Consider the following 144,179-nt stretch of genomic DNA (forward strand, 5'->3'; position numbering starts at 1 on the left):
CTCTTACATATTCCTTCTTTTTAAGAACGTTAAAGTAAGATTGTTTGTTGATATTGATATTAAAAATAATTAACTCAAAATAGATGAATTTAGCTATCCTCAGAAATCATTTTAAGGGATATTTCTTTGGGTATAAATTAGAATAACAGGGAATAAAAATTAAATTAAGCCATGACTGAATAAGAAAGAGATTTGTAATGCAATTAAGGATATTAGCATAATATATGCCTGAGCAGAAAAAAAGAGCATTTGCATGGGTCCTCTAAACAAAGAAATCACCATAGCTATTATTATACTGGAGCCATTTCTATTAAAATTAGAACCATAAGATTTCTGATTACTGTCATCATTAACATTCTACATTGCTTTTGCTGTTATGCCCGGTGCAATAATAAAAGTAAGACAAATAAGACATATAGAAATTATAAAGAGGAATACAGTATTAACATTATACCTAGAAAATAAAATTGTTTGATAGAAAATTCAATAGAATTTACTTAAAGAATTTTAGAATTGATGAGATAATTCATAATTGTGACTGGATGCAAAATAAATATACAAAATTCATTAGCTTTTACCAAGTACCAACATTAACTAGCTGAAAAAAAAAACCATTAAAAATAAGTATCCCTTTATAATAGTGACAACAGATGGTGAAATAACTAGAAATAATTTAGGCAGAAATGTAAGATCTTATGACCATATATTTTTTGAGTATCCCCTATTCCCTTATTCAAGAAATCTTTACTGACTGCCTGTTATCTATTAGACACAATTCTAGGGCCCTGGAAATAAAGCAATCAACAAGGCAAACAAAGTTTCTGATATCATAGAGCTCAGATTTTAGACAGGAGAAAAAAGTGGTGATGATTTTTGCATGTGAAACTTTACATGGTGTGGTGAAGTTAAGTCTGATCATACTTCTCATAGGAGGTGGCATTTGAGACAAGTCCTGGACACCAAGGTGAAGCAGGTCCTGGATTTTAGGGGTCAATCATACCAGTTAGAAAAAAAACATAACAAAACAAAACAAAAAACCCACTTAGCATGTTTAAGAAATAAAAAGAAAACCAAATGAGCCCTTGGAAGAGTGGTCAAGGGTGAGGTGGCCAGGAGCAGGTCAGTAGGCCTTGCTGGGGATGGAAATGATATGATCTGATTTATGCTTCAATGTATCTCTGACTGTCATGTGGAGGATGTAAAAGTGGAAGCAAGAGACTAGTTAGGAGTCTATGGTAGAAGGAAAAACAAATTATGACAGGATTAGGGTGATGGTGACAGAAATGGAACAAAGTTGATAGATTTGGGGTACTTTTTAGGAGGTAGAAGTGACCAGACTTGAGGATTTGAATATGGAAAGGGAAGGAAAGAGAAGAATGAGGTATGACTTCTAGGTTTTTGTTTTGAATGGTTAAGGTTGTAGAAGCTGGTGCCACTTAAGAGGAGAAGACTGCAAGGAACAGTTTTGGGGAGAAAGCAGGAGATATATTTAGACATGTGAAGTTGGAGAGATATATTACACATTCAAATGGAGATGTCAAGAAAACATCTGTCTTTATGAGTCTGAAGCAAATGGTAGAGGTCAGAGGTAGAGTTATAAATTTGGGAGTCATCATCAAATAGATACTATGAGAATAGGAGAAAATCACTTAGGGACAAATTAAAGAGTAAAGAAAAGGGGCCAGGAAGAGCTCTGGCTTATCTAACTTTAGGAATAAGCAATAGAAGGTGTCAGGAAAGAGGACTGAAGAAGGCGCAAATTGAGGAGGTTAGAAAACCGTAGCAGTGAGGTGTTTCAGAAGGAGGCAGCACTCAATGCATTGAATAACTAGCTAAGCGATGAAGCAGCAAATAGGAAATTGACTATTGGACTGAACAACTTGGGGGGTGGGCATTTGTGGCCTCGGTAAGAGTGGTGTGAGTGGAGATACTCAGCCAAGCGGGCTGAGGAGAAGCTAGAAGGTAAGAAAAGGTAGGCTGCAGGATGGACAGTTTTATATAAGGACATTTAGCTGTGAAGGGCAAAGAGCAATAGCTGAGGTGGTCTGGGATTATGGGAGGGTGTTCGAGGTAGTTTTAGAGAAGGAGAGACACGAGAGTATTGTTGCAAGCTGATATGAGGGTGACATCTTCGTGTGTTTGAGGGGGCAGAATTCAGACAGCTGGGAGGACTGTCTTCAGGCAGGAACTTTTTCTGTTTTAACAGCAGAGAGGGAGGAAAGTAAAGGTCAGATGTAAGCAGCTTAGTAGATTTAGTGATTGGAACATAATCTTTGTGCTTATTTCCTCCATGAATCTGAGTCATGGCCACAGTTGAGTGTGTGATGTGCGTGGCAGATTTGAGGAGTGTTGAGAGGGTATGAAACAGTCTTCTGGTAGTCATGTATGGTTCAATACATATCAGGATTATGACCTTGTCTTTGCTAGAGGTTTTCAGAATTAAAAATATTTTAATGCAATATTTGATACATGCAAAAGAGTATTTATTATGCATGTGCAAGTTATGAAGCATGCATAATAAAGCAAAGCCTTGTGCCACCACCCCTCACTTAAGATCTAGACTTTAAAGCATGACCACAAGTACTGACACGCCTGTCTGCTGCTCTCTTATCCCATCACTCTGCTTCCTCCCAAGAATGCCTAAGATTTCAAAATGTGCTTTTTAGCTGAAATATGAATTGGTGGACTGGTACATCTTACCCATTTCCTGCATGATTGTTTTCTGAGTGACACCTAGCAATTATACTGCTAAACAGTCTTGGATCCGTTTGCAATTCTGATGGAAGCTGAGCATAATTTAATATACAATTTTGAGTAGCTCATAGTTAATTCCTTTGAAATTACACCAGGAAAAAGAGGCATTATGAGAGATGATAGATGAAAGGAAGACAGGTATGAATAAAGCTTCCATATGCACTTGATTCATGTTTGAGCCACATCCAATGTTGCAGAGCAGGTGTGATTCAGTCTACAAGCTCAGGTGGCAGGAAATATCACATTTATTTATTATTTTAAATCAACATAAAATCTGTACTAAGCTCCTGACTGTCAGACAGGTGAGATATTCAGTCTTAGTCATTAAGTCTGCATAAGAATCAAGGAGGTGTACACAGTCCTGACACACTGAAGGGAGCTTTTCCTCTCTTTAGTCCTTTTGTCCATCTAGGTTAGCCTCATTCTTTGAGCCTGCGTGCTCCCTACTTCCACCCCGTGGGACTCGGGAATCTTTTCTATGCCTGGGAAGCCTGGCCTTGGGACGCAGCCTCTCTGCAGTCCTGCCACTTCCCTGGGGCTCTGCCTTGGAGCTGTGTTCACAGAAACCATTCTCATTCTCTGCTGGACCAATCTGTCCCATTTCCCTCTGTTGCCCTCTATTGCCTTCTCTTTCCTCGCCTCTGGCCATTTATGGTAATAACATCAGGAGATTAGGCTTTTTCGAAAACTAGGAAAATTCTCTGATTACAAGGGGCTTCTGCTTTCCATCCGGCCAGAAATATCCTCTAAGGAGAAGGAGCACAATCCTGGGCACTGGCTTGAAATTGTGAGTGGGAAGGGAGGGGGAAATACATTTAAACAGCTTACTATCTCAGCTAATTATCCTGCAACAATTCTACATAAAGCACAGGTGTGTTACAAAGCACATTTTTAAAAAAATTGTGGCGTTCCTGGCACTGGATTTTTGATTTTGTGTGATCCTCTACTGACAAAGCGTGGACATCCCATCTAGCTCATCTCCTTCATTTTATGGATGAGGCAGCTGTGTTCCAGAGGCCACATGGAATAGGAGGGACAGGAAAGGCTTTGGAAATAGCACAACTAAGTTAGCATTCCAACTCTGCTACCTATTCAGTGTGTGATCTTGAGCGAGTTACGCAGTCACTCTAAGAGTAAACTTCCCTATCTGTAAAATGGCAATCATGCTACTAACCTTACCAGGTTGTAGGAGGTTTGAAGAGGTTATGTACATATGTGGTATCTGACACAGAAATTGGCACATAGGAGGCATTCAATAATGCTAGTTTCTTCCTCCTTTCCCAGTGCCAGGGGCACAATGTGGGAAGATCCAGAGATCCAGCCCAGGTCCCCCTACTCCCACGCAATCTTTTTCATTTCTTAACATCAGTGTGGTCATCAGAGAAAGGCAGTGTGTTTCAGCGAAGCCAGGATAACTAGACTGTATTAACAGTAGACAAGCCTGCTACCAGCAGACAGGCAGCATGACTTCTCAGTGTGAACAGGACAACATGTCATTTATCAATCAACCCTTGTCATCTAAAAGATTTATAATATTTGCATAAACACTTGGCAGCATAGATTGCCTTTGCTCTGAGCCTCAGGGGATGGGCTGATGCCTGACAAGAGCAGAGGGCCAGGCTCCCAGCTGCTAGTTTACTCAAGTTGGTTTTCTCGGTCCTGAAGATGAGCCAAGCAGTCAGCAGGAGTTGATAAGCAGCATTTGCCATGCTCCAGAGTAAGCAGAAACGAAGCCAAGGTGGCAGGGTCTCTCTCCAGATGGGTAGGCACTTTCAGAAAAAGGAGAACAGTGTGCCACTACTGTCCAGCCCTAATCCTAACCAACCAACTCTCCAGTGTATGTGACCTGTCACCATGACAAACACACCAAGGAATGTGTTGACTCAACCCACCTCAATCCCTCCACCAAGGAGACAATTTAACAGGATAATCATCCCGATAGAGGTATGCTGGTGTTTCCTGATAAGTGAAGGACAGTTTGTTCATCCTTATTACATGTTGTAGACTTACATTCATTAATTCATTCATCCACCTGACCAACATTTATCAAACACATACTCTGTGTCAGTAGGTTTCTGTGCTTTGGGTATTAAAAATAATAGCTAACATCTATTAACAAAATGTGTTAAGCACTTTATATGAATTATCTCTTTAATGATCATGAAATATTTATGAAATATTTTCTAATTTCCCTGCTTTACTGATGAGGAAAATGAAGTTCAGGTTTTTAGGATCACACACAGTGGCAGGGCCAAAATTTGACTCCTGGTTTGTCTGTGTTTAAACACTGTATAATGCTATCTTCAAGTGTCCAACCTAGTTCAAGGGGCTAGTGCTGGGAAATTTACTCTTCAAAGAAGGAAGGAGGAATACTTAATACTGTGCAGAGGGTATATTGGGTGGGTGGAAATAATGTTTCTGATAACTCATTCTGTATTTATATCCTTCCCACAAGTGAAATGGGTTACTCATAGTGATTTCTGTTCAAAAATATTCCGGGGGGGCGGGCGGGGGGTGGAAGTCACCATCTTTCCCTACACACTGCAAAGCGTAGCCTTATGAGCGAGCCTATTATAGTCATTTTCTATCTGAAAAGGTAATTACTCTTGCTACAATATGTAGTATTCTACAAGTGTTCTAAAATTTCAGTGTACTGAATCCAAAGCTGGAAAACTCTCCTTGTCTAAAATGTTGGTTGTGGTGAAGTTAGAGTAGGACCTTAACAATTCAGTTGTCCACAGTAGAAATGAGAAGCACCTGCCACCTCCACTCTTCAAGTCTGTATGTTGTACCTGAATGCCTGGAGAAGAATTTGACGATTCTTTGGGTCTTTGTATCAGAAGGGAAAGATGATTACTGTTAAGTTGTGATCTTTGGAGGGATCCTTTTATTTACATCAGAATCCGAATGTGTAATGCATTCTCTCTAAGCCCAACATCTCCATGCAAGACGTGTGGAATTGACACCTTACTGGACAATCCTTCAATAGTCTTTGCACCTGATTGGGTTCTAGCCACCTCACTTGTAAGGCAACATCTATACTCAGATTTATCTCAATTATTTTGACCAAGTCCTGAAAATAAGTTATAATCAAACCTTAACTAGACCATCTGATGATTAACAGCACCGGCAAACACTGTAAGAATAACCTGAAGCAAATGGCAGGCTGGGCTAGAGGATCATTGACTTCCAGTGACACTAGCGCTCACCATCTGCCACTTGCGCCTGTCCTTTGATGGCTCCAAGTGGACAGAGGCACCCAAATCCATGATTTTGCTTTCCTTCCCCTTTTTTCTCTCTATCCAAGACCACTTTCAGAAAACAAGACTTGTAAGAATCAGTCCATACTTTTATCTTCTACTGCACATGGTTGGGTAGAGAAGAAAGAGCACCAGTAGACTGGATATCAGGGTATCAGTCCTGATTCTATGCAAGATGATTGGATATCCTACACAAATTTCTCAGTCTGCTTTTCTCCATTATTACATTAAGAGGACACTCAAGTTCATCCCCCTAAGGCAGCTCCTCCAAAGTCAGAGGAGTCTTCATATCATGGGAGGTTCCCATAGCACTCACTAAATCACATGCAGAGAGGACGTTTTGAAAATATAATCTTACTTTCCACTAAACTTCCACATAACTTACACTCCAGTATGGACCCAATCTATCATGCACAGATGGTTACACAATATGTGTTCAATAAATATTTCATCTTTATGCTGATGCTGTAACAAGTTTTCACAAACTTAGTGCATTAGACAATACACATTTATTACCTTACAGTTCAAGAGGTTGGACTTCAAAAGTTCAAAGTGAGTCTCACTGGACGTAAATTGAGGTGTTTGGAGGACTGCCTTCCTTTGGTGGCTCTAGGAAAGTACTCATCTCCTTGCCTTTTCCAGAATTCCTTTGCTTATGGTCCCTTTCTCCATTTTCAAAACCAGCAGCATAGCATCTTCAAATTTCTCTCTGACCCCCACTCTTCTGCCTTCCTCTTTCCCTTCTAAGGACCCTCGTGATTAAACTGGACTCACCTGGATAGTTCAGGATACTCACGCTATCCCGTGATGTCAGTTGATTAGCATCCATCACTCCATCTTCAGCCTTACTTCTCCTTTTCCATGTAACATAACATTCACAGGATCCAGGGATTAGGACATAGACATTTTGGGGGTCCATTATCCTTGGACCCTATTAAATGCCCAACTAAGTAAAACTTTAGAAAGTTTGAGATAAAGTCAGGATGGATTCTCACAATCTCATTTTTTATTATATGAAAATTCCTTGGTAGCTCTGAAAGGAAGATGATACTAGATTTAACCCAATTTGATATTCTGATCCTGGTTATGTTTATATACATTTTGAGACTCTTTTCACAAACATCTCAGAGTGAGATTGCTTACCATTATGGCTAGTCGTCTGGTATCCTTTAAGTTGTGGGCTCTGTTGCTTCAAGTTGTACATCAGTCACTTCTTGAATCTTTTTTTTCCCTTGTATTTGATTTCCCTGACCTCCAGTCAGGGGTGTTGCCCTTGTATGAAATCTTTCAGGGAGCAAAGTGATGCCAGAAGCATTAAAAGCTTTCCATTGCATTCAGTCCACATAAAGTTTTAGATACTGCTAATAATTGAGCCTTATTGACACTGGATTCCACAAACTTTGTGTTACAGTTTGCTCAGGTATCACTTGATAGTTTCCTGTCAAGAAAAAAAGAGGAAAAAAAAAAAACCAGTAAGAGTAACTAAAATGGCATATTTCTCTATCTTGCTTTAGCATAATCTTGGCATCCAACTTCTTCAGCTAATCAACAACTTGGATTATTCTGTGGACATTGCAAAATGGTCAAATGTGAATGGCTTTTTAGGATAAAAAGGCACAGATATGCTAGTTCTTATCTTTCTGTTAATTCAGGTTTTAGTTTTGTTTGTTTGCTTTCCTGTCACTTAAGAAGCTGCTGAGCTGAAAATAGCAAGTGTTGGAAAGATGTGGAGAAATTGGAAGTATTGTGTATCATTGGCAGGAATGTAAAATAGTGCAACCACTGAGGAAAGTTATATGGCAGTTCCTCAAAAAGTTAAATATAGAATTACCATGTGACCCAGCAATTCCACTTCTAGGTATATAATCAAAGAAAGTAAAGACAGGGTCTCAAACAGATACTTGCCCACCAATGTTTATAGCAATATTATTCGCGATAGTCTAAAGGTAGAAACAACCAAGTGTGCATCAGCAAATGAATGGATAAACAAAATGCAGGGCATATACACAATGTAATCTTACCTGGCCATATGAAAGAATGAAGTTCTAAGACATGCTACAACATGGGAGAACTTTGAAAACATTATGCTCAGTGAAATAAGCAAGGCACATAAAGACAAATATGGTCTATCACTTATCAGAGATGACTAGAAATAAGAAATTCACAGTGATAGAAGATTAGAGTTTCCCAAGGGATGGGGGAAAAGGAGGAGAGGGGAAAGTTTGTTTGGAAAAAAAAAGGATGAATTCTATGCAATGTGAATTATGTCTCAATAAAGATGTTTTAAAAAAAAGAAACTGCTGAGCAGACATACTGAATAAGAAATGGAATAATATCAGGCTTCACTGTTTGCCTCAAAATTTAATGAAGCTCAGGCTGTAGGGCACCCACCTACCACATGGGAGGTCCTGGGTTAGATTTTTTTGTGCCTTCTAAAGAAGACAAGCAAGATGGAGAGCTGATGCAATGAGATGACACAAGGAGGAAACAAAACCAGTAACACAACAAGCAGGGAGTAGATGTGGCTCAAGTGATTGGGCACCTCGCTCCCACATGGGTGATCCTGGATCTGGTTCCTGGTGCCTTTTGAAAGAGCAGACAACGAGCACAAACAATGGGGGTATGAGGGAATAAATCTAAAAAAAAAAACTTTAGTGAAGCCTGGGTTAGTTCATTGTAGCCCACTCTGGCTGAAAAGTTCTGATAACAACTTTAAATTATATAAAGGAGAATTAGAATATGTGGATTCGTGGAGTCTATGGCATATGCAACAACGGTGTGTGTGGTGAGAACCTTGTGTTGGTGCAGAGGCGGTTTTGTGTGTCTACCTGTAGGACCTGGAGGGCCCATTGGAGCAAGTGCACAATGTGGGGTGTTTACTGTAGCACTTGGGGTGGTTAAACACATCGAAACATGCTCTTTGCGGACGTCTTCTCTACTTTCTCTGATCCTGCTGACTGTAGTCAAAATATGAAAACTCGTAATTATGTGATTTCCACTCCCCAAAACACCTGCCTGAATTCAGTAAATTTCAAATATTCACAAACTGTTGCTGTTATTCTATTAATGGGTTAAAATTGGTAGGGAAATAAAGCATTCTTATAAAGCTAAAACATAGATATGTCCCATGACCTTAACATAAAACATTGACTTGGCCTTTGGATATAGATTCTTAACCTCAGGTTTCTAGATGATTGAGTGGTCTGTGGAAGGATATCAGGATGTCAGCAAACCCTCTATAAACATAGGGAAAATTTGTGGGAAAGAAAGCATGTGTCTTTTTCTGGTACAAGCAGTCTTGAGTTTCACCAGATTCTCAAAGGATCTTGTGTCTAATAAATAAGTCATAAATAAGAATTAAAAATTTAAGGGCCAGAGATTTAGAAAAAAATTTTTGCAAGATGTTGTTTACCAAACATGGAAAAAAAATGTCTTGGAATCATAATGAGCTGTTTTTGTTATCATGCATAACTGAGCAGCAGCTTTGGAAAATTAATGTGAAAACATAAAACTGTAATTGCTAAGCAACCTGTGCATTAAGTATCATTTTCAATTAATTTTAGCTAAGAATTGGGCAATTAATTTTTATATCTCACAATCATATTTATAATTAATTAAAGTTAATCACTTTAAAACTTACTCTAGAGACTCTTCAAATCACAGTGTGTTTTTGTTTTTTCAAGGATTTCTCTCCCTTAAAAGATATGAAATGATATCACCTAGACAGGAATACTTTATACTGTAAATAAGCATGTCTTTTTTAAACAAGTTTAAAAACGAGACAATTATTAATAAAGATAAAAGGAAATTATTTAACCCAATATGTAATGATGTGGTAAATTTCACATGTAACTCAGCATTTTCATTGATTTTAACTGTTCTTAACCTATAGTAAGAAGCTAAATAGTTTTCTTACTTAAATGGTAGCAGAAACAAAACATTCAAATCTTATAAAATTATCAAATGCTTTATCTATAGAGTGTAAAGGGAAAGGAGATGCTGACATTGTTGGATAAGCAAAGTAGATGGTCAAACTAGAAAATTCAGAGTGTGTTGAGGGGCCTTGATTCAACTGTACAGGGAACAAAACTGGATTTTTCTGGACTAGAGTCTAGAGGTCATTTTAGGAAACTTACAAAAAGAGATGAAACTTTTTTCAAAAATGAAGATGGAATTTAAATCACTTCTAGGACTATTACTATTGATTTTTTATGTACTTTTCATATTCTGTATAATTTTATATTAAATCTGTTATATAAGGCAATTTCAGGAATACGTTATTAATAGTACTCAGAAGCTTTAAAAATACATATTTATTAAATATATTTAATATTAAAAAGGTTGTAAACTTACAAAACAATCATGCACATGTGTCAAATTCCCATATAGCATCCCTTCATCAACACACCCCACCGTTGTGGAATATTTGTTACAGAGTACCACTAACTATGATCCATAACATACATTTGGCATATTTTTCCACACTTTCCTATAATTAACACAGTACATCTTTGGCATTGATGCAAGAATATTACAGTATTGCTATTAACTATTGTCCATAGGTTATTTAATTGTATTTTTCCCATGTTTCTCCACATTCCCACCACCCTGTAATAGTGACACACATCTGCTCTAGCTCAGAGAAGGATACACTTGCATCTGTACCATCAAACAGTATTCTCATTCACTTTGGGTTCACTGGATTCTTTAGTCCCTAGTTTATTCTCCAGCTTTCTTTCAATTGACATTTACATCCCTAGACCACCCTATTCAACCACAATCCCATTTATTAACCAGCTGCTACTCACTATAATGTGTTACCATCAACTCTATCCATTTTCACACATTTATAGTCAAGTTAATTAAAATTTCTACATACATTAAGGGCTACTCCTTTATAGGCCTCCTTTTATCTCTTAATAACCTACATAGTATGTTTTAACTCCATGTGTTTATTCTTCATATTTAATTCATATTAGTGACACCATACAATATTTGTCCTTTGTGTCTGACTTATTTCACTTAGCATAATGTCTTCAAGATTCATCCTTGTTATTATGTGTCCCAATTTCATTTCTTCTTACTGCAGCATAGTATTCCATCATATGTATATACCATATTTTGTTTATCTATTCATTGGCTGATGGACACGTGGATTGTTCCATCTTTTGGCAATTGTGACTCATAAGATTTCTGACTTAGCAGTGATTTTATTTCCAAAAGCTCGAACATTTTTTCTGAGGTCCCTCGACTCAACTAAAACCTCTACAACTAGAAATCTTAAGTGAAAGGACTATTCCCAAGTCATGGCCAAGTGGGTGAAATGGATGCCTTCTAGTTCCACATAACTTTTTTGGAAACTTCACAGCCAGAGGAAGAAAAAAATAACATTCTGATGCATGAGAGAAGAAATAACTAAAGGCGTACCTCTATAGGATTGTAGCAAAGCTCTGCATGTCTGTATTGGGTTGACTGAGATTTTCTCTAAATTCATGTCAGAATCTGCCCTCATTGGAATTGGGGGTCTTTACAGATAACATTAGTTAAGATGAAGTCATATTTGGAAGAGGATAAACCTGAAATCCAATATGACTGGCTGTCCTTCTAAGAAGAGGAGAAGACACACAGGGGAGAAGGTCCCGTGAAGATGGAGGCAGAAACTGGAGTGAGGCTGTTATGAACAAGAACACCTGGGCCTCTGAAAGTGGGAAGAGGCCAGGGAGGTTTCCTCCCTTGAGCTTTTACAGGGAGCAGACAAAGCAGGGCCCTTCCAACTCCATGATGGTAGAAATGAGAAAATCAGTGTCTGTTTTTTAAGCCATCCAGTTGGTGGTAGTTCATTAGAGCAGTCTGAGGAGACTAATACCATGTCCTCTAGCCCTGTCTCTCCAGGGTTAGCATGACTCCAACATGATCCACATATCCCTATCTTGGGAATCCAACTGGGAGTGCCGACTCCCTAGGGTGAGCTCTGTCAGGCACAAAGAGGCCCTGATATGGTGGGGCCTGGGAGAACTAAGAAATGGCCATCACTGTGAGGGAAATGGCAGGAGGGAAGTTGAAGTCCTGGAAGATACCATTGACAAGGAACACCTGGTTGCCTCTGCCAACTGAACAGCTCCCTGGGAGAGGGTCCTGCCTGGTGCCCCCAAGAGAGTGGGAGCCCTCAAGGAGAAAAGTGCCTCAGGTTTTTGTTTATCCTTGTTTATTAACAATTTATTTTTCTTATTGTAGAATAACAAATGTTCAGTGTAGAAAATATGGTAATATATAAAAACGAAAATTTGCCCTAATCCTACCAACCAGAAAGAACAATAGCTACTAACATTTTGTTAGAGTCCCCCTCAGTGTTTTTCCCATGTGTGTATCTCTGTGCATCTATATGTTTGCACTCTGACAAAATCCTGGAATCTGATTTCTAGGTATTAAACACTTTGCTAAAGACACTCCCTTGTGACTTTCCTTGGTCCTTGACAAACAATCCCTTCCCCTAAAAGTACCTCATTCACCGACTCCTCCCATATACATATTCTCCAAAAAAAAGGAAAGGAAGGGAAAGAGAAAGAAAGAGACTGTGCTAGTTTTACCTTTGGTTTATGGAATTTTCCTTCTGCCATTTCAAGCTATCTGGCCACACTAGACTAGCCTCACTCCCTTCCATATCTGCCACCAAGATTTCTGAACAACTTGTTTGTATCCAGAATGCTGAGAATAGTACACAAAGGGAGGGAAAAGAGATACTTACTGACCTAAAACTGGGCTGAGAATGAATTTCTGTCAAATTAATAAGTCCTATTACTCTAAGCCTCTTCAGGAGGGGTGAGGAGCAAGTGGTCCCAGAAGTGGTAAGCATTAATAAACAAGTGCTGAACTCAGCTGCATTGTATGTTTGGGGGAGCAGAGAGGGCCTGGATGGAACAGGAAGGCTTTAGGCATCAGCATGGAGACAGCTGAATCGGGCAAGGGCCCAACTCAAGCAAGAGGGTGTTAGCAAAAGAGCCTTGGCATAAAATGGGGCAAACCTCAAATACCATCTCCTCTCTTCAGTCAGACAGACACAAGCGGACCCAGTCCACTGGGGTATTTCCTGTCCCGCAGCTGAGTAAACAACCTCTCACCTTCTCCTAGTGCGAGAAGGTTCCTTGTCCTAAAGAAGTGCTTTGGATAAAATAGCAAGAGCTGTGTGTTCGTAGATAGACTTGAATCAGAATTCCCCAGGCTGAGACAAGCCCTAGGCAAAATTATGAACGAGATTGGTTTGGGGGGAGGTGGTGAGAGGGAAAGCATCCAAGTCTCTTGAATCCTCCCCAGAGAGACGGCGGGATTTGGAATGCCTCTGAGTCCTTAGCACCTGGCACATGGCAGGCCCTTGGCACATGTTTATTGAAAGAGTAAATACAGACACTGAGCTTCTAAGGCACTTCTCACAGCAGGCTGGTGAGAATTTGTCAGCTGTCCCCAAGTGGTACAATAAGGAATCGGGATGCCTAACTTCACATGATGAACTCAGGGAGCCAGCAAAGAAAGAGGCAGAAAACAGACTGTCACTTTTGAACTAGAAAATTCTCCACTGCTGTCTGGGCCCCAGCATGGGGTATGCCCTATTCTCAAATCGAATGTTGGGGCATCCAGGTAAGGTGGTAACATAAGAGGGATTATCGAAGAGGCCGGAAAGGTGAGAAGCCCACAAGCTTGTTAGGATAAGCTGAATATCCTGCACTTTGTTTTGTTGCAGTAGGTAACCACAGAAATGTTTAAGCTGGAAAATGACTCAATTAAAAATTAATACAGGCATTTTATGTAAGAAGGGGGGGTCAATTGGAGTTAAAGATATTAAGGCTTTCTGAGTAAAAGTCCATTAAAATTTAGCAGTTTTCCTTTTCATATTTTAAAACCACAGCATGACTCAACACAGGGGAGAGTTGAGTTGAAATGTCCTCACGTTATGGCTTTTCTTACTAAAATTAAACCTTCCATATTTATGAGTACAAATGCCCTCCAATCAAAAGGACCCCAAATGCCCATTCTAACATCAACACCAGCTCTGATGCAGTCAAGGAAAAGGCAAGGCAGCTCATTCCGTAGCTGCTCTTAGAGTGAAGAGCAAGTTTTCCCCCAGCACTTGCCATTCCAGGTGCCTGGGGTCTTCACACTCGTTGAGTAAGAAAGCCAGCACTTTGAAGGGTAGGCCTGTACTTTGAGTGGAGTTCACAGTTTCTGTGAGCAGCAAAGAAAGCATATGCTGCTATGAGGAGTTCATCTGGAACAGACGTGCCTTCGTTCTGAGAATCTTGGAGCTTTTATAGTAACGAGTCTCAGCCAAAAGGGTCATTTATGATGAGTGTGATCCTACGTATTTGCCAAATTAATAGAGCTTTAAAAACCATAATGTTTTGGAAGAAGCTGTGACCTTGGCTTTCCATTTCCTCATGTTTCTAAAGGACAAAAAGCAAAGAGCCACGCGTTGGAGTAATACGTTGATTTCCCTCGTGAGGCCCTTTGGTGGTCTGTGTTTGAGGGTGCTCTGGTCCACACACCTTTCCCTTTGCAATGCTGTGCTCACCACCAGTTAGAAAGGCCATGCCCTGATCTTTCCACTCCGGCTTCCCTGTTGAGACCTAATGTGTAGGTCAGGGCAGGCCTGAGACCGTGGATGGGGGGAGGGAGTAGAAAAATATGGACCCTAGCAGGGTCTCCAGGGCAGCTTTGCTTTAATCGCTTTGCATCTTGGGGTTTCTTACTGGGCTTGTGTGGCCATTCCTGAAGCCAAGCCTCTGGTTCCTGTTTGGCTCTCTTCATTCTGTGCACATGCAGTTGGTCAACCCAGAGTGGAGGGGAAGGGCCTTCTAGGACCTAAGCCCCTAGCACACACATTTTTGTTTATTTACTTAGGTTATTAGTTTTGGTATTTTCCTAGTTTGAAGTGAGTTTCCAGAAATAAAATTCCAATTGCTATCATTGTCCTTATTATAGGAAATGAGGGTACAACCTGAAATGATGCGAACTGCAATCATTTGATAGCAACAAGCTAGAGTGTCCATTGGGATTTCCTGCCTTCTCTGTGGTCCAGCTTTTACAGCCCTCAAATTTATTACAGAGGCAAAAACAGTTACTCAGAGGTGACCTTTGGCTAATTGTATGTCAACCATGTCAAACACACTGGTTAAGGGGCAAAGGACTAAGGCGGAGAGGGGAGAAGGAAAATGAGGCCAGAGGAAATCAGAATCACTGTCCGAAAACCTGGCACTCAGAGAGATGTTACAATCAGCTAACACACACATGCTCCCAGGCTACAAGCTTCATCTAGGTCTGGATTCCCTTCCCAAGGGAAGTCAGACCCCTGGACAATCTGCCAAGCATGGAATTCCCAGATAAGATGCACTTCAGAGCCCTGCATCCTCCAAGCCACCAGCAGCAGCTCCTGCTGTGTTGGTATGTCGCCATTGGTGGGACCTCTATTTCTAAACTTGAATAATGTTCATTGCTCTTCCTTAACCCAGTTCTCTTTTTTGTTGTTGTTGTCTAGGTGATTTCACAGATGCTGAGAAGCTGTGTAAAGACGTACTTCTGGAGAAAATGCGTAGTCACTTGATGGTGATACTGTCTAGGAAGACATCAGTGTTGGTTTCCGAGGGCTGCTGTATCAAATTATGAGAAGCTGGATGACTTATTCTCTCACTGTTCAGGAGACCAGAGGTCCAGCCTGAAGGAGTTAGCAGGGTGGGCTCCCTCTGGAGGCTCTGAGGGGGGAGGCAGCCATCCGTCAACCCCAGACCCTGGTGGCTCCTGGCCGTCCTTGGCCTCCTCAGCTTGCTTGTGGCTGCCTCGCTTCTCTCTCCCTCTTGACAGGGCTCCTCTCGCTCTGTCTGTGCTCTTCCTCTCCCTGTAAGGACACCTCTCCTATTGGGTTGGGCTCTCTCTAATCCACTATGACCTCATTTCCACTTGATTACGTCTGCAAAGACCTGATCTCCAGATACGGTCACATACAGGGGTTTAGGACTTCAACATAACTTTTGGGGGGTGGGGGGGAAATAATTTAACCCAAAAGAACACAAAAGCTGAGGATGACCAGGCCCCTGGCTACTCCTCCACTCTGAACGCATACCATTCACACTTTCCCTCAACGGTGCAGCCGTCCTGGGCTTCTGCTTGGTCTTGAACAGGCCCAGCTCGCTCCACCCTAAGGTCCCCGCTGTGCCCTCAGCCTGGTCTGCCCTTACTGCAGATAGTTGCTAGGCTCCTACCTTATTTCGGTCAGACATCTGTTCAGAGTCACCTCCTAGAGAGGCCTTTCCTGTCGACTCCTGTAAGTCTGCCTTGCCACCCCCAGACTTCTCTCGAGCCTCCCTCCCTGCTTTCATTTTCTTCACGGCACTGACCACTTCCTGGTGTTAGGTCATGTTTGTATTGATTTCCAGTCTGCCCCTCTGGGATGTAAGTCATCAAGGGTGGAGACAGTCTGCCCAGAACAAGGCCTGGCACATATCAGGAACATGTGTTGCATAAGGGAATGAATATTTGTTTTCACAAGTTTATAGTTTCTGAAGTTCCTGTAGATGGGGCCTGAAGTCCTCACAGCCTCCTTGGTTCTCCTCTTTTTTTCCTGATGTTAGAGCTCATCAGAGCATCTCCTCTCCTCAGTCTTTTTCACTTCTCTGGATCTAGTAACTTCCCTTTCCGTGCAGGAGTCTCTCACCTCTGGGAACTATGGGGCAGATGCCCACTGGCTTGCCCTAATTAATTCATATTTTATGTGCCCAAATCTGAGTCTTGGAATCATTCATCTCCATGTTGCCTGCCTTCCTATTTTGCGATTGGTCCACAAACACTTCCACCAGACTGTCCCTTTTGCTGAGAAAATGGACTTTTACTTAATGGCCACTGTACCATGAACTAGGAGCGCATCTCAAATCATGAGATGGAAGAGCAGAATTTCTTTAAACTTTTGAGGTTTGTCTTTAAAAATTTATGTGATTAAAAAAATTCTATCACATAAGCCATCTTTGTATTTTAATATCAAACACCTTCCTTCTATCATCCAACAAAATTGCCAATCCAGGAGGATGTCCCACATTAATCTCTTGACTTCCCACAGTCCCTGGCAAACCACCTGAGTATGAATCGATGATGTACTCACTGGCAGGATGGCAAAGCAAGCAATCATTATCTTGTCTTTTCTAAGTTTTGAGCAAAATTATTTCACATATCTATAAAAAGGAAATATAAATTGATTGTATTTGCCAGGAGGTCCCTTAAATCTTTCTTTTGGCACAATTCAGGAAGTTTTCCTTTCAAGTTGCAGATCTCAGTAAGGATTTCAGAAATTTTGTTTCTAGCTGATGAATTTTAAGGGTTCTTAAAATTTATTGTGCTTCTATGACAGTTTTGGAGAAAAACTTTGAAAATAGGAAGATGAACTTTCAAACTCTGTCATTTATCAGGAAGACCCATCTCATTGCCAGGTCCACAGACAGAGAGGAAGAGACTCAATGTGTTTTTCTACGTTTATTTGTTTAATGTTCATCACAGAAGTAATATAGTTTCTCTTTAAAAATTAAAAAATTACAAAATTGTATGAAGTAAAAATTATAATAATCTCTTTTGTCTTCAATTTTATTCCCCACTTGTAGGCTCTGTAATGTCGTGTTGTATGTCCTTCCATGCTTACACACACACACACTTACACACATGCACACACCTTTTAACAAAGATGGGATTATATTATATAATATGCTTTGCAATTTATTTTCTCACCTAAAGGTGTCTCTGACATCTGCCCATGTTTACTTTGTTCATACATAGTTACTGGTTTTGATTAGTGACATGAGACAGAAAAACCCAGGCAGCTAAGCCAGAAACAGGGGCCTCATCCCATACTCTTACAATCAGTAAATGCCAACCATACCCTGTTCCCTTACTTCCAATGTCCTGGTTCAGTCTTTCATCTTCTCTAATCTGGACCATCATAAAAATCTAGCTTTGTTGCTCACTTGCTTCTGAGTTTCCCATCCCCTCTATTCATCTTCCATCACTGCGATTGAAGGAATCTTTTAATGATTTCCTAATTTATAGGATAAAGTCCAAACTCCTTAATCAGGAATGTCAAGTTCTCTTTGAGCTGGTCCCTGCCTATCTGCCTAATCTTCTTTATATCTCTAGGCTTACTTCTCACACTGAAGCTCTACTGAATTTAACAACAGTGCTCAGTACATGCCACATTCACTGGTTTATTCCCCTGGAAATTGCACATACAGTTTTCCTTTTTCAATTCTTTCCCCCCATCCACCTTTTTAAACTTCCTTGTCTTTCAAGGCCAAGATCTGCTATCCCATGTTGTTGAATTTTTCTCTAAACTATAACTTCCCAAAGGATTTCCAATGCCCCCTACTTTGTGTCACCCTTTTACAACCTTATTAGGGCACTTTTTTTGCAATTATTTGCTAATGAAAGTGCCAAACACAACCAGACTGCAATAAATGGAGGAAAAGGACCTCAGCTCATTCACCTGTGTACAAACCTACCTAAATACAATGCCGAACGCATTATGCAAATTTTCCTAAATTAATGAATGAACAATCTAAAACTGAAAATCTGCCCATAGTTTACCATAATGTTGTTTCCTTAGGCATGGAGGTGCAGGAAGGCTGGGAGAAATGCACATGCTTCCAGGGAATACTAAAACCCCTCAAACAATCACTTGGGGTTTAAATCAGCCCAACATGAGCCATGTTTTATGAGTGTTGACTAAACACTGAACCGGGGTAAGGAGACCTGGGTTCTAGTCCTAACTCGACCATTCTGTGGTCATGTGATCCTGAGCCAGGCACTTCACTCTTCTGTGTTTGTAAGTTGAAAAATGAGGGAGCTGAAAAGAATGATATCTAAGGTATTTAAAAGGCTATTTTCAAGTAATTTAAAAAACTGAATGAGGTGCCTAAGAGGAAATCAGGCCTGCTCAAGTTCATTATAGCTCATTCCCTTATAGAAGCAGGTGTTCCCAGATCAGCAGTGTCAAATGAGCTATGATCCCAAGTGTCAAAACTCATTAAATGACTATTGTAACAGAATGGATTATAAAGTTTGAGGTTTCTTTTGAAAAATGAAATGTGCTAACATTTTCTCATGTTCTAAATTAAGTGTGTGACAGGGTATTCCTGGGGCTCCTAAATAGCCTGACTTAAACTGCATTCTATTTTACCAACATTGTGACTTAATTAGGGTCTACACATAAGCATAAATAATTACTATTTACAAAGTCAGCTGTAAGTGTGTGCAGATTTCTTTTGGTTGTAGAATTAAGGCATTTGGATATTTATAGACACTGAAGAATTCAAAATGCCAAGTTATCTTGTTTAATTTAATAAAAACAGATCTAATATAATTGTCAAGAAAGACCTTAACTTTGTTTACTCTGGATCAAAAGTATTGCCTGAGAAACATCAAACTGAAAGATTTGGTGGGCTTTTAAATTTTATTTTCTTTTATTGACTAATTTAATTCAGATGTACTGTTGATTGCATTCAGCAGAAATTGGAGATTCAATTATTTTACAATGAAGGTTTCACCATGCCTGAGAGTGTTACACTGACAGGGTGTCCCTCCTTTGTAGAAGATGGAGCATTCAGTGGGTGTGAGATGTGTTGAATACCTGCTGCTTGCCTAACTAAGTGCTTTACAACTACTATTTTATTATCACTGACTCCTTCAAACAATGTTACAAAGACATATTATTAGCCACACTTTAGGGGTGAGGACAATGATGCTCAGAACTCTCACCAGTTAGATACTAGTTGAGATTTTAACTTCACTGTTTGATTCAAAGGCTATTCCCTCAGGGTAGCACCACATCTGTGTCACCAAATGTAGTATAGCTAAAAAATCAGTATTTGGGCTGTGCCTCTGGAGGGGAGTGAAACGAGAGCTATATAAGCAGAGGACCAGGGACATCACAGCACAATGTCAGCTGTGTCCTAGTGCAGAGCTTCTAAACATTTCACAGTGAGGTGATGATGATCAATCACCACACCAGGGAACTGAGAGAGTCTACAGCTGCAAGCAGGAGAATTGCATCCATCAGCCATGTGGGATCTAAGCCTCCTCTTGATTCAGAGGTGGAGTGGACATTGCCATCCCAGGACCCTCAGGGTGGAGGAATAAAATATGGTTTACAGTGGACCTACTGGCCACTATAGAATTATTGTGACTCTGGCAATGGAAGAAATTATATCATTGATTTGGAGACAGTGGCCGGGGGAGTTGCTGAAGGCAGGAAGAGGGAAAAAGGTGTGATATTGGGGCATTTTCAGACTTGGTGTTGTCCTAAATGATATCAAAGGGACAGAAGCAGGATATTATATATCCTGCCATAACCCACTGAATGGACTGGGAGAGAGTATAAACTACAACATAAACTATGATCCATGCTGTAAGGCAGTGCTCCAAAATGTACTCATCAAATGCAATGAATGTACCACACTAATGAAATAAGTTGTCAATGTGGGAGGAGTGGGGGGGTGTGGGGAGTGGGGTATATGGGAACTTCTTATATTTTTTTATTGTAACATTTTGTGTGATTTATGTATCTTTAAAAAAAAGACAAAAACATTTTTAAAGAAAATTTCACATGTAGACAAAACACTTGAGAATGTTGTTAAATTGCAGGTTCTGATTTAGTAGGTTTGGAGTGGGGCTTGAGATCCCGCTGTCCTAACCACTCCGCAGTGATGCCAGTTTTACCAGTCCTCAGCTCAGAGTTTGGTCAGCCAGGCCTTAAGACCCAATGACTGGTTCAGTACCACGGACAGTGGAACGGGTTGGGCACCACCACCAGTCTCCACCATTTTAGTCAAATCTTTAATACTCATCTTCTGTGAGTAGACTTTTGCAACAAAACACACATTCAAGGGTTTGTTTATTAGTTAGTTCTTGGTTTGCCAGCAGTACGTGGTGATCCTTCCTTTGGTAGGTACAAATCTAGCAAGAGAAAAGACTGAAGCTTCAGAAGATGGAAAGGATGCCCCCTATGCATTTATTTTTTTTAATTTTTTTTATTTTTTAAAGATTTATTTATTTAATCCCCTCCCCCTGTTGTTTGTTCTCTGTGTCTTTTTGCTGCGTCTTGTTTCTTTGTCCGCTTCTGTTGTCGTCAGCGGCATGGGAAGTGTGGGTGGCGCCATTCCTCGGCAGGCTGCACTTTCTTCCGTGCTGGGCAGCTCTCCTTACGCGGCGCACTCCTTGCGCGTGGGGCTCCCCTACGCGGGGACACCCCTGCGTGGCAGGGCACTCCTTGCATGCATCAGCACTGCACATGGGCCAGCTGCACACGGGTCAAGGAGGCCCGGGGTTTGAACCCCGAACCTCCCATGTGGTAGACGGACGCCCTAACCACTGGGCCAAGTCCGTTCCCCCCCTATGCATTTTTTAAAACTATGCTTCCAGTTCCCCTTAGACAAAAAACAAAAACAAGGTTCATTATCAAATAAGGAAATTAATTCAGAATTTTAAAATGTTTAAGTTTAGTATTATTACCCTCGATATTATAAAACATCTGTTTGAGGAGGATTAGCTTTCTCACTTGCATATTTGATGAACAGAAAAGGACTTGGCAGCATCTTTCTGCTGCTGAATTCACTGAACTATTAGTGGATAGTGAACTAATTAATGTGGATAAAGTTAAAATAAAAGATACAGCAAAGTGATATTTAAAATCACAATGAAACAAAAATGACCTTAAAATTATTATTAAATGTATTTCTTTTACTTTTCTTCTTCCTGTACTCCTTCTGCCCAGTTCCATATTTTAAGGATAAAATCAGAAAGCTTATTTTCTTTGACTGGCTTTATCCTTCTTAACTTCCTACTTTGAAACAGCATCCATGGTTTAGAAAGCCAAGTTTAGAATTACTGTATGATCCAGTGATTCCACTACTAGGAATATATCTAAAATAAACGAATGCAGGGACTCAGACAGGTATTTGTACATCAGTGCTCATTGCAATATTATTCACAATAGTCAAAAGGTAGAAGTAACCTAAGTATCCATCAGCAGGTGAACAAAATATAGCATTCATGCAATGGACTATTATTCAGCTGTGAAAGAAGTGAAGTACTGGAATGCACTACAGAAAGGGTGAACCTTGAAGACATCATGTTGAATGAAATAAGTCAGACACAAAGGAACAATTATTATATATGATTCCAGTATAGAATACTTACAATAAGCAGATTCATAGAGAAAGAAAGCATAAGAGTGGTTATCAAGATTGGGTGGAGGGGAGATGGGGCATTACTGCTAAAAGTATGAGCTTTGGTTTGGGATGATGAAAATAGTCAGGAAATAGATAGTGGTGAAAGTTACATAATTGCCAATGTACTGAATGTCAAATTATACAAAGGATTGTCCACTTTCAATGGTTAAAATGATTTTTATGTTATGAATATTTTGCCACAACTAAAAGTAAATAATTTTTAAAATCAAGACAGATGGGCAGATTTTCTTGTAAGGGAGTGAAAAAAGTGAATTGATATGTTATCAGATTTCACAGTGTAACTAATCTGTAAGAAAGTGCCATTGCTGATTTTTGGTATAGTATAAAGAAGAATATACTTAAATATCTGTCCTTCCTTTTCCAATTACATGCCTCTGTAAGATTAGATTTTCTTTATATAGTACAACCAGATCTATATATTGCAACAGATTGAATGCAGAAGCAGATATGAGAATTCAACTGTTTTCCATTAAGCCAGACATTGATGAGATTTGCAAATGTATAAAGCAACACCATATTTCTCACTAATTTTGGGGGGGAAATATTGTAAATTTTCACAAAAATACATTATCGATGTTCAAATGTCATGGGCTTATTTTTTTTTTTAATTTAACAAATATTTTTAAAAATAAAAAAACAATCTGGGAAACTCATGTGGCTCAAGCGATTGAGCCCCTGCCTACCACATGGGAGGTCCCAGGTTCAGTTCCTGGTACCTCCTGGAGAAGATGAGCAAGACAGTGAGCAGGCATGATGGGTGGGAGTGGCAAGGTGACACAACAAGATGACGTGGCAAGGAGACACAAAGAGCAAAGACAATAAGAGACTCAAAAACAAAAAAAGCAGATTGTTGTGGTGGTTCAAGTGATTGAGTGCCTCCCTTCCACATGGAAAGTCCCAGATTCGGTTCCTGGTACCTCCTAAAGAGAAGACAAGCAGACACAGAGAGCAGACAGCAAGCACAAACAATGAGGTGGGGGCAGGGGAAATAAATAAGTCTTAAAAATATCTAAACATCACCTTAGGAAACTAGAAAAAGATGTGCAAATTAAATCCAAAGTAAGCAGAAGAAATCATAAAAATTAGAGCAAAAATCAATGAAATTGAATACAGGAAATCAATAGAGAAGAAAAATAAAACAAACTGGTTCTTAGCAAAGATCAATAAAATTGATAAAACTCTAAACAGATTAGCCAAAAATAAATAAAAATAGAGAAGACACAAAATATCAGAAATGAAAGAGGGTCATCATAACTGATTGTATAGACATAAAAGGATTTAAAAAAAGGATTTTATGATAATTCCATGGCCACAAATTTGATATCTTAGATAAACTGGGCCAACATCTTGAATGACACAATCAACCAAAATTCACAAAAGGAGAAATAGATAGGTTGAACAGGTTTATATCTATTATATCTATTAAATAAATAAAAGTAATAATAACTTTCTAAAACAGAAGGTACCAGGCCCAGATGCTTCCACTAAATTATACCAAACATTTAGGGAAGAAATTGTACAGAGTCTGTACAATCTCTTCCAGAAAATAGAAGCAAAAAGAATACTTTCCAACTCATTCTATAAGACCAGCATTATTCTATACCAAAACCAGACAATAATTTTAGAATAAAGGAAAGTTACAGACCAATACCTTCCACGAACCTAGATACAAAATTCCTTAACAAAGTATTAGCAAATTGATGCGGCAATGTATAAAAAGAATTATACACTATGACCAAGTGGGATTTACTCCAGGTATTCAAAGCTGTTACAATGTTTGAAAGTCAACTGATATAATCCATCAGGTTAATGGGCCAAAGAAGAAAAATCAAAGAGCATGTCAATAGATGCAAAAAAAATCATTTGACAAAATTCAACACCCATCTGTGATTTTAAAACCTTCAGCAAATTAGGAATAGAGGAAAATTCCTCAACTTGAGGAAAAACATCAATAAAAATCTATAGCTAACATCATATTAATGGTGAGAAACTAGATACTTTTCCCTGAAGATGGGAATAAGACAAGGATGTCCTCTCTCACCACTCCTTTTCAACATCATATTGAAAGTCCTTCCTAATGCAATAAAACAAGAAAAGGAAATATAATTTTACAGACCGGGAAAGAAGAAATAGAATTGACTTTGTCTACAGATGACACAATTGCCTACATAGAAAATCCCAAATAATCAACAAAAATGCTTTAATACATGCCAGCAATGAACGACTGAAATTTGAAATTAAAAACACATCATTTACATTAGTACCCAAAAAAGGGGGAAACATCTAGCTATATTTCTAACAAATTATGTATGAGATCTATGTAAGGAAAAGTAAAATATTCTGATAACAGAAATAAAGAAGATCTAAACAAATAGAGAGATATTCCACACACAGATAGGAAGACTCGGTATAGTTAAAATATCAGTGCTTCACAAATTTATCTAAATCTAAAGAGTCAATGCAATAACAATAAAAATTCTAGCAAGTTATTTTGTGGATATTTTCAAACTCTTTCTAAAGTTTATATGGAAAGGTAAAAGACCCAGACTAACTAATACAATATTGAAGAAGAACAAAGTTGGAAGATTGACACTACACAATATTAAGACTCGATTTAAAGATATAGTGATCAATACTGTGGAATTGATGGAAGAACAGGAAAACAGATCAATGGGATAGTATAGACAGTCAAAAAAACAGATCCACAAAAATATAACCAGATGTTCTTTAACAAAGGGGAATCAGCAATTCAATGGAGAAAGGATAGTCTTTTTCACATATGGTGTTGAAACAACTGAATACCTCCATGCCAAATAAATAAATAAGAATTTAGACACTAACCTTATTATTTTCACAAAAATTAACTCAAAATGAAACATAGACCTAAATATGAAATGCAAAAGTGTGAAACTTCTAGAAGATAAAATAGGTGAAAATCTGTGTGATCTTTGGTTTGGCCATGAGTTTATAGATAATGCACTTGAAAGCACGGTCCATAAAAGGAAAATTGTTAAGTTGGACTTCATTAAAATGAAAACTTCTGCTCTGCAAAAGACATTGTTAAGATAATGAAAAGAAAAGATAATGGGAAAAAAGTATTTGTAAAAACATATGGACTCCTATCTAAAATATGCAAAGAACTCTTAACACTCAACAATAAGAAAACAAACAACACAATTTACAAAATAGAATAAAGATCTTAATAGACACCTCCCCAAAGAAGATATACAGATGGCAGATAGGAACCATCACTGACAACATCAAATGCTGGTGAGGACGTAGAGCACAGCAGCCCTCGTTTATTGCTGGCAGGAATGCAGAATGGTACAGACACTTTGGAAGACAGTTTTGCAGTTTCTCACAAAGTTAAAGACAGGCCCTCCTATAGAAGGCCTTGTGAGAGCAGTGAAGTCAAGGTGCCTGGGACGAGGGATTGCTGGCTGTAGGAGAGTGCCTGGAAACTGTTTCCTAGGGAAGAGCGGACATTTGGAACCATGTAAATAAGGAAGTTCTCAAGGTCACACAGGCATACCCTAAATGAGACCTATGTGCAGAAAGGATCAGGGAGACCCCTACAATTTGGCTTAGAGCTATTCTCTAAACTCATAGTATGGATAAACCTTGAAATAGAGTATGTTTACAGGTCACTCTAAAGACATCTTCTTCTCGTTCTTCTTCTTGTTCTTGTTCTTCATGAGCTATTGGCATTCAAGGAAAGCTCTTGCATACAAGAGTAAGGAACAGACACCTCAGAGTTTAAGATCCAATGATAAGACATTAAAATATCAGATTTCCCAGGTTTTAACAAAAGGTTGCTAAACATACAATGAAAGGGGAAGCAATGGCCCAGACAAGGAGACAAAGCATGAGAAACCATCAATGAGAAGGATCAGACCTGGACATTCCAGACAAAGACTTTATAAACATGGTCCTAAATAGGCTCAAAGATCTAAAGGAAAAGATACATAAAAAACTAAAGGAGGCGGCAGACTTGGCCCAGTGGTTAGAGCGTCCGTCTACCACATGGGAGGTCCGCAGTTCAAACCCCGGGCCTCCTTGACCTGTGTGGAGCTGGCCCATGCGCAGTGCTGATGCGTGCAAGGAGTGCCCTGCCACGCAGGGGTGTCCCCCATGTAGGGGAGCCCCACATGCAAGGAGTGCACCCGGTAAGGAGAGCCGCCCAGCACGAAAGAAAGTGCAGCCTGCCTAAGAATGGCACTGCCCACACAGAGAAATGACACAAGAAGATGACGCAGCAAAAAGAAACACAGAATCCTGTGCCGCTGACAACAACAGAAGCAGACAAAGAAGATGCAGCAAATGAACACAAAGAACAGACAGCCGGGTGGGGGGGGAGGGGAAAGAAATAAATAAATAAATCTTAAATTAATAAAGAACTAAAGGAAATCAGGAAAACAACAGATGAGCACAAAGAGAATATGAGTAGAGTGATGGAAATTATGAAAAGGAACCGAACAGAGCTGGAGACCAGGTTAACAGAAAAAATAAAATGCCCTAGAGGGGTTTAACAGCAGACTGGAGCTGGCAGAAGAATCAGAGAAATGAAGAAAAGATAAATGAAATTGTTCAGTCTGAGGAGCAGAAAGAATAGATGAAGAAAAATGAACAGAGCCTGAGGAACCTATAGGACACCATCATGTGTACCACTATATGTTTTGTTGTTGCGTCCAAAGGAGAAGGAAAAGAGAAAGGGGCAGGGAAAATTCAATGAACTTGAAACAGTCTCAACCTAAATAAAGCCATGTCAAAGTGTATTATAATCAAGCTCTCAAATGCCAAGCATAAAGAGAGCTTTCTGAAAGCCACATGAGAGAAGGAACATGTCACATACAAGGGCGCCTCAGTAAGGTTAAGTGATTTTTTTCTTATTGGAGATCATGGAGATCAGAAGGCAGTGGGATGATGTATTTGGAGTAATGAGGGTGAGGTGTTGCCAGCCATGGATTCTATATCTGGCAAGACTTCCTTTCATGGATGGAAGAGAGATTGGGACAGTCTGTGATGTACAGGAGCTAGAGGGATTAGTTGCCACTGGACTGGTCCTGGGAGAAGGGGAAATGCTAGAAGGAGTTCTGTAGGTTGAAAGGAAGGGACAATAGATGATAGATCAAGGCCACATGGAGAAGTGGGGCTCTCTGGTAGGGGTGACAACATGGTTGAATGTGACTTCCTGTACTAATGTATATTTGGTTTATATCTCCATGCTCCCCTTTGTACTTCTTACAGGATCTAGGAGGTAAATGCATAGAATGCAGTGATTTCAATGGTTTTAGACTCATCGGGTATATACATGTGGTTTGTGACAGGAGCTATGTACACGTGGGGGGACGGAGAGGTATGGGAACATAGTTTGTGTGTGCTGTTGAGATTGAGCTGGTATTGGGGCAGGTAGAATTGTTGTAGATTTAGGGTATTGAATTTAAGCACCTGGTAACTAGAAAGAAAATATTGGAAATATGCAAGCTCACAGAGTCAGAAATTAGAGTACAGGTTGCATGGGGGAGCAGGGGAAATGGGGAGTTAATGCATAATGGATATAGGGTTTCGGTTTGGGAAGATAGGAAAGTTTTAGTAATGGAAGATGGTTAGGGTACCACAATATTGTGAATGCTATTAATTCCATTGACTGCTATGCTTTGGAGTAGCTGAAATGGGAAAGTTTATGTTGTATGTATGTTCCCACAACTTAAAAAAAAAAAAGAAAAAGGAAAAGAAAGAGCAACTAAAAAAATTCACTGCCCACCATTACTCAAGTTTATGGTACATCAGTGTGAGAATGTTGGTATTCATATTTAAACTTTTTTTCTGATTAAGTTACTTCGTAATGCCAGCAGAAGAGCCTTCATTTTTTGACCAGTATGTCAAAAAATGCATGTTTAGTGTGTGTGTGTTTTAAACTAAATTTATGTTGGTGATATACATATATACAGGTAACAATCTTATATGTGTTATTTCATTCATTTTCACAACTCTTTGAAATAGGTACTTTCTACTTCAGGGATGAGAGAAATGACGTTCAAAATCCCTCTGTTAGCTGGTGGTTAAGCTAGGATTGCTTTTCTTCCCACTGTGCCCTCTTAGAGGATGGGCTTTCTTTAGTGGGAATTTACACTTCTCAAAAGAACACAACAAAAAATATGTGTGCAGTGTAGTGCAGCTTGATGGTGAGAAGTGGGAAATGTTTGATTCCCATCCATTGTTTCAAGAATGGATAAGGAGCTAAATTCAAAATCCATTACCAGCTCTCTTTATTCATTGGAATTGTGTTCAAACGGAGAGCGAATGACCAATAGCAGAGATTATATAACTCACCTGCACTTACTTGAGCACTCAAAGCCAGGGAAGACTTGCTAACTAATATCTTAGGAGTTACTTGGACTTCTGAATTGCAGATAATTCTCTACTCATGGGGCATTTTATTCCAGTTTCTTTCTTTTTTTAAAAGTTTCATTTATTTATTTATTTATTTATTTCTCTCCCCTACCCCCCCCAATTGTCTGCTCTCTGTGTCCATTTGCTGTGTGCTCTTCTGTGACCACTTCTATCCTTATCAGTGACACCAAGAATCTGTGTTTCTTTTTGTTGCATCATCTTGTTGTGTCAGGTTTCCGTGTGTACGGTGCCATTCTTGGGCTGGCTGCACTTTCTTTTGTGCTGGCTGCGCGGTTTTCCTTACAGGGTGCACTCCTTGCACATGGGGGTCCCCTACACGGGGGACACCCCTGCGTGGCACAGCACTCCTTGCACACATCCGCACTGCGCATGGGCCAGTTCCACATGGGTCAAGGAGGCCCGGGGTTTGAACTGTGGACCTCCCATGTGGTAGGCAGATGCCCTATCAATTGGGCCAAGTCCGCTTCCCAATTCCAGTTTCTTTCTGAAATCTATAGCACTTTATAAAAAAAAATTCAAATAATTCTCCTGGGATGATCTTACTTGTCCATCTTTCCTCTTTCTTGTTTAATCACTGAAATCTAAGTTCAAAAATGAGGAATCATCTATGTCTGGCCATAAGATCAGGTTTATTCCTTCTCTCAGGTCCTCATCAGTCCTTCCTCGAGCGAGGTTTGGCCACTTGATGCCTAAAATGTTAGATGATCATTAAAAATGTTTCACCCTTGTCTTAGTCAGGATGTCATGTTAAATGATCCTATTGGACAGTGTGAGACAGCGCTGCATTGCCTAGGAAGCTAGAGAACATAACCAGGACCCTTCTAGAGAGATGTGGCTGGGAATTCTTTATGAAGTGCAGAGGCATCAGGGGAAAAAAGTCAGGGGAAGCAAGATACTTTGGCTGGTGGTGCCTTGACAAACACGTAGAAAACCTAAGTGTCAAGCAGGCGACTGTGGGCTAAAGAGGACTGATGCAGGTGGGGTGAGCATAAGACAACAGATGGTTTATAGGGGTGACTCATTTCTCCACCCCCAGCTTGACTCCTTTTGTGGGTTTTTTTAAAAAACATTTTTGATTGTGAGCTTTCTACTAAAAGTAACAAATCTCCAAAATCTTCTAGTCAAAAGGGAACGTGAAACCCATTTCTACGATCTCTACTCATTGCATGGAACTCCACTCCCCAACCAGCCCCTCTTTGTGTGGCAGACATACATTTTCCACCACCTCCAGAAATAAACCATTCCTGAAAATTAGATCAGCAGACCACGCATTCAAGTAGACAAATAAACCGGACCAAAACACTATGCTTGCCTTCTAGTCCATCACCCAAAAGACACCCAAGGGTCACAGAGATGCACCATCCCCTAGGGGCTGGCGCGCGATGCGCACACCTTGCAACAGCTGGAATGCCAGGTAATCCAGAGTTTTACGTGAAACTCTACTTACTGAATTATACCTGCTGATTTGGATAGCCCATTATTTCATCTAGGAATAAGGCAGTCTCCACTCACTGGCCATATCAGGCCCAGGATTTAAATACTGAATGTCTGCTCTGCAGCCAGCACCCTCTCCACCTCCTGGGGGCCAAGGAGGATGAACCTGGCCGTCTCCTTGGCTTTGATGTCTGAAGTTGGACCTCCGCACCGCTCATCCAAGACCTTGGCGGCCCAGTTCTCCCCCGGAGCTCCTGTCCCTGCCCTCGCCGGCGGCGAATCCGCAGGGTGCTCCAGGGAGCTGTGGACCTCGGCAGGGCGGGCATTAGGGTCCGCTGGGGCCGGCTTTGGCTTTTCTCGCAGCGCCGGCGCAGCCCGCCAGGGGGACCCCGACCCGCCCGGGAGGTGTCTGATAAGAAAGCGTCCAAGGGGCGGGAGCCAGGGTCCTTTAGGCGCCTGCTCCGGAAGAACCGCGAGGCGCCGGGACACCCCGACTGCTCTTGGGGACCGTGGGGCCGAACTCTCTGGCTCCGGGACCCGATCCCAGCACAGCTGGAGGCACGCCCGGGGCGGGGGTGTGTCCGCTAGCGCCCGCCAACCTTCCAGCCCGCAGGTGAGCGCCTGCAAACGGGTGCTCGGGTCCCCCAAATGGGTGTTGCCTGCGGGAGATCCCGGCTCTAGGAGTGAAACTTTGCGGGGGCCTGGGGCTCCCGGAGTGGGACTGGGGGAAGGAGCGGAACCTGCCGGCATCTTCGCGGAGGAGGGGACGGCGGGTGGGGGCGCAGGCCTGGGGAGGTCCCACCCGGGGGAGCCGCGGCGAGGCGGGCGCGGACCCGGTGGCGATCGCGCCGCGTCGCTCCTGGAAGCCCAGCGCCGGGCCGCCTCTGGGGGTTTAGGGATGGGATCGGTCGGGAACGGAGCAGAAAACTTTTCCCCTCCCTGCCCTTGGGTTCCTTTTGTCTTCCTCCGACAGATGCGCGCCCTCCCGGGCGGCGGCAGCCAGGCCTGAGCGGCGAGTCCCGTGCCCCGCCCGGCGCGCGCGGGCCGCTCCGAGGGCAGGGGCGCTCGGGCTGTGCGCGCCCGATGGCGGCGGCCGGCGGCCCGGAGGCCCGGGGCGGACAAGGGCAGCGGCGCGCCCCGCCGCCCTGAGGTCGCCGCCGCTCCCCAGGCGCGGAGACAGGGGCGCCCCCCGCCTCCTGCCCGCCCCCTCGTCTGACTCATCCGCCCGCCGTGGCCGCTGCCCGCGCCCGGCCGGGATGGGGAGGCAGACCGCGGCCGCCGGGGATTCCTGCTGACGCCCCCCGCCCCGCCGCCGCCAGCCCTCCACCCCGCGCGCGCCCGACGTCCCGCCGCTCCTGGAGCGAGAGCCCGGAGAAGCCGCGGACCCCACGCTCAGGACAGGTGAGAGGGAAGGAGAGGGGTGCTTGGGCGGGGGTGGGGGGTGGGGGAGAGCTCTGCTGCCGAAACGGGGCGCCTCTCACACCCGCCCCAGTCCAGCCTCTAGAGTAAGGGTAGATGCTGCCTCCTGAAGTTTGGGAAATAAACCAAGTCCGTCCTCAGTTGCCGGACTCCTCGGCCCCCGAGCGCCTGGAAAGCGGTGCGGGGCAGCCTGCGGGAACCCGGCGCCTTGGAGCTCCTGGCTGGGTTTCTCCAAGCTACACCCTCCTTTGTCTCGGTTCCAGAGAGTCAGCACTCTCTGTAAAGATGTCCACGGCCAAGATTTATCGTAGTGGCTGGCAAGAGCAAAGTGGTCAGGTTTCTTAAAGCAGGGTTTGTGTGTGGCAGGATCTACACAGGCAAAATGAAGAGGCGAAGTGAGGCTTTGCAATTTTCAGCCCTACCCTTCTCCCTAGAGAGAAGGTCCTTGAGAGAAAGGGTCGAGGGCTTGCAGTATTTGCTATACTGATTGTTCCTTCAATAGTGATTGTTCGAGTCAACACTTCAGGCGGTGGAGAGTCAAGGTCTCTGTGTATTTACTGCTCCTAGATCTAGACTGAGAAGCCTGGGTGTGAGAGCGGCAGGGGACAGGAATGTTTGTAATAAGAAACGACACATTGTTCAGTCCCTGGCATTCCTAGGGCCAGAGAGAAAGACAGCTGTTTCATGCATGTGTAATTGGCTAGTTGGAGTCCAGACTCTAGTCTTAGTTTCTGGTGGAAAATAAGTATATTGGACTAAAGTCACTCAGACCTTGTCTTTTCTTCTGAAAACCTTCTGAAATTGTTGTAGACATCTGCAAAGAAAACATCTCCAGAAACAACAATCTGTTAGTAAAAATATTGAACTCTTTCGGTTTTGCAGTCAAACCAAGTTTTGAGGTCCCCATTCTGTAGGGCTTTATGTGTAAATATTACCAGCTCCCTTGAAAACTTCTTACTTTAATGGGTTGTCATGTTTTGCATTATGGAAATACTTATTATAAAATGACCTTCAATTTATTATTTGGCTACTGATACTAGAACATATTACCATTTTGTGAAAAGTAGGCTGTATTTTGAAATGCTTAAAAGCTTACTTTATTTTTTACTACTGTTTAGCCATAAAAAAGCATCTGATTGTAGTCACATGCTTTTCATGCAGCTTATGAGAAGAATAGAAACGCTTCTAAACAGAAAATGCTTCCATTAAATGAGAACTATGGGTGAATGTTTCTGCAATTTAACGTTATGAGATTTCTCTACTCTTAAGAATATATACTGAGGTGCTAGGAATGATTTCTCTAGCAGAGTCCTGCCAGAGAGCTCATAATTATGAGATGATTTAGCTGTAATCTGTAACTGTGGTTATAATTAGCTTTATATCCTAGGCTGGGAAAGCCTTTTGTTAAAGAGGGAGAGTGTTTATGTGGGAAGTCTCTGCATGCGATTTCTAGGCAGATGGCACAGGAAGGCTTCACCTGTTGCTTCTGAGTCAGGTCCAGATACATGCATACATTTCCCCAAGAGCAACCGTGATCAGAGGTGATTCTTTGGGAAAAATCAATGTAAAGAGGGATGACTGCCCTTTTTTCAATTTGGAAGAGTTTTTAGTGAAGTTTTTCAATGCTCCAAGAGTTAGATTGCTATAGTTGGACTTGCATAGTTTCAGAATTTTGACAACAGCTCACGGGACAGTGAAAGATAACTACTGACATATAGAAAGGGTGCTTATGAACTGATTGGTTAAATTCTACCATCCCCACAATGACTGTCAGGATAAAGAAAAAGATATTCACATTTAACTTAGGAAAATAGGTAAGAACAAAGATAAAAACACATGTCACCTTTGAAATTTCTTGAACAAAATTAGTAGCAGAAAAATATAAGTCTTCCTAGTAATGCATATTAGTTCTCAAACAGAATTTAGAGCTTTAAAAGGGGGACAGTTTTAAAATGTACTTCATTTCGTATTACTTTTCCTAAATAGAGGATAGTATGGAGAGTTTTTTTTTTTTTTAAAGAAAAACACAGTTGGAAAATAGTGTAGAGACAAAACCCACACACACACATATCCGCAATGAGATGGACTCTTGGTTTTATTAAGAAATATGTGATTAGCAGTTTTATCAACTGTATCCAGTTTTTCCTGAGCTTCTGATGTGTGTAGGGGTTAAGGTCTGATGCACGCCAAAGCTCTCAGAGAACGTGGATGAACACTTGTAGTGCTGCCAACGGAGGGCAGCGTAGGAAGCCAATGGGGTATTGGGTGGGGGCAGGTTACAGAGTGCCCGGGGAGGTGTGGAAACACTGGAGGATCTGCATGGACTGGGGAGCAGCTGGGTGGGCTGTGAAGGGCAGTTGGAAAACTCAATCTGTTATCCTGCCTGAGCCTCTGATTCCATGGCCCTGGAGAAGTTCCTTGGCCTGTCTGGGCCTTGTTGCAGTCGTGTGCAGTTGTTGTGCTGATGATCTTTACGTTCCCCATTTTTAAATCCCCATGACGAGTGTTGGCAGAATTGAGGTGAGGGAGAAGTCAGAATGTAGTGGTGGCTTGTGGTAAGTAGGGTTTGGAGGGAGAGAGGCTGGAGGCCTGACTAGATACATGCAGGGAAATTGTAATCACAGGGATAGAGAGGGGTAAAGGGCTAGCCTGGGGCACGCGTACCTTCAAGGATTATCTGAGTTGCCAATAGATAATAAAATAATAAATACTAACTTTCACTTAGTACTTGGTGGTTTTCAATGAATTTTCACAAATAATGGCAATTGATTTTCATAGCAACCCTAAGACACACACATTCAGGGCAGAAAGGTGATGAAGTCAAGACTGACACTGTGAAGCACGTTCGTACCAGTGTGCTCCACTGTCCTTTCTTAGGATTTCCAGAGCTCAGAGAGGTGAAAGCACGCTCTGGGAACCCTGTGTAAATGGGAATAAAGAAATATGGTTGGAGTTGGATTTCAGTGGAGGTTTGGATTTCCGATGAAACTTTTTTTTTTAAACGATTAATTTTTATTTTATTTATTTATCTCCCCTTCTCCCTCCCCGCCAGCTCTCTGCTCTGTGTCCATTCAGTGTGTGTTCTTCTGTGTCCACTTGTATTCTTGTCAGGGGCACCGGGAATCTGTGTCTCTTTTTTGTTGTGTCGTCTTGCTGCGTCAGCTCTCCATGTGTGCAGCACCACTCCTGGGCACGCTGGACTTCCTTTTTCATGGGGCGGCTCTCCTTACAGGACACACTCCTTGCACATGGGGTTCCCCTACGTGGGGGATACCCCTTCGTGGCATGGTACTTCTTGCGCACATCAGCACTGTGCATGAGCCAGCTCACCACATGGGTCAGGAGCCCCTGGGTTTGAACCCTGGACCTCCCATGTGGTAGGCAGACACTCTATCCATTGAGCCAAGTCCATTTCCCCTGAGTGAAACTTTAGAATGGATTCTGGAAGGTGAGAGATCTTCAATCATGAGGTTGGAACCTTGTGAGTTGTCTTCAAATTCTGATTGTAGCTATTTAGTCTGGTGACTCCTGTTCTGAGCTCCCTCCTCTCCTGTTTTAGTTTCCTAGAGCAGCTGTAACAAATGACAACAAACTGGGTGGCTTAGAAGAACATGAATTTATTCTTTCACAGTTCTGGAGGCTAGAAGTCTGAAGTCAAGGTGTTGGCAGTTCCTTCCTCTGGAGCCTCTGAGGGAGAAACCGTTCATTCCTCTCTCCTTGTTTCTGGTGGTTGCCAGCAACCCTGGGCATTCCTCAGCTTGGGGCAGCATAACTTCCATCTCCATCTCTGTCTTCACTTGGCCCTCTTCTTAGTCTTTGTGTGTGTTCATTTCTGTCTCTTATAAGGACATCCATTGTAGGATTTAGGGCCCACCCTAATCCAAGATGAATTCATCCTGAGATCCCTACTTTAATTAAATCTGAAAAGACTGTATATAAAGGCGTATATTTTGGGAGGCTACTATTCAAGCCGCCATACCACCCCACCCATTTTTCCAAGAAGAAACTTCAGGTACTTGACTATGACAAAGAATTATTGATAAGACTTTTCCAAGGGCTTTGGGAGCAACTGAAAAGAGCAAATATTTATTTCTCAAGTGTGAGCATCCTTGGGGCACTGAACTTTTCATTAAGGGGATATATTTCAGTAGCAGGTTGTACTTTAGATATAGAGACCAGGGAAGTAGAGTGATGGACCCAGAACTATGGTTCATATAAATTCATTGGCTTGTTGGAGTGGGCAGCAGGAAGCAGATTGCAACTGGAGGTGATAGGCCCTGAATTAGAGCCTTGGCAACAGGAGCAGGTAAGAGTAACTCCATGAAAGTCTGATGAGGTTATTTGCTGAGATGAAGGAGCATGTGTGTTACCAGAAGCATTGGCGGGAGGAAATGGATCAAGAGGGACCAAACCAGGAAATCAGGCTGGGTCAGTAGGTGAAATGGCTATGTGTGATGGGTTACCAGCAACCCAATTGGAGAAAGGAAACCTGTGGTCACCACAAGTCCTGGGGGCAAAACACGTGTGTGTAGCACTGACATTTACTGAGTGCCCACTGTAAGCCAGATCCTCTGTGATATGTTATAAATTCATTATATCATTTAAACCTCACAACAGTGCTTTAAGGTAAGGAAACTGAAAGCTACGGAGGCAGAGAATTTGCTCAAGGTCATGTGGTCATTAAATGGGAGAGCTGGGCTTCAAAGCTCAGCAGTCCAAGGCCAACACCTGTGCTTTAACTACTATGCAATACCACCTTTCAAGCCCAAGAAGAGTGCTGGGAGTCCCCGTCAAACAGTGGGCATAGAATAGAGGTTATCAGGGCAAAAGTCCATGCTCACACGCAAGGTGGACAAGGCAGCCAAGGTAAGACCCTAAAGAAGACTATCACATGTTCTAAATTCTAAAGAAGAATATCACAAATTCTTGATTTGGGGTTTGTGTCTAGCAAGGAAATAGGAGGGGAGCAGTATCTGGAAGTCAGACAGGTTGGCAGATCAGTAGAGCAAGTGGGGTTTGAATGCTGATCTGGGTACAGGAACCCTGCCATCTATTTTGGCTCTAAATATCTTTCCTGGTGTAAGGCAATAAGCCTATGGAGTAGGTGGCCTCTCATTAGGGAGACAGGCGTCTACTAGCTGTCAGGCACTATGGGAGCACAAGAGCTAACGCAGAGTGTCTGCCATGCGCCTTAAATGCATAATCTCATCAACTCTTCATTACAGTCCTGGGAGGGCAAATATTATGCCTGTTTTGAGCCAGGAAATGGAGGCTCAGAGAGGCTAAATTACTTGCCTCAGCTCTGGCAGCCAGGCTGGAAGGTGAAGGAGCTGGCACGGAAACCCAGATCTGTCTGAATCCAGACCTCATCCTGGAACTTCAGGGAGTCATCCTGGTCCTGGCAGGGCAAGGTCAATTTCAAGCCTGAGTGACAGAAACGCACAAGTCAGCAGAGACATATGGCTGTGGAGGAAGACAATGACCTAATGTTTAGACAGCTGAGTAAGATAAGAACAGGCTATCTGAGGAGGCTTGTCCAGCAAGATTATACCCGGCTTTGGCAGAAAACTTAATAATCTAGTATGTTTCTCTCCCCCAGTCCAGGATCTCTATCATTATGCAGAAGAGCTACGTCAGCAAGTCAGATGTTCGGAGGGCTTAATTTTAGTTACTGATTTCAGTGGAACAGAAGGGACCTCTGCCAGCTGCCATGGCCTGAATTTTCCTATATGCACACAGGTATTTTGCCCTGAAATATGATACATAAGAAATAGGTACAGAAAGAGAGAGAGAGAGAGCAGGCTGAATGTGTTAGCTAGGTGGTACATGCTCTGGCTATGAAGGTCATGTGAAGATGCTCTAAATAAAACTACTTACCAATGCAACATGAGCAGAATCTTAGCATTCCCCGGCAAATGCCAGATCACATTTGTATCTGCCAGGATGTATGATTCCATGTTGAGTTTCCTTATGTGCAGTGGATGGTATACATATATATATATAAATATATATCATGTATACATATATATGATAAGAAGAAGAACGAGAAAGTATACAAAAGTAGGTGATTGTGAGAACTTCACAGCTTACTTGGAGAAGTGAAATGACTTCGCATAAAAGCATAGTTAAAAGCGACACGTTAGAACAATGTAATTTTGGACATGGAAGGAACTTTCAGAGAGTAATCAAGGTCACAGCACTGCATAGTGCTAAGAAATAGAAACTTAATGGTAGGAGCTGGGCCCAAGTAGTATGGAGACTGAAAGAGACGGAACCATCAGAAGCACAGAAAGCCAATCAGTGGAGGCTCCCAGGAGGTGAGTTCTGATGAATATGTGAGCAGAGAGAGAAAGGAGGCATTCTAGGAAGAGCTTGTCAATGCCACCAGCAGTCAGTGTCCACAGCAACACACCTGTCATTGACCGAGGTGAGTTGGTTACTCACTGTAACCAGGGAGAATGGACACCACAGAGAGCCTTGGGGATGGGGGGGGAGGTTTCTCTAAGTGTGCTAGTAATTAGTTATTGTAGGATTGGGGCTGGTGTTAGGTGATTTGGGGGGAGGGTCCAAAGAAGCAGGTTTTGCTCTGGGTTGAATGCTGTTAGGAAGTGGGAGTAATTCTGTGATGTGTTAAACAATTTTATCTAGAAGGAGATTATCATTGTAATTGGTAAAGGAACAGCAGTCCCGCTGCCAGGTGAGGGGCACCTTTGGTTATTTTTGTGGTTGGATGATGTTTGGGCTTTTGTCTGTGTTCAGGTATGATTATAGACTAGGCCTGTTTCGGTCTGGCTCCACCACTGTCACCGAGAGGCATTGTATGGTGCTGAGCTGCTGTGAAGTGATTTATGCCCAACAGGAGACACATGGGCCCAGCTGTGAGTGCTGGCCAGCTTCCGCATGTCGGGAGCTGCTGGGCTCTTCCATTAACTGGAAATTGGACTCCCGAATTTTACTGGAAATTAGACTCCCAAATTTTATCTGGTTCTCTGCACTTTGGACATTCCCATGACAATAGGGTCCTGTAAATGAATGGTTTTTCTGGGGGTTAGGGAGGTGATTTTCTTCTTAGATGGTAAAACTTCACTTAACAACATTTATTAAACACCCACTGTTTACCAGGCACCATGTTAGGTTCTGGGCTGTGAGGATGGCTTAAGATCTGACCCCTGTCCTCGAGGATCTTGCAGTCTACCAGGGAAGCCAGATGTGAACAAATGATTGCAATACATTGACATCCAGCTGGGAGAGATACAGAGGCTCCTGGAGCAGAAGCCGCGCTGAGAAGGAGCAGGCTCTTTGGCAAATCGTGAGCTAATCACAGAGGTGCTGAAAGGTTGGCAGCTGCCAAGGAGAAAAGAAAATATTTTCCTTTTGCGAATCAGCATCTTTGGACTGAAAAGTGGGCTGAATCCAAAGAATTTCAGTACCCTCTCTAAGCTGATTTTGGAATAGGAACAAATTTTGGCTTGCTTGGCAAACAATGTATCAGACTAGCTCGGTGAGCATAGGTGGGTAAGCATATGTAACACAGCACAAATATTTAGCATTTCTGAAGGGACGTGATCCCTGCTAATCATAAAAGCCATACCTGCCTCAATAAAAACTTTGAAAAGTCAGGAAGAATATTTGTTTATAGTCCCACCACCCAAAGGCACTCATGACATTTTGGCATTTTCTTCCTCCATATTTTTAATGAATTCATTCACAGTTAAGATCATATTACAATCTGCTGTGTTTGCGTAACAAAATATTTTATTTTTGAACTTTTAGCCCAAATAATATTTGAGTGTGTGGATATGCAAATAGTAATTACTTAGTTATTTCCTTAGAATTCAACCTTTAAGTTTTTTTCCAAATATTTCCTTAAGCAAGATTCATGGAAGGGTAATTCCTGGGTGAAAGGGTAATTCCTGGGTGAAAGTGCTCATGATACGTCAAGCCAAACTGATTTCCAGGAAAGGTGAACTTGTGTTTACCAAGCCCACACACCAGGATTTTTTTGTTTTGTTTTGTTCTAATACAAAAGGCTACCATTTAAAAATAAATAGCAGTTAATGCTAATTGCTGATTTTGTTCTTTCGCTACCAGAAACCTTCTTCTAGAATGTAGACTGGTGTAATATGAACTACTCAATTTATAAAAGTTTTACTTACATGTGTTTTGAATATGCTGATAAGGGCCCATTACAAAGAGACGATTAACCTGAATGATTTTGGAAAACCAGTAACTGGCATATCTGTAAGAAGACTGCAGAACTCACAATTTTTTTTCCTTCCTGTCAATCTTTATTTTTTTTCTGTATTGAGTGTATATATTTTTTATAGATTTTTAAAAGATGCATAGATCATATAAAATATTACGTTAAAAAATATAAGAGGATCCTATATACCTCCACTCCCCACCCCCATCTCCACCCCTCCCACATCACCAAATTCTTTCATCAGTGTGGCATATTCATTGCATTTGGTGAATACTTTTTAGCAGTGCTACACAGCATGGATTATAGTTTACATTATAGTTTACATTCTCCCCCAGTACGTTCAGTGGGTTATGGCAGGGTATATGATGTCCTGCGTCTGTCACTGCAATACACATGCCTCTTCTGTCACTTTTACTGAACTGTGGTTGGCGTTGGGGTTGGTGTATGCTTGGGAGACTTGAATCTCTGGTCCGTCCATGTGCCAGCTGGGCCCTGAGTCTCAGCAGCACCTGCTCTCCAGTTTGTTGGACTTGCCCATGTCAGCTAATAGGGAGGTGGGGATGGTCAACCACCGCACCAGGGAACCAAGAGAGTCTACAACTGCAAGCAGGAGAATCTATCCATCAGCCATGTGGGGTCTAAGCCCCTCTTGAGATAGAGGTGGAGTTGGCATTGCCATCCCAGAGTCCTCAGAACTCACTATTGAACTGCCTGCCGGTGAAGGTTAGGTCTGACGAGAGCTCTTTCTTCAGAAAGCTACCTGACATCCAGGTCTCTGGGTATTATGGTTGATGCCCATGGGGTCAGGGAACACATTACACTCACAGTCCAGCTCTGCCCTGGGGACTGTCACTCAGGTGGGGGCAAGTCTGTGACTCAGGTGGGGGCAGGCTGGGACCGAGGTAAGGGCAGGTCTGTGCCTGCTTTGTTCACAGCTGTATCCCCAGCAAGGAGCTCGGGACCCAGCTTTGTGCTCAGAGGTAGGATGTGGAAAACAACCTTGAGATTTTCCCCCTAAAGAACGTCTGCTCTGTTAGTCTTTAATTCCCCCCATGTAAAACCAAACAAAAATCCTGAATTTTGAACCTTCTGATTTTACTGCCTTTTCCAAAGAAAACCCAACCACTCCACAGTATCTAGTTTTCATAATATTGAACCTTGACTTATTCCATGAGAAGGAAGAATTTGGATCTAACTTAAGCCCTTATAAGGTTTTTTGTTGTCCAGAAACAAGACTTGAGACTCCTAGACTCTACTATTAAACTTACTGTAGCCATCAATTTGGGGTAGTTTCTTAGTGCCCATTTCATTTTTTCCACAACTAAACATTCACAGCCAACATAAAAATAATTTTGACTTTCTTCTAAAAGTTGAAGGAAAGGGTTATTATATTGTTAGGACTCCATTTTTTTATGTGAATCTCAGTACAAATTTTTGAACAATTATTAGATTGATAATTAAATATTAAAGAATTATTTTCATTCATTTGTCCAACAAATAATTAGTAAGATTTATTCAGTAGTTGATGTTAAATTGTACTATGACAACTATAGTATAGAAATTGATGTAGGAGAGCATGGTCTATCCCTTTTTTATTTGCTTACTGATAAGACATGTAAAAGCTCTCAGACATGTAGTTGACTCGTGCTCTGTGGGAAGTTCATTCGTGGATAATTGAGTCAATAAATATTCTGTGGTGGCAGTTGGGGAAAGGGAAGGGAACGAAACAAAGGTATGGTAGAGCTTGCATTCTAGATAGATGGCCAAATGGTAAAACACAAACGAGCAGGGTAAATGCAGAGAGTAGAAAAGGTTCTGATGTCATGCCAGGGCTCTTGGGTCAGGTGGTCAGGGAGGGCCTGAGGGCGTCAGTGCTGGAAGCATTGGTGCTGGTACCAGCAAGACAGTCAGCAGCCAACTTTGCCCACTGTGAGTGACTGGTAGGTTCTATTCTAAGGGTACTTGGAAGCCATTGGAAGGTTTTAAGTAGGTGATTGTTATGGTCTGATTTCTGTTTTGAAATGCTCACTCTGGCTTCAAAGAAGAAAGCGAATTAACCCAAATAATTCAGGGGTTTTGCTTTGCTTTTGGTGCATGATGTTGGAGGTCATTTACTGAAAAAAAGGTTGTGGATGTGAATGCAAAGTAATGCTGCACAGTGATCGTGATATTGGGGTTGGGAGCAAAAGCAGCATTCATGTAGAGACTTTCTGTGCAGTTTTGCTCAAATGTATCTTATGTCACTGGGTAGCCAAAGACGTTCCATATACAGTCTACCCACCTTCATATGAACATGGAAAGGGCTCTTTTTTTTTTTAAATTTTATTCTCTTACCATTTATACAAACTAACATTTCTCCTTTTAACCACATTCAGACATATATGTAAGTGCCATTAATTATGTTCGCAATGTTGTGCTACCATCACAACCGTTTATTCCTGATAATAATTTTATAAAGACTGAGTAACAAAATAACTGTTAAGGGAATGTAAGGCATCATACCACTGTTTCCCAGAAATGTGTGCCATGGAATGATTTTCCCTGAGATATTAATAGGTGTTATTCAATGAAAGGGTCACTTGGTCAAACAAGTTTGAGAAACCCTGGTTAACAAACTGTCAAGAGGTTTCTTTATCAAATTATTTTTTTTTGTCAATTTTTTTTCTTTCTTTATTTTTTTAATGTTACATTTAAAAAAATGAGGTCTCCATATACCCCCACCACCCTCACCTCACTCCTCCCCCCATAACAACAACCTCCTCCATCATCATGAGACAGTCATTGCACTTGGTGAATACAGCTCTGAGCACCGCTGCAACTCATGCTCAATGGCCCACACTCTCCCACGGTCCACCCAGTGGGCCATGGGAGGACATACAATGTCCGGTAACTGTCCCTGCAGCACCACCCAGGTTAACTCCAACCCCCGAAAATGCCCCCACATCACACCTCTTCCTCCCACTCCCTATCCCCAGCAGCCACCATGGCCACTTTCTCCACACCAGTGCCACATATTCTTTGATTACTAATCACAATAGTTCATGAATAGAATATCAGTAAGTCCACTCTAATCCATACTCTGTTCCTCCATCCTGTGGACTTTAGAATGGTTGTGTGTAAAGGGCTCTTGATACCCACCTTCATAGTGTTTTTAGCATCAATAAAATGTATATATGATTTAATATAAAATTTTAAATATAAATAAAATAAGTAAAAATATTAAAAATGAATCTAAATATAGTCCTCTTAGTAGAATATATATAGCTTAGTGCTGGGGATTGAATCATGTACCCTATAAAAGACATGCCCCAGTCTTAATCCGTGTTCTTGTGGGTGTGAACCCATTTCTAAATAGGACCTTTGAAAGATACTATTACTAGCCAAGGTGTGGTCAAATGGAATAGGGTGGGTCTTAATCTGTATTATTGGAGGCCCAGTAAAGAGGAAATTTGGACACAGAAAAAGCCAGAAATTGGCACAAAGCAGAAGAGCAGACAAGGGGGAGGGAGGATTACCACATGAGGGATGGAGCACCACCATCCCCAGAACACTGCCGACTGTAGCAGGAAGTATGGTCTTGTCGACATCTTGGTTTGCAACTTCCAGCCTTCAAAACCATGAAACAGTAAATGCTTCTTTAAGCCAACCCATCATGTGACAGTTGTCATAGAAGCTTTGGCAATCTAAGACACTTAGGAAGTCCTCTGAAAAGTTGTTTTTGTTGTGTGAAGTTTACATTTTTTAAAACTATGCCAAGTGTAGGGACTTGCATATTATATGCATTCACTAACTGTTTGCTGATGTAATTCTATTGAATATAATATATTGTCAGAAAAAGAAAAGTCACCCAAGAATATAAAAATGCACTTAAGACAAGGTGTCCTTAAGAAAAGTACAAATTAGTCATCTGAAAAATTTTTAGATTAAATGTTAACTCTACTCCAACTATTAATAATAACTTAAATTGTATTCAAAATGTTAAACACTGAAATATTGAAAATTAAAATATTCTACACAGATATAATCATCTTCCTAACATACACTCCCCACCACTCTTCTAGTCTGGGTAGAAATTCCTGGATAGTCCACATTTTAGATAAAGATTTCGTTAGCATCATTTTGGTCTTATTACACCTTCCTTGGTAATATGTGAGAATTCTTTATATTATGAGTCTCCCAAAACTTGACTAACCTCTAATTCAGAACTCTTCTGCCAACACCTGCACAGTTGAATTAAGAAGATAATAGCATATAATTAGTGATGTCTGTTAATGAGTGTTTAGCTCAGTGTCTTTTGGGAGATATTGTTCAGAGCATACTTATCCAAGCATCAGACATGTAGACAGCATGCTGAGTCCTGGCGCCTGTGGTCAGAGCCAGAACTCAATCTAGAGGACCATCGGCAAGCAGGTAAGTACTTAGAGCAAGGGTAAGAGTTTTGAAAGAAGATGACGTGTAAAACTCCTCAAGTCTCTAGAAAGTTAAAGGGGAGGAAAGTGAGTGAAAGTGTGAATTGATTCACAGGTGCCTTAAATTCAGAATTTGGTTAAGAGAATTTAAAAGACAGATTACAAAAGGAAGACAAAAATGAAAAAGGTAGCAGTGCCATTCATCTCCAGGTAACAAGGCCACCTGCCTTCTGAGTCTCTCTTCGGCAGACACTGTCCTGTGGATTCCCTTTTCTCCTGCCCCAACTGGCCAAAGGCCCATCTGCTCATCTGTCAGGACACCTGACTGGCCCCGCAGGCATGGGACTCACCCCCTCTTGCAGCTCTACAACCCAGCTCTCCCTTCCCAGCCTCCTGCACTGGGGGCTGCCTCTTAGCTCTCCTGTCTTGGAGTCCAGAGGTGTATGCCCTTTCTCCAAGTTTGCATTGGCCCCAGTCCCCCACCTTCACCTGCTCGTGCTTCTTCAGATTGAAAAACCTCTCCATCCTGCTGCCTCCTGGATATCCAGGGGAACTTCACACATTTACTCCTTTATTCCTTCATTCCGCAAATTTTTCCAGAGAACTTGGACATATAAACAAAAATGACTGCCCTATGACTATTTTGGTCCCTCAATTGGGAGGAGTCACACCATAAACACATAGTTTTTGGTGACAAGTAATAAGAAGGAAAATAGAGCAGAGCATAGGGACAGAGCTCTGATGGGAGGTAGGTGTAGCACAGTCAGAGAAGGCTCTTCTGATAAGGTCTGCCATTTGCGCAGCCAATGAGTAAAATGAAGGAAGGAATCATTGGACTGTCTTAGGGAGGAGTGGGCCAGCAGGGGAAGGGGATGGACGAAGGCTTGGTGGAAGTGCGAGGTGGGAGGTGGCTCAGGATGTTTGCATGGCTTGAGGCCAGTGTGACCAGAAAGAGCAGAGAGTCTTTGAGGCCTTTAGGGCCCTGAGGGAGGTTTGGATGTTACTCTGAGTGAGGTGGGATGCACTGCCAGGATCTCACCTTCCAGTGGGGGGCTTTGCTGAGTCAGGCACTGGGCGTACTGCTAGGCATTCCTGGCCCAGTGCTCACACCACTTCTGGACTCAGAAGGAAATCTAGAATCAGAAGGAAATGCCTATATGTCTGCGGCCATCAGCTGTAGGCCCTGCCTGATGTGTCTGAATTCAATCTAATTCAAGGTTTTTGGGGAGCATGGGATCAAATGAAAGTGGCTTTAATAAAGACCTTGAAGCAAGAATAGCCTGGAGAAATCCAAGACCAAAGGGGAGACATTTTACTTGGAGCTCAACAAAATTTTGCTGTGAACTGAAAATGGTGTGCATTCACAGAATCAGGGTGAGAAGAGTTTTTAGTACAGCAGTGAGAAATCTGAGGTCCTGAGAGGTCACTGACTTTTCTCAGATTCACTTACTCTAGATATAGGATTAAAATCCAGACCTTGCTTCTCCTTCTCAGGGCCCTTGAGTAGTGTGGGTGACATATATGCGTTAAGGGCAAGGAGACCTGTGCATTTTGGGCTGAAATTAGTCACCTGGTGAGAACCAGGGCCACCAGCGTCAAAGCCGCTGAGCCTGCCCACAAACATTCCTGAAATCAGCATTCACCTGACCAGTAGACATTCCTGGAGTACCTTCTATATTCCAGGCACTGATTGTGCATGATGCTGGGGAAAAGCTGGGAAGAGGTGTATGTAGAGCTTAGAATCTGGTATTGAAACAGAAAAAAGGACATCTTAAATAATTATATGATTACAAATGTGATATGTGCCATGAAAAGGTATAGGTTGCTAAGAGAAATGCTAGCAAGTCAGAACACGGGCAGGCAGCTTCCCCATGAAGTGTCTTTTAAACTGGGACCAGAGGATGTGTAGGATTTAGTCAGGCAGAGTGAAAACCACGCAGGAAGGTGGAGGAAGGAAGGAGTTTGGTGGTTTTGAAGAACAGAAAGAAAGCCCTGTGTCTGGAGCAGAAGGAGCTGGGAGAAAGGGTTATGGGCTAAGCAAGGACCCATCATGCAGTGGTGTGAGGGTTTGATGCTTGATTCTAAGAGCAGTATAAAACTTTAAAACTGAGGTGTGGCATGAGCTACTTTATATTCAGATACCACTCCAGCAGTTTCATGGTAAATGAGTTGAAGAGGTTTAAAGTGGATGAGGTAACACCCTATAACAAGATGAATACTTTCATATTCCATAGAAGTATGCCCAGGTGCATCCTTTCGTACATATCTCCCCACCACTGACATCCTGCATCAATAACCCTCTCCTGCCATATTTGCTAAAAGAACATTCCTACCATTGTAGATTCAACCCTAGACCTACCAGTTTTCCTGTTCCTTCCTCCAGCCCTCCTCCCAGTTCCATGGATTGTCCAACCCAACCCCCACCCTGCTCACCCTCACATTCCAGCACTGTCAACCCCACTCACATCCTTGCACCACTATCATTCCCATCCACTGTCAAATCACCCCTTTCCACCTAATCATAGATTTTGACCATATTAAGCATCAGCTTACCACATTCTACTCCCTTTCTGTCTCCTGATCACCTGTCTTCCAGACTCTAGCTCTGTGAGTTTGTTCAGTTTGCTTCAATGTGAGAGGGGATGGGGTTGGATGGAGTATACAGGAACCCCTTTTATTTTCTGTGTGATTTTTCTGTTGCCTAAAACTTCTTCGAAAATTAAGTGAAAAAGATAAAACACTGGGGAACATGAAATTATCACTGTACATGAAAGGTAACAGCTCTTAGAGGAATGAAAGACCTAATGCAAAACAATTTTTAATTTGTATGTATATATTTATTTTATTTTATATTTTTATATTTTTATTTTTTATTCTTTTTATTTATTTGTTCATTTGGTTTTACTTTTGGGAGAAGTTTTGGATTGCAGAAGAGTCAACTATGGCCGGAGAGGATCACTGGTGCAGGTTGTCAGTGGTGAGATGTGTGGGAGGGGTGCAGCTGGGGCATGCCTCTAGGAATATGAATTTGTTTGAGTGATCATGGGGTGTTGTCTCAGTGGATAAAAAGAATATTGAATTCCCATCTTGGGAGTCCCACTATATTCTCTAATAGAGTGGCAAGAATCCCTAGAGTACATGGCCAGTGCCTAGCAAAGGAGGACAGAACAATACGCCAGGCCCTTGATATTGATTATTGTTCTTATGAACCTTGTTCTTGTGAAACTGAAACCTAGCCTAGTATTATATATTGCCTAAAAGTTACCTCCCAAAAGCCTCCCTCTTGCTCTACTGTGGCATTCCTTTAAGCCAAACTTAGCATATAAACTCACTACCTTCCCCACAGTGTGGGACATGATGCCCAGGAATTAGCCTCCCTGGCACTGAGCAATTTTTAATAAGTGATAACTAACAATATTTGTAAAAAGACCTTGACCAAAAGGTGGAAATACTAAATAAAAATGAGTTTTTATGGTTAAGAGATTTCAAAGTGAATCAGGAGGTCATTCCAGAGATTACACTTATGCATGTCTCAGCAGGATTTCATTGACTGCCACAGTAAACAGTGCCTCAAACAGCAGGGCTCCTAATTGCTCTAGAGACATCAAGACACTATAAGCAGGGCAGACAACCTCAGAAATTCAACACCCTGTCAGTGGGCCTTTGGAATTTATGCTTCCCGTTGTAACAGAGTTAGACTAATTTATAGTTTCCCTAACATGGCTCTTCTGCCCCTTTTATTTGAACCCATAATTAGCACTATACTTGCTACATATGTGCCCAAGAGACTTCAATCTTCCAACTGTTCATACACCAGTTGAGCCCTGAATCTCGGCAGAGTTGTAGCCGATACCTACTCTCCAGTTCATCAGACTCATACAGGACAACTAACAAAAGAATAATGGTGCGCAACACCCTTACCCCCAAAACAGAGTGTATTTAAAACTGCGAGCAAGACAGTTCCACCCATCTCTTCCATGGAATCTAAGCCTTCTCTCTATCAGAAGTAGAATGGGTATCACCATCCCCAAATCATCAAGATTGAGGAATAAACAAACATAAGGGGGAAATGCAACTATGGACTAAAGTAGACTTATTATTCTAGTAATGGAACAACTTGTAACACTGATATAAAGGCAGTGGTCTCCAGAGGTTCTTAGGGGAGGGAGAGGGAAGAGTAGCTGTAACGTGGGACATTTGTAGGACATTGGAATTTCCTGCATGATATTACAATGATGGATAGAGACCATTATAGATCTTGTCAAAACGTATAAAATTATGCAGTGCAAAGTATAAAACATAATGTGAACTATAGACCGTGGTTAGTAGCAATGCTTCAATATGTGTTTATCAATTCCAACAAATATACCACACTAATGAAAAATGTTGTTAATGTGGAAAAGTGTGAAAGGGGAAGGGATGAGGTATATGGGAATCCCCTATATTTTTTATATTACATTTATGTTATGTCAATATTTATTACTCCTTTAAAAATACTAATAAAAAATAAATAAGTTTTTTAAAAATGTGTGGATGAAGGAAAAGATAACAGAAACAGACTGGGTGGTGGTAGTGATGATGGAGAGACGTAAGCAGAGCTGAGATATATTTGGAAGGCAGCATCCACAGATTTTGGTAACTGATGGCACATGGGAAATTGTGGTCTAGGACACTTCAAGAATTTGTTATGAGCAAGAGCATAGATGCTGATAACATTCGTGTAGATGAGGAAGACTTTTTTTCCAAGTTCAGTTCTTGAGTTCCATTTTGGGCACATTATATTTGAGATACCTTTGAGACATCTAAGAGGAAAGAGGAAGTAGTATTTTGAATAACTGGGTATGGAGCTCAGATGAGAACTTGAGACATAAATTTGAGAGTCATTAGTATACAGGTGATAAGAAAGCCATAGAAAGAATAAGACTGAACCAAGAAGGTGGCTTAGGGGCATGCTTTAGGGAGTTCATATTTAAGGGTGGGAAGAGAAGAATTCTAAGAAGTAGCATCCCCAGGCTAGGAGAAAAACTGGGGATGTGATTTTATTGACAAAAGGTCTATGATACTAGCAATAAAACTTTGTTTGCACATGCTCTTTAGTGAGGCTTTTCCTAAAATTTGGGCTTATTTTTCCTCTCCAATTTAAATCTACCAGGGCAACTTTGATGTACTATAGCTCTCAATCTTTTGGGTGAAATGGGATTGGAAATTACTGAATTTTTTCAGATTTCATGTTATAATTGTGGACACTGGGCTAGAACAGAATAGATGCACAAGTCATACTTTCACAATAAAATGATAGAATGGTACATCTAAAGATCAGTGTCATTATTGTGTTGATTACTAATCTATTCTGCTAGCAGTTCTGCATTGTCTTCTATTTCAGTTGGTTTTTATACTTTTTAAAGCATTTGCACTTTTATTATTTGGTCATATATTATCTTGGTAATGGATATATTTTTAAACCACAAATAAAAGTTTAAGTTATTCTAAGTAAGAAATTTATTTTCCAGGACCCTATAAAGAAATTATATAATTTAGAAGAGGTAGGCTTGAACAACTATCAGAAGACTTAGAGGAATAGCCTGGCTCTTATGGTAAGCATTTTGGCTCATTAAAGTTGAAGAGAAAAGAAACCTTTTATTAGAGGTTGCCTTCAGCCTCTGAAGTTGGGAACTTGGCTTAGCTCATTCTGTAGGTGATGGCGGACCCTGAAGGAGCATTACATCCTTGTTCTTACTTCACAGAAGGTGAGAACCAGTGGAGAGTCACCTTCACACATGAACCTAATGTGCAAAAATTGAAAATCATCCTTCTATGAGCATAGTCAAGTTAGATCTGATTAGCTACATTAACTTTACGTTCCCTCTAATCTTCAAATACAGTGTTCTTGTATTTTTTATTTTTTTATAATATTAAAATATTACGTAAGATGCAGAAATAATTTAATATATAAGCTAATGTTAACCAGGAACTTACTAGTGCTTGCAGTGAGCATAGCACTGTCTTAAGTTATGCTTAAAAGGTAAAAGTTCTAAAGTAAAATCTCTCCTGGAGTTAACGCAGTGTTGCTCAGGTCTCTTGTTTCGGGAAGGAGCCTCCATTGATTCTCTGACACCTTTCTCTTCTTATTTGAATGCATAGAAGGGAAACTTGTCAAAGGCTTTATCTTTCCTGGTCAAAGTGCCCACTAGCTGTGTAAGACTCCTTAGCAATGTGCTGTAGGAAGGGAGGCCAGACTCTGCCTGCTGTATTTGATGATCCGTCCTCTTGCCTGCCCCCAACAGCAGCAACAACAAATATATGTGTCTATGTGTGTGTGTGCATCCGTGCCTTTGGGTTATCTGACGATAACCCTTAGGGGATGGGTGTTTGCCTGTTCAGAGAGGACTTTTATGAGCCTTTGTGGACGTTGACTTCCCGGCGGATAGGCGTGTCACGTGCAGAAGTCAAGTGAAAAACAACTCTCAGCTGTGGGTTACTGTGTCGATGAGCAATCTTACTTTTCTCTGAGTACAATGCTCCTAGAATGTCATTCATCTCTCTGTGGCAACTGCAGAGCAGTGACAGTCCCAAAGCTGCCTTCGAGTGTACTGTGTACTTGTAGGATATTATCCAACGATGTGGGGCAACCTTTTTTGTTTTGTAGAGGTATATAAAGCAGTTTATGGAAAGGGGAAAAAAAGTGTCATTTAAAAATTTAAATAGAGGGAACAGAAGGAGTGTATTTAGTAGGTAGAACACCGGCTAACATTTCTACCCTTTTGTTTCTTAGTTTTTTAGTGTGATTCGAGGGATTGCTAACCAGAGGTTACCTTTGGAAGGCTGGTCAACAACAGGCCCAGATGCTCAACTCCCGGAGCCCGTCTGAATGGGACCCCACATTTGATCTGCTGCTCCCTCTTTCACTCACTCTGGAACCCCCACCATCTGGGCAGACAGATGAAATAGCTCTCCTTCAAAGATATAATTTTTAAAAAGTACTTTCAGCTTTTGATTATCTGGGCTTTTTATGAATTAAGCAAGGTTTTGTTTGAAAACAGTCCTGTTGCCAGGAATTCGTGCTTTTCTATCTCGTAGATACATGACCTTGGAAAAATGACCTAACCTTGCTGAGAGTTCGTTTGCTCACCTTACTGCAGAACCACGTTACTTCCTTAGAAAGGTCATTGGGAGCTGATAAAAGGTCATGTAGGCAAAGGACTTGGTACAGTGAGTGGCAAAAAGCAGACACCACCCAGCTGTCCCTCTCCCTTCTCTCCATCCACTGTCACCAGCATGCACTGCCCCAGTGCACACGCTTCTGGGCACAGCTTAGGTTGTTTTCAATGCCTGGATGGGAAAACCTGGCCTGGGGAAGCACTTTCCATTCTCCTAGGTCCACCTTGAATGCATCTCTTCTGTGGAATTTTCCCTACCTCTCCTTCCACTTGGTTGCACCTTCCACTGCCAAGGTGCTTTGCTCATGCCAGCGGCACGGCATGTGCTGCACTGATAGTGACTTCTTGGCCTTCTGTCTCCATCCTAGAGCCAAGGGAATAAGTAGAAAAAATGGGCCTACTCTCTCCATTTTAACAGAAAGATTGACTGTTGAGTGGTAGCGAGCCATTGTCCATGCTAGCTTGCCTTTTGGAGACAGTGGACAGGGGACTGAAGGAAGAGGCACTTGTCTTTTGGAGACCAGTGGACAGGAGACTGAAGGAAGACTGCAGTTCCCCAAAAAGTGCAGTGCCCCCCCCCAAAAAAAGCTTCTCCCTCTGTCTTCTTGGGACAGGGAAGAGGGAGCCATACTAAGCTTCCCAAGGCACCGGCCCAGCCCCTAATAGGTCTAGAATGGGAAAGACTGTCTCCCCTGATAAGTGGTGTGAGCCCCCTGAGACCAGGCATGGGATTGGACTGTTTCTAATGCTTCTCCTAAGCCTGGTCTCCATATAATTGCTCAGTGGTTATAGAACTTATTAAATGAAATTGCATTAGGATAGCAAGTCCTGCGGGTTCACCAGGTGCCCGTAGCATCAGGGGCACCATGTTGCCTTAACTGAGGTGAGGTCATATCAAGCCAAGGGCATTAGCTAGTTCAGAAGAAAAACTATCCTAGACCTTAGACGTTTTGTTCTTAATGATTGCTAAGAAGTCAGCAATGCCAGGCTGAAAAGGATGAAATACTGTGAGGCAGCAAGCCTAGGCATGCTGGAATCCAGAGCACTGCCAGATGAGGAGAAGGAATTGACAGTCAATAATGCACTTTTTTTCTTGGCCTTATTCCTTCTGAGGGTTTGAAACTTCTGTGAAAGCATCTTAATAAAATTGAAGGTTTGCACATTTAAATACTCTATAGTGACAAAGGATCTACTTCCTGTAGCCATCATAACTCAGCCAGAGAGCCAGATATTGCTTTCTGGGTCTCCCTGAAAATACTGATGAATAAATTATGAGCTGTCATGTTCAAAACCTAATAAATGTCTTTGGTTTTCTTTTAATCTTTAGTATTTTAGTAAATCATATTTGGTTGGCATAGAAATAAAAATGAATATCAAGAAGTAGTGAATACTCTCTTCGTTATGAGTACAAAGGCTGATTCCCGCCTCCCCCCCCACCCCTTTTTTCCTTTTCTGAATAATTGTGACACATATTAAAGCTTTGAGGGTCAAAAAAGTCTATAGGAATAATTTACTCAAAGAATATGAGAAATGAAGAAACCACTTTCTAATTACTTTTGTTAGCTTTGTAAGTTGTTTTTACCAGTATTTTATTTGAAATTAATTTTGTGAAAAGACTAGAAGAGACAAGACTACCTTTTAATTTCTTTGGCATGTGTGGTGGGCATTTGAAATTTTTTTTATTAAAAAAGGAATATGTGCTAATTAAAGAAAATGTGGCTAAATGTGTTTAATCATTTAATTGTTCTCATATTACTGAAGTTTTGTAAATATACCTTTTTAAGGGCTGCACGGTGTTCTGTTGAATTACTTATGTTTTTAAATTATAGTTTTAATGAGTAAAAATATGAATTCTTATGACATTTAGCAATTTCCTTGATTTGGGAAATAAAAACATGTTTCCCAGATGTATCATTAGATACTTCTGCTATTTTCTATCAGGCTTAACATTTAAAGAGATGATCAAATCCCAGTGAAGTTAACTCATCAATGGGTAGACAACTCTCCTGTAAATTTTTCTGATGGAAAATTTTATCTCTTTTTTTTCCAGAAGCTTGAGACTGTCAGACAGTTTGAGATTATTTTTCCTTTTCTTCTAATATTATGAATGGTCACATTCAGTATATTTATTTTTTTATCTTTTTGCAAAAGATAGTTTCATCCAGTATTATAACATATAAAGACCAATCAAGTCATTTTAAACATAACTTTTGGATATAAATATGGGAGAAAATTGTCAGAACAAAGCCATCCTTATCTAGAGAGGGGATTTGCTTTTAACATTATGCTTTAAGTGAATGTTTATTTGGGACATTATCAGTTATGGGGATCACGTAATAAAATTCTTAAATTCTTAGCAAATGGAGCCCCTGCAAAGGACAATGGGAGGCCAGGCGTCCCCACTGGACACGGCACCCTGGAAGTGAATGAGTGATGCCAAATGTGACTTCAGGGCCCTGGAGGACTGATTTCCACATAGAGGATGCCTTATCATCATTATTATTATTTTAATTAGAGAACTTTTAGGTTAACAGAAAAATCATGTAAAATACAGAGTTCCCATATACCCCCCTCTTCTTGACACTTTGCATTAGTGTGGTACGTTTGTTACAATTGATGAAATAATATTAAATAGCACTATTAACCATAGTCCATAGTTTACATTAGTGGTATTTTTTCCCCATTTTTTTCTTTCAGCTACTCTATTTTTAACACCTTGTATTAGTGTTGTGTATTTGTTGTAATTTATGAAAGCACATTCTGTACTATTAACCCCAGTCCATCATCCACAAGAGGGTTAACTATGTTGTGCAGTCCCATGTTTCATCTTTTATTCTAGTAGCATATATGACTGAAAACTTTCTCTTTCAACCACATTTGTGTACATAATTCACTGCTGTTAATTATACTCACAATAATGTGCTACCATCACCACCATCCATTTCTAAACCATTACAATCAACTAAATAGTTCTGTACAAATTAAGCATCAACTTCCCATTCTCTACCCCAGTCTAACCCCTGCCAACCTATATTCTAGATTCTAATTCCATTAGTTTGCTTATTATAATTAGTTCATATCAGTGAGATCATATAATATTTGTCCTTTCGTGTCTGGTTTATTTCACTCAGCATAACGTCCTCAAGATTTATCCATGTTGTTGCATGCATCAGAACTTCATTCCTTTTTATAGCTGCATAGTATTCCTTTGTATGTACATACCACATTTTGCTTTTCCATTCAGTGGTGAATGGACACTTGAGTTGCTTCCATCTTTTGACAATTGTGACTAATGCCACTATGAACATCAGTGTACAAATATCTGTTCAAGTTCCTGCTCTCAATTCTTCTGGGTATATACCTAGTAGCAGGATTGCTGGGTCATATACAACTCTATACTTAGCTTCCTGAGGAACTGTCAAACTATCTTCCGCAGCAGTTACACCATTTTACATTTCTGCCAGCAATAAATGAATGTCCCTATTTTGCCACAACCTCTCTACACTTGTAATTTTATATATATATGTATTTTTAAATAGTAGCATTCTAGTGGATGTGAAATGGGATCTCATTGTGATTTGCATTTTCATTTCCCTAATAGCTAGTGATGTAGACCATCTTTTCCTGTGCTTTTTAGCCATTTGTATACTCTTTGGAGAAATGTCCATTCAAGTCTTTTGCCCAATTTTAGTTGGGTTGTTTGTCTTTTTATTGTCGAGTTGGATTTCTTTATGTATTCTGGATAGTAAATCCTTTTTGGATATGTGGTTTCCAAATATTTTCTCCCACTGAGTAGGTAGTCTTTTAGGGAGATGGATTTTTATGTGTATTCTTCCAGTGATTTAACAGTTTGCTTAAATTCTAAATATTGTTGGGAATTTGTCAGGCTATTTCTTTTGTTAACACTATTAAATGAAGCAGATGTCTTATTTTGCCAAATCAAAGTCCTTCCAATAAAAACTGTTAATGTAAGATGAAGGCGGGTCATCTACCCTTGTAAAACCTTCACTATAAAAACAAGTTTATGGACCATTTTATAGAGTAGGCTAATGTAGCAGGATCATTCCCCATTCCTCCCGTTCTTTCATCTCCACCCAAATCTCCCGAAGAAATGCCTTCATTAGAAGCTCTACATAAAATATTAATTTGTTTTGCTCTTCTGTAATTTAAAAATTACGTTATGTTCCGCTTGGAATAAAAGAAAGCTTATAACCTTGTAAGCAGTGATCTGTCAGGCCATTTTCCTTTTTGAAAACGCTTTCTGAGAGTCTGAGCACTAACCGAATCATAATACCACGTCATCTCCCTTTATTATAAATAAACTACAAGAATTTTCAGATAACTTTTTAGGGACTGCCTTTTGCCCTTTGACCAGACCTTAACATACACAATGGACAGTTCAAAAAATTATCCTTCAGTTGAGGAAAAACTCCCTTCTCTGAAAATATGTTGATATTCTGGAGAAATTTTGTTTTATATCGGGAGAAGAGCTTAGATTTTTATATTTGGGGATGCTCTTCACCTTGAATTATCTAGAAGTTTCCTCTAGTATCCATTTCACTTGAGTATATATATTTGCGTGCATATCTGGGTTTATGCAAAAACCAACATCCAGTAGTTGGAGGAATAAAAAAAATCTAATGTAGTCAAAGAAAGTTTTGGTTTTCTCTCTCTGAGGCATTCTCAGCCCCACATCTGAAAGGTAATTGACCTCTAACAAAGTAAAAGCAGGAGCTCAAACACTGAAGCCCAGGTGAAGGGTAAGGGTTACATGGCAACAATTTCAAGTGGCAGCGCTGAGTATTTTTAAGTCTTCTCTGTGGGAAGAATTGGAAAGAGGTGGTAGCAGAGTTTGCCTGGAGCAGGGCTGAGAGCTGCTTTCCACAGAGATTCTGTCTGTCAGAGCAAACTATGATTGCTTTCACAGTGCGCCGTTTACAGGCTACTTTTAGAGTCACTAAAGGAAACTGCATTATCTTCAGCCATAAAGGCTGGCGCATGGGAATCGTTTTAGAGCAGTGGAGAGAAGTGGAGGGAAGTGATTAGGACAGTTTTCCAACCTCTTCAAACACTGAGCTGCCAGTGCTTTGATTCCACATGGATGCAAAATTGCCCCAATCCCTGTCCCTTCTGAACACAAATCCTCTAGTGCAGAAAGGAAACCATGTGTCTTTATAAACTGTTCTAGGTGGTTAACATTGAGATACTTTTCAGCAGAATGAAAAAAGAAGGAAGGAAGGAGTGGCAGAAGGAAGGGAAGGAAAGAAGGAAAAAGGAAGAAAAAGAAAGACAAAAAAAAGAAAAAAAAAGAAAGGAAAGAGAAAGAAAGAAGGAGGGAGGGAAGGAAAGACAAACTAATGAATATTTAATCTCAATAGATATGAACTTGGAATATTTTCTAAAAAAACAAAATGACTTGCATTAAAATACTATTATTTAAAAATTGTGTTCAAAGGTAGTACTCCTTTTTCTTCATTGGTAATATTCAAAAGACAGGTCCTTTTATAGATTACCCCAGTATTCCCAAGCCCTCCTTATGGAGAACTTATTTCTGAATCCAAATTTGAAACTGTTCAATTGTGGTGGAAGCAGTCCCACAGTCCATTCATCGGTAGCCATTTAATGCTATTGAAGTGAGTGGGTGGAGAAGGGCCTTTTCTTTAATTAGCAATTCTCAGAGAATTTAACCTTTCAGATCCTTTCTAGTCATATTGTTTGGTGACATATGTCTTTCTCATTTGAAGGTGGTGGTATGAGACCCTGGGATGCTTAAAATAGTAATAATACAGCAGTTTCTAAGTCCTTTGCACAGCTCCCACAATTCCTTTGTTTTTGTTTGGATCGGGGTTTTCAGAGGATGGCAGGCAATGCTTTATCTTTTGACTTTGACTGCAGTCATAGACTTGACCACATGACTTGTCCAGTTTGTTTGCGTTTGGGTAAGCCAATGGGCCTCCAATCTGGAGTAGGAATCCTACACTGGGGTCATGACTACATGTCTCTACCCTTAAGCAGATTTCCCTGAAGCAGTCATATATGAAGGCATGGCAACTGGATTTGGGAATATTCAGGTTTAAACTGTTTGATTAGAGTGGCTTTAGAGTCCTGTTCAATTTCTGGAGGTTTTTCTCCTTGGAAGCTTTTTAAAGAATGGCAAGTACCACTCACGGAAGGGGAGAGTAAATTTTTAAAATCCGCTACTGACTATTGCACAGTGCACTTACGGAGACCTTTAGAGATTAACATGTCTGCTTTAGTAATCTACAAATCAAGAGGGAAGTGAAGGAGGTGAGGTTTTTGGTGAACAATAAGACTGATTAAAAAGATGGAAAATGTGAAAGGATTATTCTTGTATTAATGGTTTTCAAATGTAAGAATGAGATGATCTCACTCTTTAGAGAAAAACAAGTTAAAAGGGAATGTGCTTTAACTACATTAGACATTAGATATGTAGACATCTCCTGACTAAATTGATAACCTCCAGAATGAATTATATCTCTCCTTAATCAGAAAAAATGGATCCTGTCCTCCATTAATTGCTTAGATAAATTCTGTTTCTGTCACCATTATATGTGAATGCATCATTGTATTTATTTTTATTCATGGATAGTATTTAGTAATCTAAATTAATATTTTCCTTTTCTGATAAGGTGATTATTTTAGTAAGTGGCATAATTTGATAATCATACTTTCTCATCTCATCACCAGAAATAGTGACTCTTATTTTTTGTATTTTAAGTGTATATTTGATTTTTAAATAATTCCAATGTTTAAAAAAATACATACACCATTCAATTATATATAAAAAGTAAAATTATTACCAAGATAGCAAAAAGAAAGCATTTGAATATCCTTACAAGAAGCCTACTGTTTTAGTTTGCCAAGCTACTGAAAGCATATACCATAAAATGGATTGGCTTTTGACAATGGCAATTTATTAGCTTACAAATTTACAGTTTTGAGGCTATGAAAATGTCCAAATTGAGGCAAAATGTCCAAAGCATCAAGATGATGCTTTCTTCCCAAAGACTGGCTGCTGGAGATCCTGGACTCCTCTGTCACAGGGCCAGGCACATGACGGCGTCTGCCTTTTTCTCTTTCAAGTTTTGTTGCTTTCAGCTTCTTGCTTCTATAGCTTTTTTTTTTCTCTCTCTCTATTCATCCCAGTTATAAAAGACTCCAATAAGAGGATTAAGACCCACTCTGGGCCACACCTTAACTGAAGTAACATATTCAAAAGGTCCTACTTATGATAGGTTTATACCCACAGGAATTGATTAGCTTTAAGAACATGATTTTCAGGGGTGTACACAGTTTCAATCCACTGCACTTACCTCCTTCAGCCTAGGTGAATCACTTTAACCATTGTAAGTATATGTGCTTGTAAAACCATCTAACTTACGGCATTTAGTACAGCACAAAATGTCAGTAATTTTAACACCAACCTTATGTTTATGGATTGTGAACCCACATCATTCATTTAATAAAAAGTAACTGAATATAATATAAATATAAAATATATTTATAAAAACTACAATATAAAAGTGCTACTATTTTCTAGCTCTATTATCTTTAGATAATGAGTTGTCATTTGGTAATACCATTGTCTCTTAATATGTTAGGATTGTGGAATATAGTTTTAGATGAAAACTCTAGATTCTTGGATTTGGATAGACTCCAGAACATCTAATTTTACAGATGAGAAAGCAAAGAGTTAAAATTGTTGCCCAAGTCACACAAGATATTAGTGGAAGCAGAACCAGATGGGGGCTTTCATATTCTCAGCCCAGGGCATGTTTCACTGTAGTGCACTGTCCAAAATGCAAGTGTAGACATCAAGAAAGGCAGTGGAGGCCCATGCTGGGAGTAATGATGAGGGAGCAGACTCTTTACTTTGTACTATTCGATAGAGAGAAGGAGCTAGACAATATGTGCAGAAAAGTGTTATGGAGAGCGGGGACCAGGAACTGTGATTAACTAGGCCAACACCACTGTACATGTGTGGACCCTGAGGAAAGTGGCCTTTCCATATATAAAGGGCTATGTGAGGTAAATATTTCCTTAGAGCTTGAGTTTCATCTTTCTATGAAGGAAAATACCTAACATTTGTTTAGTTTATACTTTTTGTACTTTGCAGGTACTTTACCATGCCTTCTCATTTGATTCTCATAGGATTGTGTGATTCTCATATATTGTGTGAAGTAACAGCATCATATATTGGACTATTCAAGAAAAGTAAAGAAACTTGCCCATGGTTGCTCATCATGTACCTGTCGCCAGAGCTCTTGCCCCTCAACCCACAACTCTATCATCATATTATAAACTAAAGTTTTAGAGAGAAAAGGTATTATAAACTTGAAAGTGATATATAAAGTTAACACGGATCCCAGAACACTCCACTAACAAAATTTGAATACGATAGGAAGAAAGCAGCGATATAGCTCTTTAGAATTTCCAGAAACTATTTTAGATACAGAAGATCACAAGCTAGATTTTATCATTATCAGTTGATTCTGAGTTATTTGCTGTATTTCAAAGGAGACAATCTCAGATTGGTTTGAAGAACATTTTATTACGTGGGATCCCATTGTTATAATAGAACATAGGATTCCCATACCCAGTGCTTTACTTGAAAGTTTTAGCACGTAAAAATTTCCTATACTGATACTTAAAAGCTACTAATGAAAGTTATTCTGCTTACAAGTACATTAAACATTTACTTGTCAAGAATGGCCAGAAAGAGGTATTTTGGTTTCTTGGACACTCTGGTAAACTGAGAATTGTTATAAATGCTTTACCAATTTTCAAAAAAAGTATAAAAAATGAAAATGCCCAGCAGCCCCCAAATTAATTTTGACTGTAATTAAATCTTTCCTTGATTTATAAAATCTCAGGGTCTAGATAGACATAATAAACCATAAAATTTTGTTTATTTCATCTCATTTGTTTGGATCTTGGAGAATTGAGACCTTGTAAAACTCTCAGTCATCTAGTTTTAAGAAATACTCTGAAGTTCCTAACTGCAGCTATGGAGCAAGTCTGGATGTGTTGCATTTTGGTGAAATGACCACTGCCTTTTCCCGTATTGGGGAGTGTGACCTGCGTTGTGTAGGCAGCTTGGATGCAGAGAGCGGGAGTGTGAACGTGACTGTGTTGAGAACCTCTCTCCCACTTACTGTGTGGTCTGACGTCTGTCATTTAATCCCGGTGAGCCATTTCTGAAATTACTGAGTGAGACCAATACTACCTACTTCAAAGGATTGCTCTGAGGTTTAAATGATGGAGTATGTGAAAAAGCTTTACATGCATTAGTATTCATTGTAAATTTAAAGGTAAGAACCACATCTTTTGCATGCATTGCATGCATATCTCCCCGCCACAGCACCAAGGGGAATACATTACAAAAAGTAGGCACTTAATATACAGATAATTGATTGCTACTGAAAAAACACTGTCCAGCAAGGAACAGATATTCACTAAATGAAAGATATCAACTCATTGGCCCAGCAAATTCCTCCTTTGTGAAGTCAGCTTGAGTGTCTGTGTGGCTCTCATCCTTTACTGTTTTGTCCCCTGTGCCCTGGTCTCTGTCGGCTCACCTTCATTCCAGCAGGACGTTTCTCAATGTCCACTCTGCTGACATATGGGCCAGCTCACTCTTTGTTGAAGGGGTCTATGCTTTGCATTATAGGATGTTTAGCTCTATCTGTAGCCTCCTAGATGTTTGCAACAATGAGCAATGTCTCCAGACGTTGCCTACCGTCCTTCAGGGGCAGAGTAGCCCTGGCTGAGAGCCCCTGCGGTATTTCCACGGTCAGTGTTTGTGATATAATTATCTTATGCTGTGCCTCTCCCCACCTGGCTGCCAGCCCACAGAGGGCAGCACTTTGTCTTTCTCTGAGATGGAGCCACAGCTCTCACACGTGGGCAATAAATTTGGAAAGAGGAAAAGAAAAAAATATGTAAAGAAATAATTGATTGTAATAATTGTCTTGGTCCATTATATGCCGTGGATTTTTGTTTTCTTCTGGACTAAAAGGGCTAAAACTCATCATAATCCAAGCTCTTTCTTGAAACCATTAATGCTACCACCTTCTCAGAGCCTTCTCTCCTCCATGCCCCAATCATTGACAGAATTTTGCAATGTTTTCACTCAGGTGGTGGTGCTCTGGGAATGGATATCTGTGAAGCTTTAGGCTTTAAGGTCCTGGCAGAGATTAAATGCATCTCTCTCTTAAGCTCTGGTTTGCCTTCCACACCAAGTCTCCCATAACCACCTATATATGCCTATAGAGCCCCAAATATGCCTCTCTAGCTTAGAAGCTCCTGATTAATTCCAGAATCGTATTTCCTAGTCCTGATAAAAGTTTCCTCCTGTATCTTTTATGGGCTCCAGAAAAAGAAACACAGTATTTATGAGGCTAAACCCATCCTCTTACCATCTTGTTTATTCATACTTCCTTTTGGATTATCTCCAGGAACGGTGCAGGGGTTCTAGAATCAGAATCTTGCTTGACCTCTTGCTGCGTGACCTTGTGCAAGTGACATATCCTCTCTTGGCCTTAGTTTCCTCATCAGCCCAATGGGTATTGATCTCTCAGCATTGTTGTGAAGATTGAACTAGGTAATACCTATGAATTACTTCAATGACTTAATGCATATAAATCACTTAGAAAAATGCCTCCTCTGCTAAAGATATGGTAGATGCTGCCATTTTCCACTCCTTTGTTCTTCCCCTCACCATTTCCTTTTTCACCCCAATAAATCCCTACTGTTTGCTGATCCTGCCTTGTGACCCATCCTCATCCAGGGTAAGTGCAGTTGCCTCAGTTCAGGCCTTGATCCTTTCCTGCACAGATCATTGCAGTAGCCTTTAAAGTAGCTGTCCTGCCTCCAGGGTCACCTTCAACCTGTCTGTCCGTTGTCTTACTGCCAGGGCAGAGATACTGTTTTGTGTCTTTGTGACCTGCCTCCTGCTAACCATTCATCTCACTCCAGTGGTCCCCCAACATGCTTCAGCAACTCAAATCCCAACATGCCAGGCCCACTCATACTTTCGTGCCTTTGTGTGACCTGGTCCCTCTTCCTTGTTTTTCTCCCTTCCTCCTTGGGCCAATATCTACTTATCTCTAAGACAAAGTTCAACCATCTCTTCATCTCAGAAGCAATACCTGACCACCCTTCACTCGGGCCATTGCTCTCCTGTGTGCCTGTCTCCTCAACAGGTTAACCCTCTGCATATGTATTTTCTAGCACTTCCCATACGTAATTAGGTTTCCTGTTGCAACCCCAACTAACTTGTGAGGTTTTGGCATCAATGGCCATGTCTAATTCATTTTGGTTTATATAATGAGTAGCATATTTCTTGACACATAGTAGGTGTTTTATAACTATTCATAGTTGAATAAAGCCAGGATTCCATACGACTGTTAGGCAATACAGCCTTCAAAATTGTAGGAACAAAACTGAATCAGAATGAGTTGATGGAATTACCCAGCAAAATGAAGAATGAGGAAAGCTTGCAGACATCTCTTAATGGATAGAACTAAGAGAACAGTATATGCTTTAACAAAAGCTAAAAGTTGGGTCAAGTTAGAAAGTGTCCAAGCTGAGTAGGATAATCTGTAATAGGCAGTAGAGGGAGGAAGGTGAAGGGGTCTGGATAGTATATGCTGCCTCCCTTTATTGCCCTTGATTTCAAGAAACTTGAATAGAGAGAAACACCAGGAGAAAAAAAGCAGTTCTTACAGTAGGATCCTATTTAAAAAGGTATGTGCCTAGTGTTTTGGAAAGAGAAACAAAGTAAATTTTCAACAACTGGAATCATGTCATTGTCTGGGACCAAAATGACCAGCTCAGACATCAGAAGTGGTGGGTAGATGTTTTACATCAGTTCCAAGATCTCCAGTATCAGTAAGAGCTTCATGTACAGAGCCTGGCCAGTGGTCATGTTCAGCAGGCCACCTTGGAATTACGTGGCCTCAGTCACAAAAGGGGCCAATGTTTTGTCATTTTCTGCATAAGTAGTTTTAGATCAGTTTGTCACTCAAAGGAAGACTCGAAAGTCCTTTTTTGAGGGAGATTCTTTTTTAGGTCTGTCATGTGAAGAAGGGAAGCATAGTATTCGGTTTTCTCAGCTTTAAGGGATGATATGATTTATTCAAAGGAAGCATGTTTTCCCATTGGTCTAGGGAAGATGTGTTTACATGGCCTATATGTGTGCTTTTATAAATTATATTTGAAAAATCTCTAATCACATTTTATCTGTTGAATCTCATCTCACTTTCTGAGAAAGGATTTTCTCCCTTTCTTGATCTTACAGATTGAGTACCACGCACTCCTCTTCCATTAGAATAACGAATGAGCTTCCTTTCCCACACTTTGTACACTTCCCTTGTGTTGAGGTAAAATAGCAATGAATCACGTTCCTGGTTGTAATTCATGACTCAGTAAACTGCTCAGTAACTATTCTTGTGAGTCAGTTGTTGGGGTTTGAAGTCAATATTTGCCCATTTCCCCCAAACCATATATCAACCTCAAAATATCTGAATCCTAACTGTTGTGTGTGAAAGGAGCCAATCCCTTTTCCCTCAACCCAGCTTAGAGTCTGTAAACCTGAGACTGCTTAAAGGGAAATGCTTGGCTGATGTGCCAGAAAGAACCTTTGTGGAGTCTTGATAGCATTTTGCTGTTTCACAACTGTCATGTTGAAATTACCTTCTGCCCCTACCAAAGGAAATACTTCTGCCAGCAGGTTCCTGCCAGGCACTGGAATGAATCCACGTGACTGCTCTGAGGAGCAAGGGTGGAGCAGCTTCTTCCCTCCCGAGGCTGTTCTGCTTCTGCTTCAGCCAGAGGTTTGCGCGTTGGCAAGGGCGACCCGCCTCGCCACTGTCTGCTCTGGAAGGTGGGGGATTCCTCTTACTTCCAATTACTAGTTTCTTTCTGTGTGGGAGGACATTTTTTGGCAGGATTATCCTCTTCTCTTCATGTCGGACTGACAGCATCCTTTCTAATTTATTTTTTGGCATCCTTTATGCATTTGTTAAGATGTCAGAAGTTACAGACAAAGCCTTGAAGTAAAGGTTGGATTTACATTTTGGAGCTCCCTTGGGAAAGAGAGGTTAGAAGTTCTCGCTGTGGACTGAAGGTGAGGTCCAAGGTAAATAGAGGACAGTGGTTATAATGTACTTATCTTCTTATGAAAGTCTCCAGCCCAGTAGTGAATAGGGAATCACAGACTCCCAAACTTGTAAGCAGCTAAGGATATGGAAGCTCGTGTGATCTAGTGCCTTCCTTTCCCAGCCAAGGACACTGAGAACAGGAACAGTTAAATGACTTGCCCCCTGCCACCCAGCCAGCTAGAACGGAGGCCAGCGTCGGGTCTTCTTTCTTTGTCCTGTGTTATTTTCACTATATCTCAATGTTTTGAAAGTCATAGGTGCTCAGTAAATATTTATTAGGTATATTGAATCTCTGTCTTCATAGTTCTGTTCTGCACCTAAGATAGAAAAAAATATCTTTTCCCCTCTCCTTAATCCCAACATGCTGACCAGCTACACAGCTGTACTGGATGGATTGGCTGTAATTCTTGCAGCTTGACTGAGTTGCCTGCAAAGGGGTCACTTCTGTAGTTCTGCCCTCTCCCAAGTGGTTGGAACCCTCTGTTGAAACGCAGCCAGCCGAAATGTGTCAGTCAATCTGCAGTCCTTGAGGCTGTGGAAAGCAGTTCCCTTAGTCTGTCCTGGACAGTCTGTGATTTTACACTGTCTGAAATATTAGTAGCAGATTTGTAACAGCATGCACTCAGGAGAACAGAGTTCCTACATCGTTTCTTCCGAGGGAATGATTCTGTAAACTACGAATTTGAATGCAAGTGGTTCTGAAAATGGTTCCATTTTAGTTAAGAATCTTAAGAGCTCAATTAAGTAATTTTCAAAAGCTTGTATTAAACCCGATATGACAAAAATGATTTTATTTTAAGAAAATCAAATGTTAAATGAACTTATATTTCTGTTAATGACAATTTTTTTTAGGCTTACTGGTCAGAGGCAGCAGGTTTTGCTGGTGATGATGATAGAGCAGGCTCACTACACACTTCCTTGGCTAGACTGCAGTTTGTATCCAAGACCGTGACTCAAGCTGGATCAAAGTCAGGACTGAATTTAAAGCAAGTGCATTTAATGACAGTTTAAAGTACTGAGACGTACTGTGGTCATTTAAGGCAATAGTCATTCTGTGATGGCAGGGCCGAAAAGGGCATGGATAGCAAGCCTGTGAGATGGCACCTTTAGTGATGAAAACTTAATGCTTAAACATCTCCAGCTTCCTGTCTAGAGTAAATATGATAGTGAGAAGGCACATGTGATGTCAGATTTCTTTCTAAGAAAAATATCAGACAGGTTTTTGTTATGAATTTGTATGGAAAATAAGTAGGTTTAATTTTTTTGGCCTCAAAATATCAACTAAAGCTTTTTAAAAATGTCTCCACTTTCAGACTCTGTTTATTGATTTAATTTATGGATGTAGCACTAGCCCTCACTGGTGCATAATGGGTGCTTTGCAAAATATTTGTACCAGTTTTATATTTATGGATTTTTGTTTGCCTATATTTTTATTAGAATTTTGAAAATTTCCTCAGACTTTTTTTGGATTATGACTATTTGTTTTTTCAAATTAAGATTATTGCAAATGGGTGAGATAAATGTTATAAACAGTAAAATTTCTCAAGAAAGAAGGAGATAAGTTTCTTATAGTTTGGGGTTTTTTAAAAAAATGAAAATAATATTGTTCGTTTGAAAAACATACCAGATAATTTAGAAAAGTGTAAGGAAAAAATTGAAAGTTAGCAGTAATCTCTCTCTCCAGAGATAATATACTATTCACATTTTAGTGCATATCCTTCTCCGTTAAAAATATATAAAAATATGTATATATAATATACATGCACACTTATATATTTAGTGTATTCAACAAAAATTGAATCACAACATACCTGTTTTAAAACCTACTTCAATGCAAAATACTTCAAAAACACAAAAATTTATGGAGAGGACCATGTACACATCACCCAGGCATGATGCATTTTAACATTTTTCTTTTTAAGACTTTTTTTTTTTTCTCTACCCCCCCCCCCTCCCCCCACCCCATTAGCCATGTGTTCTTCTGTGTCCGCTTGTATTCTTGTCAGCAGCACCGGCAATCTGTGTCTCTTTTTGTTGCGTCATCTTGCTGTGTCAGGTCTCCGTGTGTGTGCTGCCACCCTGGGCAGGCTACACTCTTTTTTTGTGCTGGACAGCTTTCCTTACAGGGCACTTTCCTTGCACGTGGGGCTCCCCCTATACCCCTGCCTGGCACGGCACTCCTTACGTGCATCAGCGTTGCATGTGGGCCAGCTCATTACATGAATTTGGAGGCCCTGGATTTGAACCTTGGATCTCCCATGGGGTAGGTGGATGCTCTATCAGTTAAACCAAATCTGCTTCCCATTTTAACATTTTAGCCTGCGTATTTTTAAAAATACTTTTTAAGAAATAAAATGCTTCCCTTACTATTGGAGACTCCTCCACATCCCATTCCCCACCCACCCTCCTTCGAGGTAGCTACTACCTTCTGGCAGCCTTCACATCTGTTTTTATACTTTTATTATATATGCTTGTTTCCATGATATTTAAAGTATGGTCTTGCATATTTTAAAATTTACTAAAATGTTTTCCAACTCCACCTAGACTTTCCACCTATTTTCTATTAAATATTATTTTTAAATTTAACCAGATTGATCTCTGTAGTTTAGTCGATTAATTTAAACTGCTTTATAGCATTGATTGCATGATTATACAGTAATATCCATTTTCTATTATCAGGCAATTAATTTGCTTCTGAGATGTCCATATTTCAAACAATATTGCAATGAACATCATGCCTCCTGTACACACAGATAAGATTTATCTAGGATTTATACCTACAAGAAGAATCATAGTTTAAGGACACCTTCAAATTCACTAATAACTGCAAATCTGGAACCTAAAGTGATTGTACCAATTTATACACCCATTAGCATATTTTAATTCTACCCATTTTTGCATTCTATATTTTGAGCCCATGTTGTTAGACACATGTAAATTCAGGATTGTTGTATTTTAGTGACAAAATTTTCCTTTTATCACTATGTAAAAATCCTTTTAATCCTTAATAATGCCTTTTTTCCTTTGAGGTCTATTTTGTATAAGGCTAATCTTGCTATACCAGCATTCTTTTGGTTAGTATTTGTCTCCGCCTGCCCCCTTTAAGTCCTATGCCGTTTATTTTTAAAAATAACCTATAACAACTATTAAAATTTATTCAGCTGGAAGATCTCTGCCTTTTAACTGTCAATTTAATCTGCTTTATTTTATTTAGATTGCTCTGCAATTTAGATTTATTTCTTTTTTTTTTTTAATTTTAATTTTAATTTTTATTTTTTTAATATTTATTTATTATTATTATTTTTTAATTACATTAAAAAATATATATGAGGTCCCATTCAACCCCACCGCCCCCGCCCCCCACTCCCCCCACAGCAACACTCTCTCCCATCATCGTGATACATCCATTGCACCTGGTAAGTTCATCTCTGAGCATCACTGCACCCCATAGTCAATGGTCCACATCATAGCCCAGACTCTCTCACGTTCCATCCAGTGGGCCCTGGGGGGATCTACAGTGTCCCGTAATTGTCCGTGAAGCACTATCCAGGACAACTCCACGTCCCGAAAACGCCTCCACATCTCATCTCTTCCTCCCGTTCCCCACACCCAGCAGCCCCCATGGCTACCGTTCCCACACCCATTTCACATTTCCTCTGTGGACATTGGATTGGTTAGATTTATTTCTACCATTTTTTGTATGTGTTCTCTTTTCATCAGGCCTTGTAGATGCTTATTGTTCCCACTCATGCTTTCTTATATTAATAGTATTGATGGTCTTTTCATAATTTACTTTTTTTCCTTTTGGGCAGTATACATTTTTGTTATAATAATAATAATATTTTTATTATTTTACTGACCCTCCTTAAGTTTTTAATATGCATTCTTGACTAAACAAAACGTAAAGTCAAAGTTACTTGGTATCACTACCTTTCTCACAAATAAAAAGACTTTAGAGAAATTTAATTTTGATTATCCCCTCCCATCTTTCCCATTTTTGTCTCGTTTTTAAGTCCCCCTTGTTTTTAACTCCTCCAATAAGTCATCACCATAATCATGTTTTTATAGCCAATTTTTATTGTGGGTTAATCTTTTGTATATTGTTTTCTTAGTTCTTCGTTGCCTCTTGCATCTCATTTTTTCTTTAGTAATTTGATTTCTTTCAAACTGAAGTTTAACCTTTATTGTGGATCCATAAGTATAAACTCATTCTTTGAGAATATCTTAATTTCACTCTTGCCTTTGAATGATAGTTTAGCTGGGCATATAGTTACTGGTTGATGGTTATTTTTCCTCAACACTTTGATGATCTTATTTCCTTTATCATCTCTATTGGAAATCTGCTTCAGTTTCATTATTGTTCCTTTATTTTTAATCTTTTTTTTTTCCTGGTTGTTTTCAAGGTTTTCTTTTTCTTTGTGTTTTACTTCATCTGTCTTTTCTAGCCTCCCACATCACTTGTCTTAAAAATTCTCTATTTGGTCCTAGTTATTACCCTTGGTCCCTGAATCTGCATGGCTCACTTTCACATTACTTCCATCGCCAGTGGCCCTGCTTCTTTCACTATGTATCCAGGTGCAGCAGCAGCAGCAGGTAAAACCATTTGGGAAAAGCAAATGGATGGAAAGCTCTTTCTTGGATTCTTCATGCTAATGGTTCCTTCCATTATGAGAGGTATCTCTATTATTGATGAGAAAGAATTGTATCACCAATTACTAGGTTGAACTTTGTTGAAAAATGTAACACAACATTCATAAAAAGTCATTTTATAATTAATTTTTGATGATAATAGATCATAGATTTTCTTTCCAGATGTTAAGACAGAATGGGTGGCCTAAGAAGATATCACTTTCTAGCCAATTAAATTCTAGCTATTATAATGATGAATTCTTCTTTATTACTATTAGTATTTTGATAAATGATATCCAGAAGTGGTTCTTTATTTTTAACTTAGGGGAAATTTTTTTCCTATTGATTTATGTTGCTGATCATTTATGGTCAGTTATTGGAAGAAGCAAATTATATATTTAATATTACAGAATTTTAAATTAAAAATGTATAATCTTTGATAACATCTTTTTTTAATTGTGATAAAGCATGGACCACTTAATCATTTTTTTAGTAAATCCTTTTTGCAGAAACTTTTCAGAATTGTTCCTATCACTTAAATCTGGCTACTGTCATATTTTGTTTTGATCTCTTCTTCCATTTCTCCTTCCACTAGTTGACAGTTTCATGGGAGGACAGCCATTACAAGTGCAATGAGAAATCAGGTGCATTTGTATCTATGGAGCACTCACCTACTTTCCTCTCACATGGGTTGCTCAGTGCTCTTGGAAAGAATCAGGCAAGTTGGTTAGTTGGTGTAATTGCACTTTTGAGGTTTCTTGTCCCAGGCAAGCCTTCAAGGCTGCTCAGTAATCCTCTTGCAGCCTCTGGGAGAGCTGCCCTAAGGGAGGGTTATGCTGATTCCACACCCTGCTTCCTCATCCATGTGGACAGGTGTGCATGGCTATCACCTTCCTGGAGTGCTGCGTCTCACTGTAGTATATTAGGTGAACCCCTATGATATTGCTAATGTTTGATGGCTGTTTACTTGCAAAGCAGCAATTTCATCTGGTTCATACTAATGCAAGCTTATCTTCATCCTTCTCTCATCCCCCAACTTCTGGGAATAGATGGCCCTCTTCTCTAAAGTTAACTCCTCTTCCTCAGAAAGCCATAATTATTTCTCTTCCAAGACCCGACTCCATCAGTTATCCTTGTCTTTTCTTGTTTTCAATCACTACCTTTTCCCTTTGTCTCCTTTCTATTAACACATAACATAGCCAAATCTTCTGTCTTTATATTTTATTTTAAATATGTTTATAAAATATAAGAATAAAAACTATATGTGCAGTTCAAAAATAATAGTCTGAAAACATGACCCAGTTTAAATTAATATTTAATGTAATATTTCTGAAGCCCTGTGTGCTCTGATCCTTTCTCCCTCCTGCCCCCAAGCTATCTCCCAAATGTCGTATTTCTTTCCCCATTGCTTTTCTTTATAGTTTAATCCCATGTGTATGTATCCCTTAAAAATCTTTTAGTCTTGTTTTTTAAACATAATGCAATCATAATGTACATAGTCTTCTGAAACTAGCATTTTCACTTGTCATGTTTGTGAGATTAATCTGTGTTAACATATGTTACAGGACTTTCTCTCATCTACACTGGTATAGACGCTTGACTTGAGGAATAGTGTACTGAATTCCAAACAAAATATCCTGACTTTGCCGTCTTTATTCTGTGAAAATAGTTTATTTCATTTGATCTGCCTCATTGCCAGAAAGAAAACTGTTCTGACTTAAACTGAAAACCAATCACCTTTCCTTCATTGTGCATTCCTCTCTAACTAGTGCTGTACCTTTCTCCTTTTTCCTTTCCTTCACGATAAAATTCAGAGAGACTAGTTTATGTTGCCTATCTCCATAACTTTGTCTCCCATCCAATCCTTATTTGATCTCTTGTTCATTTATTTGGCTGCTCCATGGTTTTTAAACTTTCTCCTTTGGTTTCTTTGACAGAGCTCAGGACAGGCTCTTTTTCCTCTGCTAAATATTAAATGTAAGTCTTAAAAGAGTTTATCATCTGGTTTTCTTGGTTTCAGCATATCACACCTGATTTTAATTTTGCATTCCTTTTATTTTCAAATGGATAAAGCAAAGACTCCATTACCTAATGTTAAAGGCTCCTGGAATGGTTACTGTGCTCTGGAAGACTTGCAGTGCTGCATTAGGCCTGTGGGGATGAGGGGGTGGGGAGAGGTAGAAAAACTTGACCTTGCATCTGAAAATGCTTCAATGTAGCTTAAGCACCTTCTGAATAACAGCAATAGAATTAGGAAAAAAATCTAACCAAATGTTTTTGTTTTTTTGTTTTTTGTTTTAAATTCAGGGATTCCAATTCATTTTGGAAGGTGGTTCAGGCATTAAGATTATGAAATATCGTACTTGATTGACAGCAGGATTAGTTGCTTCTTCTCATTTGGGCAAGGATCCTGCTACAGCAAGATGGCTGATGTTCGGGAGATGCGTTTTGTCTGCATTTGCCAAGTTTGGCAAAGAGAATTGAAATAATGACCTAGATAAATCAAAACCAAAACCTCCTTTGCTTCAATTATCTCTAGTCAGAATAATCTTATCAATAATTTAACATCAATTCCCCCTGTCCCTTTTACACTTTTGTACATGAAGATATGTGATTCAGTGAATATTATAAATGCCTACTATGCTCTGAAATCACTGATTTGTACTACATGAAAATCAGAGATGTGTGGGAAATATAACCCTCAAGTTGCCTCCAATCTAGTAAGAGAAAAAAAGGCAAGCAGACAATTTATATTGCAAAACAGATATGAATGGAATTTAAGAAGCAGAAAAGGTTTATAAAGGTTTTTTGTAAAGGGGGCCTGTCTCTAACATGCTTTGAAATGTAGTCCCGTTTTAAGCAGGTTTAAGAGACTATTTAGACCTGTTCTCTGGATCTCCTATCCTATATCCTGACCTTTCTCCCCCCACACCCATATAACAACTGTATTGAGGGATACTTTACATACCATCTGTTTAAGTCAGGCCTCTCCAGAGAAAACAGAACCAACAGCACATATGTAGATATATATTTAAGAAATTTATTTTAAGGAATTGGCCCACATGGTTGTAGGGCGGGGCGCCAGGCTGAAAATTCCGGTAAGAATGATGTTGCAGTCCTGAGTCTGAAATCCCTAGGGTAGAACGTCAGGCTGGAAACTCAGAGAGGGGTGAATGGTGCAGTCTTTAGGGGAATTTCTTCTGGAAACCTCAGTTCTTTGCTCTTAAGCCCTTTAACTGATTGGATGAGGCCCACCCACCTTACTGAGGGTAACCTACTTAAAGCTAATTGATTATAGAAGCTACTTCCATCCACAAAATACCTCCACAGCAACAGGGAGGCCAGTGTTTGACGGTGGAACTGGGCTCCATAACCTAGCCAAGTTGACTCAGAAAATTAACCATCAAGCCATTTATATGCTGACATTTGTGGTAAATTCAGGTTATTGGTTAAACCGATGTTGAGTCTCCACTTGAGAAAGCAGAGATTGTACAAAGATTGGTAAGCTAGAATTGAGGAGCTCACGGCATACGGGCAGCAGCTATGTGAACCACATTCCCAGTACAGGATAATTAGGGCCCTGGCACATACATGACTCTTGGGGCCACTAATTGCTCAGAGCATATTCCACAGGCTTCAGCACCCAGTGGAAGTCTTGAAGGGCAAACAGGAGATTTCCAGGTGGACGCAGGAGAAGAGAACTCCAAGTTTTCTGCCCCAGGTGGAAACCTTTGAGAAGCTTTTTCTCCAACCACACCTAGGACCAGAGAAAGCCTATGAAAATTTTCTTTTTTACCCTGTGATTAGTTCAGGCATTTTGCTCCTCTCTCTGTTCCCATCCTCTAATCCATACATCCTCTTCCTTATCTACTTTCTTTTTTTTTTTTTTTTTAGATTTATTTATTTATTTAATTCAAACCCCCCCCCCCCCCCCCCGCCCCCAGTTGTCTGTTCTCGGTGTCTATTTGCTGCGTCTCGTTTCTTTGTCCGCTTCTGTTGTCCTCAGCGGCACGGGAAGTGTGGGCGGCGCCATTCCTGGGCAGGCTGCACTTTCTTTCGCGCTGGGCGGCTCTCCTTACGGGGTGTACTCCTTGCACGTGGGGCTCCCCTACGCGGGGGACTCCTTGCGTGCATCAGCACTGCGCATGGGCCAGCTCCACATGGGTCAAGGAGGCCCGGGGTTTGAACCGCGAACCTCCCATGTGGTAGACAGATGCCCTAACCACTGGGCCAAGTCCGTTTCCCGCTTATCTACTTTCTAAGACCCAGAGTCCAGAATGGATTTGGTGGATGTGTAGCCTGGCCAGGATGGGGAATCAGACTCAAGCAAAGAAAGGAGCATTTGAAAAGTCATGGGAGCTAAAAGGCTTGGGGCTTTTGAATAGCATGAGTCAATATCTGTGGTCTGAGCACAGGCAGGGGGCTTATGCAGAAGGGGTAGGAAAATGGAGTTGACCAGAGAAGCAGGGTCCAGATCCTACAAGTATATGCTTTGTTTGGGGGGGGAGGGGTAAACATTTTTCTTTGGGTAGTGAAGAACCTTTAAAGGCTTTCAAAGAGTGGAGTGAGGCGGCGGACTTGGCCCAGTGGATTGGGCATCCGCCTACCTCATGGGAGGTCCGTGGTTCAAACCCCAGTCCTCCTTGACCCGTGTGTGGCTGGCCCATGCGCAGTGCTGATGCGCGCAAGGAGTGCCCTGCCACGCAGGGGTGTCCCCCGCATAGGGGAGCCCCACGCACAAGGAGTGCGCCCCGTAAGGAGAGCCACCCAGTGCGAAAGAAAGTGCAGCCTGCCCAGGAATGGCGCTGCACACACGGAGAGCTGACACAACAAGAAAAGAAACAGATTCCTGTGCCACTGACAACAACAGAAGCAGACAAAAAAGTCGCAGCAAATAGACACAGAGAACAGACAACTGGGATGGGGGCAGACAGGGGAGAGAAATAAATAAATAAATAAATAAATCTTTAAAAAAAAAGAGTGGAGTGATATAAGAGGACTTAAGGGATAGCCTCATACTTTTTCATGTTTATTCATTTTGTAGGCTGCTGTAAAAACTACCACAAACCGGGTGGCTTAAAACAACAGAACTGTGTTCTTTCACAGTTCTGGATGGCAGAAGTTCTAAACTGAGGTGTTGGCGGGGCTTTGCTCCCTCTGAACTTTCTAGAATCCTTCCTTGCCTTTTCCTAGCTAGTGGAGGCCCCAGGCATCCCTTGGCTTGTGGTAGCACAAGTCCAGTCTGTGCCTCTGACTTCTGACCATCTCCTCTCTCTGTATCTTCACGTGGTATCCTCTCTGCATCTGTGTCTTCTCTTTTTCTTATAAGAGCAACAGCCATGTTAGATTACGGCCTATCCTCATTTTATATGACCTCATCTTGATTTGATTACATCTGTGAAGAGCTATTTCCAAATAAGGTCAGTAACAGGTACTGAGGGTTACAACTACTACCTTTCTTTTGGGGGTGGTGGGGCACAAACATAATAGCTAGTTTTCTTGTTTCTTTGTTGAAATCATTGAGGTGCACTGCTTAGATTTTCCTTCAGGAGAGAGCTGCTGTAAAGGTTGTCGGTGACTAAGAGTCCACAGCTGCTGATCTGCCACTGCCATCATCAGGGTCACATTCTCCCTGGGCTGCTCCTGGACAATGACTGACCGTGGAGCTACTGCAGCTGGGCCAGTTTGCCCGACATAGATCTCCTCGAGTGGGCAGACTTTGCTTGGCGGTTCCTCACTGGGCTGGCTGAGCCTTTCTCAGGGGCACCCACATCTGAGGCTTCTCCTGCTCAAACCTTCTTCCTTCTCTCCTTCCTTTCAGCAGTGTCAATCTGGCATGGTGGTCGTATGGCTTTCTCTGCCTACTCCTGCACCCTTTCCCTTTATCTGTCATTTGTGTTTCCCCCAATAATCCCTTATATTTCTAATTCTGTCTTGACATCTGCTTCCCATAGGTCTTGAACTGACACATGCTGCCTCAAAGGCTATTTTTAAACTGTACTATTTATCTTTAAGTGGTTATTTAAGAGTCACCCTCTGAACTGGCATGCCTTTATATGAAATAAAGTTTTTAATGAAGTCAGAAATAATCTTAAATAAATGATCTCAAGACAGATTGGACCTTTGGCCCAAGCTTTCTGCACAAGTTTATTTCTGCAACTACCAGGCTCCAACAACTTTTAGGGACTAAGGCGGAACTGCCAGCCTTGCTTAGTTCTACTTTGTTATATATTTCCCACATCCCACCATGGCAGAATTGGTTTAGGTTTAGAGAGTTGATAGACAGGAAATATTTCAAACAGATAGGATTTTTTCCTGACTGTCATTCTTATAATACTAAGTATTTTGATATCTCATGACTAGCAGGTGGTTAGATAAAAGATGAAGATAATTCTGCTTCTTAAAAGCCTGTGACCCAGCTTTTGGGAGAGTAGGATTAATTACAGCGAATAACCATGCAATTTTTGAGGCAGTTTCTCTATGGAATATTGTGCCTTATGTATGAAAAGCATTTACTCTTTTTAATTATTAAAAATTTACTGTTTGAATAAAAACAATGAATCATATTCTTGAAATAGATTGTAGTCTTCAAATAGCAGGAAAGTATGGAAGTTATTTTAGTTTTTAGATGATCTGCTGTAATTTATTGCAGTTTTAGATAGTATGGCTATACAGTAAACGTGCACAATATATTCATTTAAAATTAAGTGCTTGGAAATTTCAGGCACACAGGTTCATAAGCATAGTCATCAGTATCAAGGACTCATCATTGGATCATCCTTTTCTTTTTCATTTTTAAAATTATTTTTAATTGTCTTCTTTAAAAAAGAGGCATAGATCACAAATAATGTTACATTAAAAGATATAAGAGGTTCCCATACACCAACCCCCACTCCTCCCACATCAACAACCTCTTTCATCATTGTGGCACGTTCATTGCATTTGGTGAATACATTTTGGAGCACTGCTGCACCACCTGAATTATAATTTACATTGTAGTTTATACTCTCCCCCAGTCCATTAAGTGGATTATGGCCAGATATATAATGCCCAGCATCTATCCCCACAATATCATTCAGGACAACTCCAAGTTGTCCCACATCACATCTCTTCTTCTCACTCCCTGCCCTCAGTAACTACTGTGGCCACTGCCTCCACATCAGTGATACAAATTCTTCCATTGCTAGAGTCACTGTAGCTCTATAGTAGAATACCAGTAAGTCCACTCTAATCCATATTTTATTCCTCCATCCTACGGATCCTGGGATGGTGATGTCTACTTCACCTCTAAATCAAGAGGGGGCTTAGATTCCACGTGGTTGATAGATGCAATTCTCCTGCTTGCAGTTGTAGGTACTCTCAGTTCCCTGGTGTGGTGGTTGTCCATCTTCACCTCCCTCTTAGCTGACTTGGGTAAGTCCAACGAAACAGAGAGTAGGAGTTACAACTCTACTGAGGCTCAGGGCCCAGCTGGCTAGGCCTAGAGCTTTAGGGTGCCTAAGAGCTATCTCCTGAGAGCCTCCATGTTGCCCAAATGTGGTCAATCTCTAAGCCAAACTCAGTATGTAAATGCATTACCTTCCCCTTAGCATGGGACATGACTGCCAGGAATGAGCCTCCCTGGTGCCAAGGGATTACTACCAAGCACCAGCTGGTGGTGCAACTAGAAAAAGAACTTGAATAAAAGGGAGAAATGGTAAAGACAAATGAGTTAATATGGCTAAGAGACTTTAAAATGAGTTGGGAGGTTACCAGAGGGGTTGCAATTATGCACATCTCAGCAGGATCCCAGGGACAGCCAAAGTAGATACAACCCCAGATACTGGTGCTTCTGAGGGCTATGGAGACACACAGGTTCTATGGTCATGGCAGATGACTCTGGAGTTCAGTGGGCCCTACTTTGGAATTTGTGTTCCTGAGTGTGATGGAGTTGGACTCAGATGTGATCTTTCTACACATGCCTCTTCTGTCACTTTTACTAAACATGTGGTTGGCACTGGGGTTGGTGTATACTCAGGAGACTTGAATATTTGGACTGTCCATGTGCCAGCTGGGCCCTAAGCCTCAGCGGAGTTGCAACAGCTATTCTTCAATTTGTTGGACTTAGCCAGGGCAGCTAAGAGGGAGGTGAAGATGGTCAACCACCACATCAGGGAACTAAGAGTGCCTACAGCTGCAAGCAGGAGAATTGCATCCATCAGCCACATGGGATCTATGCCCCCTCTCAATTTAGAGGTGGAGTGGACATCACCATCCCAGGGTCCACAGGATGGAGGAATAAAATATGGATTAGAGTGGACTTACTGGTATTCTACTATAGAACTACTGTGACTCTAGCAATGGAAGAAATTGCATCATTGATTTGGAGACAGTGGCCACAGGACTTGCTGAGGGCAGGGAGAGGGAAGAAGAGGTATGAAGTGAGGGTATTTTCGGGACTTGGAGTTGTCCTGAATGATATTGCAGGGACAGATGCAGGACATTATATATCTGGCCATAACCCCTTGAATGGACTGGGGGAGAGTGTAAACTACAGTGTAAACTATAATCCATGCAGTGCAGCAGTGCTTGGAAATGTGTTCACCAAATGCAATGAGTGTGCCACAATGATGAAAGAGGTTGTTGATGTGGGAGGAGTGGGGATGGGGTGAGGTGTGTGGTATATGGGAACCTCTTATATTTTTTAATGTAACATTTTTTGTGATCTCTGAATCTTTAAAAGAAAGACAATTAAATAAAAATAAAAATAAATGAAATACTTGTGTTTATAAAAAAATTATATGCTGATTGAATATCATGCTTTTGAAAGTAGAATAAATATTTTGGAGTTAAGTTGGGTCATTGAGCCTTATCTTATTTCCTGGGCAAACTTTTGGGTGTCCCTGTGAGGAGATTCCTTTGTGATTCTTGGTGAGCCACATGACTGAGAGAGAGGCTGAAGACCAACCTCACTATTCTGGCTGCCCTGCTGTGCTGGCATCCTACACATTAGAAACTCTTTCATGTGAGATTCAACTTAAAAGCCTACAGAAACGCCAATGGATTTAAAAATTGGTAGAGTGAGAAAAAGTCTTTAAGTTGAACTTTTCCATTATAAGAAAATATATCTTTTAAGTTCATGTTATCTAATTTTAATTTGGAGCATCATCTACTAAGTTTCATTTGAAGAGAAAGCATATATATACTGGTTGCTTAAATATGAAAAGAACCATGTAAAGAAAACCTCATATTTCTGTGAAGTTGTCTAATATTGCTCTGAAGTCAGTTTGGCTAAAGGATTTTGTATGACAGCATAATTGTGCATGATTTGGGACTCAACCAAATGGACTGCTGGTGTTCAGTGTTGCAGATAAGCTGTTAAAACAAAGCTCAGTGATAATCAACGAACACGACAAGAATGATTACTTCAAAAGCCCAAGTGAAATGTTAATGAACTTATGTCTTCATTCTGATAAGATTGAATTTGGGGGGCATGACCTTCTTGTTTAATTAAGATTAAGTTATCAGCACTCTGGTGCTCTAGGGAAACCACTCTGGAATGCAGAATTCACTAACATAGTGAGGCTGCCTGAATCGAGTGAAAGTTTTGGAAAATCAATATGGTGTGATCCATACTGACACATGAAATTTGTTTCAAACCAGTAATTGCCTGCATTGTGGTTGGTTGGATGGGTTGCTAAGGCAAATCAATACCATTAAAAAATGTTTTTTTTAAAACTTTCATGCTTACAAAATTCCACAAGTAAATTACAAAGAACATGGTTTCCTAAACCACTTGAAAGTAACTTGCTGGCATGATGCCTTCACCTCCCAATACTTTAGAGTACATATTTTTTACAAACAAAGATACTCTGTACATGACTACAATACAACCATCAAATTTGCAATATGCGCATGGGTATGTTACTCCATCTAACCCTTAGACCCCACCCAAGTTTTATCAGTTGTCCCAATATTGTCTTTCAGAGAATCCTGTTTGAGTCATGCATTGGATTTAATGGCATGTCTTGTTAGTCTCTTTTAGTTTTCTGGGCTGCTCAAGCAAATACCATGCAATGGACTAACTTAAACCATGGGAATTTATTAGTTCATGGTTTTGAGGCTGGAAAATGTCCAAGTCAAGGCATCATTAGAGCAGTGCTTTCTTTCTGAAGACCAGCATTCTAGGGCAGGCTACCAGCAGTCCTTCGTCCTGGGCTCCTCTGTCAGAAGGCAATGACATGGAACCTCCCCTAGCTTTCCCCTTCTCTTTCACTTTCCAATGATCTTCAGCTTCTTGCTTCCCTTGCCTTTCTCTCCATCTGAGTTTCATTCTGGTTATAAATGACTCTAGCAATAGGATTAAGACCCATCCTAATTGAGGTGGGCCACACCTTAACTGGAGCAACCTCATCAAAAGAGCCTACTTCCAATGGGTTCACACCCAGAGAAATGGATTAATCTTAGGAACATGTTTTTCTCGGTTACATACAGCTCCAAACCACAGTCTCTTTCAATCTGGAATGCTTCTGGCATCTTTCTGGACTTTCATGATCTTGAAAAATTGATGATTCTAGGCCAATTATTTTGTAGAATGTCCCTCATTGTGGATCTCTCTGATATTTCCTCATCATAAGATTCAGGTTTGGCAGGAGTATCACAGAAGTGGGGCTGTCTTCTCATTGTATCAGGTAGGGCATGATTTTAATTTGTCCCATTATAATGATGTTTACTTGCATTACTGATTAAGGGGTGCATGCCCCACTGTCAAGTTTGACATTTTTTCCTCTTTTCAAATTGCTAAGTATTTTGTGAGGAGGTACTTTAATTTACATAAATATCTCATTTGGCCTCAAACTTTCCATTTAATTTACACATGCATTGGTTTTTATCATTACAGTCTCATGATGGCTTAATAGGCTATATAATCAGTTACTACCATTCCTCATTTTGATGCTCGATTCTCCCATATTTGGCCAATGGGAGCTCATTCAAGCTGGCTTCTGTGTCCTTTTGGCAAACCTCCATCATTCCTTGTTTTATTGGGTACAAGATATTCTGACTCATCTTCTACATTCCCTTCCCAGGCCCTGAAATCAGCCATTTCTCTCAGAAGTCCTCATTCCTTTTAGTGGAGAGTGGTATTTAAAAAGCAAGGGCTAGATGATGGGTGTGCTCATGGCTATCAGGGTGTGCTGCTGCTCCCAGCCCCTCTCAGTTCAGAGAGGTTAAATGACTGCAGCATCACCTGACCAACTCCAGTTCCCTAGGCTATACATGTACAAGTCAATGTTACCAATTCCATTCACAATATTGTGCCACTATCACAGACTCTTTTAGCCTATCAACTCTTAGGTAAATTATTGGGGACAGCATAAAAGATTTTGTTTTGTAGATAATCTACCTGCAAGAACTGAAAGCCTGTCCCTACCTCCCCATCCAGAATAGAACCCAACGGCACAAGAATTTGCAAATTTAGCCTCAGAGAAAGCAGGAGGAAAGGCGTACTTCTGGCGGAAGAGAGTCTGGAAGTTAGGGACCTAGGCAGGTGGAAAAAAGAGAGGTATGATCCAAAGGAAAAGGTTTTTGTTGTTGAATTCGTTTGTTTGTTTCTCCTACCAAGTACATAACTAGACACTGGTACAAGAGGTGTAGGCAGGACATGCAGAAGAGAGAAAGGGTCCTCTCCCACCCCCAAGCCCCTTTCACCCTGTAGAGACTAAAAGATAAAACTCACATGGAAAGGGAAGGAAGGGGTGAGCCCCTTAGACCATTCTCCTCATTGCTGTAAATGCTTGGCTTGCCAACAACAACTTGTTTAATAATGAATTAAATGAATCACACCATTACTTGGTGAGGTAATCAGCTAGCTACATGTCAGTAGCTAGATAAAAAAGAACCATCTCCATAACACAATAAATCCTTAAATTCTTCAAGGACACTGTGACCCTTTGAGTACCTTTCACAGTTTATTAAATTCTGATGCTCAGATTACTAAATTCTGATGCCACCCCTTGCCCTGCTGAGACTCCAGAAATCTCACATTCTTCCCTGCCATCCTCAAGGCAGTGATGGGTGACTGCTTGGAGAGTGTTGAGATTGTGCCTGTATGTAAAAGAAAACCTGCCATCTGAAGTGTAAAAGAGTTAATGTGTTAAAGTCTCTAACTCTCCATCCCTTTGTCACTTAAGTCACTTAACTTCTCTGCTCAGAAGGTTGTGAAATTCAGGGGAGACGATCAGCAGCATGCTCATGCCCAGGACATGCTCATGCCATGTGCACATAAGGAATTATGATTTACAAGGGCTGTTCATGAAAAGTTGCCATCTATTGAAATGAATCCTTGAAAAATTAAACTAGAAGTAATTTGGTAACACTACTTTGAACTCCCTTTTTTCCAGGATTTCAAAGTGTTTTATATACTGAACACTTTATAGATCTTGTGGCTTTATTTTTCTTATATTTTTAAATGTCAAAATTAATTGATTTTTTAATCAAGATGTTTATTTTGGAAGCAGTTGGGAGCAGGCTTTTTTATTGTCATTTCTTAATAGTAAATGAAGTTTAAAAATTCATACCACTTGCCACTAAGATTCTCTTTAAAGTTATAAAATGCTTACTCTAATAAGAGAACAGAAATTAGTCCCCAAATCACACTCATTAAGTAGCATTTGACTAGTGTGAAGATTCAAAAGTTCTGTTTCATTAAGAAAAATGTTGATTCCCAGTCATTGAGCCTCATGTTTGTTTTATAAGTGGATAACATTTTCAGCTTCTAATAGTCAATTAACAGTAAGTCTTTAGGAATATGAGGACTATACTTTTAAGGAATAACATATTCAAAATTAAACTCTACCCTCCAACAGCTTCTTTTCCTATGTTCCTTATTTCAATGAAGGGTGTCATCATCCACCCAATTGTCCAAGCCAGCAGCAAGCATCATCTGCATTCTCTCCCTTACCACCCATGTCTAACTAATGCCCAAACTTTTTTATCCACCATCGAAACAGCTCTCAGTTCTGTCTTCTTTGTTCACCTCTGTGGCCACCATCCTGGTTCAAATCACCATCATCCCTTGACTAGATTAGGGCCTTCTTAACTGTCTCCCTACATGTTTTTGCCCCTTGCCATATGGTACAGGAAACTTTTTAAAATACAGATCTGATCCTATTATGTCTCTGCTTAAAAACCATTCATGAAGTCTTTTTGAGATAAAGTTCAAACCGTTAGTATGATCTACGAAATTCCATATTGGCTTGGCTCCACTAATTTTTCACTTATCTCCTTGACCAAGCCTCAGTTTTATTGTTGTTGTTGTTATTCATTACTGGTACTCTTTACCACTTCAGAGTGTTGGCACATGCTGCTTCTCCTTCCTCTCCAAATACTATTTCAATTTAAAGTCACTTCCTCTAATTGCCTTCCAGAACACTCAGACTATGTTAGGTCACCTTGATATTCATTCTTATGCTACCCTCCATTTTCCCTTCTTAGTACATATCACACTTGTAATTATTTGTTCAATGTCAAGCCTTCCCCATTCTATATTTAGATCCCAGGGGGTTGTGGATCAAGCCTGAGTTATTCATCATTTTATCCCTGGTTTCCCTGTCAGAGTGCTTGACAAATAGTGGATGTTTAGTAAATAACTGTTGAATGAATGTGAATGAATAAGTGAAATAAGGGTGTGTGTGAATGGAAGACTGATCTTGAATATCACTCAAATACTTATATTTGGTGTTGAATTATTCTGACAACCTGAGTTCTAAAATTAAATCAAATTATGAAAATTTGAGCAAAAACAGGTTATGGTTTTTAAATGTTTGTCTGGAAGTATCACCACAGTCTTGTCTGCTCAAGTTGAAAGTGACCTGGCAATTTATAAGTGCACTTAGAAGGATGCTTTCAAGTGAAGCAATTTAAACATTATAAAGTCCTTAACAAGTGAAAATTATTTTTATGAAAATGTATAATTTTTTTTCTTGTATTCATGCTACAACATACTTAAATGACTCTTCGAAGATTTTAAAAGCTAACCCGAAAGAATAACGCTACACTTAGCAGATATTTGTGGACATAAGAATGCTGCAGAATCAGGAAGTAGACACAAAAACAAAGTCGAAAAACAACTCAAATTGATGTCACAAAGCCAAAAGTTTATGCAGGAAAGTGGATTTGGCTCAACGAATAGAGCGTCCGCCTACCACATGGGAGGTCCAAGGTTCAAACCCAGGGCCTCCTGACCCATGTGATGAGCTGGCCCATGCAGTGCTGATGCGCTCAAGGAGTGCTGTGCCACGTAGGGGTGTCCCCCGCATAGGGGTGTCCCACACACAAGGAGTGTACCCCGTAAGGAGAGCCGCCTGCCCAGGAGTGGCACCACACACATGGAGAGCTGACGCAACAAGATGAAGCAACAAAAGACACAAATTCCCGGTGCTGCTGACAAGAATACAAGTGGACACAGAAGAACACACAGTGAATGGACACAGAGAGCAGACAACGGGGGGGCGGGGGGGCGGAGAAGGGGAGAGAAATAAAAAATAAAATAAAAAAATAAAAAAACAAAGCCAAAAGTTTATGCATACCCAAAGTCATACCCTCAGACCTACTTACTCTTAATGTACACATAGTAATAAGCCTTTTTGCTTGGTTATCTCCCTTCCGAGGCCACAGAAATTAGAAGCCCCAAAGAAGAAGGCAGGGAAGGGCCACCATAAGTAGGACACTGGTCCCAGTGAATGTGTCAGCACAGTCACTTTTCCATTCTCCAGACTCCTGTGGACCTCTGCTTGTAGAGTGGTTGACAGCACTAACCATGCTATACCTGGTGGAATGGAAATAGAACCGAAAGGAGATATCTGTAAAAAGTATGAGATTTTTATGAAATGGTCTCACTTGGTTGTTGGGATGCACAAGTCCAAGTTCCATAGGGCAGTTTGCAAGCCAAGGACTCCAACGAAGGTCCTCGATGAGTTCCCCAAAAGGTGCTGGCTGTCTGTTAAAAAGTTATTTCCCATTCTTGATCATAAGCTTCATGAGGAAAGACCTTAGCTTTTCACAAGTACAGAGTTAACATTTATAATCAAAACAAACAAGAACAACTGTGAGTCATCAAGAGAAAATGAAATTATGTTTAATATTGTTTGTTTGAGGAGACTGGTATCAAGTATTATATTTTATAAGTATTTCCCCCTGAGATAATGGAAGTATAACTTTCCTTCTTAAATAGATGAAGATACAGTTATCACCTCTGTTTTCTAAAGCCATTCATAAACCAGGGAGTATCCCAGAGGTGAAGTTTTACTATTTTCTAGTTCTAATTCTGTTGATGCATAGTTTGTAAATCCTTAAAACTCAGCCTGGCTCACAGCAACCCATGAGGAAGGTAAGTATTCCTTCTTTACAAATGAAAAACTGAAACCATAGCTTAAATTATATTCTCAAGTTTACAGTTGTTAAGGATGGAGCCTTAATCAGGTTATGCTTACCTGTAAAAGCATTGTAGCATTGGGATAAAATCACAAGTTTTAGAGTCAGAAAGATCTGGGTTTGAATCCTTCCTTTGGTCACAAACTGGCTGTGTCACAGTGGGCAATATACTTAATCTTTTTGGATGAGAGTAGGCTCTCATCATTTATTTATTAGTCATGTGATAGTTAGGCTAATGTGTCAACACATTCAGGCAAAGCATGAACTGGAGCTAAGAGAGGGCATCTCTGTGGAGTCAGCTAGTGCATTTCTTTTGGCCCCTGAAACCAGATAATCAAGCATTAAAACAAATAATGGTATTTACTCAGTGATATCCTCTGTATTTTAGTAAGTTATTTCTAACCTCTCTGATCCCCAATTTCCTCATCATATAACTTTGGAATAATACTTGTCCTTACCTGTATCAGTCAGGATACATTATGTGCAGTAACAAATGACCCCAATATCTCTGGGATAAAACAACAAAGATTTATGTTTAACTCACATGTGTCCTTTGTGAGTTGGCCAGTAGCTCTGTTATGTCATCCTTACACAAGGACCTGAAGTGACAGACTTTTTACCAAATGGAAGGTTGCTGATCACCATGGCAAGATGGAAGGGATCGTGGCACATCACACATTGTCTCTTAAAGGTTTTTGCCAAGAAGGGGCACAGGTCTCTTCTATTCACATTTTACTGACTAAAACAAGTTACATGCTGTATTAGTCATGTTTCTCTAGGGAAACAGAACCAACAGGAGATATCTGTAAAAGAGTATGAGATTTTTATAAAATTGCCTTGCTTGACTGTGGGGATGCACAAGTCCAAATTCCAAAGGGCAGGCTGCAAGCCAGGGACTCTGATGAAGTCCCTTGATGAGTTCTCCAGGAGATGCTGGCTGTCTGAAGTAGAGATGGAATTCTCTCCCTGAATGTTGAAATCACTTGCCCTTTTAAGGCCTTCGTCTGATTGGCTGAGACATCAGTCACTGCTGACAGCAAGCTCCTTAGTTGATTGTATATGTAATCACCCGTCTATACAATCAAATTACTGATGATTAAAGTCCATGAAGGGAAGTGGACTTGGCCCAAGGGAAGCATCTGCCTACCACGTGGGAAGTCCCTAGTTCAAACCCCAGGCCTCCTTGACCCGTGTGCAGCTGGCGCATGCGCAGTGCTGATGCGCGCAAGGAGTGCCGTGCCACGCAAGGGTGTCCCTCGCATAGGGGAGCCCCATGCGCAAGGAGTGCGCCCTGTAAAGAGAGCCGCCCAGCATGAAAGAAAGAGCAGCCTGCCCATGAATGGCGCCGCACACATGGAGAGCTGACACAGCTAGATGATGCAACAAAAAGAAACACAGATTCCTGGTGCCACTGATAAGGATAGAAGCGGTCACAGAGGAATGCACAGCGAATGGACACAGAAAGCAGCAGACAATGGGGGGGGGAGGGGAGAGAAATAAATAAAAATTAAAATAAATAAATAAATATTTAAAATAAATAAATGAAGTCCATGAAATGCCCTTGTATTAAAATTAGCCCAGTGCTTGCTTGACTAAACAACTGGGTACCATTACCTGACTGGGTTGACACATTAGCCTAACCATCACAGTCCCACCTCTTGTCAACTTGGCAGTCATACATATCACTTTAAATCATACTTATTCTCTAAATAAAAACAATAACCGATATATATATATACTCACACACACAAAAATTCTGCTTAACAAAACAATACTCAGCTGTCCTGCATACAACTTGGAAACCCATGAAATCCCTCCAGAATAGGGTGCAAACCCTTGGGTAATATTTACATCAAACTTGACAGTGATAAATACTACAACACAAAACTAATACACATTATGTCAAATGAAAGGGAAAGTATAGGGAAGAAAATAACGATATTAATTTTATATACATATACAAGCATATTCGTAACAAAACAAGGAAGAAATATTCATGACCATTACAATCCTTATTTCTGTAGATGGTCATGTGGTTGAAGTTAATATTTATCACTACATTTTCCCACGGCCCATTCCAAATTCCCTTTAACTTCAGTAAGTACCTCAGCTGGCTGTGATTCTTTGCCTGGTGGAGTAACCCAAATCTTCATTCCTAAAGATTCAGGGCCATTGTTAGTCCTGCCTCAATTGAGTTGTTGCAGGTTTCTATTGACTTTAATCACAGGGCATGGTAGTACTAAAAGACACCTAGGGGATCTCCTGTATTCCAGGCAACTCTTCTTTACTTGTGTAAGTGCAGTCCTATCTCCCTTTGACAGTCAGGATCAATCAACCCAGCCAGTAAGTAATTCCCTTCTTTGCCTATTGATTCAGAGACACGAGGAGCCCAAAGCGGCCATGTGGCAGTTGTAACTCTCAGTTCAATGTAATCGTTGTTATGTTCCCTGGTGAAAGCACTCCTCCTTTTGGAATTAAGACCTGTAGACCAGCAGAGCTTAAGGTTGCAGGGATAGGATGCAAAAATATTCCTAGTGGATCACTATGGGTAATAGTGATGCCACTACCATTTCCACCCCTTGATTCCTAGGCCCGTGAATCCTGGCCATGGGAGAAACATCACCATAGAGTGGACACTGATTTAGAGCATACACAGCCTCCTGAAGAACATTGCCTCAGCCCTACAAAGTACTGCCACCTAGTTGGTGCTGAAATTGAGTCTTCAAAATGCCATTCCACTGTTTTATCAATCCAGCTGCTTCAGGATGATGGGGAACATGGTAAGAGCAGTGAATTCCATGAGCAGGTGCCCATTCCAGCATATTATTTGCTGTGCAGTGGGCTCCTTGGTCAGAAGTAATGCTGTGTAGAATACCATGGTGGTGGATAAGACATTTAGTAAGAACATAGATGGTAGTTTTGGAAGAAGCATTGCGTGCAAGGAAGACAAGCCCATATATGGAGAATGTTTCTATTCCAGTTAGAACAAATACCTGCCCCATCCATGCTGAAAGTGGTTCAGTGTAATCAACCAGCCACCAGACAGCAATGTCATCTTGGGGAATGGCGCTATATCAGGGGCTGAGTGTGGGCCTCTGCTGCTGGCAGATTTTTTATTCAGCAGTGGTTGTAGCCAAGTTGTCCTTGGTGAGAGGCCATGTTGCCTAGCCCACACATAACCTCCATCCCTACGACCATAGCCACTTTGTTCATGAACCCATTGGGCAATGAAAGGAGGAGCTAGGGAAAGAGGCTTATTGTGGATACAGAATGGGCCATTGTGTCCACTTGATTATTAAAATCTTCCTCTGTGGAAGTCACCCTCTGGTGAGCATTCACAGGGAACACAAATATTTTCATGTTTTCTGCCCACTGAGAAAAGTCTATCTACATACCTCTTCCCCAGACCTCTTTGTCACCAAATTGCCAATTACGTTAATTCCAAGTCCCTGGCCATCCAGCCTAACCACTGGTAACAGTCCATGAATCAGTGTACAAACACACATCTGGCCATTTCTTCTTCCAAGCAAAATGAACAACCAAGTGCACTGCTTGAAGTTCTGCCCACTGGGAGGATTTGCCCTCACCACTATCCTTCAGGGACATCCCAGAAAAGGGCTGCAGTGCTGCAGCTGTCCACTTTCAGATGGTATCTGCACATCATGCAGAACCATCTCTAAACCAGGCCCTAGTTTTCTCTTCCTCAGGCAACTGATTGTAAGGGTCTCCCCAAGAGGCCAAAGCTTTGGACTGGGAAAGAGAAGGTGATATGACAGGTTTGATGACCATGAGCATTGGACTGCTTCCTCAGGTAACTTACTTGTGACTTCAGTACTTGCTTGAGCCCTATCTTGTACATACCACTTCTACTTTATTATGGATTGCTGCTGTGCTTACCCAACCTTATGGTTTGGTCAGACAATACCCAGATCAGATCTCAGGTCTCATGGTAATTTAATGGCCCATGGTTAAGCATTAAGAGTTCAGTCTCTTCTAAGGCCCACTAGCAGGCCAAAAGCTATTTCTCAAAAGGAGAGTAGTTATCTGCAGAGGTTGGCAGAGCTTTGCTCCAAAATCCTAAGGATCTGCATTATGATTCTCCTACAGAGGTCTGTCAAAGGCTCCAGATAGCATCTTTATTTGCCACTGAAACTTCCATCACCATTGGATCTGCTGGATCATATGGCCTAAGTGGTAGTGCATCTTGCACAGCAGCCTGGACCTGTCACAGAGCTTCCTCTTTTTCCAGTTCCCAATCAAAACTAGCAGCTTTTCTGGTCGCTCAATAAATGGGCTGGAGTAGCACACCCAAAAGAGGAATGTGTTGTCTCCAAAATCTGAAGAAACCAACTAAGCATCATGCCTCTTTTCTGGTCATAGGAGGGGCCAGATGCAACAGCTTATCCTTCACTTTAGAAGAGAAATCTTGACATGCCCTGCACCACTGGACACCTAGAAATTTCACTGAGGTGGAAGGCCTCTGTGATTTTGTTGGATTTGTATCCCATCCTCTCTCATGGAAATGCCTTACCAATAAGTCTAGAATAGTTGCTACTTGCTCACTAGGTGCAATCAGCATATCTTCAATATAATGTACCAGTGTGATGTTTTGTGGGAGGTAGAGATGATCAACTTCCCTGTGGACAATATTATGAAATAGGGCTGGATGGTTGATATACCCCTGAGACAGGTAAAGGTATATTGCTGGCCTTGCCAGCTGCAAGTAAACTGTTTCTAAACTTACTAATGGCAATTGAGAAAAAAGCATTTGCCAGATTAGTAGCTGCATATGAGGTACTAGGGGATGTGTTCATTTGCTCAAGCAATGATACCACATCTGGAACAGCAGCTGCAATTGGAGTCTCCACCTGGTTAAGTTCACAATAATCCACTGTTATCTTCCAAGATCTACCTGTTTTCTGCATAGGCCAAATTGGAGAGTTGAATGGGGATGTTGTAGGAAGCACCACCCCTTCATCCCTCAAGTCCTTGATGGTGGCACTGATCTCTGTAATACCCCAGGAATCTGGTATTGCTTTTGATTTACTATTCTGCTAGGCAGGGACAGTTCTTCTGTCTGGCCTTTCCTACCATAATAGTCCTCATTCCACAAGTAAGGGAACCATTTTGTGTATTCTACCAGTTGCTGAGTATGTCTGTTACAATTATGTATTCTAGAACTGGAGAAATAATCACAGAATGGGACCCACTGTACCCACTGGGAGACAGACCTGACCTAAAACTTCATCAATCACCTGACCTCCATAAACTCCTGCTCTGATTGGTGGATCACCATGACGTTTTGGGCCTCTTGGAGTTAATGCCACTCTGAGCCAGTTTCTAGTAATCTCTGAGACGTCTGACCATTTTCTTTTCCCCAATATACAGTTACCCTTGTAAAATGCTGTAGGTCTCTTTGGAGAAAGCTGGAAGGAAGATTAACAATATAAAATTTTGGCAGTGTACAGGATCCTTCCCCAAGTGAAAACAGTCTTCCCCTCATTCAGCAGTTCAGGATCTGTAAACTGGCTTAAGTCTGGGAATTGATTAAGGGGCCATGACTCTCTATTTCTGTAATTCAAGTTAGACTTTTGTTCACTAGACCTAGAACTCTTCTGCTTATACATATCAAGTAGGAATTTAGTAGACTGCCCATCCATTTTACTTCTAGGTACTCCATCATCTATTAATCAACACCATAGGTTTATGTGACTCAGACAATTTTGATTATAGCTTTGAGTCAGTTTTTCATTGTGGTAGCCATTCCCACAAAGCCAATCCCTTTGGTGATTAAGTGCTACCACTTGGCTTCTGCTGGCCCAGGATCTGATTATCACCATAGTGTTTAAGGATCCTAGTTCCGTGACAGCAGTTACCACAGTAATATCTGACCAACTAAGAAGAACAACCACAGAGCTCTTCATGAAAGATGGAGTAAGCCTCATAAATTTATTCCTCACAGTCCTGGTCAAAGGTGTGTCCCCTGGACATTCCTGGGGTAGGAGAACAGGTCTTAGATGGTAAATCCGTTCTAACATTTCAATCTCTCTAAGCCTTTGGATCCCCTCATCTACAGTATAATAGGACAATTCGGGCATCTCCTCATGTCATCCTTTGGTCCATGTTTCAGCCAGTCACCTGAACAAATTGTTAGAGCCCTTTCTAACCCCTTGAGCTACAGTGTTGAATCCAGAATCACTATGGAGGACATGTAGTAGAATTGCTGGATTGTCTACCATCAGACTTATTTTACATGGAAGAAAAATAAGTACTTGTGAATCAGAAGCAGTGACATCATCAATATGCCAACATAACACATCCCCTGGAAAAGTCTCCCTTCAGAATCAACTAATACAAATACAAATCTCAGTTGCTTAGAACTCTGGAGGATGATAGATACTGGAGAAAGACTCCACAAACACCGAATCAAAGAAAAAGGAAAAATAATCTTCAAGATCAGGTAGATTTCTGTCCTGGAACCGCCAGTCCATATACCTCCCCCTCACTCAGTCCCATGCAAATTGGAAGTCACACAGAGGCAGCACAGCCCAAGTCCTTCTTACTGCAGATGCAGACTATAGAAAAACAACAGTGAGATAGAGCCCCACTCCTGGTACCAAGCTGTATTAGTCAGTTTTCTCTAGGGAAATAGAATGGACAGGAGGTATCTGTAAATAGTGTAAGATTTTATAAAACTGTTTCACATGACTATGGGAAACAAGCCCAAATTCCATAGTGCAGGCTGCACGCCAGGGGCTCTGATGAAGGTCTTCAATGTGCTCCCCAGGAGACGCTGGCTGTCTAAAGTAGAGATGGGAATTCTCTCTCTGAATGCTGAAATCACTTCCCCTTTTAAGGCCTTCAATTGACTGGAGGAGACATCAGTCATTGCTGAAGGCGAGCTCCTTAGTTAACTGTTTACAGTTATCCCAGTGCTTGCTTGACAACTGGCATCATTACCTCACTGAGTTGACTCATTAGCCTAACCACCACACATGCCTATGCCTAACTTAGGGAGTTGGGAAATGGGCCCATGGCCTGGGAAGGAGAATTAGATTATTTGAGGAACAGCCCTAATGACCACCACAAGGCTTTATTAGAATTGTCAGGAGGATGAAGTTAGCTAATGAATGTAAAAACCTAAGGACAGTACCAGGACCACAGGCGAACTAAATAAATGTTAGTGATTGTTATGACTTATTGGTTACAACCTTTAATAGTAAGGACGTCTTGAAGTATATCGTTGCATATAGTGTCATGGAGAAAAGTGAAACTGCTGAAATAAAGCCTGTGTCTAGGGAAAAAATAGGGCTGTGTAACTTCATAAACTTTCTTGACGAAAATGCCCCAGGATACTGTGCAGACTAAGCATCAGGAAGCAGCCACGGGACTCGACTGACTTAGACGGAAGAGTGGTGTTTTTAAAAATTTTCTATCCAGATGGGAAATTTATGATTTATGAACTGCTGAAGAACAAAGAAGACTGAATCCACACCTTTCGCTTTATGGAACGAAGTTCATTATTTTTGAGTTTCTGCCCCTGTTTCTGCACGTCCTCAGTTGCCCTGTTTAGGGATCGTGGGTTCTGTGGTTTCTTCCAGGTTGATAAGAAGCAGGTCAGATCTCAGTCAAAGGTAGCTAAGAATAAACTAGGTCCTCTCCGTCTTAGGAGTCCTCTTTCTGCACTGTGTTTCCTGGGTGGAGGCCTTTTCGGACGCTTTATTTCTTCATTCTCGCTTCCCTTTTTAAGCCAGGAGGAGTCAGTGGTGATTGATGGTTGATTGAGAACACAGTACCACAGCCGTCTCTAATGTGTTATTGCATGCAGCACTTTCATCTTAAATGTCTTCTGGCCTGTGAGCCCCTCTGGAGCGCAGTGCTTGGAACTTACTCAGCCTTCAATAACTGTTTGTGAATGAAGATATTGCCTCCACTTAAAGGAAACAGGCATTGGAAGAGCACAGGGGGGCATTTTTCCTGTGCAGGGGCCCCTGAAATCCTTTGCTTATTCTTTTCCTTCCTCCTCATTTGTTCTTCCACCCCTCATAGAGATGTCCTGTTCACTGGGGAAGCAAGTGACCGGTCTCCCTGATGTCACAGCACAACTGAAGACTACTGCCTCGATCCCTATTTCTCTAAAATAGCACCCTGCCTCCCTTCTCTAATTAAGGATCCCTCTCGTTTTAGAAGAAACACACAGTGCACAGCTCTTCCCTGTTTCATCTGAGTAAGGCTCCTCTCTGCCAGGAATTCCTCCGTTTCAGTGGGTCTCACTTCCCTGGAGGGGTCCTTCCCGCACCTGGCTGCCCGCCCCCACCCCTACCCCCAGGGTTTCTGATTGAGTAGCTGGAAGTGGGCCCTTAAATCTGCACTTGTAGCCAGCTCCCAGGCTTTGCCAGTGCTGCTGGTCTGAGGACCACACTCTGAGTAGCACTTCTTGATCTGAACTCTTCTTGTTCTCCCCTGGGTCCCAAAATGTCTTAGGGTGAGGTTTCTTTTCAGGGCATTCGTTAGTGGCTTGGCTTCATTTCTCATGTTGCTTTTGAACTGTTGGGATGCTCCTAATTATTTCTCCTTCTGAAACCACAGTCGTAGCATTCCCCTTTACACGTCTGCCCAAATGTTGTTTTGATCACTACAGATTATCAGTTCCTAAAGATGGGAACTGTCTCATGCCAGAAGACCTTGCAGTGAAAGCAGAGAAGGAGCCTACCAAGGGCTTACGAAGCTCCTTCTGCTCAGAATCCTACAGGGTGCTCCTTTGTAACAAAGATAATTGGACCCTTTAAACAAAAGAAAATATTTATGAGTGTTTTTATTATATTCCCAGTGTCTAGCCAGTTGGCCTTTTGGAAATAATTAAAAAGAAGTTACATCAGCTGTATTGATGGGAGATAAATGAATGGGTCTGCAGTTTTGCACAAGTCGTTTTATCATTTAGTTGACTGATTCAGGCTGTAAAGTCCTAGTTGTAGCTCTTCATTTGATCTTGACAATAACAACAATGTTACTGACTGGTGAATTCAAGAGGCTAGAGAAATGAAAAGCCTTATCTTATTTGAGGTAGTATTAATGAATGAGCAAGCTTAACATTATGTTTAGTTAGACCGTGGAGTGAGCGCTTTGCCTAAAATCTTACCTGGACAATTTATGTGTACCTTTTCTCAGTGTGGCTCTAGTTGTAAAAGGAACATTTGCATACCTGAACCAGGAGTAGAATATAGAAAACTGGGGACATTTCACTGCTGATTCTCCAGGTGCCTGTGCTTGTGAGTGTGTGAGAAAGATTTTTCAAATAAATTAAATCATTTTAAACACCTTGTTTTTTAATAGTCTTTTTCAATTATCATATTTATTGAGCATGTCTTCCTGTCATTAAATGATTTTCTTCACTTTTAAAATGATTGTGTGGTAGGTAATCCTTTATTTGAAGGTATTGTAATTAGTTGTCCAAATCATTGGCTTCAAATATGTGTAAAAAAAGAGAAAAAAAGGCTGTATATGTTGCCAAATTACCTTCTAGGAAGAAGGGAAAAGAACTTTTAAACAAACATTGCCAACACATAGAAAAACATTTTGCTGATATTTTCTTAGGTTATGCTTTTGCTGATATTTTCTTAGTTTTGTACCTCTCATTTCGTACTCTTGGGGAAACATTGAAATTGTTAAACTGACTGTTTCAAAATATTCTCAGTCGATTTTGGGTGCTTGGAGTTATTTTAAAAATATCTTTCTCTTACTGTTGGAGACAAATGGTCAACACTGTAACATACTAAAGAGATAAAATACCAGTAATTATGCCTCAAAGTGATAAGACTCATAAGAGTCTAAATAGTTTATAAATGTTGCCACAATTACTTATCCTTTGAAAAATTTGACCTTTATTTTATTTATGCATTGGGTATTTATCTATTTATTTTTGAGGAACCTGATTATTTTTCAGATACAGTTTTGAAAAATGTTTCCCCTGAAGGCAAAAGCTGAACTCATTTTTGTCATCACCTATAATCACATGTTTTTGAGGGCTTAGTACCATTCTATACAGTTCAGAGATGTGAAAATTTTATGGTTTCTCTTTAAATAACATTTTTCTTCACTGCATTCTAAATTCATAATCTAAATTCATAGTTACAGACTCTTCTTTCTCTCCCTTATCTCCTTTTTGTCTCTCTCAAAATTTCTGCTGTTTCCTTCCCCTAATCATATTTTTGTTAATATGTGTTATGATGAATAAGAAACCACATGGTCCTTAAGTTAACCAGATCTGGGTCTGTAACCTTGCTCTTCTACCTCCTGGCTGTGCAACGTTAAACAAATAACCTACCTTCTCTGGGTCTCATTGAAAACATATGGCTTTTCCTCCCTCACAGAATTTTTCTGAAGACTAAATACAATAATAGGTATTAAGTTCCTGAAAAATAATCAGAGCTCAATAAACATTAGTTCCCTTCTCATTTCTAATTTTTCACTCTTCCTTCTCAGTTTTCCCTGAGGTCTCCAGATAAAGAATTTGAACTTCTTGGCAATTCACTTAGGAAAGATTCAGGATAATCTTTCCTTTCTGGAATTCATCTTTATTAAAGTCACCATATCACTAATATTTACTTTGATCTCAGTAAAACTGTAGATGTTATAGTCACTGTAACTCTGTTTAAATATGAACATTTGAAACAAATCCTGAAACAAGCCCTCAGTCGTAAGGAATTGGTATCTGTTTCTTTGAAACCGTGAGATCATCCAATGAGCAGGCAGAGCTGGGTGGGGAGAATGAGGATCCTGACTGGTATCTCCAACTAGAAGGAACTAGAGATTTTACCAGTGGGTCTTGTCTTCTGCTTGAGGACTGCCCATAGAAACTTGTGTCTTAGGTCTAAATCCCAAACCAGTCTGAATTTGTGCAAAGCCACCTACATTATTCTGCTAGCTTATCTTCCATCTGCTGGTCCTGCTGCGAATTCTTCTCTGCCTCTCTGTTCTTCCTCCTCCCTTTTTGTGAAGGAAGCTGCAGGGTCAGCTTCTGTATGAAAACTCTCCTGCTCACTCCCTCCCCCTTGCCCCACCACCTGAGGTCACTGTCTCCTTTTGGTCTTCTCTGTACCCCAGGAATACCTCCATCATTGGGCTTTGAATGCTTCTTGGTCTTTCCTTATCTGCATGCTTCTAGACTTCTAGCGTGATAAGAGCACAGAGGCTGTGGGATTCCCTCTTGGAGCTCTGACAAACTGTTCTATGCCTTACACATGGCTAGTGGGGAGCAACTACCTAGTGAGTGCAGAAATATATGTTAAACCTCGCAGTAGTGTGTGATAAAAATCACAGGCATCTCAGATAGAGGAACACAGAAGGTTGGAATGGTTATGGAGAGGTGATCCAGCTTAAAAGTAGCAGGAGCAGAGCCCTGAGAGAGGTGAGTGGGACACTCTGCTTTCCAATCAAAGCAAAGTCGAAATTCGAATCAATTATCATCAATATTTTGGAAGAATCAGGAATTTTATTCGATTTACTAAATTACTTAGTTTCATCATCTTATATGAATTTAGGGAGAAAGAGGAGTCCTTTTCATAATTAAAAATAATAGTAGTAACAAAATAATCCAGACACTTTAAGTGCACAGTTTAAAGCATAGGATTTTGAGGCCCAAACAAGCTGAGCAATTCTCTCCATTCTCTACATCATTTTCATTTTGAAGACACAGCCATTTCAGTAGTAATATAGTAGCTACAGAAATTGGATAGTCAGGACCTGAGTTGGAAGACCTGTTAAAATTCTTAAATACAAGCTACTTTCTTTATAAAAGGATGATAATACCTACTTTCCAGGGTTGTTTTGAGGCTTTAATGAGCCAATATGTGAATAAACTAACAAATGGTTGGTTCATCTCCAAAAGCCTACAAATAAAATCTGTGGCTTAGCCGCTCTAAAGCATTATAGTAAATTGTTTTCCTGTGGTCTGATTAATCATTGAAAATAAGAAAGCTTAAACAAATGCTAAGTGTTTGTTTAAGAGGCATACACATAGCAAATATTTATCATTATAGCCCAAATTAGCATTAGATTTTGATAAAACAATAAAGATTGATGGTGGGTTTTTTTTTTTTTTATCAGATTGAAGTAACTTGAATTTAGAACACTGCTCTCCTTTAGCATAAACTCATCGTAAATAGTCTCGGGGATTTTAATGCCTTAAAGAAAAGTCAAATATGAATGTGCTGACTTTGGTTTCAGAATAAGTAGGAGGAGTGCGTGACAGAGGGTGGCCCTGGGATGCAAAGGCCTCCCACCCGCCCACCCTCACCTCCATTAGCTCTCGCCGTGAGACCCCGCCCTAGCACAGACCCTCACCAGTGGGGGAGTCCTCTGAATGCTTTCCTTGCCAGTCTCTCTCCCCTCCTATACTGCATGCAAAGGAGGAAAGAGGGGAATTTAAGGGGAATGAACAGAGATATATTCAGGGCATGAAAAACTTAAACAGCATTCTGTCTTGCTCCATCATCTTTATGAAAAGATGAATGTGAACTGGGTTAAGTGGAAGAATCCTTTCCTGAATCCCAGGTCAGCTCCCGTCTCCTAAGGAAGCTGAACCTCTCTGTCCAGCCTCGGTGCCTGCATTCTTTATGAGAATGATAATTCTGACATTGCAAGTTATTCTCAAAAGGAAACCTGTTTCCATAAGTGAAGCCAGGTTGTAAAGTTGTAAAACTAGAGCAATCAAACATCACTGGTAAATTAATGAGGAGGTAGAGGTGTACATGTGAGTAATGTGATTTGGGAAAAGAAATTAAACTCAGCATCCTTTGAAGACAAGGAGAGAGCTGTGTGAGGGTCAGGTTGACCCAAGCTCTGATGAAGTTCATCAATCCTAATAAAGACTAAATGCTTCTATTTGCTTTATAATGTCTTTAAGCATATTCTAGGTTAGAAACTTCTTAGAGGCAGGTACCAATTCTTAATTCATCCTTTATGTTACCTTGCACCCATTAAATGCTGGTGGACATGCTGCTACCCAGCAGCTGTTGCTCAGGTGAGTAGCAGTCCTTTCTGTGTTTCAAGATTATGATGTATCACAGGTAAACCTTATCTTTCCTGAATTTCTGATTTTGTCTGGTTAGTGATTTGAGTCATTTTTCTTTTATCTCTAGCTTTGCATTTTTACTTCACAGGCTGTATTACACTGTTTTTAAATTAGAAAGCCCACCCAGTTACCCAAATATGTGTCAGACTGGTCTGCATTTTACTCTCATTTTTCTGGATTCAACATCCTTTTTTTTTTTTAATTTTCACTCTGACTTAAAGTTACAAAGTGGAAATGAAATTAAGGCCATGACTACTTCTTGCAAAAAGGTCAACAATAGAGTTTTATATATGACGAACATTTTATCTATCACCCGTAATTCCACTCTTTGAGCATAAGCAATAATAGTTATGTAGAGCTTCCAGATCACTCCAAGGCACATATAAACATATATTCTGTATGCTTGACATAAACCAGATCTTACTCTTTATTTCCATTCAAAAATATGTTGCAAATTTTTTTCTCATTGGTATGTATTAATCCCTTTTAATATGTGTAAAATATACCATCATGTAGATGCAGCATGATCAATTTAATCAATCTATTGATTGGCATGCAAGTTATTTCCAAATTGTTGCCATGCCCATGTTGCTGCAGTTAATATCCTCATACACACTTCTTGTACACTTGTGCAAATCTTTCTACAGGATGCATCATAGAAGTGAAATTGGGGGGTGAGAGAGGGATGGACATTAAAGTTTTTGAAAATCATTCCCAAATTAACCTCAAAATAAGTACCAAATTCTATTTCTCCTCATCCTCATCAGCAAATGGTACAGCCACTAGAAAACAGTTTCTCAAAAAATTAAACAGAATTATCATATGACCTGGCAATTCCACTCCTAGGTATATTCCCAAAAGAATTAAAAGCAGGAAGTCAGGCAGTTAGTTGTACGCCAGTGTTCATTGCAGCATTATTCACAATAGCCCAAATTTGGAAGCAACCCAAGTGTCCATCAATAGAAGAATGGATAAACAAAATGTTATATATGCATGCAATAGAGTATTACTCAGATGTCAAAAGAAGTGGCAGGCTATGATATGGATGAACCTTGAAAAAATCATATTGAGTGAAATAAAGCAGATACACTTTTATGAAATACTTAGAATAAGCAAATTCATAGAGACAGAAAGCAGAATAGTGGTTACCAGGTGTGATAGAAGGTAGGGAATCAGGATATGGTGAAATGATGATTTTTGGTTTAGGATAATAAAAAACAGTTTATAAATAGTGGTAAAAGTTACGAAGTGCTAATATAATTGATATCAAAGAATTGTCCACTTAAATGGTTAAAAATGATTTTAAAATGGTTTTTATGTTATGTATATTTTACTACACTACAATTAAAAATAAATTAATTAAAAAATAATAATACCCCCAAAAAGATGTATACCAATTTGTCCCTCATGGACAGCTTGTTAGAGCTTATTTCCTTATTCCTCACCAAAATTGGCATAATCTTTCTCTCTTTTCTTCATTTCTGTCATTTGGCAAGTGGGGTGATATATCTTTGAAATTATTTTAGTTTGTATTTCTTTGTTGATTATTGATTTGACTCTTTCTATTTGTGAACTACAGATTTGTATTTTTTCTTCTACAAGTGAACTACTAATACCCTTTGTGAATTTGTCTCTTGACTTGCTAACTCTCATAGGAAGTTACCAGTGAAATAAACCACTTTAAAATATAACAGATAGTTGAAGCTAGAACGGAGGCATGATCCAAAAATACCTTTGCAGAATGTGATAATGTACATGTATAGTGTTTTTAGAAACTTGGTGCCATCCTCTGTTGCTATTGTTTTAGGCTTCCCTTAAATAATTTCCACTGCTAATCTTTCTATATTTTCCTATATTCCTGACATCTCATTGCAACTTAGCATTCTCCTCAGTTTTTTTTTTAATCTTTCACTTAATATCTTCAGAATCAGGATTTATTAGCTAATTCAACAGTCCCAGCAATCCTGGGAGGAAATTCCTGTCCTCAGATCAATGTTTTTTAAAAGAGTGAAAAAAAGTAAAGACATTTAAGGAAATATATATGAGTTGTGATTCATGATTTCAGATATTTAATGTTTGCATTAAGGAATCATGATTTTTGCCTCCCAACAATTTTCTTCTTTTCTTCCTCCACCTTTTCCTCTTCCTTTTGCCCTTCCTTTCTTCCTTCCTTCCACTTCCTCTGTCTTCCTCTTCAGGTGGGTAGCAACAGCAGCACTGAATAAATCAATTTTGCCCCCTGAATTCTAAGGTAAAAAAACGAAATAAAAGAGGTGCTGACAGATTCTTTAGTCCTTGTTTCAGAGCAGCAGAGTAACCCTGTGCACCTACTGGGACCATGTATTTCTGGCCCAGTCTATCTAGTGGTGTCCCGAGGGACTGGCCATCCCAGAACATGCTCTGGGCATAGAAAGCAGCTAAGAGAGCTCTACTGCAGAATGCTGTGAGAAAGCAGTCAAGTCGTGCAGCCTGGGGACTTCAGAACCATGTAAAGGATGAATTCCTAGGGCCATATGGCATGCTTAAGACAAGACTCATGCAGAAAGGACCAGGAAGGCCCCTACACTTCAGCCTGGAGCTGTTTCTAAACTGATTTATGGAAAGCCCTGAAGGAGAGTGCTCACATAGGTCAATGGGCAAAGACTGGGAGTGGTATTTTCTTTATTTCGTCTACCTTTTTTTTTTTTCTGTTCCTAGCAACCAAGGGAAGATCTGTTATAATACCAGCTTGTTACAAGCTTAAGGAAAAGACACCTCAGAGTTTAAGTTCCAGCAATAGCACATTAAAATATCAAAATGCCTGGGTTTCAACAAAAGGTCATAAAATAGACAAAGAAACAGGAAGTGATGGCCCAGGCAAAAGACAAGATTGAAGCATTAGAGACCATCAGTGAAAAGGACCACACCTAGGACATATGACACAAATACATAAAAAAAACCGTGGTCCTAAATATGCTCAAAGAGCTAAAGAAGAACATGGACATAGAACTAAAGGAAATCAGGAAAATGATAGCTGAACACAAAAAGAAAACCAATAGAGTGATGGAAATTATGTAAAGGAACCAAACAGACCTGAAGCCCACAGTAAGAGAAATTAAAAGTTTTCTAGAGGGGTTCAACAACACATTAGAGCTGGCGGAAGAAACAATCAGAAAACCTGAAGGTATCACAATTGAAACCATCCAGTCTGAGGAGCAGAAAGAAGAAAGAATGAAGAAGTGTAAACAGAACCTAAGGAACCTGACACCATCAAGCATGCCAATATGCTCGATGTGGGAGTCACAGAAGTAGAGATAGTGGAAAAGATAACATTCAAAGAAATAATGGCTGAAAACTTACAAAAATTATTTAATATCCATACCCAAGAAACTCAAGGAACTCCAAGCAGGATAAACCCAAATAGACTACAACGTGGTATAATGAAACTGTTCAATGTCAAAGATAGAGAGTTCTGAAAAATGCAAAATTCAAGCTACTTACCAAGTACAAGGGCTCCTGAGTAAGACTAAGTGACAATTTCTCATCAGAAACTTTGGAAGAAGGCAGTGGGAGAACAGCCATGAAGTGCTGAAAGTGTAAAACTGCCAACCAAGAATTCTATATCTAGCAAAACTGTCTTTCAAAAATGAGGGAGAAATTAAGACATTCCCAGAAAAACAAAAGCTGAGGGAGTTAGTCACCATAAGACCAGCCCTACAAGAGATGCTAAAGAGTTGTGCACGTTGAAAAGAAAAAGAAAAGAAAGAACAATAGGCAATGGATCATAGCTGCTTGAAGAAATAAAGATCTCTGATGAGGGCAATGACATTGATAAATATAAATGCCAGTACTATTGTATTTTTGGTTTGTAAGCCCCCTTTTTACTTCCTTTAGGCTCCAAAATTCAAATGTATGAAGTGGTGGTTTTTTACTCAAATGTGTAATTTGTGACAAGTATTACATAAAGGTATAGGGACAGAAGAGCATAGGAACATAGTTTTTGTGCACTATGAAAGTTAAGTTGGTATTAAAGCAAACAAGATTGTTACAGAGCTAGGATGTTAAATTTAAGCTCCATGGTAACTACAAAGAAAGTATCAAAGAATAGGTATGCTCATAGAAACAGAAATCAGAGTGCAGGTTTCCAGGAGCAGGGGGAAGGGATAGGGGGCGTTAATTCATAATGGATGTAAGTTTTATGTTTGCCAAGATGGGAAAATTTTAGTAATGACAGTGGTGAGGTACCACAATAGTGTGAACATGACTAATCTCATTGACTAGTATACCTGGGAATGGTATAGTTAAAAAAAGAAGAGTAACTAAAGAGACAATGGGAATTAAATGTACATAATTCTGAATGGGGTCTGGCAAGAGAAGAGAAAAGGAACAATATTGGGACATATGAGAAAATTGAATATAGACTCTAAGTTTTATATCAAAGTTAAATTTCTTGAACTCGATAGCTGCACTTAAGTTGAATACATAAGAGAATATCCTTGTTCTTAGGAAATGTACATGGCAGTATTAAGAGTTCAGGGAGCAAGAAATATGCAGCCTACACTCAAGTTAGTGTTCAGAAGATGGATAGGAAGGAAAGGGAGAGAGGGAAGGAGGAAGGCAGGCAGGAAGGAAGGAAGGGCAAATGTGGCAAAATAGTAATAGTAAAGGTTGGTGGATCTGGTATCTGGTTGGGTTCTGGTAGGTCCTGGGTGGGATTTTGATTTATGGCTATCTGTTGGAGTTACCTATATGGGTTTTGTAGTATTTTTGCAACTGTCCTGTAAGTTTGAAATAATTTCAAATTAAAAAGTTTTATTTAAAAGGTAATATTTATTACTAATTTTGATCGCGATCTTGCTCTGGTGAGAGATGACTCTTTATTTTCAGTAGAGAGAAATGTAAGACCTTTAGTACCTTAACATTGTTGACACAGATGTGTTACCTACAAGACTGGTAGACTGATTGAGTTATTTGATAGGAAATAGAGCGACTATTTGATAGGAAATTTACCGTGGCCCTCCAGCTTTTCCTCTTGTCCTTCAGGAATGTCAAGGGATGTAAAATCATTGGAAAGGATATTAATACTTATGAGAACTTCACTTTCCAATCTTGTCTCCAAACACATGGTCACCAAACCTAGAAGTGAAGTGACCACATATGTAGGAGCTCCCGGAGAGGAAGAGGAATTTGTGTGGGTCCAGTATGTAGTTTGAAATGCTTCTGCTCTTTGTCTAGGAATATCTCAGCTAATTTCCTGCAATTTTAGTGCTTTTTTGACTTCTTTAGCCCTAGGTTTTTTATACCAGTTTTGTACTGCCTTCCTGTCTGGAAACACAGTGAGTGGGGAATATGACCATCATTGTAAGAGTTTCTACTGATTGGAAGCATTGGGGTATGAGGCAGGCAGCATATTTCTACTTGGGGCAGAGGAGAGGAAATACGCTTCTCATTTCTTCTGTTCCTATGGAAAATGTCTCCCACTGGGTCTCAGCATGGTTTTTTCTAATAGCTCATTATTTGGCTTCCTGGAGACTTATACTTTCTGTGGGGTCTGTGGCTTTTGGTCCTTGGAGAGCAATTGTAGTGCGTCATTGTTATACAGCTTGTAATTGGTTTAGGTTCATATTTTACCATTTGTCAGGCTGGCAGTTTTTGAAGGCATCACTAACAAAGGACATTTATAGATTTCCAAGTGCAACCTCAATTCCTACCATTTTCTGCATGCTCAGGATAGACTTGACCATAAAGCAACATTTTATGTTTAATGACTTGAGTATCATTCTGCATATTATTAAAAAAAAACAAAAACTTCTGTATTTCCCTTTAGCCTCAGTGTTCAGGTGCATCCAGAGCTCCACCAGATATTAAGAAATCATTCTGTCCAAGGCAGACCAACAAAGATCTCTTCAGTATACACATAAAATCAACTTAAAATATCTGCCCCAGAATTAACAATTTGCCAAGTTTTGCTTTTTATCACCCTTATGACATAATTTCTAGTCCACATAGTCCCAGTCCCTAAATTCCCCTTTATTTTCAGTGTTTTTTAACCAAATGTCCCAATGGAAACAGGATGGTACTTGGAGAATTGATCAGATTACTCATCCATTTGATACAATTGCCTCAAGTTAACTAAAACTGATGAGATGAAATGGATTATTTTTTCCTACCTTATTTATACTATTATTACTTTTATCACAAGTCTCCAGAATGAATTGGAAAACAAATGATACTTTATTCTTTATATCTATATCTTCAGCTGCCTCTCTCTTACATAAACTCAACTCTTCTTTGCAACTACCAGGTCATTAAAGTTTCTGCTATTAAAATACGGACTCCATTCAGATAGTTTTTGACTCTAAGTCCCAATATGAACTTACAGTCATAATTTTCTCTCCATATATAGTGAACCATCATTAATTATTTAATTTAATATATTAAATTTGCCTGGCTATATACTGAACAAAGAAGAGTTAATACTAGTCATTTATTGAGATCTTATAACTAACACTATAGTAAGCATATAATGTGTGTGTGTATATATATGTATTTATCATAATTTCATCCTTATAAGGACCTTATAATCATAGGCACAGATAATAGGACTAATACAGACCTTAGTCACCAGACTCTGAGTTACACATTGCTCCCATTATTTTCTTAGCTTCACAACTACCTTAAAGGTCCTGATACTATTCCCATTTTACAGATGAAAAAACTGAGGCTATAGGAGGTTCAGTCATTTGTTCAAATTTAACTATTAAGTGATACTTAGGGATTCAAACTCCCCAGGTAGTCTGCCTCCAGTACACTACATACTATTTATTAAATAAAGTTTTCACCGTTTTACAGATGGAGGAACTTGGGCTAAGAAGAATCAAAAGCAACTTGTCCAAGGTCATATGGCTATTCAGTGATAAGGCAAGAATATGAACCCTTGTATCTCTGTTCCAATGGATCCATGTCCAAAACCATTATGCTACATACTAAAAAATGTTTTCTATTCTATTCTCATTTGAAAAAATTTAATATTATTGAACTATTAGTCACCCATAGGAATTTTCTCTTTTAACTCTGGTAAAGGTATAGATTAAAATTCCTGTTCTAAAAGTTTAAAATGTTTCTACTGGGAAGAGAATCCTAAAACTGTCCTAGCTTGAACAGAAAACATTTCTATCTGTCACATTTGTGGATACCACCTGAGGTTTTTATATAATGTTTTTATTGGTTCCTGAAGGCATAGATTAAGTTTTACTTTCTTTGGGCAGATAATCTTGCATTTTGGTGAATTTTTAAGCCTAGGAATAAGAATAAATGTTAAAATATATGGGTACTATGGTATCAAATGTATATAAAATGATAGGCACACCTCAGCTGAGAAGATGAAGAAAATCATAGGGCAAGGATCCTTAAGAAACAATCAGAGACAAGGACAAATGAGTGTCTGTCTGCATGGCAAACTCCTACTGATCCCTGAAGCCTGCATTAACTGCCACCACTTTTTGGAAGCCTCCCCTTATTCCTCCAAATAGTATGGAAGAGCCTTCTCAGGTGCTCCCAGAACCATAGCAATTAGCTCATTTCATTTTAAGTGTTTACTTTGACTGCTATCCCACTGTACTCTGTACTCCTTGAAATCAGGGACTGGATTTTATTAATCTTGTGTCCCAACTTTTCAGCATGCATCAATCATGTTCAAACATTCATCAAATCAGTTCACAGTCAAAAGATACTTATTGAGCATTTATTACATTCCGGGTACTCTGCTAGCCACTGGATAGCATGAAAAAACAATAAAAAGAGGAGCATATAATGAAGAATGAACATTGGACCAGGCATCTGGAGAGAATTCCAATCTCAGTTTTTCTCCTGATCCAATCAATATTTGACCTTCAGCAACATTCTTGGTCCTTAGTTGGCTAAATGGAATGCCTGGATTCAAAGATTTCTACAGTCCTTCAACTCTGCAAATCTAATCATCATTATCCATAGATAAGTGTGTGAATGCTTCTAGGGCCGTGTGTCTGATGTGTAATGAGCTCTCACTGTGGTTAGCTAAGATCTCAGTGTGGTCAGGAGTACACCGAAGGGCACAGTAATAAAGTCAGTGAGTGTGTGAATACTAAAGATTGGTATGGATTAGCATCATGGGAAGTAAATTCCAGAAGGTGCTGAAGCTTGTGAAAAGGGTAAAAGGGCACAACAATAGCAAGACTTTAAAAATTACTGGGAAAGCTGGGAAGCAGACTTGGCCCAATGGATAGGGCATCTGCCTACCACATGGGAGGTCTGTGGTTCAAACCCCGGGCCTCCTTGACCCGTGTGGAGCTGGCCCATGTGCAGTACTGATGCGCGCAAGGAGTGCCCTGCCACGCAGGGGTGTCCCTGCCTAGGGGTGTCTCCCGTGTGGGGGTGTCCCCTGAGTAGGGGAACCCCACGCATAAGGAGTGCACCCTGTAAGGAGAGCCACCAGTGTGAAAGGAAGTGCAGCCTGCCCAAGAATGGCGCTGCACACACGGAGAGCTGACACAGCAATATGACGCAACAAGAAGAAACACAGGTTCCCGGTGCTGCTGATAAGGACAGAAGTGGTCACAGAAAAACACAGAGAATGGACACAGAGAGCAGACAGCTGGGGGCGGGGAGAGAAATAAAAAAAAAAATCTTAAAAAAAATTACTGGGAAAGCAAGAATAGGAGAGGATAAGTCTGAAGATTATGAAGACTGGTATAAAGTTAACACAGGATGCACACAGCAGGGATCTCAGTCAAGGTGAAAGACCTTTCAGCTGAAAGCGGTAGAATAAACAAGGTTCCAAGGAAAGAAGAGTCCCAGGTAGGCGGGACCTCAGTAACAGAGTGCTTGAAATAAGTGCGAGAGTCTACATCTTTTTTTGTAGGGAAACCGAGTTCCTGCTATCTGAGATGAATGGGTGAGGTGGCCAAGCCTGGGGATAACCCGGCAGAATCCTGGTTTCCACAGTGAGGAAGAAAGTGTATTTTGCAAACTTTAAGCTGGTAGTCCTGATGCCTGTGGTGAGCAAAATTGTGGCCGGTATGAGAACACCAGGAAAGGAGAGAATGATTAATATGTGGCCAAAAGGTAACCCACACCGATTTCTTTCTTTGTTTGCTCAACAGAAGAATAATATACGCCTGTTTTTCTTTTAGCTTGGCTTTTGACAAAATCCTGATATCTTTGGAGAATACGGAAACACTGCATGTGACTGACCCTCTAGTTGAGTTTATTTACAACTAGTTGGGTGGCTCCAGTGAAAAGAAAGTTGCTGCTCATTGTATTCTCCAGGCCAGGAAACAGTCTGAGCTCTGTACCTATTGCATCAGTCATCAGTGTTTAGTGATTAAATGAATGAATATCTAAACAAATGAGCAATGTCCCCCGAAGGAGATCTCTAGTGGAGTTCTATGGGGCTTTGCTTCTGTCTTCTTCAACTGTGTTTTGGTAATTTGGGTGAAGCTTTGGAAATCAAGTTTACAACATTTGCAGATGACCACAAACAAAAGGCACAGGAAGAAGACAGAGGCAGGATCCAAAGATACTGTGCTTGCTACACTAAAATGGTGTGTTCAAGTTAACAAAATGAAATTCACTCAGAGCTTGGAGGAAATAAGTCCTGGCCCTGACCTGCCAGTGGAGGGTAGAGCAGAAAGGAGGTGGGGGAGGCACGTGGGAGGGGGAGATGGAGGAGGCTAGGCTGTGCTGAGTCTGACCCGCCTTCTGCTAAGGGGCCTCGAGCAGGTGAGGGGTCTGTGGCTCACGCAGGATGGGCCTTCAACCTTTTCCACACCCCATGGCTTTTCTCAGGTGGTCAGTGTGATAGGAAATGAACATTGGCTGGCCCCTCGTCACGGTTTTAAAGCAGAACAGCATTCTGTAAAGGTCTCGTGTTATGCTAGAAACAGGAATCAAATTAGGAGAAACTTACAGGAATAGAGAACCTAAAGGGCCAGCAGATTTTGGAAGCCAGTCCCCATCCCAGGATCCTGTCAGAGCTAGGCTTGGGAACCACACAGACTGGATTCACCTCCTAGCTCATTCCTCTGGCTGTGGGACGTGGGGCAAGTTACCGGACATCTCTGAGCCTTGGCTTTTTCATCTGTAAGACAGAGCTCATAATTATCATACCCACCTCCCCTAGGATGGTTGTGAGAACAAATATATGTTCATATACATAAAGCACATGGAATAGTATCTGACCCATGAGTAGTATGTGTTACTTATTATTACTATTGTTATATTTGGAACTTGGAAAAATGTTATGATTTGTTACAATAAGGAGACTTTAGTTGACTGCCTCCTCCTCACCCCAAAATCCCACTGATAAAAAGTCTAGGATAGGGGAATGTATTAGTCAGCCAAAGGGGTACTGATGCAAAATACCAGAAATCTGTTGACTTTTATAAAGTGTATTTATTTGGGGTAGAAATTTACAGTTACCAGGCCATAAAGCGTAAGTGACTTCCCTCACCAAATTCTTTTGCCGCATGTTGGAGCAAGATGGTTGCCAACATCTGCCAGGGTTCAGGCTTCCTCTTACTCTTAAGGACCGGTGGTCCCAGCTTCTTCCAATTATCAGCTGTAGGATGGGATAAGTCTTGTCTTTCTCCCAGGGCTGGTTCCTCTCTGGGCTCAGCTGCTCTGCTCTCTCCACAAGGCCAGCTGTGAACTGTCAGGCAAACAGCTCGTCTCTCTTCGGGGCCTCTGCCATGCCTAATGGAGACTTCTCTCTTTCCTCACCTATCTGCTTCTCTGTATTTGCTTCCCAGGGCTCCAGCATTAAAACTTCAGCTTTCTTTTCTGCCATATCATTTTCTCTGTGAGTCCCTGCTCAACATCCTACAGACATGACCCAATCAAAGCTTTAATCATAATTTAATCAAGTGAGAGTGAAACCTCTGAGTCCAATACAATCTAAGGTACCCAGGGGAACAGACCAATTTACAATTCATAAATAATACCAAATTGCTACAGGGAAATATAGCTAAGCAAAACTGAAAAGGTAGGTCTAGGCTGGTTTTGAATCTATGGAAAACCTTAGAACAGGGGTTCTTAACTTTTGGTGCTCCACAGACCCCTTTGCCAGTCAGGTGAAAACCACAGACCCCTTACTAAGTCCACACTGTACTGTGTATTATTTAATAAGTATGTCACACTGCACCAACATGTCCCCACAAGAATAATGTTTTTTTTTTTAATTTAAATTAATGCTCATTGACCCTTGTTAAGAACCCTTGCTTTAGAACAAGTTGACCCTGCAGTTTGAAGATATGGAACCTGCAAATTCAGTCAGTCGAGTTTTATAGTTTGACTAGGTTTCTTATGACCAAACTGCCAGCAGTATCTTCAAGCTTTCCCCCAACATCAGTTCCTCATTACTGCTTTGATCTACTAATTGAGATTAATTTTCTAAAATAATGATAACAGTACTCCAATTCCATGATCACGAGATTAAATTCAGGCATTTAGGGATGACATTTGCTGCCTTCTGAAACCTGGCCCTCCCGTTGCCCTCTAGCTGTACCGCGTTTGCTTCCTTCAGTGCTGAGCTGTGTACCTGTTCTCAGCCTGCTTTCTTTCTCTTGACCATACCTGGAAGACTGCTCACTTGTTAAAGGGGTGTCTTCCACCTGAAGCTTGTTGGGAAAGTCCTTCCTGATTGTCATTCTCAAGTTATCTCATTTTGGTTTATGCAGGTATCTTAGCTCCTAGATGAAATTTTAAGGTCTTTGAAGCAGTGATTGAGTCTGCCTACCTTTGCTTTCCCCTTGGGATCTAGCTTGGATACCTGAGTCACAAGAGGGGCTCAGCCAGTGTAAAGCTGCCTTGAATTGAATTAAAGAGGACGTTGGCCCCAAAATGGCCAACCCACAGGCATCCTGGTGCCCTGCTGGTTGGTGTGATCCTCGGGGTCAGCCTGCTGCCAGGGGAGACTGGCAAAGAGGCTTAATGACCATTCCCCCACTACCACTCTTTATTGCTGAATTACTCTTGAAGCCTTTTCTTCTCTTATTTTCTGTAAATTTCACACTCTTAAGCAGCCCTCCCATTTTCTTCTTGTCTAGTTTCCTCCTTGCTTGCTCACATGGGAGCTCAGTTACCAGTTCTCTTTTCCACCTTCCTATCCTCATACATCTTTCTCAAAACAGTTTTCTCTTCCAGTCCCCTCACCCCTATCAGTCTCAGGAATAGAAAACAGCAGTGCTAGTAGAAAATGTTTCAAGAAGTGGGAGAGGAGGAAGAATCTGTAAGAAATGACACTTTACTGTGGTTGCTTTTTTAAAAATTATAATTTTTTTAGTTTTAAAGGAGCTTTAGATTACATAAATGTTACATAAAAAATATAAGGGATTCCCATATGCCCCACCCCCTCCCTCCCACACTTTCCCACCTTAACATCCTTCATTAGTGTGGTACATTGGTTACAATTGATGAATACATATTGAAGCATTGCTACTAAGAGTGAACTGTAGTTTACATTATAGTTTACACTCTATTCTGCACAATTTTGTAAGTTATTAAAAAAATACACAATGGCCTGTACCATCACTGTAATGTCATACAGGACAAATCCAATATCCCAAAAATGCCCCCATATTATACCTACTCTTCCCTCTCCCATCCCTGAGAACCTCTTTATATCAATATATAAATATATATATTGATTGCCTTTATATCAATGATAAGAGTTCTTTCATTGTTAGAATAATAATAAGCCTGTAGTAGAATAATAACAAGTCTACTTTAGTGCATTGTTTATTCCCCAATCTTAAGGATTTGGAAATTGGTGATGCCCACTCTGCTTCTAATTGAGAGGGAGCTTAGATTACTGTGGTTGCTTTTAAACCTAGAGAAAGGCACTTGCCCTTGTTTCTACTCTATTCAGAAGGATTTCAAACTATATCCTTATCCTGCCATATGGAAATAAGTGGGTTAGATAGCTGCTATCTAATCTGAGCATTTTATTCAAACATTGATTACTGTTTTTTTGGTACAATAAAACACTGACTGACACTAAACTTTGTTTGAAACAAGGTTTGGGTAAAGTTCTAAGCTGTAGTTTGTAAACTTTGATAAATTGCATAGTCTTAAATTACCAGGTACAATTAGTTTGTTTTTCCAAACTTAAATCATTTTAGTCCTAATTACAATTCCACCAAAGACTGGATTGACTCACCAGCTTGTTCCACCAGCTAAAATGGTAGATACTATCCACAGCCTTGTCATTTAAATATAATGGAGAATTCATAAATAGAATTTAAAGGAGACCTTGGTATTTTTTACAAAACAAGATTTGATGCCTTAAAGAAACCTCTCAGAAATTTGCCGAAGACCTTGTGAATCTTAAAATATTCTCTGTTCTCCTACAAGCCAGATTTGGCAGCTTGAGAACTATATCATTACAAAAAAGACAAATATTTTACCAACTCACAAAGGGTTGCTTTTTGTTTTGGTATTAATTTTGTTTTGTTCACATTTTAAACTAGAAAAGTTAGTTTAGTGTATTCTAGTCATTCAGCAAATTTCAGGAGATTTATCCCCTTATTCAACACCTTAGCAATTTTTTCTTGAAGATTGCCTATGTGCAAGGTACTATATTGAATATTTCTGATAATAAAAATGTGAATTAGACTTGATGTTTGCCAACAGAAGTGGAAGAAATAAGACATTATAATATGGAGAGTGCCTTAGATATCTTGCTAAAATGCTCTGAGGAATAAGCTGTTCCTGTGGGGCTTGATGATTCAATCCGAGAAGGTTTTATATAAAGGAGGTGGAATATGAGCTTTGATGACTAGCCAGGCGGGAGGATGTGAAGATGGAGGTCGTGAGGAGGACCTAGACTGGAGAAACCTTATTATCAAAGTCTCAGAAACGCAACAGGATGGAGTATGAATGGAAAGCAGGAACGCTGATCTGGTTTGAAAGGGGACAGTTAGAGATAAGCCTCAACCCAATGGGTCTTGAATCCCAGATTAAATTTTGATAGGTAATGGGGAATATTTTACCCATTATTCCACTCTTGAAACAATTCCAGAGCTGTGTTCAAGATCTTAATCTGGCATCCGTGGGTGAGCTTGATTGTAGAGACAGTGACAGTAATTGGAGTTTAGAAGACCAGTTAGACAATTATTATAATAGTCTAGGAGGAGAAATAAAGGCTGCACCAGGCTTAAAACAGTAGGGGTGGAATAGAGAGGCACCGTGCAGTGAAAGTTGCTAGGATCTAGAACCTGACTGGAAGATGAGAGGAAAAGAAAATGGAGGAGGAAAAGATGTCTCTGAAGAGGCAAGCCTGAGAACTGGCACCATTAAAAAGTGAGGCAAGTCAAGGAATAGGCCAGTGGAAGCGAGTTCAGTTCTGCAAGCAGAGCATGACTATAGGTATGTCTCCCAGTAGGAGGTGAAAATGTGAAAATGAAACTCAGGATTTGATTTGGAATATACTCGGGGCTCATTAGCATAAATGAAGTGGTGGGCAGTTTAGGAGTGGATATGGTACCAAGGGTGAGTGCAGGCGAGAAGACGGCCCCGGACAGGACTCGTGGGGGAAGTTACTTTTAGCTAGGGAAGGAAGAAAGCCAAATTTGGAAGAGTCGGCAAGGTCACGGAAGAGCCAGGAGGACTCAGAGTCATAAAGGACTGGAGAGGAGAGAGTTTCAAGAAAGGAAGGGATACATAATGTCTGTGGGAACAGAGTGGCAAGCAAGATGAGAACTGAGGAGAAATTAAATTTGCTAGTTAAGAGTTCACTGGTGACTCTCACCAGAGCGTCCTTCAATTCTGGAAGGCACTCACTTCATAAGTCAGGGTTGGTTTGTTTGAACCTACCAGGTGTTCTGGATATTTCCATTTCTTTAAAATAACACAAATGAAGGACCACACATGTGCGTGTGTGAGAGAGAGAGTCTTATGACCAGGTGACCGTTTTATAAAATAGGTGATGAAGTTGTTTAAGTGTATATACCTTGTGTTCACATTTCATTAATGACAGAAACACTAATCCAGTCACAAAAGGAAATCTCCAGACTTTTACAGTAATCGGGAAACAAAATTTCTACCAAAACTATACTGATTAAAAAGATATTCTTCTGCCCCATTCCCTCATATGAAGCAACATCATACATACACACAAACACAGAGGAGTGGAGGGGGGGAAGGACCACAAGTCTTTTTCTGAGAAAAAAAAAGTTTCAAAGGGAATAAAGGAAAAGTGTTTAAATTTATTTATAGCTTATTTTTGAGAGCCTCTTTAATTTTAGGATTTTGTGGTATAGAAACAGTGGGTGATGCATGCACATATTCCACTTTGTGAAATTATGTACCAGTTTGTACCCTACACGTTGCAACAGTCAAGAGTTTAGTTCATTCTGTAAGTGCTTACGCTGCACGCAACGTGCCTAGCAATATGTTAGGCCCCGGGGTAAAAGGATGATAAAACAGGCCATCCCCTCAAAGATTTTACAGCTTAGTTGGGGATGAGGGGTATGGGGAAGAAAGAGACAGACTGATGCCAAATGTCATAGAACGGGTGTCAGTAAAGGACAGTGTGAAGAACTGCCGTGAAATTACCTCTGAGCTGGGCAGAAGCTGAGTACGAGTGAAGCATTTGTAAAGAGGGAAGGAAGGGCAAAGCCTCGTGGGCTCACAAAGGGTCTGGCATGGAGCCCAGAAGGAGAAAGTTCAAAATGGAAGGAACATAAGGTTTGCAGATAGGACTTAGGGAAACAGGCAGGTGGAGCCACCTGAGCCCCTTGATCCCTACAGGTAGTTCAGATTTGTGCTGTCCAACATGTAGCCAGTAGCTACATATGGCCATTGAGCATTTGGACTATGGCCCATCTGAACTGAGATGTGCTGTAAGTGTAAAAGACACACCAGATTTCAAAGGCACTCTGACAAAATAAAATAATGTAAAATGTATCATGAATAATTTTATGTTGATTACAAGTTGATTATTTGGGACATACTGAATAAAATAAAATGTGTTAAAATTAATTTCACCTGTTTATTTTTACTTTTTAAAATGGTACTACTAAAAGACTCAGGATTATATATGTGGCTTGCATTTTTGGTTTGCATTATTTTTCTACTGGACCTCTCTGATTTAGATAGTTAATGTTTTTACTTCTGCACTTAAAAACAATGCTGCATTTCTGTTTGAAATATGAGGATGATTATTTTTAACTTACCATTAATTTCAGCTATGAAAAGCTGGATTATTTAGATCTTTTCACATAAAGTAAACACATTGATACTGAGCAAAAGGACAATTTCTCCATAACTAAGTTATCCATATAATAAATATACTAAACTAAGATTCTTTTTACTTTTGAATGTGAAAGGAAGGGCTAACTGGATAAGATACTGGGACATGTGCTCATGACTGTGAGAGAAAAACCCTCTACACCCATGTAATTCTGGAGTTGTCACTTCTTTATGTTTCAGAGTTGCCATATAAGACACTGCATTTTGGGAAATCTGAACAGTGCTTTTGTTTGGTTTAGAATAATCAGGGCTATCACTTTGAATCTAGAAGTAATCTTGTTAAAGAGTAACTATTTTTCACACATTGTGGTGCCTGATTGAGGAGGAGAAAGGAGAAATGAAATCTAATCTGACAAGTGGTTGTCAGTAGGAGTACTGAAAAATGTTGCCCAAATTGAGGTACTGTCTTTCTATTTATGGAATTTTACAAGTATAAAACACTTGACCATAATTATAAGTTCATTTAGAACTAAGTTATGTAACTTGATTTTTATTAGATATGTGTTTTTTATTTCTCTCTCTCTGTGTCTCTTTTAATTTAGGGCCATATTTAGAATTGCAAGGCCTATCTTAGAACTGTCCTCATGGAACAAATGTTAACTAGTTTCTCTTTCGGGCATCATGTTTATTTTACTAACATGTCACTGTGTGATTGATCTGGGGCCTGAGCTCCCTAAGGAAGCAGATTTTTGTCTCTTCTCTGATGTTTCACCAACTTCTAGAAAAATACCCAGTATATAGTACTGACCTGGTAAACAACTGTTGAATTGATGAGCAGACTCCGGGAACATATTTCGATCATCATCTTCTTTCCTTCTTTTCAGAATAAAAGACCAAGCTATGATAGCAACTGGTGGAGTGATAACTGGCCTGGCGGCCTTGAAAAGGCAGGACTCGGCCAGGTCCCAGCAGCATGTCGCCCTCAGCCCGGCGTCCGCGGCCCAGGAGAAGAGGCCGGCCCGGCGGCGGCCGCGGGCCGACGTGGTGGTCGTGCGGGGCAAAATCCGCCTTTATTCTCCGTCTGGCTTTTTCCTCATTTTAGGAGTGCTCATCTCAATTATAGGAATCGCAATGGCCGTTCTTGGATACTGGCCCCAAAAGGAGCATTTTATAGACGCCGAGACAACGTTGTCGACCAACGAGACGCAGGTGGTTCGAAACCAGGGCGGCGTGGTGGTTCGCTTCTTCGAGCGGCATTTACATTCCGACAAAATGAAAATGCTTGGTCCGTTCACGATGGGGATCGGGATTTTCATTTTCATCTGTGCGAATGCCATTCTTCATGAAAACCGTGACAAGGAAACCAAAGTCATACACATGAGGGATATCTACTCCACGGTCATAGACATCCACACCCTGAGGGTCAAGGAGCAAAAGCAGATGAACGGCCTCTGCGCCGGCCTGATGGCAGAGGCAGAAGTGAAGCAGAACGGGAGCGCCTGCGCCTCCAGACTGGCAGCCAACACCATCGCTCCTTTCTCAGGGTTCAGGAGCAGCTTTCGGATGGACAGCTCCGCTGAGGAGGATGAATTTACACCAAGTGAGAGTAAGAGCTGCGGGCACCTTATGCCCCCTCTGCTCTCTGACAGCTCCGTCTCTGTCTTTGGCCTCTATCCACCTCCTGCCAAGTCCCCTGATGAGAAGAACAGTGTCCCAAAGAAGTGTGAAACCAAGTCAATTGTGTCGTCCTCCATCAGTGCTTTCACACTGCCGGTGATTAAACTTAATAACTGTGTTATTGACGAGCCCAGTATAGACAACATCACCGAGGATGCTGAGACCCTCAAAAGCAGATCGAGGAACTTGTCCATGGATTCCCTTGTCGTCCCTTTGCCCAACACCACGGAATCCTTCCAGCCAGTCAGCACTGTGCTCCCAAGGAATAATTCCATCGGGGAGTCTCTGTCGAGTCAGTACAAGTCCTCCGTGGCCCTTGGACCTGGCGCTGGGCAGTTCTTATCTCCTGGGGCTGCTAGAAGACAGTTTGGGTCCAACACATCCTTGCATTTGCTCTCCTCACACTCGAAATCCCTAGACTTAGACCGGGGTCCTTCCACCCTGACTGTTCAGGCGGAACAACGGAAGCATCCAAGTTGGCCTCGGTTGGATCGAAGCAACAGCAAAGGCTATATGAAACTAGAGAACAAAGAGGACCCCATGGACAGGTTGCTTGTGCCCCAAGCTGCAATCAAGAAAGACTTTACCAATAAGGAGAAACTTCTTATGATTTCAAGATCTCACAATAATTTGAGTTTCGAACACGATGAGTTTTTGAGTAACAACCTCAAGAGGGGAACTTCTGAAACAAGGTTTTAATGTTAAAAAAATATGTATCATTTTAGAAGGCTCTATATTTTCCAACTATTTTCACAGGCGTTTTCTTTGTTCAAGCATTGATTGTCAGCCTTTTCAATGAAATGGTTTGTAGTGTATTAGACTTGGCTGCTTGAGTCTATAATGGAGATGGCTGTATGTTAGGGTTATTTAAAACTATATTATCACATCTGACTTTATTTTTCCATTCTTTTCAAAGCATGATCTCTTTTATTAAGATGAGTACAAAAAGTTTGCCTCCAAATTAAAGCTCATTTTTTTCTACCATGTTCAGTTCTTTCATTGATTATCACATTCATAGAATGAAGGAAACAGTGTAAAAAAGGTAGGGTACCAAAGTGTGGACTAGAAGTACCAAATTCAGGCCTAAGATCAATATATATTTGTAAATGGGTGTGAGTTTTCAGATCCTAGGGTGTGATTTTTCTGAAAAATTGTTTTATGTAGGATTTGTTAAATTATATAAAAGGAAAATGTCTAATTTCTGTGTGAGCAGAATAATATGAATTAATTTACCCTCAGCTCTAAGTAGTATATTTTTCAATATCATTTCTGTTTCAGTGATGTTTTTTCAACCATGTATTTAAGAGCCATGGCTAATAATGCCAGATATTCTTAGGGATAAAAATCTAAATGCTATTAGCTATAACCCTAGATTTTCAGAATGAAAATTTCTTTGCAAACTGACTTGAAAAATGAAAAGCCTGTATAGACTTAAGAAATCTAATTATCTTGAAATAATTATATACACAAAGAAAATGTTTGCTTTCTAATAATGAAAACTAGTTAATGCTGACTAGTCTCAGTATCTTTTTCTAGCCATCTTTATGATCATCTAATACTCACTCATTCCCATTTCCTTTTTCCCCCCAATATTTTTTAGTTATACCTATAGGGAAAATAATTAGCTAAGCTTGACATTTCTTTTTATCTAGGCATATCATTGGCTTGGTGTTTCAAGAAAATTTAATCTTTGTTAATTGCCTTGAAATTCACCTTGTGCTGGAAAGCCTTACAATAACTCCAAAGACTTTCTTATGATGCAGTTAACTTTTAGGATTGTGGTTCACAGTGAAAATCACAAATACTAAAATGGTTTCCATCAGAAAGTTTTCATGTTTTCCTTTAAGGTAACCTATAATCTTAAGAATTGTTTAATGAAATACTCAGGAAATTTTACAAGTTTTTCCCCCTGTTGTCAAAACATTTTCAAATATCTATTGCAGTTGTTGTGAAATAGGAGAAGGAAGATATATTTATATGTGTAACTGCCTACAATTCTACCTTGTATTTGCATTATAAACTTCACTGAATTGAGGCACAGTGGTACTTGTTAGAACATCTAGCCTGTGTATTGTTATAGTGTGGGCTCAATATTTTACTACGAAACATTTAATAAAATTCTGTTCTTAATAGAAGTTTGTGTCATTTTACATTTGCTACTTTTTAAAATAAAAGTAAATCTGTGTTTAAAGTACTGTTTTCCAAAGTTTAAGATACATTCCCCTGCCTTCCTCCATTCCCTAGTTCAGGCCCTGCATGTTTTGACTTTTTCATTTTGCCTCAGTTAGGTTAAAGAGATAGGTCCACCTGTTATTGAATTAGGCTGTAATCATATTGTGTTGTCTTTGGTCATTTTCCTCAAAATTTCATTGACTCTCACAAAAATAACAAGATACAATATCCAGCACATAGTGACACTTCCAGATTTGAAAATGATACCTCTTAACACTACAGATACAACAAATGACTAAAGCCCTGTAATTTGTCCAGTTGAACCCTAAAAGAGTTCCACCAAGTTGGAGAAGATTAAGCAGCATGGAGCTTGGAGAGTATAAATAACTTGGAACTCAAAAGACATGTTCCTCTCTCAACCTTCTCTCCACCAAACACCTGATTATTTTTTTATACCAAACAAATCAACTTTATTAAATAATTCTCTCATTTTAAATTAATCAAAACATGTTGTACTAATTAAAACTTGAAATAAGTATGAGATATCTAATGTTCCATATTGATTTGATATAATTACAAAGCAGTGAAACCTGGCATGTTAGTTAGACTGTATTTTGTATAATTCCTCCTGGCTATTAAAAAATATGGAAAACTATTGATATACTCCATTTCTTCCTCTAGGAAACCCCAAGAGTGTGAACCTTGAGATGTGCCCTTGAGAAGCGGGAGCGAAGAGTTAAGTACTCTTGGCTTAGAGTGGATAAGAAGAACACAATCTGTTTCCAGTGGCTTTGCCACCGCAGCTGTGTAGCCTTGAGCAAATCACTTAATCTCTCCATTTAAATTCATTCAATTTCAAGTAATTTCTTAATTTCAAGACCTTGGATTCCTCACCTGTGAAGTGCAATGAGTAAGAATATAAAATATAAAATCTTTTCCAATTCTAAAGGTTAGAGTTCTTTGTACTATAGTGGGTTGACTAGTGTCCCCTAAAATTCATGTCAACCTGGAATTTCAGGGTGACCTCATTTGGAAATAGGGTCTTTTCAAATGTAATTAGTTAAGGGTCAAAAAGATTATATCATCCTGTATTTATGATGGACCCTAAATCCAATGACCAGTTGTTTTAGTTTTCTAGACTGCTCCAGCAAATACCATTGAATGGGCTGCCATAAAAAATTATTAGCTTACAGTTTTGAGGCCAAAAAATCGCTCCAAATCAAGGCATCATCAAGTTGATGCTTTCTTCATGAAGTCCAGCTGCTGATGATCATTTATCACATGGCAAGACACATGGCAGTGTGTGCTGGTCTCTCACTCCTCTTTTGTGTTTTGTTGGTTTCAGCTTTTTGCATCTGCGGCTTTCTTTCTCTCTGTATTCATTCCATTATGAAGGACCCCAGTAATAGGATTAAGACCCATCCTGAATGAGGTGGGTCGCACCTTAACTAAAGTAGCCTCATCAGAAGGTCTGACTTACAATGGATTTACACCCACAGGAACGGATTAGGTTTAAGAACATGCTTTTCTGGGGTTCATATAGCTGGGGTACATACAACCATACTCCACCCTCTGGGCCCCAAAAAGACATGTTCATTCTACCTGGAAAATACATTGATTCCATCACAATATCCCAAAAGCCTTACTTAAGTCAACTTTAGTAACAATACTATTACAAAGTCTTATCAAAATCTACGGGTGCAATACCCCTCATCTGTGGACCTGTGAAACCTAGAAAACAATTCTGAAACCCTGCAGGGAATATTCCATTAGATTCCAAGGCCAAAGAATCAGCTATGGAACAATATTTTGTCCTCTGGGCCTAATGGAGTGAGAACTCTACCCTTTCCAAGTGCTTGCACAGTGATGATGCCTTCCTTGAACACTGCGATGAAGGCTCCACTCTCTTAAAGCAACCATGGGAGACTAATCCATCCCACAATCTAGAGGGGCTTTTAACCATCAACTTTCAATCCCCTCCAGCACTGAAAATCTTAACATTAAGTGTAATAATTTAAATAAAAGTGGTGCAACTCCTTTGAAGCAGGAAATATTGCTCTTTAATGGATAATTTTTAAAAAATATAAAACCCATTCTTTTAAGAGAAGTCATCAATTTTAAAAGGTCTAAGCCCAAATTAGTGATTCCATCTATTTAATTATAGAATAAACAATGGTAATATAAGATGGAAAAACATTTAGCAAATTTACATAAAAATGAATCAAATACTAGCATTTAACAATTTACTAGATGAAAATAAATTTTGAGTCGCTTGGTTTAGCAATTCAAATTTAACTTTTGAATTTACTACAGAAACACATCATGGACAACTAAGAAAAAAATAAGTAAGATAATTTTTTAAAAAATCTATCAATTTACCAAACACTTTAATAGTATTTTAAATATTGGACACTTGACCTTCCGCTGACATATATACACCTGATCCAAGACCTCTGTCTTAATTTCCCATCTGCTATCACAAATATCACAACATGAGTAGGCTTAACCAATATGAATTTATTGGCTCATGGTTTTGATTCCAGGAGAAGTCCAAAATTAAGGCATCAGCAAAGTGATGCTTTCTCCTTGAAGACTGTGACATTCTGGGGCTGGCTGCTGGAGCTCCTTGGGTGCTTGGCTCTTCTGTCACATGGCAATGCACGAGTTCTGTTGACTTCCAGCTTCTGGATCTTCCAAGTGGCGTTGTCTTCTTAAAGGCTTCAGTTTAGGATTAAGGCTCAACTTCATTCAGTTCAGCTACACCTTAACTAAAAATAACATCTTCCAAAGATCTTATTTTCAATGGAGTCATAACCACAGAAATGGATTAAGATTAAGAACATTTTTTTCTGGGGTGCATAATTCAACCTAACACAACCTTAATCACCTGTTCACCAGGCAGGAATTGTAAGAATAGTCATAAATGGATTATCCTGCCCTCTTACTTTTAGTGAATTGCCTGCCTCTCTTCCCTCATCCTATATGTAATCACTGAGACTTTCTATCAATAAGAGGGTCTATAATCTTGATATTGGATCATATCCCATTTGATGATCTGAATAAAACAGATGAAATTCAATTGGTTTCTCTATATACACTGTTTCTCCCAAGATGAAGAGACAAGAGAAAAAAGGCCCACTTCAGTGAAGTGCCTTTTACTGAATGGTTGATGTTGTCTCAGCATGGTAATTTAAAAATCTGGCCTGCCCAAGAATAGGGCTCTTTAATTGACAAAATTAGTCACTCAACACTTGTATGCCAACAGGCCAATTCTTTTTCTTAAAACATATCTTTGGTAAACTTACTTTTATAAATCCTCCTTTACTGGCAGTGTATGAGAAGAGAAATTAAGTATTAATAATAAAGGAGATACAGGAAACCTCTACACATAGAATCTTGTCATTCTGCTCCAGTCAACGTGGTTTTCAGGAAAAAGGCACAATGTGTAATCTTAAACTTGGTGTATTATTTTCCTATTAATTCCCTTTAGAACAGATTGGTCCATTAGTTGTTTTATTATAGAAATGATTGAAAATAATTGCCTTTATTTTTATCTTCTCCCTTACTAATTCACTATTTAATAGTTTGAGATTTCTAAAAATTTTCTAGTACTTCCTCACCACCAAATAGTATTTATTGTATCCCCAGGAACATGTGTACTCTGTAAATTAAATTTAGAGCTCATTTCCAGCTCAGTTATTTATAATCTAGGCCAGACCTCAATATCTGAGCTACAAAAAATAGAATTGCATGCTAATAGAAATATCAAAATCAAGAATTTGGGAGCAGTAAAGACATTCAATGTGATGTCCAGAGACAGCAGAATCCAGACCTGAATTCCCAGTATTTCTGTCCATTAGACTCAAATCAGACTTAAAATAAGTTTTTTTCCCAAAATAAGTTCAAAATGTGGTGATTTGATTTTGGTTTTCTTAGAACTGGTAAAGAGAGAAATAACTTTAACTTCAGACAGAAAATTCAGTATTAAAATTTTCAAGATGATTTGGAAATGTGTGGGTGTGGACGCATTGTGGTGAGGTTGGCATTAGAGAAGGCACAGAACTTGGAATAGAAATTTCCATCCTTACTTCATACATCAGTTTCTTGTGTTTAAATACATTAACCGCAAAATTCTTCCATGAAATTATGCCCTTATGCCCTCTTAAACCATTATACTATCTTTTAACAAAATCTACTGAATTAAATTAGACATTAGCATTAACATTCAAGTAGAAAGAAGGCAGGAAGGCAAGAGGGGAGGAAAGAAGGAGAGTGAGTTTTGGAGGAAAGAGAGAAGAGGGAATGCCATGTTTTTCCTGCTTATTAAAAACCTATGCACAGTAAAAGGCTCTCTTATTTTTCTTTATTTTGGAATAAAATCAAGCTCATAACTTTTAATCACCAAATTGGTAAAAAAGATCCTTAGTTGATTTTGAAATACATTTTAGTAGACATTAGCAGTCTTTATGATCCAGCTCATTTGAGTCAGACATCCTAAGGGTTAGTGAATTAATCATTAATTTGATGTTGGCAACTAAAGAGTCATCATAGCTCAAAGCTATTCAGAGAGTGTTTTTTTTAATGCAATCGCTTTTTTTTTGCACTCAGATACTTTCTGTGTTCATTAAGTATGCATATTTTCCCTAAAGCACTTCCAGATTCCAAATGTGTTGCCTTCTGTTATCGTTTATAATGTTAATAATCTGTGAAGTCAAATGAACTTTCCAGCCAGTTAGTTGAAGAGATAAGGAAATACATCTCAAAAGACTCTTGCATTTTAGAAGTTCATTATTATAGTCTATTACCATTTCAGGGCCTTCAAAAGGTCAAATAAAAATCTGTATAAAATATATGAAAAACATTTAGAAACTGGATCATATGCAATGTAGGATATAATTATGTATCTTACCATACAGCATGCTCTTGATCATTTAACAATGAAAAAATTCTTTTGTGAAGTAATCTAAGTGAAATATATTATTTTTGGCATGTGAACACTGCATTGTGTTTTATATTGACTAACAAGATGTTTGATAACCACTAAAGTAAATTAAATGCACGGCATTCTTTTCTTACTCTAGAGATCCCCTGGCAATGACTTACAATAAAAAATTCTGATGGAAAATTATTGTATATCGATAAAATTACACCAAAATGGCCTATTTATAAAAATATAGTCTGGTCTCAAATATTTAAATTTTAGTATTTAATTTGTGGGTGAGTCAAGGCCTTCTCTTTCAACGTCTTTTACCTTATTTATTTACATACTTAATTATATGAATATTTTTATTAACCCAATTTTACAGCTATGTCTTTTTCTTGGTATGTTAAAGGACCATTCTGCAACATGTGGTAACAATGATCATGGGCTGGCAGTAAAAGAAAAAAGGAGAATATGTGAAAAGGAACGATGTGAGGGTACTCTAAATATTATCATTTGTATGTGCTATTTTCATTCTCCCATTCCCATTGTCATCGTCAACCAAGAGTTGATTCATTGATCCAGTTAGAGGTTTCTACTAATCTCACAATCCAGGTATGTCACTTAATTCTTTTTTTTTTTTCTTTTACTCATTATTTTATTAACACCCACACTTTCTTAAGGTACTAATTTTTTTTAACAAATCAATTGATACACATTATTAGTAATAAAGCAAAAATCCATCCAAAATGTGCAATCAATGGTATATGGTATAATCACATAGATGTGCATTCATCACTTCAATCATTATTAGAGCATTTTCATTATTCCAATAATAACAATAGTAGTAAACAAAAAACAGATAATCAAACAAACAAAAAAAACTCACCACCACTCATACTTTTTATGCTTCCCCTGCTGTACATAGCTGTTATTCTGTTTCCATCTCTATAGTATATTTATATTTTGAAAACACAGTCTTATATGTGCAATATGATCCATTTTCATATTTCACATGAGGTTAAACTGTTATACAGTCCCATTTACAATTTTAGCTTTCCTTCTATTAATAGTAATATACATGATCTTAGACTTTTCCTTTCAACCATTGCCATACCCATATAATTGCTCTGCTAGTTACAAATACTATATGCTTTCAACATTTCTATTCATTTCCAAAGATTTACAAACCATCTTTTTCACCAATTCTGTACAGATTAACCCTCAGTTTTCCATTCTTTACCCTCATTCTATTTTCTGGTGACTTGTGTTCTAATTATTAAACTCCACACTTTACACAATATATTTAGTTCATAATAGTGCAATCATAAAGGATTTGTCCTTTTGTGTCTGGCTTGCTTTACTAAATTTAATGTCCTCAAGCTTCATCCATGTTGTCATATGCTTCACAACTTTATTTCTTCTTACAGCTGCATAATATTCCATCATATGTATGCAACACAATTTATTTATCAGTTGACAGAGACCGGGGTTGTTTCCATCTTTTGGCAATTGTGAATAATGCCACTATGAACATCTGTGTACAGATGTCTGTTTGTGTCACTACTCTCAGTTTCTGGGTATATATCTGGTAATGGTATTGCCAGGTCACATTGCAAATCTATATTCAACTTCCCTAGGAACTGCCAAACAGTCCACAGTGGCTGTACCATTGTCCTTCCCACCAACAGTGAATAAGTGGTCCTATATGTCCACATTCTCTCCGACACTTATAGTTGTTTGTTTGTTTTGTCTTTTTAATAGTGGCCATTCCAATAGGTGTGAAATGATATCTCCTTATAGTTTAAATTTGCATTCCCCTAATCATTAGTGTTGTTGAACATTTTTTCATGTACTCTTTTGCCATTTGTATTTCTTCTTTGGACAATTGTCTTTTCAAGTCTTTTGACCATTTGTTCATCAGGGAGTTTGTTTTTTTATTGTTGAGCTGTAATTTTTTTTATATATCACGGATATTAAACCCTTATCAGTTATGTGATTTTCAAATATTTTCTCCCATTGAGTTGACTGCCTTTTTAACCTTTTGACAAAGTCTTATGAGGGGTAAACTGTTTAATTTGAGGTGATCCCATTTATCTATTTTTTCCTTTTGTTGCTCGTGCTTTGGGTATAAGGTTTAAGAAACTACCACCTACCACAAGATCTTGAAGATGTTTTCCTACATTTTCTAAGAGGAGTGTTATGGTTGTTGCTTTTATATTTAGGTCCTTGATCCATTTTGAGTTAATTTTTGTATAAGGTGTGAGATTGGGGTCCACTTTCTTTTGGGTATGGCTGTCCAGTTCTCCCAGCACCATTTGTTGAATAGACTGTTCAGACCCAACTGAAAGTGCTTGATAACCTTGTCAAAAATAACTTGACCATAGACGTGAGGGTCTGTTTCTGAGTTCTCGATTTGGTTCCATTGGTCAATATGCCTATCTATTTGCCAGTACCATCCATTTTTGCCACTGTTGCTAAGTAATATGCTTTAAAGTCAAGAAGTAAGAATCCTTCAACATTGTTCTTCTTTTTTGAGACATTCTTGGCTATTCAGAACCTTTACCCTTCCAAATATATTTAATAATTGGGTTTTCCATTACTGCAAAAAAAGCTATTGGGATTTTTATTGGGATTGCATTGAATTTGTAAACCAGTTTGGGTAGAATTGACATCTTAATGATATTATTCTTCCAGTGTATGAACACAAATGTTCTTCCATTTATTTAAGTATCTTTTAGCTAGCTGTAGGTTTTTCATAAATGTATTTTACCATATTGAGACAGCTTCCTTTTATTCCTATCTTTTGGAGTGCTTTTATCAAGAAAGGATGCCTTTTCTGCATCGAGAGGATGATGTGATTTTCTTCTTCAATTTATTAATGTGGTTTATTATGCTAATTGATTTTCTTGTGTTGAACAACTGCATACCTGGGGAAAAAACCCACTTAATGTGCTTTTGGATTCAATTTGCAAGTATTTTCTTGAGGATTTTTGCATCTATATTCATTAGTAAATATTGGTCTGTGATCCTTTTTGCATAGTATTTTTATATGGTTTTTTTATTAGGGCACTGTTGATTCATAGAATGAGTTTGGTAGCACTCTTTCCTGTTCAATTTTTTGGAAGCGCTTGAGCATGATTGGTATAGATCATTTTAGAATGATTGATAGAATTCATCTGTGAAGCCATCTTGTCCTGGGCTTTTCATCTTTGGGAGTTTTTTGTGTTGTTGTTTTTTTAAATGTATTTTTTATTTTTTAAAAAGATACTAAAATTACACAAAATGTTACTCAAAAAAATATAAGGGCTTCCCATATGCCCCAGTCCCCACATCTCCTGCCCTTCCCCACATTACTGACTTTTTTCATTAGTGTAGTACATTCATTGCAACTGATGAACACATTTGGAGCATTGCCACTAAGCATGGATTATAGTTTACATTGTAGTTTACACTCTCTCCCACTCAATTCTGTAGCTTATGGCAGGATATATCATGGCCTATATCTGTCATTGCAATATCATTCAGGACAATTCCAAAAATGCCCTCATATTATACCTCTTCTTCTCTCTCCCTGACTTCAGACCTTTAGTGGCCACTGTCTCCTCATCAATGATATAATTTCTTCCATTGCTAGAATCACAATAAGTCTATAGTAGAATACCAATAAATCCACTCTGGCCCATATTTTATTCCTCAATCCTGAGGATTCTGGGATAGCAATGCCCACTCCACCTCTAATTGAGAGGAGGCCTCAATCCTATATGGCTGATGGATGATTCTCTTGCTTGCAGTTTGTAGACTCTTATGGTTCCTTGGTATGGTGGTTGTCCATTCTCACCTCCTTGTTAGTTGTCCTGGCTGAGCCCAATGAACTGGAGAGTAGGTGTTGCAACTCTGCTAAGGCTCAGGGCCCAGCTGACACATGGACAGCCCTAAGATTCAAGTCTCTTGGATGTACACCTACCAACTCCACCACCAACTATAGGTTCAAATAGAAGGGACAGAAGAGGCACACAGGGAGAAGTCACATCTGAGTCCAACTCTGTCACACTCGGGAGCACAAACTCTGAAGTAGGGCCCATTGGTGAGGCACAACACTCCATAGCTATCTGCCATGACTCTAGGACCTGGGTGTCTCCAGAGCCCTCAGGAAACCCACTATTTGGGTAGTATGTGCTTTGGCAGTCTATGAGATCCTGCTGAGATGTGCATAAGCATTACCTCTGGTTTGACCTCCCAACTCACTTTGAAGTCTCTTAGACATATAAATTCATTTGTCTTTACCTTTTCCTCCTTTTATTCAAGGTCTTTTTCCAGTTGCATTGCTCATTGGTGTTTGGTAGTAATCACTCAGTGCCAGGGAGGCTCATCCCTGGGAGTCATGTCCCATGCTGGGGGAAAGGTAATACATTTATATGCTGAGTTAGGCTTAGAGAGAGGGCACATTTGAGCAACACTGAGGCTCCCAGTAGGTAACTCTTAGGTACCTACTGCACTAGACTAAGTTGCAATTTCGAGAGCAAAGGCTCATAAGCATAATTGTCAATCTCAAGGTCCTGGCTATGGACCATCCCTCTTCACTAGTCATTGCCCTGCACTTGGGGGATTGTTGCTGTTCCATTAGAAATTGTGGCAGAGCTCCCTAGGATGGGAATATTATTTCAGATATTATATGAATCTCCACCCACTGTAACAATGCCCCATGAACATTTGAATATATTTATGTACCTTATATGTATGCCCAGATGAACTTCCTCCCATGTATCACCCATCACTCACACCCCACACCAATGATTCTCCCCTGTCACAGTTGTAATCCTACCGTGGTCCAAAATGTCTTCAAAAATGAAGCCAAGAATATTGCCAAATGCAATTAATAGGAAAATGAAATAATAATAATATGTTTAAACATAAGAAATAAAATACATAATAATTTAGAAAAACTAAAACTAAAATAAAATAAAAAGATTGGGATATTAAAAAAATAATGAAAAATATTTAAAGTTTTTTTTTGCATTTTGCCTTTCTTTGCTGTAATATCGGTTGTCCTATTTGTACACTGACGTTTTCTTCCACATCTTCCCTAATGTCTTAATTTTTTAAAATTTTGTCTTGAAAGAAGTTTTAGGTCACAGTAAAGTCACATACAGAACCCAGGGGACTCCCATATACCCAACATCCTCCCCCTTTTCCCCTGTCCTGTCTCAATAACCTTTTTATATGCAGATGATACATTTGTTACAACTGATGTCAAATATTGAAACATAGCAACTAACCATGGTCAGTGGTTTACGTTGTGATCTACACTCTAGACTTTACACTTTTATAAATTTTTAATGAAATTTAACATGGCATGTATCCATCATTACAAGATCATGCAGAACCCTTCCATTGCCCCCTAAATGCCCCCTCTTCCATCTACTCTGTTCCTCCCTCCCCTCTCTCAGGGCCCATGGTGACCAAAAGGCTTCACTCCTTGAAGGACAAGATTCATAGTTACTGGTAACAATGCTGAACGCTTGACACACTGGTCTGGTCTCCCATATTAGGAACCACCCATACTCTTGAGAGACACCCATCTGTCTGTTTGAGAATATATCTGACCTACCCAGGATGGGAGTCCCAACTCCTTCCTGCTCATTATGTGGCTCTCCACCCACTGATACAACACACTATGTTTTATCAAAATGATCACTTGCATATTCTCTAGAAGACTGCCCAAGGTGTGCTCTGTCCCAAGTGCCCCCCCAACACCCTAAACCAGTAACACTTCCTTGTCATATTGTCAAAAGAACTTTCCTAACATTGTAGTTTCAACCACATAGCTGACAAACCCCAGTATTCACCTGCTCCCTCCCCCAAACCTACCCCAGTTCCATGGACCGTCCAACCCACCCTCCCCACCTTACCCCCCTGTCACAGTTGCACCACCTAACCCAATACTGTCACTACACCCCTGTTATATCCCTTCACTGGACAGCTACTCACTTCCACCTTATCATAGATCTCACCCAAATGGGCATTGGTTCACAACCTTCTTCTCCCTTTCTATTACTTGTAAACCTATCTTCCAGACTCTATGTCTCTGAGTTGGCTCAATTTGTTTAATTCATATCAAAGAGGTCATGTAATATTTGTCCCTCAATGCATGACTTGCTTTACTCAACATAAAGTCCTCAAGATTCATCCATGTTATCCTGAGTGTTCGTTCTGTATTCCTTCTTACAGTTGAGTAATATTCCATTGTATGTATATACCACATTTTGTTTATCCATTCATCTGTTGATGGGAATTTGTGTTGATGTGCTGTTGAATATGATTAGTAAGTATTTTGTTGAGGATTTTGACATCTATGTTTATTATAGAGAATGGACTGTAATTTTCCTTTCTTGTGGCATCTTTGTTTGGCTTTGGTATTAGGTGTAATGTTGGTCTCATTGAATGAGTTATGCAATTTTCCTCCTACTTTTATTTTTTGGAAGAGTTTAAACAGGATTGATGTTACTTCTTTCCAGAATGTTTGGTAGAATTCACCTGTGAAATTGTCTGGTCCTGGACTCTTCTTAGTTGAGAGTTTTTTGATGACTAATTCAATTTCATTACTTGTGATTGGTCTGTTGAGTTCATCAATTTCTTCTTTCATCAATGCAGGCTGCTTTTGTGTTTCTAGGAAATGTTTCCATTTCCTCTAAATTACCATTCTTGTTGGATTATAATTTTTCAAAGTGTCTTCTTATGATACTCTTTAATTTTGTGGGGTCTGTAGCAGTTTGATATTATTAATGAATTCCAAAAGGGATCATTGGATTATGTTTGTAAACTGGTCTTTTCCTCTGGGCATATGAGATTATATTGATTAAGTAATCAAGTAAACCTCTTGTGTCAGTAGGGCATTGACCTACTAAGGGGTGGGGACTCACAGATAAAAGGCATGGCAAAAGACAGAGTTGGAGGGTTCTTAATGTTGGAGTTTTGATGTTAGAGTTTGATGCTGAAGCCTTAAGCTGGAGACCCAGGAAGTAAGCTCACAGAAGAAATAAAAGCAAGCCCCAAGAAGAGAAGAACTCTTGAGTCCAGGAAAGAAGCAAGCCCTGGAAAAAGAGGAACCATGAACCCAGAGAGAAGCAAGGGAGGGACCCAGGAAGACTGAACCCTAGCAGACATTGGCAGCCATCTTGCTCCGATACGTGAAAATAGACTTTGGTGAGGAAAGTAACTTATGTTTTATGGCCTGGTATCTGTAACCTCCTACCCCAAATAAATACCCTTTATGAAAACCAGCCAATTTCTGGTGTTTTGCATCAGCACCCCTTTGGCTGACTAATATGGGGTCAGTGGTGATATCCCTTTCTTCACTTCTTATTTTGTGTATTTGTGTCTTTTCTCTTTTTTTCTTTCTTAGTCTAGCTAAGGATTTGTTGGTTTTATTGATCTCAAAGAACCAGCTTTTGATTTTGTTTATTTTTTCTAGTGCTTTTTTATTTTCTGTATCATTTAGTTCTACTCTAACTTTTGTTATTTCCTTCTTTCTACTTCCTTTGAGGTTAGTTCCTTTGAGGTTAGTTCTTTTTCTAAACCTCTAGATATGCAGTTACATCTTTGATTTTAGCTCTTTCTTCTTTTTTGATATATGCATTTATGGCTATGTATTTCCCTCTCAATACAGGTTTTACATTCCATAGGTTTTGATATGTTGTGTTGGCATTTTCATTTGTTTCAAGGTAGTTACTGATTTCTTTTGTAATTTCCTCATTTACCCACTGTTTGTCTAAGTGTGTAGTGTTTAACTTCCATATCTTTGTGCCTAATCTGGTTCTCTTGACCATTACTGATTTCCAGCTTCATTCCATTGTGGTCAGTGAAATTACTTTGTATAATTTCAATCTTTCTGAATTCATTGAGAGTTGTTCTGTGGGCTAGCATGTGGCCTATCCTGGTGAATGATCCATGTGCACTCGAGAAGAAAGTATATCCTGCTGTATCTGGGTATAATGTTCCCTGTATGTCTATTAGGTCCAGATCCTTTAATGTATTATTCAAAGTCTTTGTTTCTTTATTGATTCTCTGTTGAGATGTTCTGCCTAATGGTGATAATGGTGTATTACATTTCCCACTATAATTGTAGAGGCATCTAGTTCTCCATTTAGTTTTTGAAAGATTACCTTTTACCAATATATAGTGTCCATCTTTGTCTCTTAAATAGTTTTGCAGTTAAACTCTATTTTGTCCATTATTAGTATAGCCCTTTTTTGGTTGTTGTTTGCTTGTAAAATTGTTTTCCAGTCATTAACTTTCAGCTGCCTTGAATCCCAGGGTTTAAGGTGATTTTCTTGTAGACAGCATATAGAGGGTCATATTTCCTTATTCATTCTGCCAATCTGTGTCTCTTGACTTGTGAGTTTAATCCATTAACATTCAGTGTTATAATTGTCAAGGGATTACTTACATTAGCCATATTGTCTTTGGGTTTATGTATCTCTTTTTTTTTCATACACTCTCCTCCAATTCTCTGTCTCTCCTGTTTTTTCCTTTCAACCTGCAGCACTCCTTTCTTGAAGGACAAGTTTCTTATTGGCATACTCTCTTAATTTCTTTTTATCTATGAATATTTTGAATTCTCCTTCATTTCTGAATGCCAGCTTTTCTGGATAGAGAATTCTTGGCTGGAATTTTTTTTCTTTTAGTACCTTGACTATGTCATACCACTGCCTTCTTGCCTTTATGGTTTCAGATGAGAAATAAGCACTTAATCTTATTGAGCTTCCCTTGTATGTGATAGTTCTGTTTTTCCTTGTTGCTTTCAGTATTCTCTCTTTGTCTTGAGTATTGGACAATTTTACAAGTATATGTCTTGGTGGAGGATTGTTGGGATTTATACTGTTTGGGGTGCGCTGCACTTCCTGGACATGTACATCCATCTCCTTCAATAGGGTTGGGAAGTTTTCAGCTATTATTTCCTCCAACACTCCTTCTGTCCCTTTTCCCTTCTCTTTTTCCTTTGTGATGCCTATAATGTGTATGTTTGAGTGTTTTGTGTTGTCATTCAGATCCCAAAGTCCCTGTTGGATTTTTTTCTATCTTTTTATCTATCTGTTCTACTATCTGTTTGATTTCAGATGTGCTGTCTTCCACGTTGCTAATTCTTTCCTCTGCCTGTTCAAATCTGCTGTTATATGTTTCCAGTGTATTTTTGATTCTTGGATTGTGCCTTTCATTACCATCATATCTGTCATCTGTTTATGTATGTGTAAAATTTCCTCAGTATGTTCTCTCTGTGTATTAACTTCATTAAGTTGGTTCATGATATTTATGTAGACAGCACTGATTAGTTGTTCCATGTTCTGCATCTGCTCCTATTTTTTAATTTTTCATTGGACTGGGCCATGTCTTCCTGTTTCTTAGTATGGTTAGTTCATAAATTTTTGTTGATGTTTAGCCATCTCTTTATCTTGATGGGTTTATTCATTGATTAGTTTCTCTCTCTACTCTAGGATTTTATTTAGTTGCAGTTTATGAATGTGTGGTAAGTTTTCTCTTTGAAACTTTGTTCCTCCTATTTCCTTGCTGTTGTCTATGTTCCCTTGAAAGAAAAATATTAGGGCCAGAGAAAGGGAAAGAAGTAAGAAGAGAAAAGTATAATAGTAACAATAATAGTAAAAGGTAGAAAAGGAACTGTATAAGACCTAGGAAAATGAATAATTAACTCATGTAAGAAATGCAGAGGAATAAGAATTTTAAAAATGGGGTACAAATGAAAAACTAAATATATAAAAATACAAATGAAGTGAAAAACTAAATAGATAAAAATATCTTGAATGAATTAAAAGGCCATAATGATAAGAAGAGAGGGAAAGAGAAAAGACAATAAGAAAAAAGTTAAAAAAGAATGAAAACATAGAATAGAGGAGTTAGAAATAAAAAGAAGAAAAATTCAGGACTAAACGAAGAGAGGTGAAATGTAAGAACAAGAACAGAAAGTAAAAGATAGGAAGAGAAATAGCATAAGTAAACAAAATTGGCATACACAAATGGGGGAAACATAGGAAGGGGAAAACATGGCAAACAAGGAATAAGACAGCAGCACCTAATTTTTTAAAAAATGGGGGATGGGGAGAAAGGGGAAAAGAAAAAAAGAGAAAAAGAACAAAACACAAACACTCAAGCAAATAATCAAAAGTTCAGGAAAAATAGCCCTCCCTCTTAGATCCCTGTGGAGCTTCTCAGGCTGTGGTGTTCATGGTGTTCATCAATCAATTATCCTGCAGCCTGCCCTCTGCAGGTTTTGAATAAGGTTTTGGTGAGTAAGCTAAGTTAAATTTAGAGAAATGAATCTTTTTTAAGAAAAACAAGAAACCCAAGAGAAGCTAATATAAAAATACTGTCTATGTGTTTCCTGTCCTAAAGATCAGCTGGGTGTTTAATAACCTGGCAGATCACTACTCTAAGGAGAGTCTAGAATCTAGCCAGGGACCTTATATATTCAAAGCTGAGACTCCTCCACTGAGCTAAGTTTTATCATTGGGGCTGATAGCTAGAGAGCTATCTAGTCACTTTCCCTAGGGAAGGTTTGACTTCTTGCAGTTGGGAAGATGACTGCTGATTAGGAGCCTGTCTGTCCCTACCCCTTTCTATTCTTATTGCTTTCTCTTTCAGGGCAGCAGGACAAGATAACCTGTATGATCGGATCCCTCCTCACCTTCCCTGGTCAGGTTGAGTTCTCTTCTGAAATTCAAATGTGACCCTGGTATCCAAACTCACGACAGAGAAATGACTCTCAACCCTCTTCCAGACCTCCCCCTCCTCCCAGGGGACCCTAAATAGGCCCTTGGAAGGTTAAGTGCTTCCTACTGCCCACCTCCCTTTGCAGAGCTATGATTTTGATAGTTTTCAGCACGAAACTTGTCAAATTGTCTGACTCTGCCCTCTCCAAGCCCAAGTTCCTCTCTCCCAGGTCAGCTAGGTAGATCATGGTGCCTAAGAAGATTTGCCTCTCCCCTCTTCCTGGGTCCACCTCTTGCCAGCTGGTATGCTCCCTAAAATTTAAAGGGGGTCCAGGTAACCAAACCCACAGAAAGGAAAATCATCTCCACTCTTCACCAGAACCCTATTAATCCCAGAAAATGCTCTCTCCTACTCAGTGGCTGGTGGGACCAGGAGGTTCCCAGCAGGTTTTTGCCTTGAGGGTGGGGCTTAGCTGCCCCCATTTCCAGCCACCCAGTGAGAAACTCACAATTTTCCCTTGGGCTTTTTATCTCTTTGTACAGTTCCCTCCAGATTGATGACCTGTGGGTTCCCCAAACAGCTCACTTCTCAGTCTTTTTTTGAGAGTGAGTTGGTTAGTATCCACTTAACTGAAGCCATCTTGCCTTCTCTCTCCTGGGAGGTTTTTGATGACTGTTTCAGTCTCTTTGTGATTGGTTTGTTGAGGTCTTCTATTTCTTTTAGGGTTAATGTAGATTATTTTGAGTATTTTAGAAATTTGTCTATCTCATCTACATTGTCTGTTTTTTTTTGGCATAGAGTTGTTCATGGTATCCTTATTTTTGCAGGGTCAGTGGTAATGTCCCCCATTCATTTCTGACTTTATTTATTTGTGTCTTCTCTTTTTTTTTTTTTTTTTTTCTGTGTTAATGTAGTTAAGGGTTTGTTGATTTTTTGATCTTCTTGAAGAGCCAAATTTTGGTTTTCTTGATTCTATTTTTTTCCCTGACTTTATTTATTTCTACTCTGATACTTGCTATTTCTTTCCTTTGGCTTGATTGGGGGTTAGTTTAGTGTTCTTTTTCTAGTTCCTCCAAGTATACAGTTAGATCTTTGAGTTCTCCTTCTCCTTCTCCTTCTCCTACTCCTTCTCCTTCTTCTTCTTCTTACTAGAGATTGAAACCAGGACCTCATACATAGCAAGCAGGTGCTCAATCACTGAGTTAGATCCACTCCCTAATGAGAGTTGGTATTTTAGTTTTTTGTTTGTTTTTTTGTTTTTAGGATGTACCAGGGATCAAACCCAGGACCTCATACATGGGAAGCAGGCACTCAACCACCTGAGCTACATCTGCTCCCCATTGTCTTTTTTAATGTAAGCATTGAGGTCTACAAATTTCACTCTCAGCACTGCCTTTGTGGTGTCCCATGTTTTGATACGTTGTATTCTCATTTTCATTTATATCAAGATATATACTAAATTCTCTTGCAATTTCTTCTTTGTCCCACTGATTATTTAAGAGTGTATTGTTTAATCTTCATATATTTATGAAGTTTCCCTTTCTCCATCCATTATTGATCACCAGCTTCATTCTGTTATGATCAGAGAAAGTGTTTACTATAATTTCAATCTTTCAAATTCATTGAACTTTATCTGTGACTCAACATGTGGTCTATCCTGGAAAAGGTTCATAAGCACTTGAAAAGAATGTATATCCTGCTACTTTGGACTACAGTGTTCTATAAATAACTCTTAGGTCTAGTTCATTTATCATATTATTCAGGTTCTCTGTTTCTTTGTTTATCTTCTGTCTAGATATTCTAGTGTATTGAAGTATCCAATAGTTATTGTAGAGACATTTATTTCTCCCTTCAGTTTTGCCAGTATGCACCTCATTTATTAATATCTTGGGGCACCCAGGTTAGGTGCGTAAATATTTAGTACAGTTATTTCTCTTGGTGAATTATCCCTTTTCTTAATATATAATGAACTTCTTCATGCCTTATAAGAGTTTTGCATTTAAAATCCATTTTTTTCTGATATTAGTATTGTTCCATTTTGTTTACTATTTGGATAGGATATCTTTTTCCAACCTTTCACTTTCAACCTGGTTGTGTCCTCACATCTGAGGTGAGTCTCTTGTAGACAACAAAAATGTGGCTCATATTTCTTTATCCATTCTGTCAGTCTATGTCTTTTGATTGGGGAGTTCAAGCCATTAACAATCAATGTTATTACTGTAAAAAAATTATTTACTTTACCCATTTTATCCTTTGAGTTTCTGTTGTCATATTTTACTATTGTCTGTCTTTTTACCCTTCATTTCCCTTTCCTAACAACCTTCATTTCTGCACTCTTCTCCAGGTCTCTTGCCCTTGTTTTTTCCTTTCAACATGCAGCACTCCCTTTAGTATCTCTTGTAATTCTTGTCTTTTGGTAACATACTTTCTCAGATTTTGTTTGTCCATGAAGACTTTAAACTTACCATCATTTTAGAAGGACAGTTTTGCTGGACACAATTCTTGGCTGGCAGTTTTTCTCTTTCAATACCTTAAATACAACCTACCACTTTCTTCTCACCTCCATAATTTCTGATGAAAGATCAGCACTTAATCTTAGTAAGATTCCCTTGTATGTGATGCACTGCTTTTCTCTTTCTGCTTTCAAAATCCTCTCTTTATCTCTGATATTCATCATTATGAATAGTAGGTGTCATGGAGTAAGTCTATTTGGATTTATTCTGTTTGGAGTGCATTTTCCTTCTTGGATATTGATATTTCAAAATTGCATAAGGGTTGGGAAGTTTTCAGTCATTATTTCCTTAAATATTCTTTCTGCTCCTTTTCCATTCTCTTCTCTTTTTGGGACATTGATAACACATGTGTTTATGCATTTTGCATTGTCATTCAATTCCCTGAGACCCTATTCTATTTTTTCTATTCTATTCTCTTTCTGTTCTCCTATCTTGTCCTGTTCAGATGTCCTTTCTTCAAAATCACTAATTCTGTCTTTGAGCAATTCAATCTGCTATGTGCCTCTAGTGTATTTTTAATTTTATCCATCATGTCTTTCATTCCCAAAAGCTCTATTACTTTTCTTTGCAGGCTTTAAAATTGTTCTCTTTGCTCACCCAGTGCCTTCTTAATATCCTTTATCTCTTTAGTAATATTTCACTTCAATTCTTTGAATTGATTTAGGAGATTTGTGTGATTATCATTGATTAGTTTTCTTAAATCCTGTATCTCTTCAGGATATTTGGTTTGTTCCTTTGACTGGGCCATCTGTTCTTGTATCCTACTATGGCTTGTAATTTTTTGCTGAATATGTTGGTGAATTTACTCTGATGGTCAATTTCTCTCTTGCCTAGTGTTTTGTTTTGTTTGTGGTTTGTTTGTTTTTCACAACAAAATATTTTCACAGATTTTCTTTGATTTTTGGCTCAATTTATTCTAAGTCTTTAAACTGGCCCAGCTTAAGTTATCAAAATTGGGCTTAGGACTCACTAAGGGGGGTGCAGATTTTCTCCCAAGGGGCTAAAGAGAGACCCAAAAGCACTGTTTCTGCATGCAATATCCTGACCAGCCAGCAGATGGCACTCATCAGCGAACTTTTCCACGGAAGTGTTTCCTTCAATTTCTGCTTTCCAATATTTATGGTCTGGCCAGAGCTGAGACTCAAAGTTGGCTCTTTGGGCAGAATTTACTGAAAAGAAGCTCTCTGACTCACTGTACCTCTTCCCTTGTAACAGCTGACAGGGAGGAAGACGTCTGTTTTCCTCTGAGTTGGCTGCAGTAAACCCAGGGTTTTATCTAGGCTCAGTGTCTTGACGGTGGGGGATGGGAGCCCTTCCCAGCAGCCAGTGATGTGGGGGGGTTGGTAACTCTCATTTATTGTTTCAGATTCCTCTCTGGCCCTCACCTCTTAGTAATTGTGTAGCACGGTCCTGATCTGCTGACCCCCAAAGCAAGTCCCTCAGACAGCTTTTGGCCCTTTCTTCACTGTTTCTGTGAGAGAGTTGAGCCTTGCCTTCCTACTCCAACACTGTCTTCCCAGAACTCCCTTACTTAATTCTTTTTTTTTTTTAAAGATTTATTTTTATTTTATTTAATTCCCCTCCCCTCCCCCGGTTGTCTGTTTTCTGTGTCTTTTTGCTGTGTCTTGTTTCTTTGTCCGCTTCTGTTGTCGTCAGCGGCTCGGGAAGTGTGGGCGGCGCCATTCCTGGGCAGGCTGCTCCCTCCTTCGTGCTGGGTGGCTCTCCTTATGGGTGCACTCCTTGCGCGTGGGGCTCTCCTACGCGGGGGACACCCCTGTGTGTCGTGGCACGGCACTCCTTGCGCGCATCAGCACTGCGCATGGGCCAGCTCCACACGGGTCAAGGAGGCTCGGGGCTTGAACCGCGGACCTCCCATGTGGTAGACGGACGCCCTAACCACTGGGCCAAAGTCCGTTTCCCCTTAATTCTTTATATACCAGAAAGTCTAAGAAATTATGTAATCAATTTTAACCTATACTTTGCTGACTTTCCTTTCTTAATGCTGCCGTTCTTTTATACTTTATACTTTATGAAGGTAGGGCCATTTTATTCACCTCACCTCCCCAGGGTCCTGCACAATGTCTGGCATATAGTGGTTTTCCCATGAGTATTGCTGAAATTAATACACCTATTTAATTTGCAGTGAAAAATATAGGCTATATTTGATTACACCACAATTACAGATCAGTTTGCCAAAGGCTGTGATAAGAAAGAACATATGTGGAAGGTCATAAAATTTCATGTTTTATAAGAAGTAAGGCATGGATCAACAAATAGACCAACTGCAAGAAGTTAGAGAAAGAATTAATCTGGTGGTGCTCTTTGTCATTTAATCCTGCAGTGGGAAAGGGGAAAGTCATTTCAGAGGCTATGCATGTCTTGCTAAAAGACAGAAAATAGGAAAACTATTTCTGAAATATGAAAGGATTCAGTATTTGGAAAATTGGTCCGTGGCTCTGGCAAAATATCAATTTTGCATTATCTTTTTGTCCTACATATTTATCTTTTAACCTTAAGGCCCAATCCCTGAAATAAAGCAGTTATTTCCCTTTTATCCACAAAGAAATTACTCATTATATAATGCTTCAGCTTCATGAATAAGAAGTCAAAATGATCATCTTGTTAGTGCTTCTTGAGAATGGTAGATTACATTCCATTTATTGACATCCTGTCTAGTACATCTTCCTCATTTCTAATCTCCAGGAATTCTAACATTACCTATGCATGCAAATTATCTTCATTTCTAGATGTAAACCTGAAATAGAAATTTGCTCATAGTGAAATTTTACACATAAAAAGAAACAGCAGACATGAAAAGAATGGGAAGATAGGAATTTTAGATGCAAATATTCACTCTCCCAAGTTGAGCTACAAAAGTTCCTAATGTTATTCTTGTCATTGAGCTGTTAAAGACATAGGTTTGTTTGGTTATTTGATTGTTTGTTTGTTTGTTTAAAGACTGCTAATCATTTTATACACATTCATATGATTTCTGTTTATGGCATTGGGAACCAACACTGACCCTGCACTATCCTGAAAGAATATCAAGAAAAGGTTAATGCTCCTTTGAGATAAAAATAATTTGAGATAGACAGATTTCTCTGAATCAAGGAAATATGTGAAGGACCCTCTTACAGAGAGAAGTAGCAGCCAATGTAAGACTGAGAAGCAGGGAGAAGTAAAGCCTATTATAGGACATATGGCCAACCTGGCTTATTGATTTTGAATTGAAGAGAACCAGGTGATAAGTTTGCAAAGGTACACTGTGTTCCAGTAGCAATAACCTTAAAAGGCAGGCCAAGAAACTAGATAGTGGGAAGATTTCTTATACATAACAAAAATATGTTGAGAGAAGTATTCTGGGAATATAAACTCAGTAGTAAACTTGAGATTACAAAGAAAGTATTTTAAAAATATACAGAAACAGAAATGAGAAAGGGATCAATCAGATACATCACAAAAGATCAACTATACAGAAAAGGAGGATGCAATAAAGGAAAAAAGTAAAAAACAGATACAACATATTAAAATCGTAGGACAAAATGGTTGACCTAAGTACTGTCTTTAAAGTAATAACACTGAATGTTAATGGATTAAACTTCCCAATCAAAAGACACAGATTGTCATCATTTATTTTATTTAAAAAAACCATGATCCAATTATATGTTGTTTACAGGAGACCCACTTTAGACCCAAAGACACAAGGAGGTTGAAAGTGAAAGATTGGGAAAAGATATTTCATGAAAACAGTAACCAAAAAAGAGCTTGGGCAGTTATATTCATATTGGACAAAGTAGACTTTGAGTCAAAAACTGTATTAAGAGATAAGGAAAAACACTATATATTAATAAAAGAAGCAATCCACCAAGAAGAAATAATTATCATAAATATTTATGCCCCTAACCACAGTGCCCAAAAATACATGAGGCAAAAGTTGACAAAACTGAAAGAAGAAATAGACATCTCCACAGTAATAGTTGGAGACTTCAGGACACCACTCTCATCAATCGACATAACATCTACATAGGAGATCAATAAGGAAACAGAGAACTTGAATAATATGACAAATGAACTGGAACTAACAGATAGATACACAACATTGCACCCCAAACAGCAGGATATACATTCTTCTCAAATGTACATGGTTCATTCTCCAGGATAGATCACATCTTGGGTCACAAAACAAGCCAAATGCATTTTAAAAGTTTGAAATTATGCAAAGCATCTTCTCTGACCATAATGGAATGAAGCTGAAAATCAATAACAGGTGGGGCACTGGAAAATCCACAAATACATGGGAAGTTAAATCACAAACACTTAAACAATCAGTGGGTCAAAAATATATTGCAAGGGAAATAAGTAAATATCTTGAGATGAATGAAAGCAAGAACACAACATATCAAAACTTGTGGGATGCAGCAAAGATCATGCTCAGAGAAAAATTTATAGCCCTAAATGCTAATATTAAAAAAGAAGAAAGAGCTAAAATCGAAGACCTAACTGCACACCTCAAGGAAGTAGAAAGAGAAAAGCAAGATCAACATGCAGAAATCAGTAGTGTTTCTACACACTAGTAATGAGCAATCTGATGTGGAAATCAAGAAAAAAAATTCCCTTTATAATAACAACTAAAAGAATCAAATAGCTAAGAATAAATTTAACCAAGAATGTAAGGAACTTGTCCACAGAAAATTACAAAACATTGCTTTAAAAAATCAAAAGAAGAGCTAAATAAATGGAAGGACATTCTGTGTTAATGAATTTGAAGACTAAATATTATTAAGATGTCAATTCTACCCAAAATGACTTATAGATTCAGTGCAATCCCAATCAAAATTCTAATGACCTACTTTGCAGAAACGGAAAAGGTAATTATCAAATTTATTTGGAAGAGTAATGGGCTCCAAATAGGCATAAATATCTTTAAAAAGAAGAATGAGGGAAACGGATGTGGCTCAAGTGATTGGGCTCTCATCTACCATATGGAGAATCCCAGGTTCACTTCCCGGGGCCTCCTGGTAAAAAGCAAGCTGGGGTATTCAGCACAGAGAGCTGGCTGGCCTGCACAGCATGGAGAGCTGGTGTAACAAGATGATGCAACCGAAAGAAACACAGAGGGAAAACAGTGAGAGGCACAACAAACCAGGGAGCTAAGTTGGCTCTGGTGATTGAGTGCTTCTCTCCCGTGTTGGAAGATCCTGGGGTCAGTTCCCGGTGCCTCCTAAAAAGAAGACAAGAAGAGAAGACAAACAGACACAGAAGAACATGTAGCAAATGGACAGAGCAGACAACAAACACAAGCAGTGGTGGTGGTGGGGAATAAATAAATCTAAAATAAATATATAAAATATAAATATAAAATAAAAAAGAAAATGAAGAAAGTTGGAGGACTCACACATCCTGACGTTAAAGCATATTACAAAGCTATAGTGGCCAAAATAGCATTATATTGGCACACTGATAGATATATTGATGAACGGAATTGAATTGAGAGTTCAGAAATAGACCCCTATATCTATACCAATTCATTTTTGACAAGGCTGCCAACTCTACTCACTTGGGAAAGAATATCCTCTTCAACAAATGGTCCTTGGAGAATTGGATATCCATATGAAAAAGAATGCAAGAGGACCTCTATCTTACACCATTTACAAAAATTAACTCAAATTGGATCAAAGACATAAATATAAGGACCAGGGCTATAAAACTTCTAGAGGAAAATGTTGGGAAGCATCTTCAGGACCTTGTGTTGGGCAATGGTTTCTTAAAATTAAAAACTTTTGCTTGTCAAAGGATTTTGTCAGTAAAGTGAAAGGACAACCTACTCAATGGAAGAAACTCTTTGGAAACCATATATCCAATAAAGGCTTAATAACCAGAATATATAATGAAATCCTACAATCCAGCACTAAAAAGACAGTCAAAATAAGAAAGGGCAAAACCCTTGAATAGATATTACTTCAAAGAGGATACACAAAACACTGCCAAAAGAAATCAAAGAAGACCTAAATAAATGAAAAGACATTCTGTGTTCATGGATTAAAAGACTAAATACCGTTAAGATGTCAATTCTACCCAAAAGGATTTATAGAGTCCACACAATCACAATAAAAACTGAAGCAGCCTACTATATGATGGGCTATAGTTAAGAATACAGGAGTAAGAATAATCTTCCATGATTTTAGGAAATGTGCGACACTGACACAAGGTGATAACAGGGTGGTAGAGAAAATACACCTAATGTAAATCATGGATGATAGTTAATAGTATTATTTTAAAGATCTTTCATCAACTGTAACAAAGAAATCTACTGTTAAAAAAGAATAATTACAAAAAAGTGCTGTCATCATTGTGACAAATGTCCCACACTGGTGCAAGGGGATGGTGGTGGGATGCTGTATGAGAATCCTGGATTTTATTTATGATTGTTCTGCAAACCAGCAACTTTTCTAATATCATTTTTTTAAAAAGATACTAGCAAGGTAACTGGGCATAAAAGCAGTGAATTCAGTATATGAAGTACAACATATCTGGTGCCTGACTGAATATGGGGAGCCAGAATAAGTGAGGAACTGGAGCAGATCCTAAGTTTCACAACTTGGAAAACTGCATGGATGAGAATATTTAACAAATAGGGAACTCACATGAATATAAATTTGTGATCTAGAATTGTGGAAGTGAGTAAGAAGGACTGAAGAAATTTTTGATATTCTATATACTATGAAGCTAAAAACCAATTGTTGGAAATTTTTTTTGCCCTGTAGATGAACTCCATTGTTTATTGCACCTTAATTTCTTGAACATTGGCAACATTTATATTATTCTAAGAGTCTCTGACTCCTCATCTGTAAAATGAGGATAACAGTACTTATTTTACTAGGTTATAGAGAAAATGAAATAATTATTAAAACATTTAGCAAATATAAAAAATTTATGAATATTTATTTAGTACTAAAAAATTATTATTGTTGTTCTATTGCCCTAAATCTAAGCATTTTGGGATTATGCAACACTGCATAGAAATACACCTATCACAAATTAATAAAATAAAAGTTTAAAATTCCTGGTATTTCTAGGCAGAGTTGCAAAGGCACTGAAATACTCTCAACCAATAACTTGGGACATAACAGCCTTCTCTCAATAGTTAAAATTACTGCAATCTCTGAAGACACACATTCCACATAGTTTTATATATATCTGATAACAGAGCTATAATATATTAGTTATTTACCTTTCAGATACATTAGTATATGGTCAAAAACTCTGATTAAGATAGGTGTCTGGAAACAGGGCTTTACTTCAGCCTTGAGGATCTGCTTGAGAACATCTCTGCCTATTATTCTTGCCAGTGGAAGAGAACACTTTGAAACCAAGGTTAAGTGCTCATTTTTCAAAATGATGATAAGGGAAGGGACAGAAGAGGAGAATGATTGAGGCTTAGAATCCTAAGGGTCCTTGATCAGACACCAAAGCATCGATACACACTAGAAAGGGCCAAACTATATCTGGACCCTGCTGACTGAGGGGATGGGAGCTGAAGAGTCTGATTCATGAGGCACGAGAGACGTAAAGGGAAGGACTGACAACCCCGGCTGGTGCCAGGTGGGACCTGCTTAGAAGATTTATCTCCTAATACCCATCAAAAGTTAGGAGGTACTTCCAGAGGTTAGGCTTATGCAAGACTGTGCAGCATCTCACTGACAACCACATTAAGCAGTGCCTCAAACAGCAGGGTTCCTTAGGGCCCTAGAGACAGGGAGACACTGTAGGCAGGACAGACAATCTCAGGAAGTTGGTACCCTGTCAGCGGGCCTTACTTGGAATATGTGCTCCCCAATGTAACAGAGTTAGACTCATTGATGATTTCCCTACACATGGCTTTTCTACCCCTTTTATTTGAACCTATAATTAGTACTATACTTATTAAATATATGTCCCAGAGACTTAAATCTTTAGTCTGTTCATATGCTGGTTGAGCCCTGAATCTCAGCAGGGTTGCAACTCCTACTCTTCAGTTCATTGGGCTCAACCAGGACAACTAACAAAAGGATGCTGAGGACAACGCCCATCCCAAAAAACAGTGTAGAGTATCTACATCTGCAAGCAAGACAGTTGCACCCATCTGCCCCTTGGGATCTAAGCCTCCTCTCAATCAGAAACAGGGTCGGCATCACCATCCCCAAATCCTCAAGACAGAGGAATGAACGAACATAAAGGGGAATGTAACTGCGGATCAAAGTAGACTTATTATTGCTCTAACAATGGAAGAACTTGTATCATTGATATAAAGGCAGTGGCCACCAGACTTTCTGAGGGGAGGGAGAGGGAAGAATGGGTGTAACCTGGGG

General features: G+C 39.7%; 1 protein-coding gene across 1 annotated transcript; it reads left to right on the top strand.

The window, feature by feature from the left end:
• Nucleotides 1-30,577: 30,577 nt before the first annotated feature.
• Nucleotides 30,578-117,635, top strand: TMEM200A (transmembrane protein 200A). Its single transcript, XM_004452949.3, has 3 exons — nt 30,578-30,746; nt 31,107-31,534; nt 114,708-117,635. The coding sequence occupies exon 3, from the start codon at nt 114,724-114,726 to the stop codon at nt 116,197-116,199; it is 1,476 nt and encodes a 491-aa protein (XP_004453006.1). The 5' UTR covers nt 30,578-30,746; nt 31,107-31,534; nt 114,708-114,723; the 3' UTR covers nt 116,200-117,635.
• Nucleotides 117,636-144,179: the final 26,544 nt, after the last annotated feature.

The sequence above is a fragment of the Dasypus novemcinctus genome, chromosome 11 (assembly GCF_030445035.2).
Source record: "Dasypus novemcinctus isolate mDasNov1 chromosome 11, mDasNov1.1.hap2, whole genome shotgun sequence".
In the NCBI taxonomy this organism is placed as follows: Eukaryota; Metazoa; Chordata; class Mammalia; order Cingulata; family Dasypodidae; genus Dasypus; species Dasypus novemcinctus.

Coding starts and splice junctions, on each gene's coding strand:
- TMEM200A (XM_004452949.3), top strand. CDS start 114,724: ATGATAGCAACTGGTGGAGTGATAACTGGCCTGGCGGCCTTGAAAAGG.